General features: G+C 40.0%; 3 protein-coding genes across 4 annotated transcripts in view; 2 read left to right on the top strand and 1 right to left on the bottom strand.

The window, feature by feature from the left end:
• Window positions 1-10,609: 10,609 nt before the first annotated feature.
• On the bottom strand, window positions 10,610-80,742 carry chst11 (carbohydrate (chondroitin 4) sulfotransferase 11). The gene is made up of 4 exons (XM_015012940.2): window positions 80,481-80,742; window positions 29,420-29,505; window positions 13,213-13,442; window positions 10,610-12,330 (listed from the first exon to the last, which is right to left on the bottom strand). Exons 1-4 carry the CDS (start codon window positions 80,596-80,598, stop codon window positions 11,706-11,708), a joined length of 1,059 nt encoding a protein of 352 aa, XP_014868426.1. The 5' UTR covers window positions 80,599-80,742; the 3' UTR covers window positions 10,610-11,705.
• Window positions 80,743-89,924: 9,182 nt separating this feature from the next.
• On the top strand, window positions 89,925-94,719 carry LOC106933594 (nuclear transcription factor Y subunit beta). 2 transcript variants are annotated; one of them, XM_015012943.2, is made up of 7 exons: window positions 89,925-90,028; window positions 91,431-91,524; window positions 91,601-91,731; window positions 92,810-93,007; window positions 93,087-93,165; window positions 93,640-93,722; window positions 94,189-94,719. In XM_015012943.2, the coding sequence occupies exons 2-7, from the start codon at window positions 91,431-91,433 to the stop codon at window positions 94,219-94,221; spliced, it is 618 nt and encodes a 205-aa protein (XP_014868429.1). In that variant the 5' UTR covers window positions 89,925-90,028; the 3' UTR covers window positions 94,222-94,719. The 2 variants fall into 2 exon arrangements, with proteins under 2 accessions (XP_014868429.1, XP_014868430.1); XM_015012944.2 differs by lacking the exon at window positions 89,925-90,028 and adding an exon at window positions 90,042-90,319.
• Window positions 94,720-110,808: 16,089 nt separating this feature from the next.
• The window catches only part of podxl (podocalyxin-like), a 23,912-nt gene continuing 3,026 nt past the window's right edge, over window positions 110,809-131,694 (top strand). Inside the window, exons 1-7 of the mRNA XM_014999178.2 lie at window positions 110,809-111,639; window positions 126,600-127,130; window positions 128,564-128,757; window positions 128,851-128,871; window positions 130,760-130,880; window positions 130,962-131,023; window positions 131,106-131,225. Of these exons, the coding sequence (XP_014854664.2) occupies window positions 111,597-111,639; window positions 126,600-127,130; window positions 128,564-128,757; window positions 128,851-128,871; window positions 130,760-130,880; window positions 130,962-131,023; window positions 131,106-131,225 (1,092 nt within the window). The 5' untranslated portion in view covers window positions 110,809-111,596. The remainder of the gene's footprint in view (window positions 111,640-126,599; window positions 127,131-128,563; window positions 128,758-128,850; window positions 128,872-130,759; window positions 130,881-130,961; window positions 131,024-131,105; window positions 131,226-131,694) is intronic.

Raw genomic sequence — 131,694 nt, 5'->3', positions numbered from 1 at the left:
CAAACTTAAATCATTCATTTGACATGTTTGGGTTCTAACACAGAGTCACATAGTTGTCCTGGTGGTGGAGCGAGGATGGAGGTGTTGACCAAACCACACCAGCAATATGAGCAACAAAAGACAGATTGCTTAAAATAAAGGAAGAACTGGATTCAGAGAATAAACTGCAAAATGGTGAGCAAAACAAAACTATTCATTAAATTAAAAAAACTAATAATTTTTTACATTATTTACAAATCGAGAAATGTCAATTTTTTTGTCTGAAATGTCGCTAAGTAGCAAGAAAGCTGCTGCAGTTGACAGTCACAGTAAGGTGACTATCAACAGAAGGACAATGGATTGTTTGTCTTTTAGGGACAATGTGCAGATGGAGCCACCAGAACGTGGTGAATCCATGGCTCTGCTGTAAAATCTGAAACTACCAGTTCCCCAAAACGGCGAATGCGCAGCCACTCCCAAGTTTAAGAGGGTTTTCACTCCGATGTCTGAAGTGGTCCTAGAACTAATAAGATGAGGCAGAAAATGCATCTTTGACACTGTAGCCTTTGTCATCAGTGCTTGATGAGGTTTAACTTTGCAGGAAAGTCTCTGACTCATCACTGTGAAAGATCAACGGCTCCCACCACCAGCTTGTTCTGGTGTTTTGAGCATCTTTTGTGAAGTGACTGCATGTCCTGAGTTAAGCATTGCAGCTTTGGGACTCTCCAGACAGTTTACCCATTACAGAAATGCTCTGCATGTATAAGTTTCATTAGGGTGAAGTGAAGGTTTAGGCCTATGTTCTGCGGTCACCAAGTCAGGACCTGAGGGACAGTAAAACTTAATCATCCCTCTGCCGCTGCTGAAGCAGCCACCTTCAACATGATTAATGTAACAGAGAGAGTCTGGGAGGTCTGGCAGTAGCCAGCAGCCTCTTGATGAAACAGCTCGGCATCTCCCCAGGGTGCTACAGGAAACAATGGATGCTTCAGCTACAACATAATTAGAAACAGATTTCTCCAGAGGTCTCAGGCTCCTGTCAGTCAAGCACAGGACTTTCCAAAGAAAACAGAGGAAAATGGTCTTAAGCTGTTGGGAACTGTTGTAATACATAAACTGTAGCTGAAACTCATAAAACCATTAGCTTGTGACATTATGCTATGTTGATGTTTATTTTTTTGTTTTTTTTAAAGAGGCAGTATTGTGTTTTCCAGCCACATAGTTCCATTTTATAGCGCAAGGAAGTAATGTTATCATCAGCTGTTATAAAAATGCTGTATATATCAAATATGACTTTGATACTTAACATCTTGAAATTGGGCCTCTGTCTCTTTAAAAACTCCATCTCTTTCTGTAACTCTGCCTTCAGGAAGTCATCACAACATGGCTCCTCTATTAACCCTTTAACAAGATTTTTACCAGCTTTGTGCTGAGAAGTAGCTCCTATAATGAGCTCAGCAGATGTGCAGTTCCTCCAGGTGTTTGCTAATTGCTACTGGCTAGTCTGAAGGAGCCGAGTGGGGGAAGTTAGGCGGAGGGAGGTGCTCTGTGACACGAAACCAGCTGAAAGGTTGCCAAGGGAGATTAAAGGATTTCTCAAGTCAAGGCAACACACCAGGTATGTTTTTGATGAGGGAATAACATCAAAACATGATGCAAAGCTAACAAAAACTTTATCTTTACATAATGCTGCTCCTTTAACAGAATCATGAGTTTTCCCTTCCACTAAAATTAGGTTGTTTTTTTTGAAGGCCAGAAAGACGAAATTCATTGTTAAAAATTTGAAGAATTCAAATGTTTTAGATCAATGAAAACTTTATCAGACCTGACTACTTTCACATCTGTAGAGTCAGAAACTGTTGAAAGAAAATCTAGTCTGACTGAGCTGTTTAGCAAAGAAGTTTGGGCAAAAATTAGAAAGCTGTTAGACACATACCAAAAGGAACAACACCTGAAACTGTAGCAAAGGTTGGTTGTGCAAACTCAAAGGGGTTGACCAAACATATACAAACTATAATGTCACAAAACAGGAAAGGATTCAAGGAATTGTATCCTTGAATCTTTTCCTGGTCGTTCCATTTAATCACTGGACTGTTGTTCTTCTGCTTTCCTTCTAACCACCAGGGTGCGCTGTGGTAAAGTCATGCTTGATGCTTGATGACATTTTCACAGCAGTATTAACCTTCAAAATGTAAAATGTCCGACATATGAGCACACCTGTCTGGCTTAATTGCGTTCATTTGCCTCCCAGCTTAAAATGTCATCGTTGGAATGAATTACTGGGTACTTTATGATCCTGGTGGAGCATCAATCACACTTTATATCCTGATTTGTACTTTTTTCCTTTCAGTGCATCAAAATTGATTAGCGGTGCTTAAATGCAATAGCAAAATCCTACCTTCACCCACTGGCGACTACCAGACACGTTGGTGTAGATTCTCAGGCATCCAGGATGTGATGATCTTTAGAGTTTTGATTGAAGGTGATTGAACTTCTCTTGCTGTCTTGAAGACCTGTCACCGTTCATCCAAGAGGCTTCTTCAGTTCTGAAACTTAGCTTGAAAGTATCTGACTTATTAGTTGTAATCAGAAGCAATCGTGCTGATAGGACTATAAAGATCACGAATGAGGCCATCAAAGTCACATGAATCTCTGGCCCTAACCTCGATTCAGTCCCTGTTAGAAGATCCAATTCATCAGGTCCAGAAGCAGCAGCTCAAGGACCTTTTGTACAGCGTAGACAGTCAACACCGACAGTGCTGCTTTGACTCGGCTCCCCAGACAGTTTCACAGAACCTCACTCTGTGAGACGTGACCAAATCAGCTCGCATGTTGGCCAGCATGGTCGGTGTCTAAGACGCTAACAGTGATTTAAATAGAGAGTAGAGCCACAGAGCCATGAGGTCTTGATTGCCTCATTAGTGATCCGTATTGCCTGATCAGTGTGATCGTTTCTGATTATAAGCCTGACATGTTCGACCACGAGCCCAACTGTGTACTTTCTGAGGTGTATGTGGACACATTATACGCACCGTGTGTCTGGTGGTTTCCATGTGTAGCTGTATAAATATGACTTAGTCTCAGACTTACAAAATACAAGACTTCATGATTCACATGAAAAAAAAAAATTGCACCCCAAAGTGTTTTTAAAGTATAGTTACCAGATCCTTCACGGCTCAAGAGAAAATATTCAGAGCTGCATTTATGTGGCAGGAGATGCATTGTTGATGTCAGAGGACAACAGGCAGACTGGTTAGTAAAGGTGAAAAAGCAACGATAGCCTAAATAACCATTTGTTACAACCAAATTTGCAGACTGCCATCTCTGACCACATGTCACCTGAAACCTCTGAGCAGACAGACTACAGCAGCAGAAGACCAGCTCACATGTAACTGAGACTAGAACTCACGCTGACTCCTCAAACATGGACATGAATTCTAGTGTTGCCTGGTCTGATGTGTCTTGTTTTCTTCAGCGACATTCAGATGGCAGTTTCAGAATTTGGTGTGAGCAACACTTCAGGCAGTGGAAGGTGATGTAACGGTGTTGGGGATATTTTCTCAGTCCGCTTTGGACCGCCACGCCTCAACTGAATTTAGTTTGAATAACACAGGCTTCCTGAGTGTTGCTGCTTATCTTGTCCAATTCATTTCCTCTAATGGCCTCCATGTCCACCTGATCTGCATCTGATTTGCATCACAGACCTGCAGCCAACAAAGCCACAGCCACTGCAGGATGCTATCAGGTCAGAGCTAACCAGAGTTTGAGAGACGTTACAGATTGTGTGTAAAAAGGCTTGTAAGAATAAGGGCAGTTCTGAAGCCAAAATGTATTTCTACATTACTGTGTATTTCTGTTGACAAGGAAGTACATTTATCACTGGGTCTGTTTTGGACCTCAACAGCTGCCATAGAGGACCTGAATGAAAAACATCAACAGGATTCTTTTCATTCCAGTCGTGGGAAAAGCTGATAGCATCAGTGATGCTGCGGAACATCATGTTAGCAGATTTATTTGTCACAGTGCAGATTTCACACCACTGATCTCAGGTCCCTTTGCAGGGTCCAGAAATAAAATCAACTCCATGTACAGAAAAATTCCCATGATATCTGTCTGATCTTGTTTTAGATCATATTTGAATTCCATCTCTTTTACTGGAGGACATACTGAAGCTTGTAGCTGTGAGATAAGCAGCTTTACAGCCACAGGAGTCACTCAGGGTTCAGTGTCAGGGCCAGGCTGGAAGCAGAACAACCGGCTAACTTCTAAAACGTAGCTCTCTTCATCTGTCTTTACTTAGGTAGTGGCTTTTAATTAATAAGATCTGTTATGCTACTTTTAATATAGATCAATCAAGTTAAAATGTGTTGCTGTAAATAAATAAGATCTTTTTTTCACCTCTGAATGTGTCACATGTGCCTTTAACTATTTCTTTTCCAATGAGCAAAAATCAGAGTCAGAATTCAAACACTGCTTGGAAAATGTATGTATAGTTTTAACTGGAAGATATTAATAACAAAAATGTCATTTAAAAAAAAAATAGTGATTATCACAGTCCACTTATATTGGTTGGTCATGTTAGTTGGTGTAAGTAAAACCAACTAACACGATATATTAGTTGGTCAGGAGGAAATTAAGCTTGGTTTGTGGAACATTGAATTGTGTTGCTGTTTATTGGAATAGTGTGCATGAATATGTTCATATTAGGATCAACTGGTTATGAAGGAGTGGCATTTTAAAACTGTATGAGCGCCTCCAAGTGGTGAAAAACTTAAATTGATAAATTACTCAGGTTGTTCAGGTTGACATGATGTTATTATGAGATCAGAAGTGAATCGACAAAGGCGCCAACATGGATGATCAAACGTTTAGGTACTTTGGAACAAATAAAAATAGGATTAAAGTAATTGCTCGTGAGGTGATTAATGTCAGATATATAATAAATACATTCTAATGTCAGAACTCATGCTGGTTATTTCGAAGCCTCCTTTCAGCCTCTAATCAAACGCTTCCAGAGATTGTGTTCTCGTCGCAGCCTGTGATCATCCACCATGACCTGACCAGCTTCTCTCATTGGTGGAGTTGTGTTTATGGGATTTCCTTTCTCTGCACTCTGATCTGTTCCCAGAAAATTTCTAGTATCAAAAACCTGGAGCTGTTTCTCATAGAACATTCTGCCTAAACCTGCATGATGAGCAGCTTTATCTAAATGCTGTGGCCTTGTCTGTTTTCCAAACACCAAACCTTTATAATTAACCTGATTCCTTTGCTCTTATTATAGTAATGTGAACAGGAGATGATAAAGCTGCTCTTGTTGTGATAGCCCAAAGTTTATGAAGAAACTTCCAGCACTCTGTGTTCATTCTATGCAGTTTTTTCTTGGTTTAAATATTAAGCTTTTCAACACAGAAACACAGAAAAGCACACAAACACACACACATACACAGACAACTTTACTGTAGCCTCCCTGTAATGACAGAGTTTATAGCTGGAGAGGGTGGAAGGCCACAGTGTATTTCAGTCTGAACCACAAGGTTAGACAGGAGGAGCAATACTGCCACATATTGTGTGTTCGCGTGTGTGTGTGCACGCTGACAAGACATCAGGCAAGTGGCAGCACTCACACGCCCATCCAAACACGGCTCCCTGTAATTTCATTGTGCCTTGCTTACAGTGAGTGTTGGTGTAGAGCATCTCTCTATCGGAAGGCTGTCGGTTCCACCGTCCGCCGTGACACATGTTCAAGTGTCTTTGGGCAACGATGAGCTCTGCCTCTGCTCCCGCCCTTCATGTTGTTCTGAGCACAAATAATGAGACGCCAAGGACGCCTGCAGCTGAAGCAAAGTCCTTTCCAGAGCTGGGGGGAGAACCCCGGGGTGTGAACTGTGGCCAGTCAGTGCTGTGAGACTCAACACGTTTCCCCACACTAAATGTTTCAGATCATCAAAATAAATTTTACTACGAGGTAAAGATAAGTTCACAGAGGCTTCAGTTTGTTTTTGAGCCAGTCAAGAGTTGTGCTGTGGAACTGAAATGTCCTTAAGTGAAGGTCACAACGTGAGCAGATGGCCGGCCGTCCTGCACCATCCACAGCCAGAGAGATAAAGTTATGGTCACAGCTAAATACGGCAAGCCATTTGGGTCCTAAAGAAACAAAGCAGCCTCAAACCATCATATTTTCCTTCCGCTTCATATTTTTGTGCTACATTGTGATAATTGATAATCACATAAAATACCCAAAATAAAACAAAGTTTGTTATGATGTGATAAAATGTGGAACCTTTCATGACGCTGTGGAGCAGCTTGGACAGCACAGCGGACCAATTCAAGGCTCAGTTAACTTGGATTCTAAAGACAGGTTGATCGAACCAAAATATCAATAATATTGATACCAAATCGGTATCATTATCAGATCAATACAGAATTATTTTTGCTTGGATTCCCTCTCAAATGATAATCGTGTTGGACTTTTATTGTGGAAAAATGCCCACAAATTTGTTTTAGTTTGTGTTGTTTCTGTTTATCGTGTCACTATGAGACACACAGCGTCAGCATCTTCCATATGTTGCTAATCTATGAATGGGAATGTTTATTCCTCTTGCTTCCGTTCATCTTTTTCATGCCATTCGGTGGGTGTCACCTCTGTCAACTTTGCCCGTTTTAGAGAAAACATGGTGTGCAGCAGAGGATGGTTGGTGTGATGAGGATGCTGGGAGCTGAAGAAGCACAGATGGAGACGTGGGCTGGGAAACAAACAGAGCAGCTGCAGCTCTGACTGCAGCTTTGTTTGGAAAGAGCAGGAGTTTTACTGATTACAAAGCAAAAACCTGTAGCAACAACGTAGCATTAAATGAAGAAGCTCTTCATGTGTAAGTCTACATAAGCAGTAGAAATAATAGGGAACTCTTCACTGATTAGAAAACCTGTCCTAAAAGCTCATCTGTTTAGCCTTCTGCTGTCACTAACTCATTGTGTACCAGGATGCATTCATGGATCATTAACGCTTTTTTTTTTTTTTTTTTCGTGTCAGCTCGTCCAGTCATACTGCTGCTCACACTGAGGCAGGGGTCTGCTGGAGGTTTACTCCTGTTGAAGCAAAGTTACTGTTCTCCACACTCACCACATGCATATTCAGTTTAATGGATTGCTGCAAAGTTACCATCCAAATGCAATCATTTGTCCCCTGCAGCTACATGATGCTTCAGGAGGGATTGCTGTAAATTTAAAGGTACAGTATTGGGTAAAATCGACTCTTTTTAGCTTTATAACATGTCAGAATGTTATTCCTTCATTAAAATCACACATGGAGTGTTGCCTTGATTATTTCATGCATTTTTGAGAAATTCTTTAATCTCCATGGCAACCATTCAGCTGTGCAAAACGCTGCCTTTGAGGCGCAGATCTTGCTCAGAGCTGCAGTGTCCACAATTGTGCCTCACAGTGCAGCCCTCAGTCCCACTCAACTCCTTCAGACTAGCCAGTAGCAATTAGCAAACACCTGGTGGAACTGGATACCTGCTGAGCTCATTATAGGAGCTACTTCTCAGTGCAAAGCTGGTATAAACCTTGTTAAAGGGTTAGTAGAGGAGCCATGTTGTGACGACTTCCTGAAGGTGGAATTTCAGAAAGAGCAGGAGTTTTGAAAGAGATTTGTGAGATGGTTTGTGTTGGTAATTATTGCAGAGAAAAAACTAAAATCTATATTAAAAAAATCAACTGGCAGTCTTCAAAGTTATAAAAATGAATTTATAACACAATCTAGAAGCTAGAACTTGGCCTCTAGCTGTAGAGCTTTATGGTTATGAGCACAAAATCCTTAAGAAAGCTTCATCTTAGTTTACAGCACAAACCAGCCATATGTAGCACAATAAATAAAATTGTGAAATCATTGGTTTGTTCACAAACATGAAAAATAACTCATCTGGCTGCAGCTCTCACCCCATAGCAGCCCTTATTCTTTGTAAAGCAACACACACTGGCACCATCTGAACTCTCCTGTGGCTGATCTTCTGCTTTCTGCTCTCTACTTTGATGATTCTTCTTCTGTGGTTGTGCCGGTGCGTCGTTTGTGGAAAATATTTGAAATCAGACAAGAAGAGAAAATATTAATTTTTGAGGTAGTATATGACAAACATTCAAAGTTATTAAGAGATTGGAAATGCTAAAAGATGGGGGAAAAAATTATACGCTAATATGTCAGAGTTGTTTAAAAAATACTTAGACATTGACATTTTCAATGTATTTTAGTGAAGTACTTTAATCATGTTTCTTATGTGATATGCCACCTGGTGGCAAAATTGAACAATTGGAGTCAATGTAAAGTGTGTCAAGATGACATTTCTTGTGACTTTTGACTGTATAAACAAACTGAATTGATTTGATAAAATATCCAAAAATAACCATCTGTTCTACTTTGATCCACATGTCCTTTATGTTAAAGATCCACCACAATCTGTAACATCCTCTACATATTTCTTGAGTTAAAAAAACAAAAAAAACAATAAATACTTATCATGAGCCACAGGCCTGAACACAACTTAAAAATAAAAGTTGTAAAAATGGTAACAAAAGAAGCATTACATATATTGAATTCTCAATGTGTCCAGAGTGGAAAATAAATTTGTCATTAAAGTAATGTCCAGTTAGCACACCTCTGGAAACACTGGGAAAGTAAACAATGTGATTATATAGGCACTACTTACAAAATGTGGCAAAATTATGAACAAAACATTTTATTGTGTTCGCTAACAAGGGAAAAACACTCCAGCTCGGACATTTTCTGCTTCCTTTGGCAAACAGCAAACATGCAGCTCAGTCTAATTGTAGACATTGCTGAAAAACAAGTAAAAATATAGCTGCAGTTTTGAATATAAATACTCCTGCACTGCGAGACGCCGGGGCTGGAGTCAGGCAGGCTGTCCAGTTCAGAATATGAACAAAAATACCCAAATCTGGCCATTTGTTTTTCTCTCTGCTAGAGGCAAAGCAAAGGCTCTGTGTGGTTGACTTCCTGTGAGCATTCAGACAAACTGGACATGACCACACTTCACTTTTAGTGTTTTAGCTTTTTTTTTTAAATACATGATGCTGGGGTGGGCACAAGAGGAAAAACACAGAGTGAAGGGAAAGAGAGGTTTCTGTAATAGCTTGTTTGCAAGCTAAGAGGTCCTTTGTGTATTGTTCATTTTCCATGTAAGAGGCTAAATAAGCTGTTTAAATTGAGCCTCAGATGCTTTGCTGAACTGCTGAGTAAGATCTAGTGTGGCATTAAAAATCAGCAGGAGAGCTAATGTGCAAAGGGAGCATTTATATTTCTGTCCTCCTGAATCATGCTTGGAATACAGTCATTATGTGTGGAGGATGAAGGCTACGGCTACAGGCCAGAGCAGTAGCTCCTCTCTTCAATCAGAGCCAGATGTCTGACTGGGAGCAAAGCACCAAAGAAAAAGAGCTGCGGTCCCGTTGAACTGCAGGCTGCAGCAGGCACACATGTTCACACAGCTTCAGAAAGACCTCTGAGGAGCTTCACCTGTATTATCACTTGTTTTATTTAGGCATTATTTAAACAAAAAGGTCAATTATGACTGTTTATAAAATAGTTGAAGGGTGGTGTCAGTTTACTGTTGCTGAGAAAGGCTGGCAACTTTGAGAGGACCTTGAAGGGAGACATGGTGGTGTGCGACCCAGTGAGCCCAAAGCCCTCCTTTGGATGGTTTAGGGTGAATAATGTCCCCTAAACAGCGTTCACTCATCCTGAAATCTTCAGCATTTTCAGACTGTCCTGATCGCTGACAGAAGCATACAGTAGTGACGAGTCTAGTGACATGCCATAAAGACAGCAACCTCACTTTACCATTGAGCCACCCAAGGAAAAATGTTAGACTCCTTAAAGGGAGTGAGATATGTCTGATGGGAGTGAACGAGTGGAGATAGAGAAAAAGCTTGGCTCTCACTTCAAAATTTGGTTGCATCAAATTACAGCAACCAAAATGTTCCTGACTGTCCCGAGTACCGAAGGACAAAGTCAAGAGCTCATATATTATAAACCATTCTGAAGGAAATGTAGAGAAGAATTAGATAAGTCTGAAGCAAACTGAAAGGAAAAGGACCATCCATCCTTTTTCTATACCTGCTGGTGTTTGTAGAGTCTTAACTGATCCTTGAACAGATTGCAAGTCCATCACAGAACAGACAACCATGCACTCCCACTATACCTAAGAGTGATGTTTGGACTATGGGAGAAAGCTAATGAACCCACAAATGCAGATTCATAAGATAATATTTTTTATCAGCTGAGAATATTTTTATCACTGAGGATGGCTTCTGACCAAATTTTCTGCCCTTCTTTTTCAGACCTGCTCTCTTGAGCTTCTCACAATGTTGATCTTACAAATTTAGGTAAGTTAAATCCAACGACATCCAGAACTTCTTCTCTGGCTTGTTATCTTCCAGCTGGGTCAATGGATGTTCTTGTCAATCTTTGTAAACAAAACACTGAAACCTCATTCTACATCACTTTAAATACCTGGAGACTGCACACACAGCCAGCTGTGCTACTTGCTGTGTGGGTAAAGAAAAGGTTTCAGTGATTCAAACGCACCTTAAATCACTCTGAAATCAGACAACAAAGTCAATTAAATATGTTTTTATTATTGCTGCTTGCAGCAATGTTTCATAAGATAAACAGAAACAAAACAAAACATAAGAAAGACGACAAAAGGGTAATCTTAATTTACTTAAAGACGTGTTTGGCTGGTAGCCTGGTTGGGTGTGTGCCTGCTTCCGTCCACTGGGCCCCTATGAGGGGCATGGTGGCTATGTGATCCAGTGACTGTCACTCCTGAAAACCTCATTGACTGTCTCTTTTCTTTAAGGTACACCCAATCACATTCATGCATCCCGTTCTTTAATGCATCCTTGCCGGTTGGCCGGTCTGATCAATCTGTAAAGAACTTTCAAACGTCATTGATGCGTTGATGTCTTCAAATCGAAAGATTGGATGATCTGTTCTGCCAGCATCCAAAACTGAAGATAAAACTGGCTTTGGTAAAACACTTGACTGAAGGCTACACCGCTGTAGTTACTGCCGGTGAGTTCATGGTTGTAAAGTAAGGAGCCGTATATTATAAGGCACCCTTTAGGATGTGATAAGCCAATTTTCCTTTGACATGAATCTAATGAAATGGTTCATAGGTAAGGGGTATTAACTCACCATGCTGACAGGGCAGCACAGGACAAGAACTGCTTTACAATTTGACGGAGTTTCTTAGATAAGAGGGGAGAAGGATGAGCTTAGCTCTCACAATGCATTGGAGTCAGTGTGTTAGGGTGTTTTTTGCTCTGCAGAATGTGAGGCAGCCTCTGATGTAGAGAACATAATCAGAAGAATCCCTCGATTAAGTTCATCTTCTGAAGATAAGTTCTTCTTGAAGACCCGCTTCACCCAGACATTTCAGTTTTTGTAGGTGTTAGGTCCTTCAAGCCCGCTTCCAGTCAGCGCTCTGGCTCTGCTGACTGAACATCCTTCAGCTTATGCTCACACAAGCACACTTTCCTCTAACCTCTCAGGACTCGTTAAATATCCATTTGCAGACACAACACCAACAAAGCACGACGACAGTTTTTAAAAATCAAGTTTTCTTCCAAAATTTGCACTTCACTCTTCTTTTATTTTTGCCATTCTGCAAACAAGGCAGCCATTGTCAGAGTACCAGCTCTGCTGTCATTTAGTCCAGCTTCAAGTAGCTGGGTATGGAGTAGTTGAACATGAGGAAGTCCATCTTATAAAGTTGGTAGAGTTGGACCTGCTGTTGAGAACTGATATTGCTGAAGAACTGAGCGGTCATGGCGTCTGTGGTACGAGTGGACTTGGCGTAGCTTGGGAAGCGCAGGGAGTCACCAACACCCACTAGCCGCAGTATGTAGTTTGCATCCTCTTCAAGGGTCTCGTACTTGCCCACCATGTCATAGTGGATGTGACATGGGTGACAAAGCTGGTAAACTGTCTGCCAGTGCTCGTTGAGTGGGCCATCGCGCTGTGTGGCTGGATCCACTAGGTACTCGATAAACTCTTTGAATTTGACATCAGCGCCATTGATCAGGGCGTCCTGGGTGGCATTCTTGCGGTAGCGTCTGATGATCCGGGTGCCAAAGCGCTTATGGAAGGACGAGTTGTACTTCAGGGTGAACTTGTTACGGTAAGCTGAGACCAGCCTCTCAAAGGGCTCACGGACAAAGAGGAACTTGAAGTAGTTCTTGAGGCGATGGTTGATCTCAGCAATGCTGTACTGATTCAGCGTCTTCAGATTGGAAGGGACATGGGCCTGATTGGAGGGGATTTCCATGGGGTCACTGTACAGGAAAGACACAAGGACAATGAGACGGAATTACTGAACCCGCCACATTTGAACAAGCAATAGACAACTGAACAAATGTAATCATTTAAACATAAAATAATACAGACACTGCTTCAAAATAATCTCAGATGCATCTGATTTCCACAAGAACCTTTTGTCCACCTGTAGTAATTCAGTTGAATGGAGATTTTTATCCTTAACGTCTCAGAATGGACAGTGCTTAGAGCAAAAATCAAGCAATGATGTTAAGAGAGCTGTGTGTAAACTTCAGAGGCCAGATTGTGTGAAAGCACAAATCAGGCAAATAATACAAAAAAAGCTTCTGCAGCATTGAACATCCCCACAAAGCACCGTGGTCTCTGTTACATGCAGATGGGAGACGTTTGGAACCACCAGGCTGTCCAACCTGAGCAATCAGAGAGTAAAAGGCCTCAGCCAGTATGGATCTTTTTAGACTAACAACAGACACTGCTCTCCATCTGGCTAACAATAATTAACTGTAAAGGATGATGGTGAGACGACAGCAGTGTTTCATAAATGACTCCTGCTCAGGAATGCTTGGGACCTTGGATTAAGGAGAACATTGATTTTTCAATGCAACATTGACCCAAAGCACACAGTCAAAATAACTCAGGAGGAGCTTCTGGGGAATTCTGGGAAAGTCCTTGAGAGACTCAGTCAGAGTTCAAAATCTCTGGAATTTTGAATTAGCTGAGAACAAATGAAAACATGAGCCAAAAACAGGTGTGGCAAACCTTTTGAGGCTCACATCACTGTCACCAAATTAGACTGTGACCTTTAGGTTCCACATGTGGTGAATCCTACATTCTTACAACACAATGCCTGAACCCCAGAGCCATAAAAATGTGACACTCACCTGTACTTGCCCCGGCCTGTGAGCACCATCATCACACGTTTCCAGTTGGTGCAGGCCACCTTGGGGACATAGCAGTAGATGAGCTCATGGTCTTCGTCCACCACGAGGTGTTTAAGGTCCCCGGGTGTCAGAACTCTCCGCTTTCGACTGAAAGCGCTGTTAACTCTGCAGGACTCCACCACCTTGTCTCTCCTGGCCTGGTGGAGGACAGCAGCTCCTGATGGGTCCAACTGGACCATTTATGGAGAAACAGAAGAGAGCAAAAGAGAGATATGCATTTAATCCAGAGTAGTAAAATGATAGAAACCCTTTAAAAGTATTATACACCAGGGAACAAATCTTAAAAGCATATAGTAGGAATGTCCCAGTCTCAGTCCCAGTTTTATTCTTACAAATCTGAATTCTCCAGCAAAGACTGTCTTTTTTTATCCTACATATTGACATAAAAAGAAAGACTGTATCAACTGTTTTCCTGTCTGCGACAAATAATCTGTGTAGAAGAAACACTGCTTTATCCGAAATGTTATTTAGCTTGGGACACAGTCACAGTACTGAAGTAGATCATGACAGTGATGTGTCATGTGATAAAGGATAATGTGTCACTTTACTGCACTTTAAAGACACCGAGGTGTTCGTCATACACACGGCCTCTGATTTTATGAACTTTAATGAAGTATTGATCTGGAATTTGATATCAGCAAACAGAAACTGCTTGTCAAGAAATAAAGATAATATTTTATAACAGGCACAGTAAAAACCCTTAAGGCTCTCTAGGCACTGATGGTCAGCAGCTCAGCTCAGTGATGTGATGTGAAAACTCATGAAAGCACAAAACAATATAGGTGGATGGTTCTTAGCTTTGGAGGCTAGCCTTCCTAACTTATGCGTCCTTAGCTCTAGTTTAGCAATAAACTCTTAGTGTGCTGCATGTTGGGTATTGTGGGAAAAATCTCTAGGATTTCATTGCTAGCATGCCTGAGCTAGCTCTTTTTTATTATTAAAAAGGCTCACCTCCTTCCCTGTAATTCAGGCTCTTTTTCAAGTTCTTCCACCCATCCATTTTCCATACTTATTGTAGAAGATGGCACCTGTTAGTGCAGATCACTTTTCATTTGTGTAGAAAAAAAGATTTTAGATTAGACTCCCATTTATTATAGTTGTTTTGAACCTGAATCTACAGTGGCCCAGTAGGGTCAACAAAATGCAAAAGCCACTACACAAAAATAAAAGCCACAATGGAAGCTATGCTGAAGTGAAAGTTATGCTAATTTATGTTTTAGGCTAACTTCTGCTGGAGCTTTTGTCGGACTGGACGTATTTATAAGTCCATTAAGAAAATAATAAATTTTTTTCTGACTGTGTTTATTCTGTCTCATAAAGGTATGGTGTGTTGTGTTGGACAGTCTTCTGTACAATCCAAGGTAGAATCTTTTTTAATTCTGTATGGGTTTTCTGTCACTACACTTTAATTTCCAGGCACATCAAAATAATGTGCCTGAAAATGTCCTCAAAGTGTCTGACGTGGCAGAAACCCTTTGGACTGGGACTTTAAAAACTTAATTTTGATTAATTAATTACACAGATTTTATTGCGTTAAAATGCAATTAATCATAATATTTTTTTCCCTACAAAGGTTCCAGCTGGAAGCAAAGCTGCTTCTCTTGGCCCACTGGGGATTCAGTTTTGCTTAAAAAGATGATCTGATTGGACACTAGAAGACAATATTGTTGTGATCAAGTTGCTCTGTCAGAAACCTGCTCCACAGACCTTTCTGTCTGGACTGGTGTATTAGTTTATATCTACTTTTCAAGCATTTCCACCAAATAAAAGATGAAGCACCCTTCTGAAGCACACAGAGGATCATTTACTGTCACTTACAGAGCCATTAAAGCTCTAAAGTTAATGAAGTTAGAGAAAAAAGAAAATGGAAGATGAAGAGGAAAGGTGGCTGAACAGCCAGACAGATGGACATGATTAATCATTTCCTTTATTCCTCTCATTTCTTTATTGATTGTATTCCCCCCATATTAACTCATGCCTATGATGGGAATATTGATATTAGTGAATCAAGCCCATATTAAGTATTCAGTATACATAGATCCAGCCACCTGTCATCTACTGGAGACACATTTCATATTCACAGTGAAGGCTGTAATAGAGTGTGGGATGGTGGGAGTTGGCGGATGCAGATGCAGAGAAATAAGCAGACAGAGGCCAGGCTGAGGGTTCTGCATCCACAGCGTTTCCTCCTGCCTCTCTCTGCCTACAGGTCACCGTTCCCCTCCAGGGCAGGTCCTGTTTTCCATACAGAATTTAAAACGATTATACCATGACCTGCATATCTTCTGCTGCATGCCCTTCCAAACAAGTGTGGCCTTTCAGCGATAACATCTACCAGGGCTAAACGGTAGCTTATGACATAATCCACCTGGCACTGTGGACAATGGCTATAAATACATATTTAGGAGGGAAGTTTGTGATGTGAATAGTTTGGGGGAAAATCCTTTTCTGATGTGTTTATTGGATGGTTTTGGTCCAGTTCTAAATATGGAACGGCTACGCTTCAGAAGCCGTGAAGGAATTAGTCAAACACATTATACTAAATCACATGTCACTGAACAACTCTGGGATAAGTTACACTTCATGGTTGGCTTTCACTATTGGACGTCTGGGACAGAGGTCAAAATATGACCTCTGTATATCCTCAGAGTTAACCTATGTGTGCTTTTCCTTGGAATTTAACTCCAAATTATTGCTGGAAAATTAATTCAGTTCAAGTCTCATCTCAAGGCACTTTACAAATAAATCATTTAGATTCAATCATACATGCAATTTACAATAGTTATAGTACAGCGTGCTCCATTAACTATTCAAATAGTTTCAAAAGTTTCTATATAAGGGAACCCTGCAGGTTGCTTCAAGTCATTGACACCCAGACACAATGCTAAACACAATGGTTAGCATCTGCAATGCAGCCAATCCAGGTGCAGCTTTCATTTTCCTTGGTGCTGATTGTCTCTAACCCCAAGAGTGGAAATAAGGAAGACCCTGGATGCCACTTGTAAGATGGTTTTAACATCAAAAATAACTCAGGCAATGTAAAATGTATAGCTGTTGATATCATTTATAAAGAGGGAAAGCTGTCCAAACGCTGTTTCCTTCCATGAATCATGAATTAATTTTGATTACAATTTTTGGACAAATTTCACAAACCACACCCAGGTAAGAATATTGTCAGGCTAAAAAAAATCCAAATCACATCATGTTCTGATGAAGTATTTCACATTATTAATTATATTTCTAGTCAAAAATATGCATGAATGCAACAGATTGACTGATAATACATCAATATTTTGGTGCAGCTGGCAGCTCATTATAATTCTTCTCATAGTCTCTGAATAACAGATGATTCTCACTGTTTAAAGCTGAGGTGTTACTGACCAGCAGATTCAACTGCACTTTGGAGTGTAGAGTAAATTGATTGTCTTAATTCGAAATTAAAATTATTAATGTCAAATTGGTAAACAGAAGTATGCATTATGGTGAAATATGTGACACAGATTAACTTATTAATTATACTATAGGACAAAGTAATACAGAGTAATATGCAGAGTCAAAGCACACCAATATTTCCATCTCCAAATGTTTGGAAAAGTCCTAACTAAAGTTTTTAAAGTGGCTCATTTATAAATCCAAACTTAATTTTAATAAAAAAAAAATCCTGAAGATCCTTTAAAAGCAAATATTTGGCTGAATTCAGGCAGAAAACCAGACGCCACAGTGATGAGACTCAGTTAACGCAGATGCTTGAATAAAGTTTTTTTTTAAGGCATAGGTCCCACATTCAATTATAAGATTTAAGGAGAAATTACTTTTTTTCAAAAGGCTAAGTTTGTATGGTTGATTTTTTCCTCATAAGTGACAAAAATTGCTTGAAAAGTACTTTTTGTAATTTCTTGCGCTATCTCCTATCTCACATTAAAATCAGTCTGACAGAAACAAGTGTGACAAAAAGTAAAGTTAGGAGGAAATACTTTTTTGCAGTGCAATAACACAGAGCAATGGTATTAATGTTCTGTCCAAAGTTCAAAGCAGAAGTATCACTGGTCCAGTTAACCAGGATATGAAAAGGAAATACTTCTGATTGGTCAAATATGTTCGACTGGTTTTCTGAAGCATTCAGTGTGTTATCCCAGGAACAGAGGCTGAAATCGGAACAGATGATAAACGTTTTTAACTCCTGAGGTCTGCTGTTGTTGGCTGACTTTTATGCACAAAATCATAAATTTAACCTACAAATAGAGAAACACTGAGAAACAGGAAGAAAAAGAGATCAAAAGAAAGAGAGGATGAAAGAAAGAGAGAATGAAAAACACAAGGCTCAGAATAATCTGAGAAGACAACTATTTTTCAGTTCTTCATATTTTTTGCATACATATCCAAAGCTGGATAATACTGTAATAATAATATTTCCTGCGTATGGAACGATGCCAGGATCCTGAGCCATAATAAAACGCAGCTTTTCGGCTTCTCTTTATCCCAAATATCAAACTGTATTTCATGTCAGGCCTTATGAGACTTTCTTCATGAAAACATGTAAAGCTACAGAATCCCTCCTTTACATGCCAACACCAACGCTCCTGCCTTTTGTCCCCCTTCAGGAATAGAGAGGAGAAATGTGACAAAGTGTGACGGATGGAGAGGAAGGCCTCGCTTAGCGCCTCTGTCACTTTGCCGCTGTTCAGACGCTCATCACTCCTCGCTGTTCACGTCAGCGGAAACACATCAAAGGCTCACAATGGCGCTAAATCTCACAGCAAATAGCGGCTTTGTTGTGATGAAAATCTCCCCTTTCTTTCACTTGGAGGCATAAAGCTATTATTCACACAGATGTGGCAGCGAGCGCGCAGCCCTCCATCCTGCAGCACAAGCCTGTAATTAACACGAGGGGGAAGCTGTGGGGTGGGATCCTGTTGTCGCTCTCTCTGCCTGTTTGTAGCGCCGATTCTCTGGTCACTTCAGATGAAAGGATGGGGGCAGGGGGAGAAAAATGAGAGGAGAGATGTGTCGATACAGTCGTGATGGAGGTCACGACCTCTGGCGTGTCAATCTGTTTCCCATGGAGGGGCGGAAAGCATTATTCGGCAATTTGATGGCACATTTGTGGCATGGAGCGGCGGCCAGCGCTGAATAACAGACAGCAGCGGGCGCTAAAGCGTGACTGTAAGAGCGGCTAGCCGGTCAGAGGTTGAGATTAGCAGCTTCCCCGCATACAGAAGCTGCATGTTGATTTAGATATAACACTTTGTGAGTGTCGAACCTGCTTCACTCTTCACTATAGTACTCTGAAGAAGTATTCACCTTGTTCAGACACAAACATCAACATATTTTTTGTGGAATTTTATGTATTAGACCAATAAAATGTAATGTGCAATTTTGAAATTAAAGAAAAATTCTTTTCATCTCCCCTTTACTCTGACGTCCTTAAAAAACACAGTACAGTATGAGGCCTAGTTGGCCTGGCTACTTCCTGTGCAGTTCTGACTGAGTTTGAGTTATTTTACCAAACAATGTATAAAATTCAAACCCGGTGAATAAAAAAATATGAATCACACATAAAAATCCTAGTAAAATGCATGAAAATTTGTGAATGAAGGGGTATGAATACTTCTGGACAGGTTCTCTCTGCCTGGGGAATTTCAGATGGAGGACCAGGACAGAGAATGAGTCTGTTCACATGGAAACCTGATCTCACCTCCATGACCATCACTGAAAACACAAACAGGACGTCTCCACTTCGTCACCTGAAGTCACACCGCCCACCTCCACCGTCTCGTCTCCTCACCTCATGTTGAAATGTGAGCAAAAGTGATGAGATATGCAGAATTCTATGCGTCCATATCTCAAGCATTCATCCCCCTGCCACCGCTGCATTATTCTCTGAGAGAGCAGCTCGGAGTTTGAAATATGATCTGAGGATCAGCGCTGACCGAGGGTGGTAATGAAAAGCTTCCTTCTCATCTGCTGATGGTTGCAAAGGAAGAGAGATTAAAGAGGGGAGGTAAGGAGTGGTTCAGAACGATAGAAGCCGGGGAGGGCGAGTTTGAATCTATAGTTTTCAATAACTCCAGTGGATGGACGGCTCACTGGGGTACATCTAATGTAAGATTAACTTCATCAAAGCAGACAAATGGTTGGGCCCTTTGGCTTTTTGTGAACCAGTCAGCTTTACTTTAGATAATTAGATCATTTATAATCTGATTCTTTTGGGAGGTAGAACTATGCACCTTTAAGCTACAAAGCCAAGTTGAAGTTTCTTATTCCTGAAATATTACACCAGTAAAGCAAAAGGAAGACTTTTCGACATCGTGACCTAATGGGCCCTTTCTGGCTGCCCGCATTGGCAGAGGAGGGAATTCACCTGAGAGAACAGTGCAAAAGTGCTTTTCAGCTAACTTCATGTGGAAAAACTATAAAATATATATGCATTATATTTTATGTAATGTATAAATAGATGTTCTGTTTTCTAAAGAGGTGGTATCATGTACAATTGACTTTTTTTCTGAGCTGAACATCATCATAATGTTATTTTCACATCAAAAACAAACCTGAAGTGTTGCCTTGATTCTTTCATACATGTCTGAGAAATCCTTCAATCTCCATGGCAACCATTCAGCTGTGTAAAAGGCTTGGGTGGAGCTAACACCGCCTTCGAGGCGCAGCTCCTCCTCCTCAGAGCTGCAGCTTCTAACCTTCTTCACATCTCCTGAGTTCATCATAGGAGCAACTTGATGACAGAAAGAGGTGGAGGTTTTAAAGAGACAGAGGCCCGATTTCAAGGTGTTCAATTACAAAGTACAATTTCTTTTGAGTTATTTAATAAGCATACACAATACAACCCCTTTAAATATTCCTCTGGCTCCAACTTTAATTGCTCAGTATTTGGAAGAGTTGCCAACATGGAGTGAACAGCATCATGCACTTCTTATGCAGTCAAACTTCGACCTCAAGTAGCCAGACTATAATACTAAAACTGATTATTCAAATGGAGAAATTGAGCTCAATGAGAGAAATCCCAGACAGAGCACTGAAGGGAGATGAGAATTGAGCAGAATTATGTAGAAAAGTGATGGCCAACCAAAGTCAGTTTTAATCCTTAAATATTTCCTGATTGGTTGTGCTAGATTGTTCATTGTTCAGATTGTTCTGGGTTTTTTTCTGGAGTCCACTCCTCTGTCTATCTGATACTAAAAAAGACAAAGGAAGGCCTCAGATTTGTATTCACAGTCAGAGTGGAGAGGCTGAGGGGAAAATGCTGCAGCTAAATTTGTATTCCATTCAGTTTGGAGATTGGTAATGTTAGAGATGGGCTTTTTATTTAGTTTCCTCTCTCAAAACAGTGCTCCGTCTCTCTCGCACTGGTGCATTAGCTGTGCTCACTATCTATCTCAACAAAGATCGATAGTGTTCATCAAGGACCTTTCTTCCTCCCATACTGAGCAGACATTCATCCAGCGGCTGGGATAAAGCCGCCAGTGTATAGCGACCATTCCAAACACGCACCTGGACTTCAGCGGGGCAATACCTCACCCGAGACTGCGTAAAAGGCAACAAGGTGAGGCTCTGCTGTAAAACCTTAACAATGCTAACAGTTTATGAGGCAAATTTATCCTTTCCACCGGGTCAGGCAGAACATTAACTTTCCAATCTGGCATTTATGAGACGCGGGGCCACACGAGAGAGAGCAGGCCTCCAGACTCGGCGGCTAGCTGCTCATAGCGCCTCGCAGGAAATGTTTGCTTAGCTCTATTTATTCAGAGAAATGACTGAAAACACACGTTCTCTTTGGGCACAGCCCCGCTTCTTATTTATGCAGCTTCACAAAACCATAGCATAGGAAAAGCCTCAGTAGAAGCAGAAGCATTTCCCAGGCCAAGCAGAGTAAAAGTGCATTAAGTAAAGGGCTCAACAAGAAGACCCAACAAAAAGCAAAGCTCAATAAATTTCAGTCACTCATATATTGCACTGTGTAGATGCATGGCTCAGAGTGGCAACAGAAACGAGTGTTTCTTTGTGTTGATGATGATGATTATGGTTCATCGTTAATGAAAACCCAAAATGCAGTTTGTCAGAAAATGACAAATAAAACAGAACCAACTATGGGAATTTTATGACATGAAGGAGGTCTGCAGAAAAGTCTGTCCTGTGCAGCACTTCAGCATCTCTAGCACATCACTCTGCTGAGGCATCGGGGTGAACAGGCTGCTGCCGGGCCAGGTTCTGGTTCTGATGGAGCCTCCTTCATGGTAAAGCTGAGATTTTCAGCACACTCTGCTTCCAGAGTCTACAATCTTAAATTCTAAGTGAAATGCACTTCAAGTCGGGACAAAACCATTTTCTACAATCTTTTTTTTTTTTTTTTTTTACCTGAATTGCTTGAAAAATAAAATTTTTATGATATTCTAATTTATTGAAATGCACCTGATAACAAAAACATTTATGCACTTATTTCCTATGTGATCCATCCATCCATCCATCCATCCATCCATCCATCCATCCATCCATCCATCCATCCATCCATCCATCCATCCATCCATCCATCCATCCATCCATCCATCCATCCATCCATCCATCCATCCATCCATCCATCCATCCATCCATCCATCCATCCATCCATCCATCCTCTCCCTTTTTCACTGAATCTTTTGCACATTCTTTCCAGCTGATGTTGATGCAGCTCAATCATAAAGTAACCAAACTATTTTTCTGCCTTGCCTGTTGACCCAGAACTCAGCAAAAGTAGAAATATGAAAGCAAAGCGTCTACTGAATCTTGATTTGTGTGCTGATGTTGCATAAGGAGAAAGCGAGATGCCAGAGGCTAAGAGCAAAGGCAGCAAACCTGAACTGAGAAACACACCAGCTTGCATCTCTGTCCTCATTATTTGACTTTCTGTCATCATTTCAAAACTTGTTGGATGGTGACCAAGTCTCAAGTCATACTTTGTGTGTGTTCCCATAGCTTCCATTCCCTCATCTTTTCCTACCTTAAGATTACGTGATATCTTTGTAGTTATCATTATTGCTACTATTTGTAGTTGTCGAAATCGTGCAAAGCACCATACTATGAGGGTTATATCTTAAAAAGATCTAAACAATCTGGAGAAAGCTAACAAGGGCCCTTTAGACACACACACACACACACACACACACCCCCACACACACACACACACACACACACACACACACACACACACACACACACACACACACACACACACACACGCACCACATGGGTCCAGTATAAAGCAGGGTCAGTGAACTGGCTGCGGCCTCCCCAGGTTGAATTACCAGCATTCAAACACTTGGGTGTGTCTGGTTCTTCGGGTCCCACGGTAACATTAAACCTGCAGACGCCACCATCTAACTGGCAAACGCCAGCATGGCTTTGTCTTTTAGTCTGATGAAACATTCAGGAGGAACAGCGCAGTGAACAACAGAGGAGCAAATGTTGCATCTGCAGAACAAATGGAAAACTCTCTTGCTAATCACAGTGCAGGCTGTGGGGAAGCTCACAGTGCTGAGGCTGACCTTGTTCATTCCTAGATCTCACTTTAAATATGAACAGAAAACCATCATCAGATGACATCATCATCAGAGCTGAGGCGGATTGGTGGATCTACAGTGACTCACACCTTAAACCTTTTCACATTTTGTTACACAATAACCACAAACATCATACTTATCCTGAGACCTTGTGAAATAGACCCACACAAAGAAACACATACCGTATTCTTTGCCGCTACTTTTTTCCAGCTTTTTTTTTTTTTAAACTTTGTGGGTGCGGCTTATAGTGAGGTGCGCTCTATAGTCAAGAAAATACGGTAATAGTGAAACGATAGAGAAATGATGCACGGTGTTTCTGGAAGCAAAAATACAAAAACCACGGTGTGCACATGTATTCAGCTAATTTCAATCTGATGCCTCTAGACAAAATCTAGTCAGGCTTTTGATATTCCAGACAAGGAGATAATTTTTTGTAGTAGACAGCCAAGGTTACCTTGGTAACCATGGTAAGCATGGAGGAGTTGCAGAGCTCTATAGCTCAGGTGAGTGGATCTGTTGCCACAAGCAACATAGGTGACACAGGAAACACATGAAAGAAGGTGTTTAGGATTAAAATGTGAATTGAGTTTATGTTGGGTTTAGGGCTAGGAGGTTAGAGGTTAGAGGTTAGAGGTTATGGTGGTGCTGCTGTTACTGGTAGGATAGGATCAGAGTTAGGGTATAGAAATGAATGGAAGTCATAAAGTGTCTCTGTATTTCTGAATGTGTGTGTGTAGGTGTGCATGCATGTGTGTGTACACTAGTGTATGTCAAAGGGAACAGTATAATAACAGGGTATAGCAAACAGGATAATGACAAACTGCCTGGACTTTCCCTCTAAGTCATCAAAGTGTTTCATGTGAGTCTTTTACTCATTTTCTCTGTGGATCCAGAGTTTAACCCTTTGAGTTTAACCTGGAGAGACAGCGATTCTACCCAAACAGACACAGAGACAGAGGTTGACCGCTCAGGGTTTAACCACTGATGGACACACTGCTTCCACCCTGATGCAGAGACAGCTGCTTGATTTGGAAGATCAAGGAAAAATTGACTAGATATTCAGGCTTTTAATGGCCGTCTAACTCATGAAAAGCAGAATACTGATGAACTGATGAGTGAGACATTATCTCTCTCTCGTGCTTTAATATTACATCATTCATATCAATAACTCCACCGTATCATGAACTACCTCCAGTATGCCATCTGCTTGTGTCATTTACTTTTATTTATTCATAGCTTTGGGAGAAAGACACATTTTTAAGTTCAGTCGGCTTCTGAGTGCAAAACTATTGACAAAACAGTTCAGACATGCTTAAAGTTGCTTGAATACATTTTAGTTCCACCTAATAGAAATAAACAGACTTGTTACATAAAGCTACTTTTCTGCTTTATGTCATAAAAACACCAACATTTCTGTTGGCGTTGTTGCCTCAGCAGGGCAACAACGGCTTAAACGTTCTCTGATCAGAGCAGGAGAAGAAGAAGAAGAAAAAGAAGAACAGATGTTGATGTGATTTCTCACAGAATATCAAAGCAGTTTTGTATCCTTGTTGATGCTGAGAGATAAACTATCCATCCTGGGGAAACAGCAGCTCTGCTCTCACTGAGTTTCCTAAAAACAAGAGCTGCTACGTTTCTTCTGCCTGAAGAAAAGAATCACCACAGCATGATGCTGCCAGCACCAGAGAGATCCACCAGGGTGATAAACGGCCAGTTCAACACAGAACAGATCTTAACCCATGTTACAGCCTGGTCAGGTAGAATGACAGGACAAAAACCAGCTGAAAAGCAGCTGAACATCAGGAAGCCTAGAGAACTGTTGTTGTTTGACTCACACTCCTGACTCCAGAGTCGATCCGGACTGAACGGCACGTCAATCTGACACAGACCACGTTGCGGGAAAATGCAGAATAAATCACAGAAATTAACATATAAAACATGGGGTCTTAATTTGCAGACAGTTGTCGTCCATAGCAACCAGGAGTTTTAATTAGAAAACCTCCATAGGTTGAATTGTGGATGTGACCCTGACGTTCACAGGGACAGAGCTGCTGTCTCATCCTGTCTGCTGGGTGAAGCTGCAGCACAGCTCTGCCTTCAGGTCTGAGTTATTAATGAACAAAGTGCTTCATTTATGAAGCAGAAAACAGCTGTTTTTTTTATTCTGAACATGATTACATGTGATCAAACAAAAACTCAAGCCTAACTCCTCCTTCACAGAGATCCTCCGCTGCATGTCAGAGGAGCATCTGATAAGTTTTTATATCTGACTCATAAAGTCGTCTAGAAATAACTGATGAAGCTTCGCGTCTTATTTGAACACTATAGCAGCTTTATAAAATCAGGTTAAAATGGTTGGAGCAAAAAACACTTCCTTTTTATTGTCCAAAAAATATCCTGGTCATCACTGTGATGTGTAACCGTGGCAACAAAGTATAGATTTTACAACAGGCAGCAGCTGATTAGCATATTAATACCTGAACTAACAACCCAAATCCCATGGAAATTGAAAAGCCTCGGCTTTCTAACTATGACAGAGATTTAAAGCAAAAGCAAATGAGGCGGATTAGCAGCACTGGCCAATAATTTCTTCAGATTTGTTGGAAGACTGACTGCTACTGGAGATCCTTCCTGCCCGCAGCTTTAAGGATGTTTAGATGTTGAGAGTTACACCAACTTTTAATTTACCTTTGGGATAAATGAAGTATTTTTTAGTTGAGTTGAAAAATCAGTGAGTTAATAAAAATTTAATTAAACTGGAAGAGTCTTTATTTTACAAAAAACTATTTCATAGATAACATATATCATAATATTATTGCTACTATTTAATTACAATTTAATAGAACAGTATACTAAGAGAGAACTGACTTTAAAAAAAAAACTTGACCAGATCCTTAAATTCCCAAAACATTTGACTTTTTATATTGAACTGTTGAAATCTGATTATATCCATTCCATAATTATATACTTAAGTTAAATTATGAAGAATGAAAATGGACTTTGGGAAGTACTGAGATTGAGTTTGGAAAGATGATGCCCAGCTTCAGTTGTTCTCAGTCATTTTCTTTCTTGTTATCTTTAAGTTTTTCCTCAGTTGTTTTTGTGTCTCACTTCTCTTCTCTTTATTTATTTAGTTTATGACTCTCGGGTGTAAAATAAGGCACTTTTATGTGCTGAGGCATAAAAACATATTATGTTTCAATTTACATTTCTTATTAAGTGGTCTTTACATTTTACTGCCCAACTAAAGCAACTCACAGCTCACAGAGCCTGCAGGTAAAACGCCTGGATTTTGCTTGAAATTTGATCCAGACCTCCAACCAGGTTTATTGTGAAGCACTTTGGTCAGCTGGGCTAATCTTTGACTTGACTTGACACAGACCATATGAACATCAGATCTGGATTTTTCAATATAGTTTGTGAATCCCTGCTGTAGCTCACTGACAGCCAGATGCAAAGAAACCATTTAAAACTTTGGTACAGTACCAAATATCTGCACCAAGATGATAGGTTTTATCTCAACCTACATAAAAAGAACCACAGACAACGTATATGAGTTTTCAAACCAAGCTTTCATGAAAGGAGGAGACGCAGCGGATCGCTCCAGCAAACAGCCAACCGCGCAATTCTGATAACTTTCAGTTCGGCTTTGCCTTTTATTTTCACAGTAGGGAGAGATAAGAAGGTTCTGTCTCTGCACACAGGTCATCAAGTCTTTTTCTTATTAATACATTTTTATAAGTGAGCGGTTTTTTTTGTTTGTTTTTTTTTACAGTGGATAAAATCTTGATGAATCAATTATTAAAACAATAATAAAAAAAAATCACAAAAATGACTTTGGAACTATCCAAAGGGACAGCAGAGGATCTTTCCAACATGCAGTTTGGTCTTCAGCTCACCAAAGCTGGTCACCAGCCGCGGTTCATTGCATTGGCAAAGTGAAAAAGTGTGAAAACACAAAAAAGAAAAGATGATTCACTTCATGAATCATTTAAAGGGCTTTGAGCTCGATGCTTCAATACACCGAGTACAAAAGCATGTTTACCACCATGTTGCATCAGTTTCTGTAAGGCGTTGATACGGTGCTGGTCTGGTCTCACCCAGACACACAGTCACAAGTCTCCTCTGACTATCCAGCTTTCACATCCACTTCACTGTCATTCATGTTTTCATATTTTAACCTAATTAAAAAGCACATGAGAACATAGTTTGCATGCCATTTTTTATAGGGAGATGCTGTACATTAACCTAATGGTTCTACCTCATATGTGACCTGATGACCCGATCCAGCCATCTGGTAACTGCTGCTGATTATCTCAGAAGGAAGACTAAATCTGTTTAAATCGCCTTTAACAATCATAAGTGGTCAGTCGAATCGTTGCTTCAAAGAGAACAGAATCTTTTTGAAATTTGCAGCAAACAAGTTTGTTAGATAATGAGGCAATTTAGCTTTTCATGTTACTGCAAACACAATAAAATTGGGATTTCTTCATGTGTTCTGTGGCGCTCTGCACCGCCTCCTCCATCAAAGAGAAAAGCAGAGCCATCGTCCCTTTGAAATCTCTCTGCCTCCCTCCTCTCGCTACTTTCCTCCTAACCTCTGTTCAAATGCAGGGAGCGAAAACGAATAAATCTTCCTTATTTGATACCCCGGTGTTTAAATCCTTGATGACATAAAAGCTTCCTGCGCAAACAAAGCCTCAGCAGCGTAGTGCGCTTTGGTTTAACGGCGGACTGACACCCCATCAGCTGCTCTGGCTCCTTCTGGCCCAGTGGCATCAGGGTTCCAGGAAAGGGAAGTACAAGAAACATGGGAGGATATAAACCAAAGTGACGGGACTGTTGGCTTGGCTGTGGGTGTAACAATCCAGACAGGTATTATCTCCTGGCACAGATGCACTCAGACACATTCCTCTCCTCACTGATTACATTTATTTGTAAAATACTTCAATTACTTGTCTCTGCAGCTTGATGGAAGTACCTGGACGCCTGCAGGCTAAAGAATAAAAGGCTCGACTTTATGGCAATTATATTTAGAACTATGAAAGCAAAATGTGATTAACAAAAACAATGACTCACAGTTGTTTTTTTTCTCTTTTTCTTTATAAGGTTGTTATAATGACAGGAAAAGATAAAAGCAAACAAAATAGACAGACATGCTAATTAAAGTTGCTTAGCCCTACATTTTTTGCGATGGATTTTTTTCTTTTTAATAATGGATATTTTGGTTCATGGTTAAAAAAATCAGCTATGCAGGAGTCAGATAAGCAACACTGTGATAGCTTTACTCCATCAACAGGTGGTGATACAGTCAACATTATCTGCATCAAAACTCAAAAGTAATCTGCGCAGTTACCCTGACTGGATCGGGTGAGTTCTTCAAAAGATGCAGGCTCTGAATTTGGACACACCCTGAGTCACCCTATCATGGTTGCCAGGCGACAGGACATAATACTGATGTAAGAGCGGCAATGAATCTAAATGTCAGACCGTTTGAATCCATACCCGCTTACTTTTTGTCTTTGTGTTCAACAATAATCAAGATTCTTCATTGATATTCTCTCATATTCTAAATATGTTATGGTTTACATTTCCATTATCTTTGCTAAGCTACAGGGATTCATTACCTACTTATCATGTCTTTCATTCATATTTTTCACTTACGTTTTAACTGAACACCAAAATAGACCTGAACTCCAACTGAAACCACAAAGTCTGGGAGTAAAGACCTTCTTATCAAAATATTGCAAAAATATTCTGACTCTGAGGACTTGTCATAGATCACACACTCACACACACACACATACAGAGGTAAGACAGGCAGCTCTCTTGACCGCTTACTTCAAGGACCCTGAGGAGTTTACTCAAGCTACAGTAACTCCCGCTGTGCACACAGAAACATATCAATGGGACTTCACAGGAGGAGGAACGTGTGGAAAAATCCTACACAGAAAACTAGCTTACCATGAGTCCATGTGCACCTGGACTAATCATAGCTGTCCAGAGGAGCACTTAGAGCTCCCTGTGTGTAGGGTGATAAATGACCAGTTCAACACAGAACAGAGCGGCACAGGGTGAGAACGGGAAGTGTTAGAGGATAAAACCAGGATTGGTTTCAGAACGCATAGGGACGAGGATGAGAGACTGACAGCAGCTAACTCTGTGATAGCACCAGGAAAAAAGAAAGGAAGAAGGAAGGAAGGAAGGAAGGAAGGAAGGAAGGAAGAAGGAAGGAAGGAAGGAAGGAAGGAAGGAAGGAAGGAAGGAAGGAAGGAAGGAAGGAAGGAAGGAAGGAAGGAAGGAAGGAAGGAAGGAAGGAAGGAAGGAAGGAAGGAAGGAAGGAAAGGAACTAAGGTGTACATTGAATTTTGTATAGGGTTAAGGTTAAGCATGTAATGGTTAGGTTTAGGATAAGATTAAGGTTTAGGCTGTAGAAATGAATGGAAGTCAATGGAAAGTCCCCACAAAGATAGCCACGCAAACATGTGTATGTGTGTGTGTGCGTGTGTGTGTGTGTGTGTGTGTGGGTGTGTGTGTGTGTGTGTGTGTGTGTGTGTGTGTGTGTGTGTGTGTGTGTGTGTGTGTGTGTGTGTTCTTCCTACCTGTGAGGGGCTGTAGAGCTCCTGCAGAGCGTTGCGGGACCCTTTCCGACAGCAGCCGTCCACCACAAAGGGATTCCTCTGCATGACTGGAAAGAACAGAGAACACTTAGAAGAAAGACTGAGGCAGAAAAGAGAAAACATATCTGCTACTATTATCTCATAATATTCAGTCATATGCATTTATGATCACTAGGATTTCAATAATATTGTAATTGTTACTTTTTTTCTTTTCCAACTTCAAGTTGTCTGAACCTGAATGCAAACTGGATTGAAATCATATCAGGGAAATTTTTTTGTGTGGTGATGGAGGTTATGGTCAACCCTAACAACTTATATTAAAATAGGAAGCTTCCTTTCTAAGATGAATTAAGCAAAAAAAAAAAAAGGTTTTAGAGGGACTGTGTATTCTTCAGAATATAAAGATATTGCATGGTAACCACAGAACCTTCAACTTTTTTTATTTCGAGTCAACAAAATTAAACAATTAAAAAAAACATGTTAAGAAGAAAAGACACAACTTTTCTGCAGTGGATTTATTTGAGATAAATGATGCATAAGACAACCAGGTACCCTTTCTTTAGAACTGTAGATTCTTGCAACTTCCTTGGGTTGCCCAGAGGCACCAGGTGTTCAGACCTTTGAGACATTAAGAGGGTAAGGAGGGCTGAAACCTGACTGCCACTGAAACACAGGAGCTGAACCACCTGGACCAACAGATCTAAAGACCTAAAGCCATTTTATAGACGATCTTTTCTTTAATTGGTGGCACAAGACAAACTCTACAGGACAATGCTTCGTGGCATACTTCAAAGTACTCTAGTGCATGATGTGATCAGCAGAGTAACAGAGGAAACCAGTTCATCTGTCCGAATGGAGTCTCAAAGGTTAAAATAAAAAAACACAGCAGCCTTGTTTTGTCATTTTGAATCCATCCACAGGTGTAATATGAAACTAATCAATTTTAATTTTCACAGAAATGTTTCTGTAGATTGGTGCTTTAAGTATTACTTTGAAGTAAAATGTGAACTATTGTGTTGACTTTTTGTCCTGCTACCAGACTGAGGCAACACCAAAATTTCAACTGGCTAGATATGCACTATAAAAATATACTGATAGGTAAACCATTAGTAACTAGGAAATCTAAGCTGGCCTCTGCTTCATAGCTTTCCATAAATAAACCAAAGGCCTGCTTCACCACTTCACTTGGATTGGGTTGTATTTGACTTCAGTCTTTTTGAAACAGTTTGAGAATTTATAAAACCTTTGGTGTATTTGTAGCCGGGCCTCTACCTTCCCACACGATTCTCCTCTCCCTCTGCCTGGGATTGTAGTCTGCTTATGGTTGTAGTTTGGCAATGGCAGCAGAGGAAGTGGATAAAACCATTGAGTCTGTGTTTGGCCACACTTCCAAATACTGAGCAGACAAAATCAGAGCAAGAGGAACGTATAAGACATTTTATTGCTGACAAACATTTTGTGGCCCTGGTCCCCAGCGTTGACAGCACAATTACTGTAAGTTTTACAGAGCTGGAACATTATGTACGTCCAAATGTTAGCACAACTGGGTAAAATCAGATCCAATACTGAACTTCCGAGTTCACGCCTCCAGCAATCAGTTGTTTCTCAACAGCCGGGGCCCCGGGCCCTCTGGACATAGAGCAAGAGGCTGGTTTCTACCAAGCTAAACTATTTGTGAAAAGAAATTTCAAAAGAGCATCAACATTCCCCCTAATTGATCAAATCTTTTTTTTATGTATCACCTCATCAAATGTGTTTTAGCTTTTTATTATTTTTTTGAACACTAATCTTTAAAGCGTGCTAAACTTGGATATGAGGAATTTCCCATCCAATATTCAACTTTCAACTCACCCAGCTTTGGTGCCAACCTGCAGTTCCAGCTCGGGTTTTAGCTAAAAGCCATCCTTTGAGGTTGGTTACCAGTTTAGACCCCGATGTGATCTGATGCCAAGCACAAACAGCCTCCGCCGACTTCAGTGTAACGAAGGAATATCAGCAAATCAAACATGAGATCAGCCCGGTTCACAGCAAACATAGAAATAGAAAAGTTTAGGCTGTACATTTCCTAAACTGCCCCAAATTTGGATTTTATAACATTTCATGCCACCATGAATAATAACCATTTACTGCAGGTAAGACGCCTGGAGCTACAGGGATGAATAATGAAAGCAAGCAGACTATATGCCAAGGGCAAAGCTGCAGTTCAGCATTTGTTTGGCAGGATTTCAGCTCCTTATTCAACTCTATGCAGAGCAGCTGCTGGCAGCGGATCAGCAGGATCAGCCAGCGCAACACTTCCATTCCAACACACTTTCTTTAAATGACTCTGTGGAAAGATGATGAAGGACAACGCAGACTTGACAAGCAAGAGAAATACTAAATAATGATGGATGTTCGTCTAGCTTATGGCTGTGGATGAATAGGACTTTGAAAGAGCGGAAAACCGATGATGAATTTAACAAATGATACACAGTAATAAGTCTGGACCATCTGTGGAGCTTTAAGTTGTCCTGGTTTTTCATTCCCATCACAGAAAAAAGTGATTTGTTGGTAGGGAAAAAGATGAGTATTACTATGCCTGTCAATATCGTATTACTATTTAATATTTATAGAGTGGCCGGCTGATGTTGTTACTGCCATAAAATACAGTTATTACATTTAAACTATAACCGTAATTCAAGTAAAAATATATTTTAAAAGACAATATTTAGACACAACAGTTAATTTATGTATCTGTGATTTCAGAAATAATTTGATGAAATACAGAAACACCATGCAGAGAACTAAGGGGACATGACTGTGTGTAGGTCCAACATCGTAACAGGAGATATGTAGGTATAAAATACATCAGGTGACATGAAGACAAGTCAGAGAAATGAAATAAAGACCCTGAAAACATTGTTCTATCAACTGTCTTTAATTACCCATGACTAGGTAAACTGAATGAGACAGTCCAACACCTTCCCCCTTACTGGTGCTCTACCATTTACCATTAAAATAAAGGGAACTCCTTATGCTTAAGATGATTTGAGCTTCAGGACATGGTGTGTCATGAAAGTAGCCAATAAGGACACTGTGGCTATAAATTCATAGAATGTGGCTCAGGTGGAACCAAAGGAAATAAAATGGACTGAGAAAATATCCACCAAGACCACACGTCTGAACCAGGGACACACGGCTAAATGGATACTTAGCTTCACATTGTTTCCTCTAACTTCTGACCCTGCCATCTACACACAGCAGCTGAATTAGAAGATAATCGGCTAATCTTCAGTTTTGATAAGCCTACATGAATTTTTGTCATGGTTTTTGGCTCTTAGCTGTCAAGAGAGGCATCCCATTCTGATGCACCGTTTGAGCTACAGTCAGTGGTTTATCCTCACATCCAGATGTCTTGATTGGACGTTTTACCAAAGGCATTAACAAGCATATAGTAGGTGGTCTGCCAAACAGCCCCCTTCCAGTAGGATAAGATTTTAAAATCTCTAACAGTGCTACCAGAAGCCTTTGAGTTACCAGGGCCTGGTTTCTGGATGTTAGCAAAGCTATGCATCCAGTTTCTACCAAGCTGCTGAAAGCATGGATTGAAGTTTGAAATAATTAGATCTGAAGTTACCCAATCACTAAGGCCCTCATGCATATGTGCCAGCTTGACCATGAAGGCAGCTACTCTATAAACAATCATACCCCACTGTGAAAAAAGAAGTGTTGAGCCGATCGACATCTTCGGCAGCGATAAAATGTCTTAAATAGAATAGAAACAACCTTTATTGTCCCACAAAGGGAAAACATAGCATTAAGCATTAAATTTGCTCCAACTTTATTCATTCAACATTTTGAAGCGTGACCAACACAGACTAAATGGCAGACTGCAATTCTAAAACAGTGAAGAAAATCAAAGTCATGTCCACCTAACTCCTCCATCTGTTTCTTGATTGGCCAGGTTAATATTCTACCAGAGAAATCAAACTCACTGGGAGAAATCCCAGATAGAGCACGGACGAGATGATGATGAAGACCATGACCACGATGGAATATAGATGCACTACTCTGTTCTTCAGCATATTCACAATGGACTATCGTTCTCATCTATCTCCTTCTTCACTCTGCCAGTACTTGTGAACCAGATGCCAACATGCTTGAACTGCTCCGATAAAGCACTCACTCTGACCCACAGCACTCTGCCTCTCTATGGGACAGAAAGCAGGAGTAAGGACATGCTTAGCAATCACAAACAAAAAAGTAAACTACCCACAAAGAGACTCAAAATGACCATGTGGGTGTTTAGAGGTTTTCCTCCAGGTCATTTAGGAGACCATATTCTCATTTTCTGCTAATGATCCATGGCTGATTTACTGGCTATGACTGCACACAGATCATTCTGTAACCACGTTAGCTCGTGTTTGGAAGGAATGTTCTGGGGTAGTCTGCAGATTTGCACATCTGCTGGGTAACAATGAGAATATCGGAACACACATTTGCTCATCTGTCTGCGCATCGTTATGATGTGACAAATCTGTTTACCACAAACATAAATCTGGATCTGCCTCTGCACCAAATATTAGTACAGTGAAGATCCACATCTTTGTCTGTCGCATTTCCCTTTCATCAGGAAAGGGAATCATCTGCACTGATGCCTGGCATCTCAGCAGGCATCAGTGCAGATGAGAGAAAGACACTGCAGATTTCTAAGGACTAGTGGATGAGAATTAAAGAGCTGATTATGCCAAGGTTGTCGCTGACCACAATTTTACTAGGTACCTCCTGCATGAGAATCTTGATCTGTCTGTTGGCAGGACTCTGGACTCTGCTGGGGGGCTGAGCTGAGTGCTTGTTAGTGTAATGAGGCTGAACAGACAGTTGTGACCTTCAACAGATTAGGGGAGAGACAGAAGCAATAACCAATGCCTCTACATCCTGCTAACATACAGTCCTGTACAGAAACGCCTGTGATTGTTAGCCTCATCGCCAAAACTGCTGCTCAATGATGCAGTTCAGCACGTTGCTCTGCAGTCTCTATGCTGCCAATCAATGGTTCACACATGAATTAATGCAGTTGTGAAATATCTTCCAAATCCCTCACTCGTTTGTGCATCATACTAAGTAGCAGTGGACAGAGCAAACCTACTGAATGACGTGATTAGGGTTCACTGATGGGTTCCCGAGCTGCGGTAATGTTGATCTGCTGGGCTAACAACGACTGATGCTGAAATACATCAGGTTGAACAAGTGTGAAGAACATTAGGTGCAATTCTCCCATCATATTAGCCCCTCATTGAGCAACAAGCTCGCTCCACTGAAACGTTAAGCTTGTTAGAGAAGGACATCAACCAGGTCGACCCTGGACGTGTCAAGACACCTGGACAGTATCTAAATAAGAGCACATATTCATGGCCAAGACTGCATAGAAAAGCGTAGCAGCCGTCTGACCAGCAGTGTGTAGCAACATGTGGGGGAAGGAGGTGTTAGATTGCTCAGTACAGATGCAGAAAAACTTGTTTCACTTTCATTATAGCAACTTTATTCTGCAGGATGATGGTCTACTCTGACCTGGGTAAATGGGCCGCGCCTAATGCCTGACATGTTTCTATATGTCCACCTTCTCTAATGAAGAGAAAACAGCATTTGCCTCACATCAGGCATAATCTGCCTAACACACAAACACAAACACACGCATGCACACACACACACACATGCATGCACGCACGCACACACACACACACACACACACGCACGCACACACACACACACACACGCACACACGCACACACACACACACACACATTCTGAGGTAAGATTTAAATCCAATCAGTCTGCACAGGACTTATCTCCGTACGGCGGTCCGCTCTGATGCCTCTAGGCATTTCCTCAATTATACACATCATAGACACAGACAGTGAAGCAGACAGCTGAATATTTCCTGATAATCCTGTCTGAGGTCCATCCGCTGCCTTTGACTAAGAGAGAGTGAGTCCGTTCTAGACACCCTCTGAAGGCACCTGGGATGAAACGGAAAAGCAGCCAGTAGAGTTGGGTTGGGTGTGGAGGCCCAGTCAGTCAATAGGAACACCAGGTTTCTTCCATAAGAAGCATCTGCCAACATCTGGCCTTCACTGTCCTCTCACCTGCTTGGACTGACTGGATTCCTCAGCTCAGAGTCAGCTAAGGTCATGGGAAAGTGGAAACTTTTTCATTTATTTCGTGCTGACAGGTACTGCCTGAGTAAGCTTCAATAAAGCGAAGGCGCACTCATAAATTACGGGATAATTACACTCAAATATTGGCAAACGTACAAGGACAGGTTTGTTTTCTTTCAGACTTTTTAGTTTAGGTAGAAACCCTTGAGCTCTTTCTTGTTATTGTGCATATTTTGGATTTGGTACAGCAGTCAGAACAGCACAATAATTAATGCAGAACCCACAAGTGTTATGAAGAGAAACACAAGATGTGAACTATAACAGAGATGCCCTTTTTTTTACTTCCAGGGAACGTTTCTGAGCTCATGGTTTCAGTAAAAGCAGGGTGCTGAAGCTGGGTGTAAGAATGATTCTTTATGAAAATTCAGTGGTTATGAGATCGAAAAATAATAATTTAGTGTCGTGAGAGATTTAATGGCCTTCTATAAGCCTAAAGAATGTCAAAATTTCCAATCTAATGATTTTTTAAAATAATCTTTCATCATTTGTACCAAAAGGTTGTAAAGGCAAAACAGTAATGAGTCTAGCAGAATATCAACAACTAATAAAAGGGACCAGTGTAGACAAGCCAATAAATCTAATGAATAAAGCCAATTAAGAGGCAATATGCCACAGAGCTCTGACTGAAAAAGCCTGTCACCCTTTGGCTTTTAGCCCAGACTTATGAACTTGTGGGAGCAGCTCACTTCATGAGCTTGAAGTTTACAATTTAAACATCTTAAGGATGCACAGGTGCCTCCCATGAATACTCTTACTAATCAATAACAATGCTTAGAAATGGATTTTAAGTCAGACTAGCAAGGAAGTGCAAGGAAGATAAAACAATATAATTTGGTTAAGTTGCAGCTCTGGATGGATTCTGGGGAACTTCCAGGTAAGGAAGTAAAAACTAACCCAGACCAAAAATAACCGTTAGAATTCTAAAGGTTAAAATCACTTTTTCAAAGTCCTGTGGTGTCAGATAAAAAATGTATCAATCAGCACAGATGATTTTTTCCTCATGCCTTAATGGCTTTGATTCAAAATGAGGGTTGAACTTGTGTTAAAGTGATTGAAAAGCAGGTGTGAAGTGTGGTGTACACAGAGCTGGTTTTCAGTGAAACTATGACATTTCATGATTACGACCAACAACAAATAGAACCTACATCTTCTGCACCAAATGGAAAAACTGACCGGAACAAGAACCATACCAAATGCAGCTAAGCATCAACACGAGGAACCCTACACACGTTTCAGAAGTCAAACAGTTGATCTTACCTGCCACTATCAGCCGAGCAATAAAAGCTACCCACTAGCATGGAAAAGATTAAGCTAATTACAAATTCATAGTGACATTGACTATGACGGATTTGCAACTTCCAACAGTCATTAAGAACCAGCTAGAGTGTTGTGTGTTCTAAACGTTTGCAGAAGGCAGCAGATCACTAAGAAGGATTTACTTTAGTTAGTGATGAAGTGAGAGATCTTGAGCTCATTACTATATAGCATAGTAGTAATGAAGATCAGCAAAACGCCACTACAGAGTTACAGTTCAGTCAGGGTTAATGTTTGGACTCTGACCAGGAATAAGGAACCTGTCTAAACAACAGCCAACCAGTCCTCTCTGGACGCTCCATATTACCCTGCGTTGTAATTTCACAGGCTGTGATTTCGCTCTATGCGCCTCATATACAACACATACTCTGTCGAACTCTCAGAACAAGCCTGCAGTCATGCACAACATCTGCCACCATCTATCAGCAGAGGATTACGGACCGCTGGAGGAGGATTAATTTGTTGCTAATCTTTACTTCTCAGCTGGAGAGAGCCCAACACACACCGACGCAACGCGACACACTGGGCCGTGCGAATCTAAACTCTGACTTTCACTCTGATTTTGTTGCATTGTGTGTGTTACCCTGTCGCCCTGCATGGAAAGAAATGACTGTGGTATGAATGAACAATGGAAGCCAAACAGAGGAGAGAGAGATGCGGTGATTAGCGATGTTGGCACAACTTCATTAACCTAAGCTCTGTGAGAAAAGTTATTCAGCTCGAATGCTGGCTATTAAACCAATCAACTCTCGAGTGATGATTGGCTCCATGCAGGTCTTTCAAATTAAAGCACCAGATTGAATCACATTAATGATGATTACAGACAAGAGGAAAACACACAGGCAATTAAAACCCCCACCTCAGGCTCATATAGGAAGAAAGTACCAGGTAGTTATCTAAGGCAGACTTTAACTTAACTCTGTCTGCTGGTGGAGAGAAAACCGAACAGTATCAGAGAGTATCAGAGACAGTTTTGTTATATTGATATGCATAATCAAATCAACCATGAAAAGATTTTTTACTCCCGGTAAGAAAAAAACAATACTTAATTAATCCAAGATGGTCCTTATTAAAGATGTGATATTAGAATAACTGTCTAGCTGCATTAATACATAGATGACAGTAAAAAAACTGGTTTAAATAAATTTATAAACTGCTCAGGTTAAAATTATAATGATGTGGGCAAAAAGGTAAAGAACACAATACAACAAATAAATAAACTGAGTTTTCTGTGCCATTAATGTTACAAATATAGTGTCACTAAACTAGAAACTAACTGAATAAAAAACATACAGAGGATCCCTCCCTTCAGTATTCATGAAGTTTTCTTTGGAACTCCAAATGATTTGTGGAAAATCCACCTGTTTGGGGATTTATTAAAAAAAGAATCCATCTTGAAATACCTTGACACACTCCTGTCTGACATTTGTAAAACAGCCAATCCACAAGTGGCGCTGAGCTTCCATGGCACTGACTGGCTGAAACCCCAAGAGGTGAGATAAGGAAGACCAGGGATGTTAGCTTCTGCGGCAGCACTAAGACGATTTTCACTGTGCAAATTAATGCATATCAAGGTATATCTTGTGTGTAAACTATGAAACTGGACAACAGGGAGTGTTTTTAGAGTGAGGTGAGGGGGATGCTGAAGTTTGGGTGAATCTTTTGTTGGTGGCTGTGATTCCTCAACCCCCACTGCACAGTGGGATGGTGAAGGAGCTCAGAATGTTCTTCCAGACATAAATGCAACTGAAAATCTGCTGCAAATCTTGAAACTGATTTATTTTGCCATGAAGAATGGGCAATCTGAATATGAAAAGCTGGTATGAACATACCTCACAAGACTTACAGCTGAAATGACACTGGGGGTTTTATAAAGTGTTACAAAGAAACCTTCGGCGCAGTGTGAGGCATTTCCTGTCGTGAATTTGCAAGAGATGATGGTGTATCATTTGACTGCAGGAAGATACACTAAGTGGACATAATTGTATCTTTTGATGCTGATGGGCAGTAATCACCAACCAGACTCTCCAAACATAAGGACTCTGAGCGGGAAACCTGGAGTACATTACTTCTACTGAGCATAAAATCAAACAGCTTCAGCACATTAAGTTCAGTCTGAAGAGATGTGGAGTCTAACCCCTGCAGAAACCCCTCAGGAAACCCCACAGGAGGCTCCTCTCAACTGCAAGATATTTACTGGAGTGAAAAAGTTGCACCTGATCACCAGAGAGGAATCCAAGTTGGTTGACTTGGCTGGAGACTGAGAGGTGAACACTTCGCAGGGCGACTTCATGAAGGAGAGGTAAATAGAAACACTGTGAAAATAGTAGAGAAACTGAGAAAGCACAAGTGGTGGTGAGGGTGGAGAAGTGGAACATTTGAATGAAATGCAGTACGGCTCTGTTAGGTCAGACAGCTGCAGATTACAAAGACGTGGGATGTAAATTTCTAGTGACAGGCCAGGTGGGTCAAACTCAGACCCTGTCAAAAATCTGAATGTTCTTAAAGGGCCGGTTGTGACAGATAGAACCCATTACATTCCTAAAATATGAAATAAGTAGCTGTTTCAGCATTCAACAAGTGTTTCTTAAAATAATATTGAACATCTTTTCACACTGATCACTCCATCCAGGATTTTGTGATTGTTTTTCTTATAATCAAAATCACAGGTTTTGTGGTGCTAATTTAGAAATATTTGAAAGGAATTTTTATATTTGCACCCATGTTGAATGACTTTTTATCAATTGTTGTATCAGTCACAGACTATAATTTTTGGACAATTTTGAGAAAAAAATCAGAAAAAATGTGGGGATCTGTTGATTTTGTGTGAATTTTGTGGATTTGTGGAGAAACTGGAAGGGTGTATTTGGAGACTAGAGGGCCACATAAAAAGCTGCGGCGGGCCAGATTTGACCCCAGGGCCTTGAGTTCGACACGTGTGTGGTAGGCTCACACGTTTGTTTTCGTTGTATTTACCCAAAATTCCCTTTGCCTATAGTCCACTTCCTGCTTTTGTAGCGGTCTCTGGTTTGCTTGGTGTTTACAGATGCATTTGAATGCACCAGAGTTCACTTCAACCAAACTGAAACCCAAATTTCAGATGGATGAGAGTTTACTCCTTTGGTCCACATCAGAACTCCACGTTCACACCTCCCAAAATGAACTGGACTTTCTAGGCAAACGAATTGGAGTTGGATTAAAGCGAACCAAACGGGGTTGTTGGGAATGTAGCCTAAAAGGCCTTGTTGTTGGAAACTCCATCGGAAGATATGGGACACAGTCCAAAACTGTGACAGCTCTGAACATAGCATTGCTAGAATATAGAGTAGAATACACACTCTTTTCTCATCAAATGTATCCTCTGAGAAGGAAAAAAGGCTGTGTTCTCTTGCAAACACAAGAACAAGTATAGATTCCTTGTTCTTCATGTGTGTCATGTTTAATAATTGTTTTCCTGTCATAATTAGGATGACAAGAAAGTAGAAAAACTGCATCTATTCCAGCTTTGTGTGTGTGAACCCTTTATGCACTAGGCTCTTTGACATATATGAACATTTGACAAACACACACAAAACCACCAGGATACAAATGGATGAAAAGAGATCAGAACAGCAGATGAACTCTCTGAACTTCGACACAAACGCCCACCAGGAATCACACCCAACACCTCCAACCTGCAAGAAAATCCAAGAAAACATGAGCTAAGTAAAGAAGAAAGGGATTCCGGAATGTGTTTGGAGGCTTATGATCCCTGAGACCTGACGGCAAACTGACAAGCTGAGATATAGTCTGAGAACATCACTGACCAGCAGGCGGGCGGGGAGACAAAGTCATCAGACAACAACAGACAGCAACAATTAGAGCATCTCAACAGGGTACAGCACGGCCTGATCCCAGGCTCCCCTGGTGCCTTTCATCTGGACTCCGGGGGGAAATGCATAAAACATCTGAAGCTGGAGAGATGCTCTCCAGCTTCAGATGTTTTATGCATGTCAGAAAAACAAGAGCTGCTGAGAAATTCATGAGGTTTTTTTTTTATATATACCTTAAGACGACAGGATACGTGTCAATAATGGAGACGTGACGTCAAATAAGCTCTCTTTAAAATCCATTAGTCAAACCCTCTTTCATAAGCTCAATAAGAAATGACAGTTGATGTAATCGGTAGTTATTAAGTTTAATCCATCATTTAACCAGAACACCAGTGACATCTGTAAGGTCTGCTTTGTAGCTGCTTGGTCAGTTAATGTGCTATTAAAACTCCGTCCTTCTCTCTGCGCGCTGGTCACACTCTGCATCCATGAAGCCTCCTTTTCCAGTTCAGAGTTCAGCTATTATTTGAGCTTTAGCGATGTTAATCGGATGCTCCCGGTTGTCAATAAAACAAAATAAAACTGTTGGGTTCCTGGGTGTTTCCTGTCTGTGGTTGGGGTTGCTGTTTCCCTGTCCATCCTTCAGGGGGCGCCTGGCAGTCATTCCTGGAGGGTGTGGACCAGCTGATATTCATCACCTGCACTGCATGATCTCATTTGGAGGAGCATAAGAGGAGGAGGCAGCCTACACACCAGTGCCAGAGTGTTTTGCCAGTTTTGGTATTACGGGCCACCTGAAGTTCTCCAGTGATCGAACTTTGTGAATTTCTAGTGATTCTTTGTTTTTTGTGCCTCCATAGGAACTCTCACTACAGAAGCTGTGTCCCCCTTAGTGGAAATCCAGCGCAGAACCTCTCCTTGTGACGCCGGTGGATTATTGCCCACCGGATGCCCAAGTCCCTGAATCCCACCTTGGTGATCGGATCTCCACGCTCGCTGCCCTCCTCTCTCCGGCCATAACGAAACCCGCCCAGATCTCGTCCGCCCTCCAGAGCTGCCCCACCACCATAAGCGAAGCAGCAACACTCGACCTCAAGTAATCCGGCCAGGATCCTTCAGACTCCCCCCCCCCCCGGTCCGTATCATCTCAGCTGAAGTAAGAACGTTAAGTTTTCTTCCAGCAGTTTACCATTTCCTCCAGTCATCGAACTCACCATACTCTCTCACCCTTAGCTCCAACCAGAAGCATCGAATCCTCTCCGGACCAGTTTTTTCCCCTTTTTCTCTGACTGTCATTCTCTGCAATAAATATAATTTTACTGATTTCCGTTGTTCTGTGGGTGTTCTTGCATGTGGGTCAGACGATTAAAACCCAACATGACAAAAACACTTTATGGTGGGCAAGCATTGCCACTGGTTACGTATCATATCTGTCAATTGTAAAAACATAAGACTGAAAATCCTTCCAGCTGCACAGCATCCAAAACTAGAGAGGGTAACTGTCTAATAAAATAAACGTGTTAGCAGAACTGTGAACAAGAAAACTCAATCTAAGACCACAGAGCTACTGGTGCCACATACAGTACAACACAGACCACAGACATAAAAATATGTTTTCTAACTCGCTGCACAATTAAATCAAAGGTAAATTCTGAAAGTATATGTAGATGTGTAAGTGTCACCTGATCAATTGTTTCCTCATACAGAAAAACTATGCTCCTTTATTGCTTTTTTCTAAATACTTCTTGAATTGCCTAAAACTTAATAATTTAATTCATCCACTGAACAACGTTGTCACATTACAGTTTCTTACACTTTTTTTTTTAAATTTGTGAAAAACAACTCTATGCCTTTAAAAAATGTTGCTGCAGCAACAATTGTTTTAATTCAACATTTTCTGTGTGGATGTGTGTGTGTCTTTAATAAAGGTGATGACAAAAGTACCTGGTGTGTTTGTTGGCTTTATTAAAATGTTAAGTCCAAACTTTGCTACAGTACAAACAGCATTACCCACAGAAAAACATCCAGGTGAGTTTATGCTGCACAAAATTAAAACGCACACGCATACACACACACACACACACCCCTACACACACACACACACACACACGCAGCACCAGTGTATTGTCGTTCTCATTGAATTACAGGACAATCAGATAGTCATTGTCATAAATTATCATTTTTCCTCCAGGTTTGCAATTATTTCATCAAAGCTGAGGTGACATTGTTCCAGCAGCAGCTCTTTAACTGTAGAGCAAACATCATTTGTTTTGTGGGTCACCTAGAAAACCATCTTGGCTCTTCCAACTCTGCCTGGTTCAACAGAAACTTGGAGCTTAGGTATGTATCATTCATAAAAAAAAGAAAGGAAATCATCACTCATCTATTGTGGTAACTATACATTATAAACCACTGGGGTGCCATAATTGTTGAAAACAGGTGAAGTGTTGTATTGTCCTGCGGAAAGGCAAAGAAGCGCAACGTAAAGACAGATGAGTCAGGCTCCAGCAGAGGAAGAAGGGACGTGAAGTGATTGTTGAGGAGATGAGTAATCGCTCCTAGCTGAGCAGAAGGAGCCAGCGCTGCTAAAAGCTCACCAGAGAAAGCAGAAGAGGAATGAGACCCAGGTGGAGCGATGCGGTGGCTGCTGCAGGCCAAGGAGGGAAGCTTTTGCTGCCAACAGCCTGAATCAAAGAGATCTAAAGAAAATTAACTGAAACTTATTATTTCCTCACACACAGCGATTCCTTTGGGGCATCGCTTTTGTTTAATACATAAAAACATGATGGAATCTGTTGTGGTTTTGTACAGTAGTTCACTTTAAATAATGCTGAATGTGACAAAGATCAGACATGTAAGACCTCAGCGTTCTGTACATCAGGCAGCAAATGGCCACTGAGTTCATCTATAGTTCCACCATTAATGACTTGATGACCCCTGAGGGACACAGCAGATTGCGTCACTTTGAAGAGTTTAAAAGAAAGACTAATCTGTGAATCAGCTACAACTTGAAAAATGGTTTTAATTTTGGTCAAAAGTTGAAATTTTAACCTTTTGTTTTTAATCTCCTGTTCTTAAGCTTTTATGTGATGGTCTGTTTGTCTTTTTGATGTACTGACAGTTTTGTTGTCTCTGTTCCTTTGTTCTTCTGTAATCAGGATGTTTGTGCATCAACTTGTTCATATGTCTATGTAGCTGTGTAAATTAAGGCCTTAAAATGTCTTAATTTCTTTAAAGTTTGAATTGAGTATGTTAATTATGGGTCCTAAATTTTGTCATGACAGGACTGTTCAATCTCATATGATTTATGTAGGGGTTTTTCTGTCAGGTATAAGTTTTAATCACACACAGACGTACGGTTAACTAGCTGCTAATATCCCGTTGGTGGCTAGTTAACTAGTTTTCTTTTGTCTATCTTGTAAATCTTCTGCCGGTTGGCTGGAAGCCGTTTGTCTTTGCCACTGGCTGCCTTCTGTTGCCAACCCATAAAATGTCACACGATGCATTCTGTGGAAAAAGCTCGGCCTTATGGGTGTTAAGAACCAAATGCAGCGTGAGAAACACAAAGCTGCTGCCAAGAGACGCACACACGATTAAATCAAAAAAGGTTTTTTGATTTAATCAAAAAACCTTTTTTAATCATTTTAAACCAATGGTACGGATAAATTAGACTTTTCTTGGGTTGACATTGATTATTGAGAAGCGTAAAAATAATTCCGCTGTGCAGCAGACCTTCAGAGGTCAACAAGTATGAGAAGCTGTTTGAGCTTTTCAGAGATGGGTATGTATGTCACTTTGTGTAACAACGTTTATCTGCCATGCAGAAGACAGAATCCCACCGGTGGAAGCAGACTCAGCCAACAGCGACGGGTTTGCCAACGCTGCAGAGCGAACACCTGCAGGTTTACTGCAGTAAAAAATTTACATATTATTTTAATTTAAGCCGCTCTGCTCCTCTCTATTAAAATTCTCAGTTACAGAATAAAGTGCAGAAAGTATGATAATTAGGTAAAATGCACAAAGTTTAATCCGTAAATAGTTATTTTAAAAATCTCTTACTTTACAATAACTAAGCTGTTTAGAGGTGAAACAAATACTCAAGTAATGATTAACTGCTAGATTATTTCCTGAGCAAATATTCATCATCTATGATAAATTCTTCCATGGGAAAAAGTGATCATTTGTTGAATCATTTGCTTCTTGGGAAGTATTAAATTTTTGTCTCCCTTTTGTTGTGAAGTATTTATGAATCTCTAGTTTGATTTAGATACCAAGAAAAATGCAGACCATAATAAACCGAACGGATCATGTTCTAAACAAAAATTCAATGCAGGCGTCAAAAGAGCTCAGTGTCCCGTGGCATTGGTCTCTGTCTGCTTGTGTTCTTGAGTCAAACTGATCGGTGACATCTGACCTCTTCCATCTCAATGTGGCTCATTAGACACATTGATTTCAGCATAATTAGATAATCATCTATGTAAATGGGTCGATGAGTTCTGACTTCAGCACAGCAGCTTCATTAAGCAGCTTTGTCTGTCAGCAGACACTAGAGAAAGGTTAAACTCATACAAAACACACACACACACATACACACAGAACATGGTGACATCCAAATTTTCCTTAATGAACTAATCGGCTTAGAGCAAATCACCTTGACGTTGCTATGAAAATCCTGAATGAATGTTATTTTTTCAAAGAATCATGTAGTGGAAATCCATAATTCCTGCCCGGCTGTGTTTTTACAAATACGGTGCATTTGTGTGAGAAGACAAAATTGAATGTATATAAATTTGATTCCTTTTACCTTCAGTGCTAATGCAGTCAGAGCAAAGAAAGAAATCTACCAGCATAATTTGCCCTATTTTGAATAAATGACTCCAAACTGTTAATGAAATTGAAATAAATTGGAATATGTGAGATACAAGATAACACTCTTCCTAGGAAATATGAATACAATTAGATTTATATCAGTGTTTGCGAACACTGAGCAGTTACATTACAGACCTGTTTTAAAATGATCTCGTCTGTTATTTTGACCTTCTCTTCTGACCAAATATTCTCTAAAGAATTTTGATTGGTTAAAAAAAAAAAGAAAAAACTAATACGTATTCAGAATACATAGTAGAAACTCCCCAAAAACCAAAAATGTGCTGCGTGGGACACTGTCCGTTTGGTAGGTGCAGATCAAAACTTTTTGTAAATACTTCAGTACGACATGTCAGATTTAATGAAGCATTTCTGAGACTTTTTGTCTCCATATTTCATGAACATAGAATGACAATCGAGCTGATATGCTGTTGATTTAAGTATATGGAATCAAAGGGATTTCTTTAAACATACAAGTTGAAGGTAGAAATGTACAAAGTTTCAGTGTGAAGTTTCCAGATGGAGGTCTAAATATGCAAAATGGTAAACTGATCTGGAGCCTGTAAATGTTAAGCTATCTGATAACCATCTGATACCCACGTAAATATATGTCACAAGAGAATTGTATTGATTATTTTTATACTATCTGAAAAAAGAGAATCCTTTGGAGAATGAAGAACATTATAACCCTGACGTCTACAGGCAGAGGCCTTTTCATGCTGCTGTAATATAGACTGCTACAGGAGATTTTCCTGCTCACAGCCATCACCATAGCAACTCTGAAGAAACTTGGCTGATAGGAATAACAACAACACTTATTTTCTCTTTTGGACTAATAACACATTTTTGAATTTGAATTGTTATCATAAAGAAAAAGCTGAGCTGATGCCAGAGAATTATTTATTTGTTTGTGGCTGAATAGTTTTGTAAAATGTGACAACATGTCATTGCTTAACCTGTATATTTTTTCTACATGATATTTCTTAAGGCCTAATTAGTGTAGTATTTCATGTTTTTTAAATTGTTGGCAGAAGTAGGATTATGGTTACATGCACCGAATTAGTTTGATAACATTTAAGGTCAATGGATCAAAGACTCAACATGATTAGAAAGTCAATAACAGGGTGGAGTTGAATGTTGGCTCTAACAAAGTCCTTAATAGTCAGAATAGATAACTTGCCCCCAACTGAATGGAGTTTCTGCAACAAGCCCAACAGTCAATATGATGCCAAATGAGAATCAGTTAACATGATGGCCACTTACCAATTAGTTTATTGGTTACAGTAAAAAAAAGGCCAAAGCTACAGAGAAAAACTCTAAAACTTGACTTCCCGTTGCCTACTCTCCAGACTTAAATCCACTTAATAAAACCTTTTCTGTCGTCTTCTTCCACCTCGTTTGGATGTATTGAAGTAATGCTGAGGTTTCACATCTGCAAGCTGAACAAAAGCACTCACACTCAAGCTGTTTATGACCTGCACCCTGCAGTGAAATGCATTGTTTCATGGAAGGACCAGCCCTCCCTCTGCATCCCCCTCCTCTTCGTGCCGTCATTGTGCGCTGACACGTGGAACACCAACACACCAACTGTAAAATGGCATGAGGTGTTTAACTATGTGCAGACACGTGGTGTGGCTATGGTTGAAGGTAATTGGGTTCAAATCCACAACCTCCACTTTCAGCTGAGTGTGAGCGTTTCCTGCTGAGGCCATCAGCTTCACATCTACCTCTGTTTGAATCGTTGCTGTGTCCAGACAAACATGTTTGGTATGATGCTTCCATCTTCCTTGAAATGGCGTCATGTGCTACTTTCACAGTATATCAGTATTGTGACACAATACTGTCTCATGTCAATCAACTTCATTCACTCACTGCTAAATGTGCTACTGGTGGAGAAACAATATGTCATTGCAGGAAAATAGTTTATCTGTGCTCATTGGTAGCTATGCTAACTAGACTGAGCATTCACAATAGGCTATGCTAGCTGCAGCACAGAACAGAGCGAGGAGAGGAAGGATGAGCAACACCACATGAGATTGTGATTGACAGCACTAAAACTCTCCTGCCACTGACTGGTTGTCTCTAGATAGCACTGGGAGAAAGCCGAAGAAATAGATTTTTCACAGATCATCCCTCATACCATAGTGTCACAACATAATGACAGTTTTAACAAATATGTGAAAGAAAAAAAAAGTTACTGCAGCTTTAATTTCACTTAGGAGAGGGCAGGTCAGGAGGTACGTGGGTTAGAGCTGCTGGTGACTGACTCATATGTTGTTAAGTCGTAAAAGGTACAGGTACAAGTTCAATATATGAATATCTTGTTTTTTTTTCTTAATTCATTAAATGCTAGTGAAATGGAGGCAAACAGTAGTCTGTAGCTAAGCTAACTATGCTAAATGGTTGATAATCTCACACAGTCTGCCCACCTCTCAGAGAAAAACTGAACAATAAATTGACACTCTTGCCTTTCTTTCTCTCCCTCTCTCTACTTCTTTTTCTTTTTTGAAAACCTGATTTCATAATTTTTCTTAGCAGCATAGTAGCTGCAACAGTCATTCTTATGTTCTACTCACTGCTGCTGACGGTGCAGTCAAGCTCACCAAGCAGGAACGAACCATGTAATGAAGATCCAGGGGGGTTCAGGGCAAATATGGATGTATGTTTTTTTATCTGGGAGTGGGAATATTAAATTTTTACTGCTAAAATCAATTGTCGAAAACAAAATATGATTAATTTTGTAACTGACAGGTTCCCAATTTTTTATTTTTATTTCAATGAACAAAAAATAAATAATTAAATTGTGGAGGGCCCCCTGTTGGTCAGGGCCCCTAGAATTGTCAACCCCCCCCCCATACCGCCCCTGGATGGAGGTCTTGAACATGTCAGAATCTTAAGCACAGATCATCATGAATATAATTCACAACTTTTTGTTAATATTATTTACCCAAATATTGAAGTTATGAGGTTTGTCACAATGTGTTGCTGTTCAGTCTGTATTTATTCAGTCATCACAGAAAGAAGGAAATTAACGGCATTGCTTTAGATATTGGAGAATATTCAAACTATGTTTCAATATACCACAAGTCAACAAGATGTTCAAAAAGTGCTGATAATTTGGAATAAAAATCAGTAAAAATTGTAAAATTAATTTTAGATTGAGATTATAACATTGGAACACATTTTCAGGCTTATCAAAGTACCAGTGTTATGCAGAATGCAGTGTTGTGTTCAAGACCACCTAACCCGAGACCAAGACAAGACCAAGACCAGAGTGTATCGAGACCGAGACAAGACCAAGACTTTTAGGGTCCGAGACCAAGTCAAGACCAAGACCGAGGAAAGTCGAGACCGAGTCAAGACCAAGACCAGCGGCCGTGCTACATGACACAATAAAATGTAAAATATGATCGAAATTGCTTCTCAGAATAATCTGAAAGATCCATATTCCCATAAAAACACCTAGATATTAAATACTTAATACATTTTACCAATATTAAATATTCCATTTCTGTGTTACAATGTGTGATGTCTCGTGCCATCCCTAAAAACATAACACCCTGGGAATTTGCCCATATTGCTCATATAAGAATCCACCACTGTTGCACCATTAAACATAGCAATTGAGGCAATGCCCTGACGGTAAATAACGCTCAACTATGAACACTGACCAAGGAGCAACAAGCAAGAAGTAACCAAACAGAAGGCGCTCATCGTGACTGTTTTCACTCTCTATCCCAGTACATGAAGCCAGGTAGTCTGACACCATGGCAGACATTACAGCTGACACTTTGAACAAAAACAAAGAGCAATGTGCATGCTCTTTCGTTCTTGTGTTTTAGTTATTTGTTAATTTAAATATCAACGTACATAATTAAATAATGATGCAGTGTACACAGAGCATTACTAGAACAAAGAATGGGTGTTCTGTCAGGTCAGATCGTCATACGCTTAACACAAACTCACGGTGTTCTGTCAGATCAGCATACGTTGTCAGATAGTCGTACGCTTAGCTCAGACATCCATACGCTGTCATTACCATATGATTTTATTTAATCAGCAACATAGAATCATGACGTAGATCATCATACACTTGGTTATTAACAGTTGTATGGCATCCAGCTGCAGCCAGACCTACTTTAAATACACTTTGAAACCACGACAACGCATGTATATCTATCTAGTTATCATTTTATGTCATATTATAAACAATTTAATGACTTATTTTCGTCATAACTTGTTGCATATGCTGAACTGACAACTCCACTGGCGGTCGGACTTCTTAAGGAGCATGCGCTGGCATGGTACTCACTGCATGTATGCTAGGAACATAGAATCATGACGTAGATCTGTTATTAACAGTTGTATGGCATCCTGACTTAGCGGTTAAGTGAGTTTTACACGGGCGTGTGTTGTAGCTGACTCCAGCTGCAGCCAGACCTGCTTTAAATACACTTTGCAACCATGACAACACATGTATATCTATATAGTTATCATTGAAAACAATTTAATGACTTATTTTCGTCATAACTTGCTGCATATGGTGAACTGACAACTCTTCTGCCGGTCGAACATGCGCAAGCATGGTACTCTGCACGTATGCTATTCTGACAGTGTATGGTAATCTGATAGAACAACGGCTCTCAGTGAGTGACACTCCAGTCCTATCTAATAAATAAAGAGCCGTGAAGAAGAATCGACTGTTTCTGAATGTCACATCACTATATTGCAGACTTTTGGACATAGCGTTGTCCTATATATGCGACAAGTCAGTCTACACCTCCGCACAATAATTCAGGCAGTGAGTGACTTTTTTTCATCACAAATTCTTATGTGTCTCTGTACAGCTAGCTTTGCTAACATCACGTTAACGGGGCTTACCTTCTTTGAGCTACTTTTCTAAGTGACGAAAATAGTTAGAGGTTGTCCCCACCGTCTGTGAAAGCGAAGCGCTGCTGAGTTAGCTCTGGCCATCGGATTTCTTACTATTTATGCAGCGCTATTATATTACTGACGATTAGACAAACATTTTCTGCCGCTGAGAGAAAACCACTGCGCATGTCCTGGAGCGCCGCGTGCGAGTGAAAGGTGGGGAGGGGAGGGGGAGGGGGAGAAACACGTAGTTGCTTGGATTTTAATGTTTTGCATCCACTGAAAACAAAGATGTTAACAAATAAACTGGACAGTATGCTGCACGTTTAGTGATATTTTCACAGCTGCGGTCTCGACTGTTCTTGAAATAAAATGCCGAGTCCTCAGAGCCCGAGACCGAGACAAGACCGAGACCAAATGCGGTCGAGTCCGAGACGAGACCGAGACCATCAGAAAACGGTCTTAAGACCGGACTCGAGACCAAGACCGATCTCGAGTACCACAACACTGGCAGAATGCCTGTCATTCCAAATCCTTGCACTAGATTTAGTGCTTCCAGCTTACTAAGCACCCTTTGTTAGTTAATGTCAGCTCAGCATTGCTGTGCTGTTGACACAACACCTAGACCTACGTCACTAAGAGCGATACAGTGAGCCTTTGAGATTGGAGAGAGACAAGGAGAGGAGAGGAGAGGAACAAGCTGATGATCATCCGACAGAGCACAAGTATGTGTGTGAGGTTTGTGTCAGAGGAGACTGCAGTATTTCTACCTGTCAGGAGCCAATACTCCTCCAGCGTCAGCCTTTCACATGAAGAAACGGCTTAAAGACAATAAAATATCACTTCTTCATGCTGCTGGTCTGTTTCCCTCCAGTTTAAAAACACACTTTATGAGGTCAAACAGAAAAAAGGTTAATAGTCAAAACAAGAGTGTTTTCCTTTTGTAACTTAACTCTTGTGAGAATCAGACCTTTGAAGTGGTGAAATCGTGGTGAGCTACCAGCCAGATCAGCTGCCTAAGGTGTTTTTCTAGGATTGCCCTGGATTCACCTCTATCACTCTGAAAAACCTTTCTACCTCTGCTGTGGAACAGAATCCCCTGTGGGCATGGTGTTGTAAAGTCTGATGCTGGTACCACGGTCTGGTAAAAACCAGCTCCTTGTTCTACGCTTAATTTCATCCAGGCAGTCTGGACTCTGCTGTTCAGAAATGATTGAGAAACGTTATCTGCCTTGTGTTACCTGCCAGTGGAACATTTCCAAAGAGACCTTGGAGGTCATGGATTGAGAAAAACCTTGCAGCTCTCTGTCCAATGCCTGGCTGGATGCTCAGTGCCAAACACAGCCTGGATTAGTTCGGTTTTACCCTTCTTGACTTTTCTTGACCCTTCCTGAACCTCCCATATGAACAGACCTCTCCTTCGCCTTTCCTCATACCGTTCAGCTGTTTTAGGGAGTCACCAGACCCAACCAGGTCATGAAGGCTCCCATCTTTAGCCACGTCTTCCTAAAACACCCCACATTCCCCCAAAATGGTATGGTTCCTAAAAATATGTGAATGATTGGATCCTGGGAGTATCCATGTGCTGCTGGGAAGTTTCCCAGCACTGCTTCATCTGCCAGCATGTGTTAAACGTTTGCACCTAATTTTACTACTTGCCTGTTATTTAACCAAAGTTTGAGGTCAGTGGGGTAAAAGGAAACATCCACTCACATTCAAGTGGTCATACATGTGCTGCATATAAACCGTGATGATGACAACCACAGTTATTTCCATTCTGAAATCCTGTAATTAGTTAGTTCTGAGGTCCACACATTCCCTCAATATTTCCCATTTGGTTCTGTTTTTTTCCTTTTTCCTCGCATTTCCTACACTTCCCACAATGCTTTTTATCAACCTCCACAGTGTGGACTTGAAATCAGATGAAGGAGAACACACATCCACATCCGAAATTAAATAACAAAGATGGCTTCCAGTGCTGAATATAGAATGAAAGCAGATTTTACGACTAATTTCAACACTATTGTTCGCTATTCTAAGTTCTTTTATTTACATTTGGTTGCAACAGAGTTACAATAAAAGATTTATAGACAAACATTAGAAAAGAACGATTTACAGTTTTTGTCCAAAGCAAGTTCAAACATGGGTGTGTCAACATGCTTTTTATGGTCAGAGCTGAGAGTCAGCAGGCATGTGTAGAGTCACAGTTAAGCTTTGACCTTGTATGTACACACGGCTGCATACTCTGAAATTTGATCTGCTCAGCTGCGGAGAGAACGTGTAGGTGGAAGGAGCAGAGGGGAGAGAAGAAACGAAAAAATAACTGGTTACACTTCAGACAAACTGAAGTCCCTGAAAAATGCTAGCATTCTGCAGCTATAAATGGCAGGTTTATGACTGGATGGCTCTGAGGCACATGCAGTGCCACGTACGATTGCAAAAGTATGAATCTTTTCACGTTTTATCACATTCCAAAGACAAAATTCTGTGTGCCTTTGTTGGGATTTCAGACAAACCTCTGAAAGGTGTGGCACACATTTGTATTCAAGAAATACTCTGATACCGCTAAATAAAAGAGAAAAATCCAGTGTAACTGACTGTATTCAGATGTTACCTATTAGACGGCATCATGAAGAAGATGGGGTTAGGCTATAAAAGATCATCACCAGCATGGCAGTGGCAGCATCATGCTGTGGGAATTTTTTAAGCGATGAATTCAATCCTGAATTCATCGTTCAGGTTTGAACGATGAATGAAGCTAAATGCAGGGACATCTTGGATGAAATCCTAAACGCTCTGAATGACTCAAAGCCCGGGAGGCTATTCAGTCTCCTGCAGGCCAACAAATATGAAGACAAGTAAAGACAAGTCTTGCATTACTTGGAATGTAATGCAAGACTTTAAACTAATGTTCACTGATGTTTCCCATCAAAGTCTGACTGAGCTTGAGCTAATTTGCAAAGGATTGACAAAATCTTTCTACATGTGCTTGGGGACAGCATGCTAACTCCAGTGGGGCTACCAACAGCCCCACTGTGCATTGTGAAATCCAAGACGTCGGACAACTGATGTGTATTTTGACCAATAATAATGCAAATAATAATATTAATAAAATCTAGATGCTCTAATTATTTATGATTTGCTTAACATACATTTATCAGCTGTATGTTCATGGCTGGTCCACTGGGATTATACACAGAGAATTCAAAATGCATTAAAACACTTATGTAATATATGAATTGATGACTAAATGTCACAAAAAATATTGGCTTTTGTTCAGAGAGTACATCAGAAGTTAAGCTTCTGATGTACTCTTTCTGCCTATCCTTGTTGATCTGAAATAACTTTAAATAAGTTCTAGGTTTATGGTGACTGGTGGGCAGGGTTTATATGAAAGTATTATTTAATGAGAAGGAAACTATTCTTGTGGAAATTTTAAACATAGCCATTGGGAGCAAACACAGAAATCTTTTTTTAGCCAGAAGTAATGAAATTACAATCTTTTTTTTTCGTTCTTTGCCTGATCTTCTTCTACAGCTTTTTTTTTTTTTATAGCCATACAATCATACAATCGTCTCTTTCTCCTTTGGTACCACGCATCATCTCAGTGATTCTCTCTCATCTCTGGGGTGTGGCCTTTCCAAATAAAGGTTTTGTGGGTAAACTCAGCTGCTGCGAGCAAGATCAGCTCCCTCTTGACGCACAGCTGGCCCCAGGGACTAAATATAGAGAGAATAAGGTTGAAAACCTTCAGGAGAAACTCAGAGGAGGAGGCAGGCTCTAAGCCGGAGGAGAGGGAGAGTGATTTAGGTAAAACCCAAAAGACTTGTTTCATGAGAGGAAGAGAAGATAAAATAAACCTATGGGCAACAGAGCAAAATGCATCAGGTTTTACAATCCTGAGAGGATTTAAAATGGAAAGCTAAGGTCAGTCCATACAGAGCAATCTATCTGTGCTGTATAGCCTAGAGATAAAAGAATTTCATAAATCATAACAGCAACAGATACTAGCATTGAAACCCATTTAGATTCTATTTTTAATTCCGGAGGGAAAGATAATCCTTTGTGTTCATTTATGAACTCTGAAAACGACCCTTACAGGGATCCTTACACCCTTTGATTTTCTAATTGTTGTGATATGTGACTAGCTTAACCGTGCACAGTTTATTTTTACATTTAAGCACTGAATAACATCAGTGTTGTACATTGCTACGAACTATATGTGAGTATATTTGCTCTCCTATCTGGAACATTGAATCTGGTTGTTCTACAGTAAATAAATGCAGCATCTAGACATTCAGACTGCTCAGTGAAGACCAGCGTGGTTCTGTGATAGAACAATGAGTCCAGTTGTGAGATTTCATTGGAGGTTGTCAGTTTCTGGAGATTCAATATTAACAGAACTCCATGTGGCCTTCACAGCAATGAGGGAAAATGTCATGGAAACTCTCCATGGCTGGTCCCTTAATTCCAATGGAGGGAACTGCTATCGAATACTTTAGCATACCAGGACATTTTGGATGGCTGTTTGTCCTGTCTGTCTCTGTGTTGCCCTGTGACAGACTGGCGGTGACCCTGCCTCTCGCCCAAAACGTTCATTTGAGATAGGCACTAATGTTTATATCATATATACATACGTACCACTGATTTAAAATCCTGAAAATGAGACCATTTGTTTCAATGACATTACCTGTTTAAATAAAAGTGAAATAACAAAAAAGCGACAACAATGTGATCAAAAGAAGAAGTGCATAGAGGAAGATTAACAGTTTAACTTTATGTGTGCAGCAGTCATATTGAGTCTGAGGTTTGGGTTGGTGAGAAACCTCAGATCGTTGCTGATAGTATCAATCAGTTGTACTAACTACGCCAATTTGTATCTGATTTGTAACATGGAAATTCCAACTTCCTAAGAAAGCAACGATTTTGCTGATCTCCATTTACACAGTTGCTATCTTTACATCCCAGCAATGGCACAACAACAATATCACTTAGTCTCATGTAGCACCAGGCGGACACTTGGTCTACGCTGGTGAAGATTTACTCCTATTGGGGACTTTGAAACTGAAAGTGAAACTGACAGCCTTCCAAACACTGATTGATTCAACTGGTGATCGTCTGACCATCTGCGGACATTCATTGAGCACTGGAAATGAATGATTAAAAAGAGGATATGATGGTGATGATGGTAATGAATGTGATGATGGTGATGATTATGATGATGATGACAGGTTGATGGCGGAGCTCCTCTACTTTTCAAATCTCAGTCAACTGCCTTTGAAGTGTGAACAAGTTTGGCAAATGTTAGGTTGCAATTACAAAAGCCTTAATTGGTAGGGAGCTGAGAGGAAGTGTGTTGTGTGTGTGTGGGTATGTGTGTATGGATTTAGCTATCCCATTTACGACTTTCTTCCTGTAGCATAATCTCTAACCCACAGAAGAGCGATGGGCTTTACAAGGGCCACAGCATGGTCCTGATGTGATGGGTCATCTTTTGTTAGGGTTAAGGGTTAGGCTTAGAGGTAGGCTTGTGTGTGTGTGTGTGTGTGTGCGTGTGTGGGTGCGTGTGTGTGTGTGTGTGTGTGTGTGTGTGTGTGTGTGTGTGTGTGTGTGTGTGCGAGCGTGCGTGAGTGCGTGTGTGTGTGTGGGGGTGTGTGTGTGTGTGTGTGTGTGTGTGTGCGAGCGTGCGTGCGTGCGTGTGTGTGTGTGTGTGCGAGCGTGCGTGCGTGTGTGTGTGTGTGTGTGCGTGCGTGTGTGTGTGTCCATACCATTTGACTCAGACAGTGCTCCTGTTTGCTGACCAACACTGGTTAGGTTTTAGTGGGTTATATTGTTAGTCAGGCTGGGATTTTAGTTTTGATTGACTATAAAACATCAACAATTTTAACAAAATTAAATGCAATTTTTTTTTCATACAAAAGTTAAAAGAGAAACCTTTGAATTTGTGCGTCACTTGTAAGTCTGACACACCAGCGACATCCGCAAATAACAGTGATGGACGATAAAGCTGCTTTTCTTTGCCAAGAATATCAATATGTTCAAATTGTGGAAAGCTGAATGACTAGAACATTCTGGAGGTTGAATAACCTAAATAACAAATTAAAAACAATAAATGTCATTGTTGTTGAGCTAATATGTATTCAATAATTTAGCTGTGAAAATTATTTTTGAGTAGAGAATGTTGCTTATTTGGTCGATATATGTTTTCAATTAAAATGTCATTAATTGTGCCTTTCAAAGAACTCAAATAAAAACTTAATGTTGTCCCACCACTAACTGTTAGTATTCCAAACCACACTGATAAAAAAAAATAAATAAATAAAAAGCAAGCCAAAGATGCCACCGCTTAGTTTGTCTCTCGGTTTAAGTACATTACTACTTACTCCATATTTATGTTTTGCTATTTTAGTTTTAATCAGTAAACATTTTAAAATATTTATTTTCATTTTATTTTATTTCTATTTTATTTCTATTGTAACACTACAATGTTAGCAAGTATCATATGATTATATGACTGCAGAGTTTAGTCAGTTATGGAGCTCTGTATTTCTATTTGATTTATTTTGAGATTTTTTTTTTTAGAATTTTTCTATATTTTTTAAGTCACAAATGAACATGAATGAAAAATGATGTTCAAATACACTTTGGGAGATTGACTTATTAACGTTGGCCTAACATTTTGATTCTAGTTTCTCCTAAGCAGAGGAACTCCTTCATTGTGTGCGGTATCCGCTCCAGGAATTCTCACGACTTTCCTCTGGCCACTTCCCTCTTCTTCTGCTTTAGTTGCTGAAACCCCAATGAACAACTTTGAAGTTGTTATGTGTTTGTAAACAGATAAAAACAGATCGGGTTGCGCTTTTCTGTGCAAGGATGTCTAAATGACTGTGCACAGCTGAGGAGCCAGCTCTAAACTCAGTGTGATGTCGGATAATTAATGTGTAGGGCCTCGTATGATTCTGTGTGCGTGTGTAGTTGAAAATAGCCTCAAAATGAGTGGGTGTGCGGCATCTGGTTACAGCGGCGTGAACCGAGAGGTTCAATAAATTTCAGTTTGTCTATGAGCTTGGACGGTGCTTAGGTGGAATTCTATTTCTATTGGTGTGTGCGTGACTAACGATCATTAAGAGTCTTTTATCATCAAGTGCAGGATCAGGAGTCGATAGGGATGCAAATGCACGTTGTGTATTTCAGCATTTCTCACCTTCTAAGGCCCATTTTTTTCAACAAATATTATGTTGTAAGGACCCGCTGCTCCTTATGGGGCCCAGAGCCAGGGCTCCATGAGAAGGAGTGCTATTTATGGGTTATGGCTTACTAAAGTGTTTGTTTTTGATTCAGTGAAAGGCCTTTTTTCCTAACAAATGCCTAAATAACATTGTGAACACTGATTGCTCTTTTTGGGGCCCAAACCCCAGAGCCCCATAAGAAGAAGTGCTGTTTGGGTTAGTGGTTAGGTTTAGAACTACAGTATTAATAGGGTTATGCTTGGGTTAGGGCTAGACATGGTCAGGTTAAGGGTCAGGGTTAGGCTATATCAATGAATGAAAAATGAATGGAAGACAATGGAAAGTCCTTCTGAAGATAGAAAGACATAAATATAGGTTTTCATCCCCATGTGCATTTAGGGAAATCAATTCCTCATTATGCCTGCAAATAAACTGAACCTATTCCGTTTTTGGCTCCCTCTATATTCCCTCCTCATTATGCTTCTGAGATTGTTCGCTTACAACAGCTCTGCTCATTAAATGGCTGTGTGACAACTTTAAAAACAGCTTCCTTCTGTCTAGAAGTGCAAAGAAAATACTTTGCTCACATTAAATTTACAGACCAAGTGACAGATGGTAGAGTAGATTTTTTTTCTTCATATAGAAAATAGGCTGAAAAACTTGAAGCAAAAGATCAAAGTCTCAACTCCTCTTCTTCATAACGATTATCTCTGACCTTCTGGGCCACATCCTGTCTGATGACAGTCAATGCAGTTTTCTACCAGGACATTCTCAGGCACTCCATGCTTTATTCTGCTCACAAGCTTCATGGAGATGCTGATTTCATTTTCCAGCAGGGCTCTAATGACTCTGGCGGTTCTGTGCTTAACGGGACAGACTTGGACCCTACTGCAAGATGATGAAGGGAAATGATAGAACACAGAAATTTCAGCTATCATTCAGCCAAGACAATACCTAGCCCTTCGTCTCAAAATCTCATCGTTATCATCAGCTTAACATCTGACATGACATCATCAAGGATTTTCTCCTGCTAGGCAACCAGTAACTCAGAAGTTTGTCCACTTGCTCTGACTCCTACCTGAACACAGTACAGGTGCCATCTTTGTGTAAAGCTGCAGGCTGGAAAGTCTACATGGTAAAGTCTACACTCAGAGGGTAGCTCATCACTGAGGACCTAAAGCATCTGGACATCTCACTGGGCCCTCACCATGCGAGGCCCATAATTAACTACCCTCAGATCAGAAGTAAGGGCTTACTTCTGATCTGGAAGTAAGCCCTTTTCCTCAGATGAAAAGAATGTCAGTTTTCACCAGATTTTTGGTTTTCATCCCTTTCCTTCCAGCAGAGTGTTAGTCTGTACAGATGCGGCTTCTTTCTGACCCTGATGTATGAAATGTTTCCCAGACTTCACCTCACTTTGAGAGCAGAACCACTTCTAAGCACTTACTGCATCAGTGGCAGCAGAACTCTGCTGTCCACTACTAATGCCACGGTTCTGCTGTCCAGTAGCCTGCCACTATCAGCATCTGAATGTGTGTGTGAATGACTGAAATGTAGTGTGAAGCGCTGTGGGGTCCTCTGGATTTGATAAAAGTGCTGTACAAGCACAAACCATTAACAACCAAGTAATGGTTCAATACAAGAGGATTTCTATACATTTGAATATTAATACTTTTCCACTGATTGATTATTTTCAAAAGCTTTTAAAACATCCTGGATAGTTGAGTAGAAATAATTTACCTTTTTACATTGAATCATCCAAAGTCGGCTTCAGACTAAGAAGTTAAGGTCTAATTCATTTTAGTTTGTTTGTTTAGAAGTTCTGGTATCTTTATTAATTTAGACAGTTGCTATTTCATTTTTTTCTATTTAGACTTATCAGATCCCAGATTAGACTATCTTACATGAAATAGGAGTTCATAAAAGGACACCTTGTGATATTTAATTTATTCTGTTGGAGTGTAATAAGAAAATGGTCTAAGAGGTTTTACAGCTCATAAAGCTATGGAGCAAGCCTTACATAAGCTTCAAATGAGGGCAAGTAAACTGATCAGTGGGTTTTACTAGCGCCCAGGTTGTTAAATGAAAGGAAACAGTGTCTTTTAATTAAAAATCAACATAAAACCACTACATTTAAAAAAGAAAAGAATTCCGATCTCAGCTTTTTAGTCAGGAATCATTTTCCATAGTTTTCCTCTCTCTCTCTCTTTGTGCACATCAAACCAAACAGAGTAAAGTTTGTGCTAGTTTTCCAGACTTCTAAACACAGTTAGGAACCCTGATAGAGATGTTGAAGGCCAATCAATTCTCAATAAAGGCACCAGCAGCAACGCAAATAACACCCTGTTAAACTTTTACAGCCAAAACCCTAAAAGGCTTCAAACGGCCTGCCTGTTGCTTTTCTGTCTGTTTCCATGCAGCCTAATGTCTACAACAAGACGCCAGAGCTCCACATGTAGACATGATAAAGAAGGTGAAGTGTAGATTTGTTTGTGTTCCTCTAGAGACTGTTGCTGCTGAAAGCCATTCTGAACAGGCGTGTGTTGCTGTGTGAGGCTCCTTTCTTGGTGCACTCAGGAACCTTTAACGCTGGCTTCAGTTCTGCACTTTAAAATTATAGTCTGTGTGAAATTCATCCTAAAATAGACAGCAGAGAAGAGGACAGCCCCTTTTTCCTTCCCCAAAGTGTGAGTGTTTGTGAGTTATGGCGCGTGAGCCAATGAGCTGCGAGACACGGAGCAGGGACCGGAGAAAACATCTGTCTTCTGCGAGTCGCCTCTGAAGCTGAGGTGACTTGGCAGGGAGACGTGTGGGAAATCGATTCAGCTTCACAGCCAGACAGGAACATGTGTCAGACTCAAGCATGTCAGAATTTGAGAGAAGATATATAGTGTTAAATAAAGACGCACTTCGTGAGCGATGCGTTGTTGAAAGGACTGAGATCCTCAGACACTGTAAGGCACCGAGCAGAATCAGTAGGTGAGACCTGAATCAGAGCCAGCTGGTTTTCAAGATTTAAAAAAATAGTGACAGCAGGGAAGTTTTTCACCTTTGTTATGAGATGACAATTCCACTACGAGCCATTCACCAGGCAAAACACATGGAGTTCAGTGGCTTCATCAGGATCTTGTATGGGACTGTTTAAGAATGAGGTTTTTTTTCTGCATGTAGTTTACAGGGATGCACCGATCCACTTTTTTTTAAACTTCCAATACCGAAATTGGTCAATTCCAATCTGATACAGAAAAACAGCTGAATTGACTTTTTTAAAACACAAACATAAATGTACTGAATTATACTAACCCTGTACCAGTACAGCACTCTTAAAAACACCAGCAGCTTCACAAGCTTGGTGAAAGGTAAAAATAAACTGCAACAAGTCTTCTTTCAAATGGTTGAGAAAATGAATTCTAAATCTAATGTAAAATAAATAATAAATAATACAACCTAACGTCGCTCAGAGCATAAAATTAGACTGAATACATCTGCCCTTATGGATCGGACACATTGTCACAATATAGAATCTGATGCTGAATTAAAAAAAAAAAAGTTCAATTGAATCTTTTTCAATATCAGCACAGACACAGGTATTGATATTGGACTGGTGTTCCTCTGGACTGTTGGAGTGAGAGGTGAGGTCCGGTGATACGAGCTGAGCTGCGTGGGAGGAAACATGGTTCCTGGAAAGACAGATCATTCTGTGACTCCGGCTCTGTCGAAGACATTCATACAGTTCATTTAAGCCCATAAACGACTGAGCAGCTTTGATGATGGAGTGCAGCTTATGAAGGCAGAATGCAGTCAAAAATCCATTTACCAGAAACGTAATGAGTCAAGACTGAATGTAAAGGGAAGTCATCAAAATTCCACTGAAGGAAAACAAAACAGTTGCCAGAGAATTTATTTGTTCATTATTCATTTCTTCACTTATTTATGCAGGTGTTTGGTCCAAAGTGACTTCTGGGATTAATGTGAGTGGAGTAATTAACAGTATGACAGAGAAGAGGATTAGGGTGGACACCATGCTTGTGTCCACAAGCATTGAGAAAGAATGGAGGAATGTCCTGAGAGGGAGAGGAGACCCAAAATGGGTCTTAGAGATCCTGCTGCCTGTTGTCAGTGATAGTAAGTCAGCAAGTCAATAAAAAAGTCAATAAAATTTTTAATAATACATAAATTTTTAATTTATTCTTCATTTATTATGCTGTATTACTCTGTTAGATATTCTGGTTTCTTCAAGTCTGATCTGCAGATTCTGATTTTTTACTTGTTGACCCATGAAAGTCCATAAAAATACATGCTGTAAACATGTGATGCTTTCAGTTTAATAAGAAGACAGAAAGTTCACATTATTAAATATCTGACCAGAAAACAGTCAGAGCTGATCAATGGGAAACTGGCCGACCGAATATTATCTTAAAATAAAAAGATAAAGTTGGACTAGTAATAAGCTACAATAATAAGCTCTTAAATCAGTTTGAACTAGACCGTAGAAATGTCTAAAATATTGTTGCTCATAAGAATGATAAATTCTAAAAATATTGAGTAGCAATACATCAATCAAAGATCCAAATATGAAATTTTGCAGCGATCAGCGATTACAGGTGATCAGCAGGTCAGACGTGAAAAATATGACCTTCATTGAGGACATTAAAACTGAGAACCAACTCATTTTCAACTCCAAATAAAACCACATGTACTTTTAGGTTCTTTATACAGAGATGATAATTAATGGTTGAAAGAGTTTTTAATGCAAAAAATATTTGTTTATTTTTCCTACTTTCTAAGTCAGGGGGTCCTGAACCGCTGGTGGCCCAAGTCCCATTTGTTGCTTTGACTGGCCCTGACTGCAGGTCAAATGGTACACATTTGGCCCTCTGGTGGACACTTTTGTAATTCCTTAGGATGAGGTCTTAAATAAAAAAAATTAACTATTTTTTTCATGGAAAAGTTTAGGCTTTAGAAAAAGATTATGACCACTAAAAAAATAATAAATAAAGAAAAGAAATGAATAACTTTGAACTTTCATAATTCTGCTTTATTTCGAAAATGTCAGAGTTCTGAGATTGAAGTCAGATTTGTTTTGTTGCTCTAGTCAGAATATTTTTTCTTTTGCTCCCTGTGTTTCCTTTTGTTTTCTTTTAAATGTCATAGCAGTACCACAAGAAACATTTTACAGAGAGGTTTTTTGTTCTTGGTGCTGGTAACAGACTAAATGATTTTCTAGACCAACAAAACAGAAAGAATTTACCCAAAAGATCAGTAAACTATATTACTAAAAAAGAGTCACAACTTTGTTTCATGAAAATATTGCATCTTAATTTCTTGCTGAAAAGGTAAAAAGACATGAATTTACATGGGAATAATAACGTGTCTCCTGAGTACCTGCAACTTTGGGATTTTGGTTCAAGTTGCAAAAAAGTTTTTACACCTTTTCAGTGTTACAGTCCCCAGAAAAAAATTTAACTTTACAAAATGGGTTAAATTTTAAAGAAATCCATATCAGTGAGAAAAAAAATAAAAATAAAAAAATCAGACCATTAATGTGGAGTCATGGCTGTGCAGCTCCAGGTTTCATATTTACATAGCTTTGAACTGCAGGTAAAGGATCATACCATTCTGTATGAGTGGAGGAAATTATACATGCTGGAGTCAACAAACTCCAATAAAAACCATATTGGGAAACAGCAAAGAAAAAAAAAAGTACTCTGAGTCTGGAACAAACAAGTCTCCAACTCAGTATCGCTGGAACGTCACCCTGCTGGTTTTTACCTGACTGCACAGAGTAAACAAGGTCTGGAAACAGAAAGAGTTTCTCACTCTGGACATCATCTCTTCTTCATCTGCTCACATTTCTGATGAGTTTCAACTCCCACACAGAAAACACAGAGCGTGAATAGATTCCTACAGACGCACTCGCCGTCAGAAGTCACATGTCTGCTACACTCTGTTCAGAGGCCCCCCATCTCCCACCCAACACACACACACACACACACACACACATACACACACACACACACACACACACACACACACACACACACACACACACACCCTCGCCCAGAACCAACAGGGACATCGCACTGCTCTCCTCCAAGGCCCGACTCCCCCTTCGCCATGGCAACCCTATCCCACCTGAAGAGCAATCTGGTCATAAAGGAGGAAGGTGTGGAAGCATCTGCATTTGTTACCCCACTTCCTCTGCCGTTACTCTTTGTCATTCTCTGCACCTGACATCCCCCCTCACCCCCTCACCAGTTCTATTAGCCAGCACCAGGTGCTGAGCCAGACATCATAAATATTCCCTAATCACCATCAGTGATGATTCATGAGGCTAACGGATACATAACCTTCAGGTGCATGCAGTCCTCCTACATACGCATAGAGAGGGTACGGATAGTCACCCACAGGCGCTGAGTGACTGATTACTTGCAGCTTCTTCTGGGCAGCACGGTGAAAGCACCTTGGCGACAAACTGATGGGAGCAGAGGAGGGACAAGGATGCAACGGAAGGAAAGAAAAGAGATCAAAGCGCAGAGAAGAAGGGGAATAGTAACAGGAGGAGCCAGCGGCGAGCAGACAGAGGAGGAAAGGTCCGCTACTTCATCAGGTTGTTAACCAAACGTGATCCAAGTTCTCTGTTTCCAAGCCGGGTTGCTTTCCACATGTAAAGGCCCACATGAGCTGACAATGCTTTTTCAGCTAAACAAAGAAAAAGCAACCTGTGTTCACAAATTATAAGATGCACACATTTGACCTAAAATCCACAGTGCTGTGCACACACCTTGAACTTTATACCACAAACACAAACTCCAGAGCAGTTTGCTTGCATTTGTATTCAGGCCACTTCCACCTTAACCCTCCTTTCACTGCAGTAAACAGCTGCAAGTCTTTTAGTGTCCATCTCTACTGGCCAGACACTAAATCTGTTGTCCATTCTTCTTTTCAAAATCTAAGTCAGATTAGACAAAGACCACCTGAGAGCACCTGGTGTGTTCCCCTGTTTTCAGATTACTGTCTGAGTATTAAAGTTCTCTAAAGTTCTCTGCTGTCACCGTTTCTCTTTGTCATGCATAATGACATTTTTAAAAATTTGTCATTTTGAACAGACAAAATTTGTGATTCCTGTCATTTCTTTAATGTAAGCTGTTGCTTTTAAAGCAAGAAAGATAAAAATAGATTATTTGGAAGGAGTTGTGTTCTATTGCATCCTGACCTGGTTTCATTACTTTTTTTGTGACATCACTATAATGTATTAATTTATCTATAAAATCAACTTACCATGTGAGATTTAAATGTCAACAGTAGAGTCTCCTTCACAAAGGAAATTTTTTTTCTAAAATGGAAAAGTTTTTAACATTTTTGACCCACATCCACATGGAGACAGTGTTTTAGTGGAGCAGTTTTGTTTTTTTAAAGAAACTGGTTCTACAGTCAAACTATTGTCTTTGTGTATTCATGAGGACAGTGTTCATTATTCTTGTTTTCTTGTGTTTACTGCTAACCTCATGTGGAGGCTTCACACACACACGTCACACACTCCTTGATTAGCTCCACTTCCAGGTCTGGGGGAGTAAAAATAGTGTTTTCTGTGTTTCAGTCACATGTGGATTTGATTATTTCTTTAAACTAATAATACATTTTAGAAAAAACTAACATTCCCGTGTCGTGGGGAACTAAGAAGTTTACCTTTCAGTTTCAATCATCTCATTTTCCAAGATAAGAAAATGGGAATATAACATCAGTTAGTGGTTATTAAGTGAAGTGTCATTTTTGTAATATTTCTATGCCAATTATGTTGATTCTGAAGCAGAGGTGGAGCGAAAACAGTGTGTGGGAGCTGTGCTGTTTATCTGCACAAATTTCTCTTTCTGGTTTGTTTCATCAGAAGCTACAATGTTATCTACGTAGGAAGGTGATGTGGGAGCATTATTTTCTGATGGTATCATGTCTTCTAACCCTATTAAAACTAAAAGCTGGTGTGTATTACAATGTGGGAGGTATTCCGAACCTCACCGGCCTTCAGAGAACAGCTGTAATTAGTCCCACATTAAAGTAGAGACAAGTGGATTTTCAAAACGATGCCAATGATTTCACATAATTCAGGTTATTTCTTATGCATTATTTCACTAGATGAAATATCACAGCTTCTTTTTAAAGAACTATTTTTATACATGTCATACAGCTTAGTTTTATAGTTTCTTTTAAATTGTGATTTGATTGTCATTGTGAATTCTTTATTGCAATTTTGTTATTTTTCTGCTGTGACACAAGTGAATAACATCTGTCTGTCTGTCTGTCTATCTATCTCATAAGATTCCAATAAAATGGTGCTTGTTGTTGCCATCTATGAAACATACCTTTGCAGGCCTCTGTAGAAACCATACAGAGGAATAATGTAGGATTTTTCCAGCTGAGTCTGAAGAGGCTTCAGTGTGACAGCCAGGAATGCGATTATGCTGCAGAGGTATATTGCTATTTTATGAACATCTTAATCCCTTTTCCCACTGTGGTTCCCAGACACAATTTGAATCCAATATAAATGCTGAAGCTGAATATTTACTCAAAGTACAGATTAGGAATGAAGTGCTTCTCTACAGCACAGGCTGCAACAGCTTTTCTGCTCCATCACTAGGTGGGTGGTGCAGAGCTGGTTATTGCAGCATGCTTTGGAATAATGCGGTAAAATATTTTCCCCCCCAGATGAATAATGATGAATACATGAAACACACTTGTGGTTCAGACCCAGGGCTTCTCCAATCAGAGTTTGGTCAACTTCCGATGCCCAGCTTTTGCAAAGTTTTAAATGGGAGAACGACGTGGTGAAGAGAACAGAAACTACAGGAGATAAATACAACAACTCAATCAAACATTTACTGAAAAACAGATTTTTAGGGTGTATTCACACCTGACATGAACCAGCGTTCGTTTCCCCCTTTGGTCTGGACGTTTTGTACAGCTGTGAATACACTCAAGCAAACCAAACAACCAGACCCAGATCCACTTTGAGGATGCCCCGGTTCATGTTCGAACAAATGATGGTACAATTCGGCTTGGATGTGAATATAGATCGGACTTGATGTGAACCAACGACAAGAAATATATGGACTTGTTCATTTTAGAGCTGCATGTGCTGATTGGACTCATGTCATACCTGATCTTCTGTATCCTGCTCTATGATACTGCTGCCAGCATGTTGTGAGTCAGGGATCATTCAACATTCAGCATTCAGCAATGGCTGTCACCCACATTGCTTTGCTTACAAATTATAGTCTGCTTTCAAAGAAAGCACAATATGAAGGCAAACAGCACCAAACAAAAAAAGATAAAGTCTGCTTAAGGTGCGGAAGAAATAAGAGGACCAAAGGACTTTAATGTGTGAATTTCCACCCTTAGTCACTTAGTGGCATGGAGCCAAGCAGCTGTGGAAAACTAAACCAGTTCTATAGAACTAGTTAAGAACCAGGCCCTGTGGAGACCATCCTAACTAGTGTCCTGGTAAAGCAACTGCAGTGTCATTATTACACTAGGTCATTCTTCTTACCCAGCTGTTTCTTTCTTTGCTTGTACATAAAACAATGAAAATGACAGAATACACATGAAGTTTGCTCACATGGAATAAGCCTGCTGCCTGAGAAAATGAAGTCATCTGCACAGGCTCATCAAATCACTGAGCAGCTCCGTCTCTATGGTTTGCAGAGAGTCCTGTGCATGAGAGCACAGGGATGACTGCTTTCTGCTGAGTCAGGAAAATATGGAAAGTTTTGTTTGCTCGGCACTGCCAACATGTCCGCTTTGACCTCGCTTTAGGACCATGAGAGGACTCTTTGAGAATCCATCTGTGTGGCCAGCTGAGCAGGCTCTGTAATGCCATGCTGCAGCAGAACCACCGGGCCTACGAGCCAAACCAGCCATGCTGGCAACACAACCAAAGCTGGGGAAACTCCTCTAATGCCAGATGGAAAAATGATGGAAAAGGGATATATGGGGGAAAAAGGAAGCAACATGATAAAAAAAGATACTTCCAATTCTTAATTTGGTGGCAAATGTCAAGAATTTTTATCTTTTACTTCGACTAATATGCTCAAGTCCAAGTCAAGAATGTGTCTGGAAAGCATTCATACCAGATTTATTATAGGTTGACTGAAATGGCTCTACACAATAAAGAATAGTCCATCATAGTAAACTCGAACTCATTTGAATTTGTTTAATGGTGCGGTAGCATCAAGTCTTTAGAAACGACTGGACTGCTGGTGTTAATGGAACTCTGTCATGCCATGCCTTTTTAACGGATGTTGGAGAAGTCACAAGATTCTGACCAAAACTCATTCATCAGCAGCCTGATGTCTTTAGGCTCTCTAAGGAAGACAGAGTAAGTCTTTCATTACTTATCATGCAACCAGGAGCATCTGTTTGTCTCCATCACATTAAAACAGCCTGAGCAGTTTGTGCAGACATTGATCTTCCAGAGTATTAGAAAGCTAAAAAGATTTTTTTTCCAGCCTTGATCAATATCATGACTTAGTCTTAGAGTTCTTCCATGAACAAAAGAAAATTGTTCCATTAGCTCTTCTAAAAATCGTACGGCACTCTGTTCTTTAATGCATCCTAGTCGGGTTATAATCTATAACAGGACAACACAGAAACACACAGGACAAACAATCAAGCACAACATCACACACACTGTAGCTAAGGACAATTTGGAGAGAACATTTTCAAACACCAATGTGAGCTGAAAAAGATGCGCTTTTAATTGTAAAATAACTTCTATGAAATCTAGCACGCAGTTTTTCATTTAAATGTAGCACCAAAATAAAAAACAAAATACATTTAATGTTTATAAATCATTTACAGCTGTTAAAAATCAGCATATTCTACTAGGGATGCACCGATTTCAGTCTTCTGGCTGATGACTGGTTATCGATCTTTAAGACGGCTGACCTGCCATTTCCAATTTGGCAGGCGGGCTGATTCTTTTTGTCGGAAATATTGCTAAATATATTAGGAAAGTTGCTGAGTTGGTAACTGTGGGGTGACTATTGTTAACTGCAAACAGGCAGACATGACCTGGTGGGCCGGTCTGTCAGTCAACCCTCTCACACAGCATAGCAATAGAGGACAGTGGTTGAGTTTTAGGCCTTTAAGGCCCAATCATCCCAAAATTAAGGAAATCGAGGATAATTAATCTGTCCTTTGATTTACTGCTGCACCGCTTTATTCTATTACATTAGCAGCAGAGGGAATCCTTTCATTTGTAAGTAAAAGCAATTGCATCATGCTATATATTTTTGTGTAAATACCACAGAGCCATGAAATGTCAAGAAAATGTGTCACCAGCTGAAGTATGACCATGTTCAAAATCCATAGAAGTGGAGACATGGAAACCATCCCAGTGGTTGTGTTTACAGAGCCGGTGGCAGGAGCTTCTAAATGTTCAGATTCATTTGTTAACTCTGCATCAGTACACAACACTGAAATACACCAACAGGTTCACAAATTTGGTTAAACATGTAAAAACAATGTTCATTTGTTCAGTCAGAGCAGTCAGGAGTAGAACAGCCAATGTAAAATAAATAATAAAGAAACTGAAAACCTCAACAGCTTGACTACTTTGGTTTAAAAGGTTCAGAAAGTCCAATTAAGAATTTCAAGTATAATATAAAATAAATAATGAAGCATGATGTCGCTCAGAGAACAAAGCATAGAATTAGAATGAATAGATCTGCCTTATGGATTGGGAACATTGTCATCGATACCCAATCTAGAATTTTTTTTCAATATTGGGACCTATGTGGATATTGATGTTGAATCAGTGCATCACTAGTAGAGATAATAATATATAATGCACCCAGGAGATTTCATCCATCCATCCATTTTCTTACACCCTTGTCCCTATCGGAGTCTGGAGGTGCTGGTGCCCATCTCCAGCGAACGTTTTGGGCGACACACCTAGGAGAATTTAGAGAACCCAATAAACCTGACAGTCAAGATTTTGGACTGTGGGAGGAAGCCAGTATCAATGTGCATCAAAATTTAAAAAAGTTACAGTTTTGAAACAGACTTTGACGCATCATTTTATTAATGTAATGCTCTTCCAGAAGAGCTTTAAGCATGTTCACTTATGAGCTGAAGTAGACTAGCTGCTGCAGCTGATCGACTAACTAACCAAATATCATCTTATACTTGAGTTATTCTATAAAGTGCAGATCTGAAAACAACACACATTAAAACTATTAGTATGTAGTTTTGTCGACTTCCATCAAAAAAAAAAATCATCTATGTTTAAAGACATTTTAGTAGCTAATGTGTGAGTGTGATGCTCAGACTCTGATCCTCAGACTCAGTTTGAATCCTGGCCAGATTCTCTCTGTGTGAACTTAGCCTGTCCTCTACGTGTTTAAGTTGATGTTCTGCCTCTGCACAATGAACTGACATGTAAAACTGGAAAACTGTGTTGTTGCCTTTAAATCTGCTGGTGTTCTACAGTTCTTTCAGCAAGAAAGATCTTCTTCTCTTTCTGTAAACTATCCAGATGTCACTGCGGAACATGAAGTCTAACACATGTTAGCATTGTTTCTGTTTAGTGCTGAACAGGGATTAGTCTAGTCACATGCACACTTGGGGGGAAAGATTAGATCTATTTGGCACATTTCAGTCCTTGCCTCAGGGAAAACAACTGAACATAAGTCGGATGGGTTGCAGTCAAAACATCCATTTAGCAATCCGACTGAGTTGAGCTGCTGTTTCCGTGGCAGGCAGATGCTCAGGCGAGGCGCCTGGTAAGGACTTTTCCTATCGTAAATGCAACAGCCTGGGTAGAAATCTATTAACAACATGAACTCTTTTAATGAAGAATAGTTGGATTCCAAATGTATTTGTTTGCAGCTAAACACGACAGGGTGTGAGGTCCACTCAGGCCATCTCTTGAACAGATTTTTCTTCACCTTTTTAAACAAACAAAAGCAGAAAATGAAGACTGTCTGGTAAGTACAGTCACATGTGTTATCCCATCAGTGTCTCATCACGTTTCACATCTGCATGCAGTTTAATTTTAGAGTCTCATTGCAGTCGCACACGGTTTCGTTAGGTAAGGAGAACCACAGACAGTAGACTCCTGTTCTCCAGACACATGTGGGTTTCTCAGACGGGAGAAGAAAGCGGGGGTGACTGCAGATTTCCCTTGCTGATGTCCACTGCTATGACTCCGCTGTGAGACATCCAGCGAGTGTGTCTCTTAATGCCCCCAGGCAGGAGCGGTTCACTGATGACGCAGAGTTGAAGTTATCAGGATTGCAGAAGTAGAAGGGAATATGACCTGAGGGCCACTTTGCTCACTTCTTTGCCTTTTTTTTCCCCACTTAGAATAAACCTGTTTGCTGGTCCGAGCTGAGGAAATGTGTCACAATGTCTGGTGCTGGTAGAAAGAGTTCTGTGTTTGGTGATGGAATGTCTTCCATCACCTAGGTAACTAAGTCATGTCTGCCCATTTGCAGGACTTAGTTACCTGCTTTCATAGGTCACTCCAGGTCTCAGGGCCAAACAGTGCATGTTTGTATGTGTTCTTGAGGCCGAGCTCTTTCATCGCCTGTGTAATGAAGTCCAGATGCTCATGCAGATGGTCACCGGCTCAGCCTAACAATGGAACCGTCCTTAGCAGCTGCCTGAACCAAAGTCCAGACGTGTCTGAGTGACGCTGAGAGACCAATGGACAGAATCTGGGACCCTCAGCAAAAAGAAGATGAGAAAGGATTCAAACTGCACCAGAGATGGGTGATGTGCTGCCTATTAAATGTTCACAGCAAAGGAACATTTACGACTAAATGACCCATAAATCAGCTTCCTGGCAATATTTACAAATGCCAAAATATGAGCTATTAGCCTCATCTGAGCAAGCATTTGTTTCAATGGTGACATACATCACTTCTGATATCACCCTGATATCACCCTCTAATACATTAACACTGTAACACACAGAAGCTAAACAAGGCTGCCACTGATTCCTTTGAACATGTGGAAAAATTGTGCGACTGTTGCTGCTCTCACATGCTATGCAAACCAAACAAGTGCAGCTCTGCACATTGAACTATCCATGAATGAAGTTCTTTGTCATTTTTCAACCACTTGGGGTTAGTCACAGAGGATCAATATCATAATCACAGAAGGTTAGTTGATAGTTTGATATGAAGAAAATTAAAACAAGGTGGACATATCACAGAAAAGAAACACAATAGAACCCTGATTTCCACACTGCTGATTCCAATAGACATGCTCTATTCAGAACAGACAAGCATGAAAGGAAACACGCATCCTTCAAAGATTTGACAGGACCTGACGTCCCATGAAATGAATTTCCTTTTAACATTATTTATAACTATATCAGTTATTGCAGTCATGTGACAAAATTAAACTAGATATACATAAATACCGTCACAGTGCTGATGAAGGTCGAGGCAGAGTAAGATGGAAGCACCAAAGTTTCATTTTTCTCTAGAACAGCATCAAGAACAAACCAAAAGTAGAACTGCAGCCTGAAATGGTCTCAGCTGTGAAGAACCAAACCACCTTTAATTCACAGGCGACTTCACCAATTTACCATCTGTAGAAATAAAATGCATTTTACCAAATACAAATATTTAATGTTTTATCCTTACACCATAAGCACCATTATGAAACAATAACCGCCACAAACAATTCCCCTCCTGCCCCACTTTTCCATGGCCTCTTCCAGAACCTATAAATGGTGTCTGGATCCCCGGGGAAGTGTTTGTCCAAACACTCTGGAAAAGTCACCGAAAAGACAGGTGAGTCACTCCAGCTTAGCACCTCCACACTTAACAGATTCTACACAAATATTTGTTTAAGTTTTACTAGCCGGCAGCCCTTCTTTATTTTAGGTAACAATTATCCTGCCCTCACAGGCAACCACCTCACTTCTCAAAGACGAGCAGCTGTGCCGATTGTTATTGATGTGCAAATCTTTGCTTAATGTGCAGCACTAGATAAAGTGCTAGTTAAAGTTTTAGTTTTAAAGTGCTATGCTAGTTACTTAAGTAAAAATAGTCCCAGTAATGAGGGCCTCTTCAAAATTTCCGTCTTCATGCACAAGAAAACACATGCTGTGTTTCCATTTGAAAAGTCCGCAAGCCTTTGTCGATATTCTGTCGATATTGTGTTAAAAAGCACAATTTTGAAATTACGATGTTTGAATTAAACAAGAAATGAAATTAAAATCACATGTATAAGCTTTGTCACGTGATAAGTCATTATGGCAGCGACGAATGTAAACAGTTACAAGAGTAATATTTATATTTCAGACATGATGCTAAGCACTCATCATCAACCAATCAGAGGAGAACTCAGGCATTGGAGCAACAAGACCCGCCTACCTGGGAGAGACTACATGAGCTGCGTTGTGGGGAAGTGGTACTCCACAAGCGCTATGGATTCAACGTCAAATAATGAATCCATAACATGGAATGACACACAACTTTTTATAAACTGTGATGCTGTGAGAGCTCGGCTGGAGTCAGCTGCACATTGAAAAACACAAAAACAAACCATCATCCTCCTGCTTTTTTGTCTTCTTTCTCATTTATGCCAGTAGTATCGTCCTGAAGTTTCCATTTCAGTTTCGCGAAATACACCAACTTCGATGCAGCTGAACAAACCACCTCATCCTATTGCAAAATTTTTTTATCGGAAAATGTTAGCCTTTTCTGTATTGCCGTTTTTCCATTAAGCCAATTTATTTTTAATTTCAAATTACACAAATCGGAATTATAAAAATAACTTTGCTTAATAGAAACACACCAGCTTCGACAAAGCTTGACAAAATGTTTTGGTGCGGGGATGAGGTGACTTTTCAACATTATCGAACTTTGTGTATTTTGCAAAACTGCAATGGAGACACTTTTTTTCCACATCACACGAGTCACTCCAGTTTATGTATAACAGCAAAGTGCTTATTTTTTGGCACTGGCTTTCTTGGACAATTATATTTTATTTGTGGGTTATAGTCCTGAACTGACTGTGGCCATTAAAGTCACAGTAGGACACAGCAGATGTTTTGGATGTTTGATCTGGGGTTCAGCAGCAGAGCAGGGAAGGAAGACAGCAGCAGCACTAAGGTTACACAAACAGGACATCCGGAATTCATTCTCACAACACACACAGATACATAACAGGCCGGGAAATGAGCTGGGCTCAGAGACAATGACTCAAACTGTCAGAGAGAGGTGTGCAGGAATCAGTGCCTAACCCTAAATACTGTAGAGGGTTTTTACGGAGACAAATTAACTCTTTCTGTAGAAAATACACCTTTAAGTCATGCATTTTGAAAAAAGCATATTTGAACATTTTGTTTTTGTAATATTTCTTACATTTTATACAGTCAGAGTTTCACAAAGCAAAACCTGTTCTAAAAATAAAAGCTAAAAATAAATTATTATGCCGGTCACATATAGTACGGTTCCTTTGGGAAACAGTGTGAATTCACTATAATTGCCGTCCACAAAAAAAAGTTCAAACAGCAAAATCTACAATATTATCAAGTTTTTGTTTCCCAGTTATTAATAATTACTATTCTCAATAGTTTAATTCCTTCATTTGCTGTTGGATTCACCTCAATGAAACAGAAAGGAGCACATTACTCTCTTGTTTTATTGGGTTACAGTGAGAATCTGAGTTAGACCTGGAAGGTCAGACCTCAGATAAAACTGATCGGTCAGTCAGCAAACACTAGAACCAGATACAACAGTTGGAACCAATTTTTGTGCCTTTAGTTTATATGACCTTTGTAGTTTATATGACCTTTGTTGTAAATCGACGCTTAAGAAACTGAATCTTCATATTACAGGTTCTTATACTGGAGTTGAATTGTTGCAACTTTGCGTGTTTTCCTTGCATTAGCTCCAGCTGACTCTCCCACCGCCGTCCAAAGGAGGTGAGGAATTTCTAGTTTCCTTTAGAAATTCCAGATTGGAGAATTTTGCTGTTTTTAAAGTCTTTCCCCCCCATTTCTTTCCTCCACCCGGAATACCTTGTTGTATTTCCATCTAAAAAGTTCCTTGTTTGTACAGACAAAGCGTGGTCAGTCAGGTCTGCAGCTGACCGCTCTGGAGGCGCGGCGGCTTTTGGCAAGACGGGAAATGTGAGTTTTAACTTTGCAGCAGTTTTATAGACAGAAGATGAAAAAAAGACAAGGTAAACTGAGCTGCCATTGTTTTCTCTCTCTCTTTCTCTCACATACACACATACACACACCATGGTTCAAAAATACCCCAGGGGCCCTTCACAAAGACACAAAACAAGCAACCCGCAGAGCTAACTGCCTGATTAGCTGTGCTGCTGTCTGGAGCTACAATACCTTAAAGGACCAGAGACTCGACTGATGAGACAGAAAAGATCCATCACAGCCACTAAGTGACCTTAACCCCACTGGGAGTGCAGAGACACAGGACTGAACACAGGTCCTCTCTCACAGCTGTCAGCAAGCAGCAGCTAAACTAAACAAGCGGGACCATTCAGATGAAGTATAACAGCAGGCATGAAAATCTCCTTTTAACACGAATCCCTTCTGTTCCACTGATCGGCCACGCCAGAGGAAATGCAGCTTGTCTTCTGGAACCGAACCGGCTCATTGGGCTTAACGAGCATTCTGCATTTCACATTCATTAATCAGTGTTTAAAAGTCAGCAAGAAAGACTACTGTCAGGTGGCATTGCTTTTTAACGCGCACTATCTCACTCCAATGCCAGTCACACAGTCCAATTAATGCCTTTCCAGATTCCCTTTCTTTTGGATTGCAAATGGAAGCAGAATATTTTAGGTTTTCTGAAAATGTTTTGATTTATTTCCGATTACGAGCTGGCATGGGCCGGCTCGTCATTAAATGATTTTGTTTCTTACCAAATCCAGTTCTTTCCTCTTTTTCTTTTCTTCAAGGATATACATGCAAAATCCCCGTTTTTTAGCTCTTATATACATTTTGTTGTGTACTTTGAGACTCTTGTAAAAGTTTAATTTAGTTTCTCCTGGTGCTGAATAAATATCTTCATGTTCTTTTGGGTCATATTTTTTCAGTCCGTTCAGTTTTCTCCATTCCCTATTACATTATTATTATTATTATTATTATTATTATTATTATTATTATTATTATTATTATTATTATTATTATTATTATTATGTTATAATATTTGCTGCCATTGATTTCTGGCTAATTTCCTAATTAGCCAGAAATAAAATCCGACAATTTTATTTCTTGGAATCATTTTGTAGTAAAAGGTCAATGATGAAGAATCTATAAGTTGATAAGTCAAAATATTGTGATGTTGGCCATTTTAGATCTTCACATTGTCCCACAGCATCGGGCTGCTGAGGAACTCATTCTTCATTGATTGCAGGTCGGTTCCTTCTGCTTATGGAAACAACAGAAAACACACCAAACTACAGAAGCCCAGGTAGAGCATTGGTGAAAAAAAAAAATCTTGATTTTTCCAAAAAATTATATCTTCACAAATGTCAAATTTGATTAATCAATCAAATTGATTTATTGCCCAGCTCTCAGCCATACACAATGATTTTACTTTATAGTTTTTTTTTCATAGTAAGAGGTTTAACAAATCAAACAATCATTTTCAAAAATCTAACTAGAAGGAAATATTTCACTCCATTTGATCTAGTTTATTTGATCTTTTATGTTTGTCTAATAAGGTGATCGTATCGTTAAAATGTTTCCACAAACAATAAAGATCTCATAAAGCTGTGTTTTGAACATTTCATCAATGTGTTTTAGTAGAGATGATGAAATTCAGTCTAAACTCATTCAAACTAAACAGTTAAGTTCAGCAAGAATAAGTTCCAAAGCAAATGCTAGGCTAGGTTTAGCCTTGTGAGCAGCTGCATTAGCCTGTCAGTCATTCTCTTACATTTCCTGTCACTCTGTCTCTCATTCTTTCCTGTTTTATACAAAATTATCCCACATAGAATGGCTCCAAACTAATTTAAAAGTGTTGGAGGTTCCTCCAGTGCTTTTGTAACCGAATACTAGCTCAACTAAAAAAACAGCATCTATGTGTCTTTTTTTTTTATCTCAACATAAAAACTATAACAGGGCTTGAAACTTCAAACCGTCATATTTCCAGCTAGTAATATCAGCTAACGTTGATTTCACCATAAACAAACATTTAGGAGTGACAAAAAAGAGATTGTTCTACAGCATTGACTATAAAAAGTCCCTATTGCTTTCAAATTAGCCAACTGGCATTTCTGTCCCCCGCCTACCCAACCTGCTTGTGTTTTCTACAAGAGGTCATGACCCCGGAGGTCCTGGGAGAGAGGTGAGTGTTTACACTGGGGGGCCGAGGAGGATTCCCAGGCCAACCAAACATGCCTCAACCATAGAGACTCTACAAGACACTTCATCTGATGGACAGCAGTGGTGCTGCTGTGTGTTTGTCCCCCAGACAAAGACCAAAACCGAGAGTGAAGGACGGAGTGGAGTCAGGACGGAGCAGTTCGCTGGGTGATTAAGTCTTTTCTCGAAAAAGGCAAATAGCCAATAACAGAGGCAGCAACAAGTGTTTTAGGGGAAGTAAACCTCACTAAACACACACTCCTCAATGGTCCCAGTGCCACCAGTATAATAAAGCATAAATACATGGTGCCGGGTTTAAATCCAGACTCCTGCGCAAACATCCTGCTGAGGACGGTTCCTTTGGAATCAGAGCGGAGCACCCTATCATCGCTGAGTAAGACATCAGCTTTGTGACCTGTGTGTACAAAGTGTGTGTGTGTGCGTGTGTTTGTGTGTGTCGATGCTGATGTCTGTAAAGATTGGCACACCCTGAGAGCCAGATCCAGGGGTCTTCAAGAGCAACTTAATAGAGTCTAAGTTCAATTTTAGAATCAATTCTCCACTGGAGGACAATTTAAATATGTTTAACAAAGGAAACGTCTCACTGCTGAAGGTCGCAGCAGTTATGAAATTATTTTCAGTTGCTCGTGTGTGTGTGCTGGGTAAATTTATTAAAACTATATTGTTTTCGTCTTTATATTTCTGACAGCCTTTGTAAAACAGGGAAATTATATAATATTATAATTAAACTGAACAGTATGGCTAAGATTAGATAACTGTAGAACTGTATAGCTAATATTAGAGATGTATAGTATGAGCCGATTTTTTTTGTGTGATTGGCTGAGATTGGTGATCAGCCAATCACCTTGATCAAAAATCACATTTTCCTACTTTGTGCCTTAGCCACATTAAAAAGTGAAAATCAGCCAAAAAAAAAAAACAAAAGTCAACAGGCCAGGCCATTACTACAGTAATTTATGCTGTTATAACAAGCCCTATTTTTATAGTTTAAGTTAGGAAATAGTGTTTTAAATGTCTTAATAATATGAAATTGAGCTTCTCAACCACAAAAAAATCTGTTTTACCAGTCAGTAACAGTCATCACCAGTGACTACAATTCTCCCAAAGTACAGCATCATGGTGATTTTCCTTCAAGGGATTAGAAATAATAAGTGACTGTTGCTGCCAGCGGCAGAACCGTTGAGTCATAAAAGAAAACAAAACAAAAAAAACTGGTAGATCTGCACACACTGGATCTCCCTGGATCTGTGGGAGCAAATCTGTTCCATCTCACACTGTGGAGCCTGAAATGTCCCTCTGTTCTCTGCTGTCATGTCATGTTTCATCTCACACTGAATCACAACGTCGCTCTGAAAGCAGGAGGATAAGGTTTCACTCTGCTGGTGAAAACTGTATAGGAAACTAACTCAATGCAACGAAATGCATTCAGGCGATTTAAAGGAAGAAGGGAAAGGACATGAGACTGTAGGAGACATGAAAAGGAGGAAGAACAAAAGGGAGAAAAGGAGGTAGGACAAAAGATAGGAAGGAAGGAAGGAAGGAAGGAAGGAAGGAAGGAAGGAAGGAAGGAAGGAAGGAAGGAAGGAAGGAAGGAAGGAAGGAAGGAAGGAAGGAAGGAAGGAAGGAAGGAAGGAAGGAAGGAAGGAAGGAAGGAAGGACAACAGAGATTTGAGGGAGTTCAGCAAACTTTATAAAGTCTCCGAAATAAAATGTGTCAAACACAATAATAATAATAATAATAATAATAATAATAATAATAATAATAATAATAATAATAATAATAATAATAATAAACTGAACAAAGCTTTGAGAAAAATCCAAACTTTCATGTTTTCAAATGTACAAAATGCAAAAACTTGTTTTTTATGGTAAATTTAAAGGTTTTAGATCAAAGGGCCGTCAACTTTGTATTAAAAAAAGACACTAAATCCATTTTGGGTTTTGATGAAAATAAGAAAGGACGATAAATTTAATGTTTGCAGACAATATTACAGACTTTCTGTAAAGAAATGTCATGAAAACACCAAGACAAATCGCTTAATTAAATAATTTTCTCTATTCATTAACATCGTTCAGGTTTAGAGTTTTGGAAAAACAGGAGCCAACATGAGGAGTCCAAAGAGCCACATTTGTCTGGACTTTGACTGGGCCATTATGACACATTGAATGCTCTGTAGCTGTGGCTATATGTTTAACCTGTAAGGTGTCCAGTCAGCCGGCTCTTCTTCTGTATTTCGCCCCGCCCCTCTTCACGTGAACTAATCAGCTCCTGATAGAACCGCACCGCCCCCCTCCCCCTGCATGATGCTGCCACCACCATCATGTTTCACAGTGATGCTCAGCCATGGTTTTCTACCAGACTGTCTCATGTGAGCAGAACCTTCTGCTGTTCCTATGGTGTCTGGTTTTCATTCAGCTTTTACAGTTATAACGTTTGTTACCTGCGCAGCTTTTTTATTTTTTAGACTTAATTGTATTTCTTTAAAAATCCCCAATAAAGTGTTTTCAACTGATTTCCAGCTGTAAGGAGGAGTAACTGTGCAGCGGGGAAGCGGCCGTGTGCGCCGGAGTTCTGCGCGTCCGAGCGCCTTCGTCCATTCAGCTGAAAGCCACGCCGCCTCGCTGTCCTCCTCCGTACTGGGGCGTGGATTCAACCGAAGAAACAAAACCAGAGCTCCCAATTTAAACCCGATTCTAACAAATCCCCACAGAGACGAACCCCCGCTCCCCACCAGCTCCCCCACTCCGGGCTGCTTCGGGGAGGATTCCCTTTGTTGTGATGATTTTTCACATCAGAATGAACAGACGATCCCTAAATGCTCCCCGGGGATAGTTAAAGCCCAGACAGACTCTCCGTGGTGATCAGCGCCCAGTCTGCGCTCCTTTTGGTCACATCCGGTGCCCACTCGTGCCACAGCTCCGCCGCTGCTCCCCGCAGTGCTTCCCTTCGCCAAGACACGTTTTTTCCTCTCTCTCATTATACCCAGGACAAAGCCTCCCTCCTTCGCCGCTGTCCTCCGCTGCCCGGCGCAAGCATGCCCCCATGCCACTTGTCTGATGAGAGGCAGTAAGTCCCGCCACATCACAGCGCGCCGTCCCCAACACTTCAGCAACCAAAAGGGCAAACAAAAGCGCAACAAGACAGCGCAACGAGCGCCATGGATGCGCCACACCAACTGCTCCGCGATCTGCGCCTTCAAGCGGGATAATTACTCACCCGCTTGCTTTACTGTACAACCCGAGCATCGACGTGTCAGTGTGCCAAGAGGCCACACACACACTCTCTCTCACACACACACACACACATACACACACTTCCTCACACAGACAGCTGTAAACACACAGGAGAGTAACAGAAAGAAGTCAAGAAGCTCCTACCTGGCTGGAACATACTTTGAAAATAAAAGATGACCAAAATAAAGGATCCCAAACAAGTGGCAAAAAGCATCCGGCATATCCTGCTCATCCTCATCAGCTCGCCCAGAGTCTGCTTCATCAGGACGGAGAGGCTGCGGAGTGCGGGAGGGGGGTCCAAGGGGAAGCTCCGGGGGCTCTGCTTGGTACTGATGAGGACTGTTCGCCGGTCAATGAGACAAACGCATCCAGCTTGGAGCGTACCACAGCGGCGCTGCTGGACGGGTGTCCGCCCCCCTGCTCTGAGGAAATGAGCTCGTCCACATGTGCTCTCTGTCTCTCTCTCTCTCTCTCTCTCTCTCTCTCTCTCTCTCTCTCTGTGGTTCTGCTCGCTCAGAAACTATTTTTTTCCTTATTAGTTGAACATATCCAATACTAAAACCTATTTCTAAATGGATGAAATTATTACTTAAGTCGTAAAGATACAAAGTAAAGTAAAGCAGTTTATCTGTTTTACTTTATTTACCTGCCAGAGTTCTGGAAGTTACACTTAATAGTATTATTTAGAAATAGAAAAACAAGAAACAGGATGTGGGCTTCAGGGAGGCGTCTTAAAATTAGAGAAAAAAACCATGAACTATTGTCTGAGTTGACTCAAATTTAGAACATTTCAGTATCAAGGCATTTCAAAGTGTTTCATCATACAGTCACCAACTATGAAACTAACATAACCTTTTGACATCAAGTAAATATACATCAGATAAGCTGATCAATGTTCCACTTACTACTAATCAAAGGCAACTCTCATCATCAGGTTGGTGGTAGCTGTTCTTTAGCTTGCATTAATTAATTAAAAAGCAGCGAGCCAAGCTGCTGTCAGAATACTGCAAGGATGTTTTTCAGAGACAGACTGTAGCAACAGGAGGATGATACTGGACACAACCAGGAGGACTGAGCTGACACAGCGGCCGTCTCCTGGCAACCTGGACTGGAATGTGTTGCTGCTATCACTCACAACTTTTGCCATTTAAGTTGACATTAACATTTTGTAGATATCTCTATGGCGTCTTTAGAAACGTCATTGATCGACTTAACAGACTTATGCTAAGTAAAAAAACCAAAAAAACAACAACATAGTTCTATAACCTGCAGCATTGGTGGTATTTACAGCAAGAACCTGAACTAAATGAATTCCAGTATGATGAGGTAACCAGTGCAAAGACATTAAAATATGATGTGTTCAACCTGAAAAGTTATGTGTCTTTGAGAGGTGAAGTTTGGAGCAGGGCACAGATAAACAAGTTGGAGCTTCATCTATGATAACATGACCATTGCCTGTCAAGATGGAAAAAAAAAAGAGTTAAGCCAAAAAAATAAAAATCCCCAAAGCTCTTGATTAACTGGTCTGTCTCTGTTCCAATTCAGGAGATTTGGATCTTGACTAAAAGATTCCAGAAACCAGCAGCGGCAGACAACAAAACTAATGGTGGGTAGTTCTGGGCTGTTTCATGCTACTCAACATATTTAGTTTGACAAAACAGTGGAATATATGTGTGTTACATATATTACATATATGGTTAGTGTTTTCTAAATGAGGTGGAAGCTAAGGGTCAGCTGGTAGCGTTTGTGCATCTGATTTGGATTCCTACTGGGACCTTCCCTTTGAAAGTTTTCCAGGGACATCCCACCGGGAGGAGATCCTGGGACAGACCCAGCTCACACAGGAGGGACTGAACCCTTTCTTGCCTAAGAACACCATTGGGATTCAACAGAAAGAGCTGGAAGGCGTTACCATGGAGACAGAGTTGTGGGTTTCCCTGGCTCCTGGACCGAGTGCTTCAGCAACCCAATCTGAGATGAATGAAAGACAGCGGACGAACCAAAGTGAACTGACCTGAAGGTGTCAGGTTTCAGAGCTGCATGTGTTGTACATGGACATGTTCTAAAGACATGACAGAAAAACTAATAATGATTATTGATTATTAGCAACAGGACTGGTTGTTACTATTTAACCACAGCAGAGGAACTTCCAGCTTTCAGTCTCGGTAGAAGATGCAGAGTTGAGACAAAAAATACACCTACATTTATGAACCAGCTGCTAAAAATATGGACTACTTTCAGATATGATTGATTGGTTATATTTTAATACATGAGCAAAGGAAATGATGTGTAAAAATGTTTCCTTCATACATTTTGGGTTTTGTTCTCAAAGACAGAGCAAAAGTCATCAATTTATCCAAATTTTTTCACAACAATTTTTTTCTACTTGCAGTATTGCTGGGATTTTGGGGTAATTTCACAGCCACCTCCTGGTTTCTGCCAGTTGGTGAAGACAGATGTGAGGAAATTCAAAAAATGAGCAAAAGGACAATACCGATAGTAGACACAAAAAAAGTTTCCCCAATAACTTCAACAAGTCATAATAAATGTTCTGTTCTGTTCTGTTGCATTGTTTTCTGTTCCTTGCTACATTTGTTGCACATAAACCTCACATACAAAGCAGAGGATGTGAAAAGGTTTGCAGCACAGAGGAGCTGCAGTGGTTGTTATGAGCTGTCAGTCACAGCAACAACTCGGCACTGTGTCTGACTCCTGTTGATAAGAAACTGAATTGATCCTTCATAAAGGCTCCGTTCACTTGGCTGCTCTGCAGCATGAATGTCTCTGCTGATACGTTTCAGATTTGAGTTTCACAAACAAGAACTCTGGTAGCCCAAGTCAGTATGAGGCATTGTTAACGGCAAAGACCTCATCGCTGCAAGAATCAGCTCATATCCAGTTCAACCATTTTATCTTTGTGCCATTTAGACAAAGCGATGTGTTATCTTGGTGTAGAATATGTGTTTCTAGATTCTGCCTAGGTAGAAATCACAGTAGAACAAATATAATTTATATACATCACGCCAGACCCAGGACCTTAAAGCATTAAGGTTTATTAACTAATTACATAGATCTATTGCATTCATAATTTAAATACATTTAATACATTTTTGTTTACATACCAAAGTTTCTGGCTGGAACCTTTGTAGTGCAATGCTAGAAAAGACTATTGATGTTCACGTTGTGCTAAAAGCAGATAGCCTGTCAGTGAAGTTGTTCTAGCCTAAAATAGCATCTTAATACTAAACATGCAGCAGCAGCACAGACGTCCCCAATGCTAATGTCAGCGGCTACAGTCCACATTTATGAAGAAGTTTATCAGGAGTTCCTGAAACTCTGGAAAGATGAATGGATAGAATAACACTTTGCTCCAATCTGGTGATTGAAGAATCAAAATAACAGATTAAAAACAAAAACTGTTATTGAGCTCATGTCTGTTTATTCAATGATTTAGCAACAAAAAGTGTTTTTGAATTGAAAATGTAACTTATTCTGGTAATGTCTAGTTTACAATCAAAATGTGATTTATTACATTTAATTAACTACAAACCCTGCAATTAACTTCATTAAAAAAATTATAGTCCAACCAATGTAAAAGATCATATTCCCTCAAGATCTGACCTTTTCTGTTTTAGGTCAGTTAAGTTGACCAAAATTATTTTTATTTGCCAAATACCAATTTAACTTTTTTCAAATCTGGAATTTGACATTCTATTTTCTTAGTATTTAGGCTCATTTTAAACTTCAGTCAGTTATTCTGGGTTTCCTCTATTGAACAAAGAACAAAATGACACCCAGGTTTTCAGTGTGGTTCTTCAGTCATTTCATGAGCCTCACATTTCCCTTGTGAACGAAGGCTTTGTATGTTATGAGTGCATATATGAATTTTGTGTCTACTCATGTTTTGAAATCTTCTCCACATTCAGCTGCAGGACCACCTACACTCTGAACACTATCCAAGGGCAGTGGGCATTGATGGATGGACCTCATTGTAAAATGTTAACCTTGCTGTGAGCCGTGCTCAAGGTTTAACCAGCGCCGCGCTCTAATGGAATTTTTTTAGCAGATGCCAAAAGGAAAGCCCTTTGGAAGTTTTTTAATTAGAATATCTGCCTTAGAAAAAGAAGGACCAACGCTGAGGTATTCAACAAAGGAGATTAATGTGGACATTTTTTTATTTTTATTTTTTTAAAGATTTTGGTTACCATCTGCAGAATCCCAGGAGACAAACAGGTAAATGGAGAGCGTGGATCTGTGGTAGGTGGGCGGTGGAGGGCTTAAATCCTCAATTTGTTTGAGACACTAAATTTCCTGATAAATATTAACCAGTGATTTCATGATAGACATGACAAAGAATATAAAAGAAGCTTGTCAAGATCCCCAGCCTAATGCCTAAATATAGATCCAGCATATTTCAATAAACTTTCAAACAATAAATCTGATTCGTTTTAATCAAACATTCTGTTAAACTGTGGTGTTGTGTCTGAGCCTGAGGCCTGTGGGTTCTGTTTCTCTCTGACAGAACAAAACGTCTGTCAGCAGCAAAGCTCCTCTGTCAGATTTCACCAGGCAAACTGACCTGCAAACCGTTTCCACTCCTTCCTGCTTCCTTGCATCAGGTAACTATGCCTGACAGCAGGATGATGCCTTCAGCTGTTTCCCCTCGATGTGAAGATGCTGGGCCTTTGCTGGGTTTGTGTCAATGAGGTTTGTCCTCATATATCCTTATATCCAAAGAAATTCCTCTCTGGGACTTTAAGTTTAGCTAGAAATTGCTTTCAGTTCTTAAGTCATTTTGTGCTAAAAGATCAAATTTTGGTCGTCACTCGGTTCGGTTCAGCTGAGATAAAATGAAAAACAATTCACACAACACACTGAGGCCACAGAATAGTAACGAACCCAGGCGAGATGCAGCAGAAAACTGTGATTTCCACCCCATCGATCTCAGGATAAACACAATGTTCAAAATGAGACGCATCAAAAGTGACACATAAAACTCTTTTCTCGTGAGCCTGATGTTTTGTATCATCTAACCACCATGTGTGGCACATTTCCATCTGTAGAAATGAAACAAAGCACAGCTGAAACATGAGTGATTGGCTTCCTCTCATGAAGCCAACTGGGAAATAACAGAAAAATTATTTTATTAGTTATCATTTGCAAAATGCTGCTATCTTGAGTCAACTCTGAAAATAACTTATATGTGTGATTTAATTATATGCCAGGCCTCTGCAATGTGAACTCACATCCAAGGAGGAAAAGCTGTTATGTAACTAAAGTGTTCTATACTAATGACACTGATGGGAGTCCTTAATTTGATTTGAGTGTGTCCAATACCATCACTTCACTACATGTTTAGTAGTGGGCATGTCTCCAGATATCTGCCAAAAGTGATTTTTTTTTTTTTTTTTTTTTTGCCTGAAACATCTATTGGGAAGAGAGGTGATGATTTTTAAAATAAATTTTGCCATTATTTTAGGAAGGTGACAATATGAAATGACACAACACTCTGCTGGCCACAGTGGTTCAGCTAGGTTTCATCAATCATACAATCAGTCCTACAAACTAGGTTGACTACAGATTTTAAGCTTAAATTTAACAAGGGCCAAAATCTGCTCATTACGGGCCCAGGATGGCATCTCCCTGACTGCAGCTCCAGCTGGATGTCACCGTTGTTTGAGATCAGCTCAGCAGCTAAAACAAATGCAACCTGGATTGTTTTTTTTTTATTTGTTTGTTTCTTTCATCCAACATAACACCATTTCTAACCCATTCCTAGTTTGAGAACAAGAGTGTCAGAATGTGATCAGAGACATATCACACACCTTCAGAAAGTGGTCACAGTGGATGTCAATAAACACGTCATCACCAAAGCGCCAACATGGCAAGAGGACTAATTAAAGCCCGAAAACAAGCAGACATCTGTTTCTGGGGGAGGACAGCCTTCCAGTATGTGGTGAAGGCATGTCAGCTGCTTTATTTTCTACAGCAGTCAAAACATAGCAGAGGTTAAACACACACACGCGCACGCACACACACCTACACACACATGCACACACTTCCATCCATCTGAGAGCTTTGTATTGATTCCATTCATAACCCAGACATTTTTCGCCAACCCTAAACCGTTCCAGTCAGTCCAATTTTGTGCCAGCAGGCAAGCAGGCAACACCAGCCTTGCCTGCTGGTGTTGGTCAGAGAGGCCAACAGGTGGCGCTGATGCGTGGCAGCCTCCCCTCTTTCAGACTGCTCCAGGGCTACAATGTAGCTCACCACTTTAACAGTGTGTAAATGTCTGCATGAATGGGAGAATGTTGTGTAAATTGTAAAGATTTTCTGAACCGTAACAACTCCAGCTGAAATGATATGTTTTTAAAACTCCAAATACCCAGTTTTGGAGGCGATAAGAGCAGAGACAACAAAAGAAATAATAATAAAAAGAAAGAAATGAGATGGCTGATGAGGAGCAAGCTCACCCCTGTTGGCAGACCCCATGAAGAGGAGTCAATGGGGTCGAGGATAAGCACTTTGCTTCTCAACCCCAAGCCTCCTGAGGCAAAAGTCACACAGTGACTGAAACGAGAAAAATTAAATATTTAAAGAGGTTAAGTAGTGTCCTTCTCAACATTACCAGATCTGCTCTTTAATCTCATTTACAATTGGCTTGGAGATCATCCTATTACCATAAACCTCATTATTATGATAATTATCTGAGCTATGCTTCTGCAGGGAGCAGGTCGGCCATAATGATGGTGTTTTGCTGGTTAAATGTCCCCTAGTCAGTAGTGTGATGTTGTTGCAAACACCCAAACTCACAGTCCATAATAATGAAACGAGAAGAACAGGAAGTGAAGCACAAGCAAAGAGAATCTGCACACAAACTGAAACAATGGTTATTAAATCATTTAAACCTGCAACTTTCACACGCCTGCAGTGACTGCAAAGCCTTGATGCTGCTCAGTGACCTTTGACTTTCTGATTTGAGATTTCGACTTCAGGTGGGACTCGTGTTGTTTAGCAGATTGCAAACTTTAAAACTGCAAGTAGAATGTACTGAAACCATCAGAACCACTTTTAACAAAAGAGAAAGAAGACTGGGTCGTTGACACCTGGTCATAGTGAAGGAGAATCATTATGTTTAGGTTTTCAGTCATTATTTGGTTTAAAAAAATGGAATGAGAGAGATGGAAACCAAACCTTTTCATATAAATCAAGCTAACATTACAGTTTTGACCTTAGTTGTCACATGAGAAAAATGTTTCCCCTGAAGGATGTCAAGAACGAGCTGTGAGATCTCTAAAACTACGGCGGCGTCCTTTTCCCGCAGCCCTGAGATGGATATCACATGTAGTAGTTTTTGCAGCATTTGCAAGAATGACTGGGGTCAGTTTCCAAGAAAACTGATTTACAAAATTGGTTCTCTGCAGCCAATCACTTCCAACACCAGCAGTTCAAACAGCTGTAGATACATGGAGACCTGGAGTTGTACGAAATCACACAGAATAGTTTCTTTTCTAGTAATTTTCCCATCTGAGTCTTCACTGGAGCTTTTGGTTCAGTTCTTTGATTTTAGATCCGACTTTGGGAAGAGTTCCCAGACAATGATTTGTGCTGCTCTGGGATTAATAAGGTCATTAAATGTAGACTAGCCAAAATCTGCTTTTTGGTCATGATGGAAAGTAGTTGCAGACTCAATATAGTCCTGGAGTAAGATTAAAGCTCACAAGATTATTTTGTGGTTTTAATTAAAGCTCACAAGAGAAAGGTTTAAAGTTAAATTAATTCTGGTTGTTGTCAACCAGAATTAATTTGACTTTAAAATGAGTGATTACCGCTAGCTGGACCAATAAAAGTAACATTTCCAATATGACAAAAAACAAATATTTGGCTTGTTACACCAATGCAAAACTGAAATGCTCCTCTACTCTTTTTCACTTTCAGAAGCAATGCTTACATTTGTCACACAGTCAGTACTGAGTCCAGGTCATCTGCTTCTGCTCATAACTTTTTTTCTGTTTTTTTTTTTTTTTTTTTTTGCATGTGGAACCTGCCAACCTTTTAGAATGTAGCTAGAGATTCATGTGGTGTCAGTAAACAAACAGTATGTTAATTCATTTGCAGAATTTTCATCACTATTATAAAGAATCACATAAAGTTAATCTGAGCCAACAACTTGACTGCAGACTCCAGAGATTACAGAGTGGAAAGGCAAACCTCTAAATTACTGAATGTATATTATTAGGATTTCATGTGACATGAAAAAAACAAAGTGTGGTATTTGCATTCTTGCTGGTAGGAGAACCTTTACAACTGGGTCTCAGTTCTTCAGGCAAAGCTTGATGCTGCCACTGCCATGTTTTAATGAGCATTTCGTGTGTTCAAGGCATTATTATTGTATATAGATCCATTTGTATCTGGTCGGATTAGATGAGAGTTTTGGCAAAATGTAAATAGGACGTTATATGGCTTTCTGGCTTTCTTCTCATCGATCTTTCATTAAGGCCAGATTTATGGAGTGATTGATGAATATTTGTCCAGTCGGTCATTTTTCCACCAGAGATGTGGGTGTCTGCAGCCAGCAACATTTACTGCCCAGACCAAAAATTACAATGGTGGAATCTTGTATGAACACTGCTGCAGATTCAAAGATCACCAATAAAACATGCATATAAGTACAAATTGTTTGGATATAGCTTTTTAAAAATTCAGTTATGAATTCAATTATGTTGACATAAATTGATTTGCTGAGCATAACGAGCTTTACTTATTTATGAAATAATTTCTTTTCAAGATTAGTCATGTGCTACAATTGCAGCTTTATTTAAACTTTTAAAAACAGTCACATGGAAAACTGCAATGAACTGGTTTATAAGGGAAAGGGAAAAACATATTCAATCAAAATACTGAATTCCTAAGAATGTTCTATGTTTTATATGAATATAGGTTTTTAAGGAAATCGACTTTGAGTCAAATGTTAAAGATTCAAGGTTTTAAAATATAATAGCGCCATCTAGTGACAAAATACTTCAATTCAATATAAAATCTTTAAATTTTCATTTGTGGGGTAGTGTTCAGTAAGTTTTAACACCCACGTTGCTTAATTATATCATTTATCACAGTTTAGTAAAAACGCAAGCAGCAAAACGCTGATTGTACTGTCTACGTGTTTCTTTGAAGTCTATTACATAGATTTTTGCTTTAATTAACTCTAATGTTATTCCATATAAAACTCTGCTTTTATAGATATTCCTTTTAAATGATTATATCTGACATCATACTTCACAAAATGAATAAATAAATAAAATAATACATGTTTTGGCGTGAGTAGGTGCGTTCAAATGTTATTTTAAAAGTAGGGATTAAAAAGCAAAACGTGGATAAAGAAAGCATGTTCAATATGCTATTTGTCATTTTTATTCAGTTATTTTCTCTGTGCAATGAAAAAAATCTGAAAAACGTTTTATTTTACACGTTATTTCTAAAAGAACTATTTTTTGACTAAATAAAAGCTTTCATATTTCAGTTTTCTAATATCAGAGTTTACAAGAAGTCCTGGAATGCAGCACGGCCCCCTGCTGTCCAGCGGGGGTAATGCAGCCACGGCTCCGCGCTGGGACTGGTCGTTTCGCAGCCATTTTCTGTCCAACCAAACAGCCGCCTCAGGAAGGTAACCAACCAGGGCTTCATTGCAGGTTTGTGCCGGGCTCCGGCCAATGATTGCTAACCGATTGCTTGTTAGCTCGAATGGAAATGTCCGTCACTGCCTGATTTTTTCATTTGTTGTCTGAGTGAATGAGTGCTGCTCATCAGGAAGTCTGTGCTTGGCGAAACTTAAAAAATAAGCGTTAAACATTCTGGCCTGGTTACGTCTTTCTCTGCTGTGCGTGACAAAGAACAGGCCGACGCAGACGCGGGTTCCAGTGGATTTGCAATAAGAACTTCCGCGAGGAACATTATGTACCTGAATAATTTACCTTCAGAAGGTAATATCCCATTGAACAGTCGCTTTTTAATTTGCTAAAATAGTTGGCTCTTTTGAGACAGTCTCATCAACAAAGCTAGCTCAGGGGTTTTGGCCTGTCAGGAGCTAACATTAGCAGGCTAACAGCTGCCAGCTAGCACACAAAACAACACATTACTGCTTTTAAGTCTAACCACAAATACTAGGTCTTTTTCTGGCACATATCTACAATTTTCCACATAAAATACAGCGCTAAGTACTGTAGAGAGCTCACTCTATCGTGTTTTCATTAACTAGAATAAAAAACCGAGTAGGAGCATAGATTGGGAATTTTCCAAGTCAACAGTAAATGTGTCGAGCGCCCTGTTGTAATTCCACGTTGGATACATGCACAACAGGCAAAATCCATCACCGAATGAACAGGCAGGTCGAGGGTTCAAAGCTAGTCATGGCGTTGTTGAGCTTTGACAGATACTGTAGAATAGAAACAGCAACTCAGTTTGTCCGACAGAAAACACAGTAAATAGTTCAGAGGAAGATGTGAAAATGTTCCTCCAAAATGAATTATTTTCCTTTTACTTTATCTTGTCACACTAATATATTCCAGATCATTCCGTTAATTTTATAACCAGAATAAATACAATATTTTCGGGTGGGGAATTTCAGAAATGTGTTCAATGTGTTCCTACCTCTTGAGACATTTTTTCTAATAAGTCAGCTTTTTGGATGATCAAGATTATTTTGAGGTCATGCAAAAACTGCTCTTTGTGATATTTTTGTCCATATATTTTTCTCTTGCTGTTGAACGGTTATGTTAATAGTGAGGCCTGCAGCGCTGCATGGTGCTCTGGGTTGTCTGATGGTCTTTTTGGAGAAAAGCCCCAGCGCCGCTCCACAGAACATTCAGAACAGCTCCATGTTTTCTCCTCTGTGGATAATGGCTCTCAGTGTTGCTCAGGCCTGGAGTTGCAGTTCCTCCAGGTGCCATATTGGAACCTCTGCTGACCCTGAGTGAAAGTGTAGTGATGCCAATAAAACGTTTATGAGACGCTGATTCCAGCATGGCTGTAAAGGTGTGTGACTTGAGACCGTTAAAGTGTGTATGTTTGTTTTTTTGTTGTTTTGTTTTTCAGATGGACGGAGACAGCTCAACCACAGACGCCTCTCAGCTGGGCATGACTGGAGAATACATGGCGTCCAGTCATTATGTTCTCCACCCCCAGGACGGTAAGGAGGCACAAAGCTTTCGCTCAGCCCTTGGCTCATGAACAGCTGATAGATTTAGTCTAATTGTGCTTTGCAGATGATGGAGAAGAGAACATGAATGACCATGAAGACAGCGGAACCAAGGAGAACTACAGGGAGCAGGACATCTACCTCCCTATCGCTAATGTGGCTCGCATCATGAAGAACGCTGTTCCACAAACTGGGAAGGTTGGTCAGGGAGGAGAAGAAACATACCCAATTAATTCGGTTTATTTCTACTGCACCAATTCACAACACGTGATAAATCAGCCCAGATTTCCTTCATTGTGGGAGATCCGATACAAGTGAAACCGATCTTATCTCATCTCATCTTTCTCCACAAAGGTCTGAAAATCACTCACTGTTCCCTTCTGCTCAGCTGTGGGAGGATCGGCCCACCTGGTCACATCTGCACCTGAATGGTTAACAGAAGTCTCCCCACTGATGCTAACTTAGCAACTTTGTCACTATATTTAGCAACTTTTCTAACAAAGAAATCTAAATCTGCAACGATCGTCCAGAAAACTGCAGTCATTGCTCTCCTACATGTCGCCTCAATGCACTTTACAAAGTCATTTCCATCCATTAATACATATATCCCAACTAATTAGTTATCAAACAGTGCATTAAGTTCAATTTATTATTCTGATTAGCTTGAAGAGTTTTCTGTCTAAAGAAACCCAGCAGATTGCATCTAGTCGTTGATTCTCCTGGACCAGCAGGGGGCGACAGACAGTCACTCTCCTTTTGATGTTTACTGTCCAGAAATCCTTGGTGCCCATCTCCATTGGCAGAGCTGCACTGATTGCAGTTCCCCGGCGATCACCGATCTATTAATAGCCTAGTCTGCCGATACAGATTTTATTTTTGTCTGAAAAGTTGCTTAATGTAGCAACAAAGTTTTTAAGTTGGCAAGAGACGTGAGCGGGTCAGTCAGCAGAGTAGAAAAGGACAGTGACTGATTTTCAGACATTTGGGGAGGAAGATAATATAAGATGGACTTCTTGTGTACAAAATGTTAATGCTAAAAATATAAAAACCTGATTGTCAAATACAATGAGAATGCTTTTGAAGTAAACAAAAGCAGGAATCGATTCAGTCAGAGGTGCAATTTTCAAGAGAAAATGTCCCCAATAAACAATTCAGTCAAAAATCAGAAAATTTTTGTCTAGATATTTTCCACCGATTCCAGAAATGTTCTTCAGATCAGTCCAGTTCCTACTGATCAGGAGACACAGAAGCTCTGAGTCTCTATTCCAACCCACAGATCGCTAAAGACGCCAAAGAGTGTGTGCAGGAGTGTGTGAGCGAGTTCATCAGCTTCATCACGTCGGAAGCCAGCGAGCGCTGCCACCAGGAGAAGAGGAAGACCATCAACGGGGAGGACATCCTGTTCGCCATGTCCACGCTGGGCTTCGACATGTACGTCGACCCCCTCAAGCTCTACCTGCAGAAGTTCAGAGAGGTGAGGCCGCGTTCGCAGCGCCGCCTTGGTAACGCCTCACTGCTGCCATAGTAACACGAATTGCTTTTTTTCCCCCCAGGCGATGAAGGGGGAGAAAGGGATGCCGGGGGTGGCAGTGGGAGAAAGTCTGAGTGAGGATCTGACAGACGATGGCTTTGGTAAGAGAATCACTGCCCTCTGGGTGACCAGCAGCTAGAGCAGGACATTTATCATATCAGTTATCTTTTATCGTGAAAAGATAAGACTTTTGATTCATTGTTGTCACAATAAGTTTCAGTTAAAAAAAGAAAACCGACACATTTTTTACCGTTTTCTCCACTATTTGTTCCATCAATAAATTTGAGTAAATTCAAAAATCTGAATAAATGCAGTTACTGTGTGCAGCTTATTGACAGAAAGCACTTTTTTTAAGTAAGTGGTGTCCTGATGAAGCCTGTTTCAAATGAGAATGTTTTTGTTTGTGGCACTATGCAGCCATACAGTTAGCTAAAAGATAAGTAATGAATTGGGTTTTTAAATCAGTGCTGCAAAATATGACAATAAGTCTAAGTCTGTTTCTCCCACTCCTGCCAACAGCTGAGGTTTTCCAGTTCATGCTCCTGTTTTCTCTGACTTTTCTTTTTTCCCCTCAGCCAATCCGCTTCCAGCTGGGATTATCACAGCAGATGGTCAGCAGCAGAACGTGATGGTGTACACCACCACCGCATACCCACAGGTACAGCCCCCAGTTCTCATTTGAAATCATTTGCTATGTGGGGTAAATTGATTCATTTCACACATTTATTGCTGTAGATTCAGAGGTAATGAAAACCCATGATTCAGTTTCTGCCTCAGTTCTTCCTTCCACTCAACATTCCACTAATATTAAATCAAGGGTTTTCATCTATATGACAATGAAGTCCAGTTGATTCACTCATTAAGTTCACAATGGTGAATATATAGTGGTGCATGCACGTACATAAAAAAATAAAAAAATAAAAGCCTAAAACTGAATGTGATGTAGAGTTGTTTAATAGTTTTATAGCAACAAACAAACAAAACAAAAGATAACGATTGTGAATAAGACCTAACTCTTTCATCTAATGCAGTACCTGTGTGTACAACCAACCAGAGTTAGGTCTGATCCTTGAGGAACAGCTGAGAGGGTTAAATACCGTTCCCATCGTTCCCATCTGTTTCAGATTCCCACCGTACAGCAGATCCAGTTTTCATGACGAGCGCCAACACCAGGCCCTCCTGGGGCTCGCGCTCACCTGATGACCTCCGACCCTTCCGCTGGGAAAGGCCATCCAGTCGACTGGAAGGGAAGCATCCGGAGAAGCCCTCATGTACAGAGAAATCACTACCTGTTTCGTAGAGTGTGTAGTTTCTAGTCATCAGGTACCAAATGTTTGGAGAACTTCCAAGTCAGCTGGGAGATGCAAGGCTTTATTTTAAAAACTAGTCCTCTTACATGGTTTAGTGTTGGATTATGTTTGTGCTTGTGTATCAATGTGTTTTGCTTTAAAGCGTTTTTGATGTGTTTTAGTTCGGGGGGGGAGGAATCAGGGAGGGTCTGTGAAGGGAGGGGTGTCTGTCCAGGCTGGTTTTTGAACACCTGCGTTCAGAAGGAGCCATGTTGTTACCTTCACATTAGATCAACAGCTCTTTTTGTAAGTGATCACTTGTGCTTTAATGTTATGGAAACCTTTTGAATAAAAATTCAGAAGTGATCTTTCAAGTGTCAGTTCTTTAACTTCTGTCATTTACCTGAAATATTAGAGCATCTAAGCATTGTCTTTGAATGTTTAATGGAAGGAAAAAGTGTGCACAGCTGTCTTAATGTGTACAAATAGGGAAGACCCCCAATCTGAAGAATGAAGTCCTTTTATTTCACTGTTTTTTAACAGTAATATGAGAGAGACTTTATGCTCTCTCTCATATTACTGTGAATAAAATGTATTAAAAAAAACCAAAATAAACACAGAAAACTCAAATCCTAACAGAAGGAACACTGGTTAAATTCAGTAAACTAGAATATATATCCCAATGAAGCTCATTTGTCAGATTAAAAACTTTTGATGATAACCTGTAAGCAGGTATCGAATCCACATTCTGTTTCTAATTTTAAATTTCATGGGGGTTTTTTATGAGCTGTAGCGGAAATAAAGGCTTTCAGGATTCCATCTGTGTCTAAATGATCTATGTAATGTTTTTCACTTACTGATTAAGTTCCTAAAAATAAATAAACTTTCTAATTTTAATTTATTGAATGTGTGGGTGTGTACAGGAGTTCAACATTTGTAGCTCCTCATATTCCTCCTGTCTGGTCCTACTGTCAGTCTTGAGACGATAAATTCCTTCTGATATATTCTACATATAAATTTCAGGTTTCCTGTGGGTGGTCCCACTTCCAGCATTCCAGTTATGGAAGCAACTCCTGTAAAGCCCCATCAGTGCCCCGTCAGGCCTCCATCAGACTCAGTCAGGACCCTGTTAGGCCCCCGTCAGGCTCCCGCCCCACCAGGCTCATTTCCTCCTATAGAAGCTCAGGGATCAGCCCTTAGACTTTTCCCCAGGAAGCTCCTGTTGGCTGTTTCCTGAGCCTCTCCCACTCTGTGAATAAACAGCACACTGTCTGCCAGCCGACTTTCACATGCCTACAGATCATTCAAGTAGACACACACACACACACACACACACACTCATTAAACCAAGGATATCTATCACCTCAAAAAAAAAAATAGATTCACACACAGAACCTGACCACCTCCCTTTCCTTTTTCTCCCTTCCTCATTTGTCTCCTCATCCTCATCCTCTGACCTCACCCTCCACCTCTACCTAGTGAGACTATAAATAAGAAAAGACAATGCAGGTTAAATATACTGGATGTCACAGAGCACAGCTCAACATGACCTTTTTCTATAATGCCACATACTGGAATATATTCTCACATCTAAATCATGGAAGTATTTAGACGTTACACCATCAGTTACAGCATCGTTGTTTCTATAAAGGATGTACGACTCAAACAAGTTTTATGAATTACAGTCACACGGTTCCTCACATCTGATCGTCCCTACCTGATGGATTACCAATCATATCACATAACCACTTTTTAAAAGTATTCATCCGTCTGAATGTTTTCACACTTTGCCATGTTATAGCCACACACTTCATTGTAATTTAAGGGATTTGGACCAACACAAAGCGGAGCATGATTGTCAGATGGAAGGAAAATGACAGATGATGATCTGTCTATAAACCTTGACAGATAATAACGTGAAAGGTTTGTATTCAACCTGGCCATCATCTCCCTACACATTTGCTCAATTCTCATCTCTCTTCATTGGGATTTCTGACATTGAACTTGATTTCTCCAGTTGAATTTCAACCGAGCCAATCAGTGAGCAGAAGGAGAAGTTGAGAATGATGTCATCGGTTAACAGTTCACTGGAGTCTCAGCCATATTGCAAAGGAGAACAGACAGAACTTTGATGAAGATTGTTTTTCATAAGAAAATGAAAACCATGAATTATTGTGTTTCTTCTTGACAAATATGTATTACTTGCAGCATACAATGAAGTGATTACTTTAGACAACAAATAAATGTTTAACAATAAATAGTCATAGAGTTACTTACATTTATACTTTATTTTCTCGTCATGAATAAAGGCATAGCAACCTTTGAAATGTAGGGAACTGATTGCTGTTCTTTGGTCCTGAGGAGTTTATCAATAAATCTGATTTAAATATACGATGAAAAGTTCAGTCAGGGCAGAATGAGGTTAGGTCTTCAAACAAGTGAGCAGAGAAAATATTAAAGTGACTCATTTAGCAGTGCAGAATCCTTACAATGAGGTGGTGTATGGGTGGAGCAGCTGTGAATACCAGCACCGTTTCCCCAACAAAACATAGCAGTGCAGTGAGGTCATCAATGTAGGATTTACATTTATGTCATTCCCCAAATATAGTCACTTTGTCCAGACAGTGGCATGTCAAACTTAGCATACCTCGGAAGTGTTGTATTCAGCCACATTTATTATAATACCCACAGACCCAGAGATGCTACATACTGTCCACTCTCCAGTATCAGAATCAGCCTCTTTAACACTGAGAAAAAAAAACAGGAGGCATATTTAAATGGATCCACGACTCTTCAGAAACTGACTGGTTTCTTGAGACTTAAAAATCTGAATCCTGCCTCAGAGGATCAGGATTTTACAGAGCCCTCTGGGGGATATGAGGAGTTTTTTTTTTTTTTTTGCGTTCCCTTGCAATAGATTTTGAGTTCACTCGCAATAATGCAATAATATACAGATTAGTTAATGCGGCATAACTGAATACTGCAAGCCTTTCTTACGGTGGCCATCGTACTTTCTGCTTTATATAAGGTTTTCATGAGGTTTTTCCATGTATCTTAATATCTTCGGTAACACTTTATTTGAAGGGGGTTGAATAAGACTGTCATGACACTGTCATAAACATGACATAACACCTGTCATGAACATCAATAAGTCTTCATGAATATTTATGACTGTTGTCATAAAGCGTCATTCGGTAAATTATGACACTTTTAATACAAAGTTGACATTATTCAAAATGTCTTCATTATGACAACTTGTCATTAACCAAGAAATCATGATCTGACATAAATTTGTTATAAAAGTATTAGCGATTATACTTTAAAAATTAGCTTTATGTAGTAATATTATAAAGCTCTGCCATGTTGTTTAGTCTTAATTTTCTTAATTTAATCGATCCTAAAGTTTTACAGCAAGATGTCTACAAAGCACTTATGAACTTAGCATTTGAAACATTATTTAAGGCTGTTTTAATCCTTGTGCGTGCGAGGACTGAGGCAAACGTAGAGAACTGTGGCAAATGATAAAAGTTTTACGTGTGTGGGGTCGGTTGGTATGGACCCCATTTCTAAACACAAGGGCTAAGTAGTGCAATACACCATCTCCACCAGTGAGAGGCAGCAGTGCACGAACAGGCGTGCAGTGTGTTGGTGAAGAAGAAATCTTCATATTGTGGCGCAAAAATACATAGACATAAGAGTAGACCCCGCATTGGCCGCTCTGGCGCAGGAAATACGGCGGCCATCTTGGAGCGGTATACCCTCCTACTTTGCTCAATCAAAGCAGCAGAAGATGCCTCAGCACTGAGGGATATTGTTGTTCTGATCTATGGACTATTGATGTGAGGGCTCCACAAACAACATTTCACAAGTAAGATGGACATATTATTGTGTATATATTGTGATTAGAATATGACTTTACTGTATTTATGTCCACCGGCGAGATACCAGCTAATATTAGCTACAGTGCTTGGTGTAATACGGGTTCAGCCCCGCTATGAAGGCTAACTGAGATTCCGTAAATCTAAAAAAAATTATTATTCTCCAACATTTGACTTAGATTATCTGACACAAGAGCCTATATTAGAAATGAAACAATATAACACATATTATAAAACTTATATTGTTTTATTCACCAGCAAAGTTTACACAGGTGGTCAAGACTATTATTTATATGTAATTCTTTCACTAGTAAGATACATCCCAAATCTTCCGTTTTTGTTTTGAAAGTTTCCTAAAGACACGATGTGAGGAAGAAGAGGGAGAAATCTATAAAGAGAGACGGATTCACTGCAGCACGGATGAATCTCACATCGGATTTTGGACTCAATCTCAGCTATGAAGCTGTAGTTGGTTTCCAATTCCAGCTTCCAATAGCTAAAGGGCGATTCCACTTAAGTTTTCACTACTTTCCTCATCTTTAATCAACTCTAGTTTAAAAACTAAACTACTACACCTAGACACTTGAAACTTGGACTGGATTATTCTCTTCTTCAAGCTGAATATTTAAAACCTTGTTTGTGATTTGTGAAACCTTTTCCTGATTTGTGAAAACTCAATAAAGTTAGATTTATTTCTAAATAAAGTTAGATTTAAGAGGTGCCATTTTTGGCACCTCTTTCATTACTAGAACTGTTCTAATTAAAAAACTACAACTCCTAGACACTTCAAACCTGGACTAGATTATTCTGCTCTAATAGAAGAATATTTATAACCATGTTTGAGTCTTGTGAAACCTTTTTCTGATTTGTGAAAACTCAATAAAGTTAGATTTTCACCATTTTTGGCATCTCTTTCATACTATAACTGCTCTCATTAAAAAAAATACAACTCCTAGACTCTCCAAACCTGGACTAGATTATTCTGCTCTAATAGCAGTATATTTAGAATAATGTTTGTGATTTGTGAAACTTCACTTAACAGACCCCTGCAAAAGATCTTTCCTTCCAACAGCCATCACCATCGAGAGCCTCAGATCTGTCCTCTCACACACGTTCAATTACTTGAACCAAATCTTTTAAACATGACTTTAACTCTTGCCAAATCTAAATCTAATCTTATGTAGGAGGTCCCAAAATCTTCAAATATGTTATTATTATTATTATTATTATTATTATTATTATTATTATTATTATTTATTAAAGCTTTTATTATTAGAATATGTCCAGTTTGATCGCCGTCTTTGTTGATCATCTTTAAACTGAATACTTTTTTTTATGCTTTGGAAATAATTTGATTTCAACTTATTTATCAGATTTTTATAATCTATATATTTTTGTTTAGGTTTTTTTTTTTTTACTTTTAAATTCATTTAGTTTACAGTAAATATTCACATGTTATATTTCTATGTATTGTCGTATATAGATCAATTCATTATCTCTCTGCCTGACAAAATAAACAACTTTTTTTTATTATTGGCTGCCTAATGTGACATTGTTTCTGTCCCAGATTCCATCTCTGATTGGTTGTTAAAATAAAAATAATTAATCTGACTAGTAATGGGAATAAATACTAACATCATTAGTAAGAGTTAATTTAAGTTCAAACATGTAAAACAGAAGGCAGAGAAGCTGATTATGTGAAAGGGCATCTTGAATGAAAACAGGACGTTTCCAGTGAACGGTGAAGTTGCTCTCAGTGATAAAAAATAATGATTCACTAGAATAATCTTCTCAGTTTGGGTTTCAATGGAACATATTTAACACAATTAAAGTTAGGTTTTATATTGAGGAGCGAACAAATGCTTAAATCACAGCAGAGCTGCATTAAAATGACTAAAATTGAACCTTTTATTTAATCAATTTACATCAAACTACATAATGTAGTGTAAATTCTTGTACCTCTAATTTTTGCATCTCAAAGCTCAAAGTGCTTCAATGTCAATGTCAAATTTATTTATATAGCACTTTAAAACAGGTATAAAACTGCACCAAAGTGCTGTACAAGAACGACAACACAAATGACAAAACAGAGTATAAAACAATACATCAATTAAATGCCAAAGAGTAAAAATGAGTTTTAAGAAGTGATTTAAAATGATCCAGGCTGTGGGCAGATCTAATCTGGAAAGGTAAGTTATTCCATAAAACAGGAGCAGAAACAGAAAAAGCTCGATCTCCTTTCCTCTTAAGTCGAGTCCGAGGAACTGTCAGTAATAACTGATTATTTGATTGTAAAGTTCTGGACACAGACCGGAAACTTAAAAGGTCCCAAAGATAAGGGGGGGCCTAACACATTTAAAACTTTATAAGTTAACAAAAGAATCTTCACTTGATAATCTAAAAAGTTTACATAGCCATCTATAGGGGATGTAAGAAGAAACTGTACTTTGACTAGGCCATTCCCAAAGCTTTTTGGGAAGGGCCCAACAGAGTTGGCCTGATGCTCCTAGAGCCACATGGAAACATTTATACCTGGTTTTCTTTGTGTCTCTTACTCACAAATATTCAGTTTTCAGGTTTACAGTGTTCTGTACTCACATGCATGTGGGAGATTAGGAGTAGAGAATAGTTTTTATTTTGACTTTTTTTTTGCAAAACATACGAGTGTCCTCCTCTGCCTCCCTCTCGTTATTCTTTATTCTTTGTCCAAGAATGACCAAACTTGGGCTTTGTGAAGAGGACGTTTCTTCTGGGGAATCATGTAGTGACAAAGAAAAGTTCTGATATGTGATGCTTAATAATCTCAAATAAAACGACTCTAAAACTTAAATCCGTTCGTCTGAGTTCTGAATAAAAGGTGTGCATCTCATTACATCTGGCATAAATCTAACATAATGTAGAAATTCAAACACTCACTTGATTAACACTCATTTGATCAAAAGCACAATAGATGGTCTGATATTGATTGGCTGAAAAAAAAAAGGTTTTGAAGTGGCCTAGTTAAAGCCCAGATTTAAATTTGATTGGTTTGGCTTTTCCAGGCTGCACAGTGGCACAGTTGGTAGAGCTGCTGCCTTGCAGCAAGAAGGTTCTGGGTTCAATTCCCAGCCTGGGTCTTTCTGCATGGAGTTTGCATGTTCTCCCTGTGCATGTGTGGGTTTTCTCTGGGTACTCTGGTTTCCTCCCACAGACCAAAAACATGACAGTTAGGTTAATTGGCCTGTCTAAATTGTCCCTAGGTGTGTGTGTGCATGGTTGTGTGTCTATGTGCTGCCCTGCGGCAGACTGGCGACCTGTCCACCTCCCATCCTGAACGTTAGCTGGAGATCGGCACTAGCAACCCTCTTGACCCCCCTAAGGGACAAGGGTGTAAGAAAATGGATGGATGGTTTGGCTTTTCCTTAAGCAGGCTGTCCAAGGTGGGACTGAATTAAAAATAAATCTTTAAAGAAGAAAAATAATGAGCAAAAATATTCCATGAGCCAGTTATTTCTGGTTACATTTTCCTAATAAATTACTTTTATTATTATTTAATTTTTTCAAACACTGCATTTAGATTTTTACTCATATCATCTTTACCTAAATTTAAAATGTGCATTTAAACATTTAAACATGACAAGAACAAAAACATTTTTGATGATTTCTACCGGATTTATTTGCTCCAGCTCAGCACATTATCCCCAAAAATCACTTTTCAGTCTTCTGTGATCTCTACATACCAATATATATTTTATAAAAACATTTTGAACAGTGCTGCATATCAGTGAGGTTGCTCTGTGAGTTTAAGGCAGTGGTCCCCAAACTACGGTCCGCGGGCCGGATCCGGCCCGCCTCCACGTTGGTGGTTTCTTCAACCACCAGGGGGCTCTTTAGCAAGAAGTGAATCATAGGAAGTCAAAATTGGAAATAAAAGAAGAAAGCGCCTATTAAAACAGAATTAGGTTTTCATAGGGAATTTAAATTTGAGAATGTTGTTGATCAGTTAAATCACATTGAGGGGAAAAAGAAGATTTTTCAGTTTTTTTTTATAATACTGGGATCATTATGAGAATTTGAGGTATAGATATTAGGATCCAATAGATGGCAGTAGTGCAACAATAATGGATGTAAGCTGCCGTTGAAATCTAAAGATGAAGAAAGAAGCCCCTATTTTCATTTAGCACATGCTAGTAGCAGACACGAAGGATCAGCACTTTTACTGCTACAGTTACCGTTCGTAAACTACCGCAATCAGTTCAGTTAAATCTGAACTTGGCAACTTTTTCTTTTTCAACCGTAATAAATGTGATATTCAATTGACCTGTTATGACTCAAATGTTGGCTGTACACCCCCCTCTGATGCTGCTGCATCGTTGTGGAAAACCTGGAGCGGCAGAGATGTCTGCAGCTTATAGCCCGGAAAATACGGTATTTATTTCATTAATAGTGTTATTATTTATTTCCTGGATTTTTCTGTGAAGAACCCAGAGAGGGTTATTTGATTGTGCTTTCTGGAAAACAATACATTTTTACATTTAGGCACTCCTGCAATCGTCACACTTTTTCTGTTACAAACTGACTACGGCCCCCAGCAGAGAAAGGAAAAGTTATGTGGCCCTCACAGGAAACAGTTTGGGGACCCCTGTATTAATGTCTATGGTTGCACCTAGTAGCCCGCTCTTTCCCACCGCTACAGTGTGTGCTAACCAACTAGCATCATGGCCTGTTGGCTACTTCCTCTAACCGCTGCTGGCTCTGAAACACAACAAAACTCGTATAATATCTTTTAACACATTACATTTCCTTAAACAATCATTGAACAGTACCAAATAATAAAAGTACTTAGTTAAAATAAACTTTAGGGTTATTCTCACCTCAAGTAAATGAGCACACGGGAGACGCAGTTTGTGTTACTCCAATTTCTCTCAGCTTATGAGAAACGGCAGAGCAACAGGCAGCTCAGAGTCCCAATATACCACCTACCGGTGAAACACCGTTACTGCACCCATCATCTTTAACCCCTGTTAACAAATAAATTATCTTCTTATCATAATCCCATACACATTTAAAGAAATGCATGCTCTTTTTTCACTTTTATGGGCACACACCAGTGGGCATCACAAGACTGATAGACCGGCCCACCAGGTCGTGTTGTGGTTCCATTGACCACAACATTTCGCCTGTTAGGCGATGGAACCCATCGCCTAACAGCCTGTTAAGCTGCGCACATCACTGCCAGTTCAGACTTGTGGGAATAATGCATTTAGTGCACACAGACTTTTTTTTTTCATAGCGCATGCTCACTGCGTGCTTATTTTTACCCTTAGCAACAGTTGCCATGCTTCTGACAATGATGTCATCAGAATGACTTCCAATGATGTCTGTGTCATGAGGCCCTTCTGAGGATGACTTTATGATGTCATAGAGACCATGACAACCAACTGATCAGTTAATTCTCTGATCAGTTACCACAAATCAGTCGACACAAGATTCATTTGCACGTTTTAGCTCGCCACAATAAAAATGACTGACGAAAGCCCACAGAGGCAAATGGATGTGAGGCCTAAGGCCTCTTTTTGGACAAAAGTCAAAAAGACATTCTCCAACAAAGTCCATCCTGGCCAAAGAAGCCCAGATTATAAAAAGAGAAAGTTTCTCAGCGAACTTCTGTGGGAGGTAATTGAGAAGGTTGCAGATGAACCAACTCTGCATCTTGTCCGACCCACATTTGAGGAACAACATAGCAAAATTTTGATTTTGCTATTGAGAAAAACTGGAGATTTAAATGTGGACGTACTCTCTGAGGTGTCAGAAGAGCTCGCTGAAAGGATTTTCCAAAGTGTTGCGAGAGATGCATTCCACTTTGCCAGTGGACTGCATTTAATCGCACTGCTGGATTATCCAGAAGGACACGAAGTCATTGTGGAGAAATTCAAAAAGCACCTGGAGAATCCCGTTCGCCCAAAGAAGATGTTAACGTCCACAAAAAGAAAGATCCGAAAGACGTTTTTTCCTACCGAGGACTTGTACGCAGATGAAAACTGCCTGAGTGAAGATTATACTCAGGCAACCATGGACCCTGAACAATTGTTGAGGGACGCAAACAGGATGGGCTTCAGGCGAGGAACAGAAGATGAAAGGAGAGTTATGGTGCAAAAGATCCTATGGAGATTGATTTACAAGTCCAGTAATAGATCTAGCTATGGGGCTTACAAACAGAAGGACACTGAACCGGTCCAGAGAAAGCTTGCTCCAGAAATATGGAAAGAAGTCAAAGACATCGATTTTGTGTTTTTTGAGAAAATGCAAAAAAAAGTCTGCAGAGACATCTTACAGCTTCTCTGTGGCAATGAAGATGTAGTTAGAGAACTGCTCTTCAAAATGATCAAAAGCGACAACCCAATTGTGATTCACAAGGTTGTAGAGTGCTTCAAAAGAACCCTGGCACGACCGCGGATAATCAATCTCCGAGACACCTTTCTTCAGAAGGCATGGGGGCTCATCAAAAAAGCTGCGTGTGGTGGAGACGATTCTGACGAAGAGGAGAGGCAAGAACCCACCAAGAGTGAACCAAACGTTGAGTTTAGTCCACGCTTAGCTGGGCCTGTAAATTTGGTCAACCCAGAGATCGGTACTGACTCGGAGGAGTCAGGACCGGTTTCCGATTCAGGACACGCGTCCGAGTCAGGACCTGCCTCAGAGTCAGGACCTGCCTCAGAGTCAGGACCTGTCTCAGAGTCAGGACCTGCCTCAGAGTCAGGACCTGCCTCAGAGTCAGGACCTGTCTCAGAGTCAGGACCTGCCTCAGAGTCAGGACCTACCTTAGAGTCAGGACCCGTCTCAGAGTCAGGACCCGTCTCAGAGCCAGGACCCGTCTCAGAGTCAGGTCCCGTCTCAGAGTCGGGACCCATCTCAGAGTCAGGACCTGCTTCAGAGTTAGGACAGACCTCTGAGACAGGACCCGTCTCAGAGTCAGGTCCCGACTCAGAGTCAGGACCCGTCTCAGAGTCAGGACCCGTCTCAGAATCAGGACCCGTCTCAGAGTCAGGACCCATCTCAGAGTCAGGTCCCGTCTCAGAGTCAGGACCCGTCTCAGAGTCAGGACCTGTCACAGAGTCAGGACCTTCATCAGAGTCAGGACCCGTGTCACATTAAGACACCTGACCAGGTCATTTATCTACAGAAATGTCTCCATCAGCTCAGTCATATCAAGGGGAGTTAATTTTGCTAATCTGAGCAAGTATTCTAAGGAAACCCAGCAAACTGCATCAACTCATCTTCTCTTGAACAAGGATGTACACAGTTAGTTGCATCATGTTGTTAACTCTACAAATCTCTTAAACTGAGAATGCATATGGTGACAGTGGAGAGCAATGACTCCCAGATAACAAGAAGAAACATCCAGGTGAACCACAGTTGGAGTGAGCGGCTGTGGTTTGAGAAGACAGAGGAGAGATCATATAGTTAAAGGCAGAATGACTGCAGATCACGCTTCGTTTTAGAGTAGTAGGAGAAAGAATAGTTTGTCTAAACTGATAGCAGCATGACCACAGAAATAGCTGAGGATAACCTCAGCCAGTCTGAGTACAGGTTTTATCATGTTTCAGTCTTGTCTTTAAAGCAGGCAGAGAGTCTGTCATTGACTAAAACTGGGAGCTGATAGCTGAATGCCACAGTCTGCTCCAGAGCAGCCGGTGCTATGATCCATTATGTTAAAAAGTTAAAGGCAGCAACACCAAAGAGAAGTTAAATTGGTGAGATGTGATTTCTGGTTTTGAGTTGATCAGAGATCTCACTCCAGGTTCTGGAACCAGAAGGTTTATGGGATGCATTGAGCTTCCTGATACTGAAGAACGACAACCTCAAATCAAGAGGACTGGTCCTCCTGCATCGCTCTGGGACAGTATAATGCCAGCTGTTGTAACACTACGAGGCAAACAAAGGAAATCTCTTTAAGATGTTTAAATGACACTGGCCTCCTGCACCATTGCTGGAGTCCATGTAGCACCAACCAGATTCAGCAGTTTGCTTCTCAGGGGTTCTGATCCAACATTGACGGCTTTGTTTTGTCTAAATTTGAAAGCATACATGTTGAAGTCTTCAGGGGTTTTTTATGCATTGAAGACATTCCTGTAATCTCATGAACTGATTAGATTCACCAAGTTTTATTAATAAACACAGCAGAATATCATCAGCATGATAACTGATCATTTTACAGTGTATTAGCAGATATATAAGAAATAGTATTGGACAAAGCACTGTGGTAACTCCATTAGTAACCAATATAAGTGACTTCATCACATCAGTTTTCTGTTGTTTTTTTTTTTTTAATTTTGGTCTCTAACAAGGGAAATAAATGTCCAGAATGTGAGTGTTCACTAAATCACAAGGAGGATTAGTTCCTTATCTCCTTAGAGTGTATTTCCCAAAATGTCAGCAACCTCTGATAGTTGGAGGGTGAAGCAGTGAGGAGCGCTGGAGTGGGAGGTTTAATCTTGGTGAAGAGGAAGGGATGAAGAGACGGGTACGCTATGTGCCATGCAGAGAAGGGAGAGAGGGGGGCTGGGGAGTAGAGAAGAGTGTGAAGGAGATGGAGAAGGTTCTGATGAGGTTAATGGGGATGAGATGGGGTGTCAAAAGAGGGGCAGGGGGAGAGAGGGAAGAATGTGCTCCTACATTGCTGACATTCCTGCCTCATTGTGACAGGCTAACGAAACTCAGGGATGCTGCATGGAGCCCAGAGACAAGCGCAGGAGCAGAGCTGGCTAACAGATGCTGAACTTACAGACTGAGGAAACCACAGAGAATCATCACTGCTCTGATGAAGATGGGCCCATGTGAAAAATTTGATATAAAACACAGGATGGGAAAAAAAAGAAAGATTTGTTTAGGCTTTATTATTACACATGATTTTGTTTCTTGTTTTCTTATGTGTATTTGTTTGTCCTTTGATATTTTTAATTTGTTTATTGTGTTAAATCACTGGCAGATATAGATTAAAATTTTCTTGAAAAGTTTTCAAAAGTCCGAAATACGAAACAAACTGTCTGTGCCTCAAAATAATTTAACAATCAAAATGTTTAGACATGAGCACGACCAACCTGGAGCTGGAAGAAAATGATTCAACTTAAAAAAAAAATAAAAATAAATAAATAAATAAATAAATAAATACATGTTTCACATATGAATCTGAAAAGTGCGTTTGTATTCAACAACTGGAACACCTGCAATAAAACAAATGTTAACCCCTTCAGACAAACTTCATTAAAGCAAAGCTGTCTCTGTCTTTATGAAGGTTGAACTGCAACTTAATGAAAAGGCACACAAGAAACATAATTATTTATTATTCACTAAGCAATTTAAAAATATACTAACACCAGATGCTAACTTGGAAAACTACCTAATTAGAGAAGAGAATAAAACTTTGGGAGTTCTGCTGTGTAAACTAGTTTTTGTTGGTGAAGCAATTTGATTTTCCTATTTTAATAGGTGAATATATCTATAAATAGTTTTCCTTCCTTTGCTTCTTTCTTTGTGTAGTTTTGCTGATGGTGTTTAGCCATCGCTCGTCTTCAGTCTGTAAAGCTCTACAGTGAACATCAAAGTGAATGAAGAGCATCCTGCCGTCCTCAAACATGTCATCTTCCTGTTAGCTCAGTGACACATCCTTCCCCTTCTCCAGTTTCCGTCTGTCATCTTGTCTTTGATGCAGAATTCTGCGCCTCTAACCACAGCAGACCCTGTGGGCCCCGGACTCCAGGGGCCCGGCTGAGCTCCACTGGGCCAGTCACATGGCAGCGGTGGAGGGTCAAACATCTGCTAAGCTCAGCTAACATCGCTAATACATGTTATCATATATGTGATGTAGTATACTTCCAAACTGCTTCGTTCTGTGGCAGCACTAACTGTCATATAATATACAAGCTGACTGGCTCAGAGAAGATCTCTCCACTTAGGAACATAGATGGTTATTGGCTCTGTAAAACAGACACAAATTTAACAACGGCCTGATGGGAATTTGTAGCCTGTTACCATCTGCTAACGTGGCGTTCTATCCTGCTGTAAAGAACAGTTTCAGTTTTCTTTTGCATTGCTAAAGTTGCCCACAAACATGTTGATGTGACATCTGTCTGCTGCAAGTTGAAGGTGAGGGAGCTATCACCACTGCTAACGATACAAACTGCATTTCCATTGTGTGTGCACAAACCATTGTTTATATCCTGCTATGTTGAAAAAATAAAATTTTGCAATTGCGGTGTTTCCATTAAATAAGGAAGATAATTAAAATCACATGTTAATACTTTTGCTCACACAATAAATCATTAATAATCATTCTGCATCATAATCCTCCAACCACTTCCTGTCGTCTTCTTCTTCATGGCTTGCAGCAGTGGCAACATCATGTGACTCATGTGACGTGAAAAAATGTTTTGCAAAATAGACCAATTGCGATATTGCCAAAACACCACTTGGAACCAGAACTTTTTATTGAAGAATTATCTTTTTTTTTAAATTGCCGTGTTTCCATTGTGCAAATTTATTTTTGAAATGCAGTGATATGGTCAACGGATACGCAGACATTGAACTCTGGTTCTACACTCCAACAGCCAAACCTGAGGGAGTGGCTGCTGAGCTGGATGATGTGTTTACCGTCTCACGTCTTGTTGTCACAGCATGTTTTGTTCTTTCATGAAAACAGGATATTGTGTAGTTATCTCAAGAAAAGCACATGGATGACTCAGCTTCAGTGAGCAAAAAGACGGCCTATATGCAGATAGCGTCTGGATGTCTAAACACTTCAAGTCGCTGCCATGTGACTGGATGATTGCCTGTGTGTTAGCATGCAATTACATACACATAGTGAATAAAACGGCTTGTGGATGTTTGAGCGAGAAATGCTTTTTGTGAATTAAGTCACACTGAGATACAGTAATATAAACACTGAGATTATAACTGAAGAAAACTGATATGCATTACATCCAATCCACCAATAATCACCAAGTGTTTCTTGGATGATAGGATCTTCTATGAATGCAGACGTTCAGACTTTAATCTAACAGTCACTTCCAGATCTGCCACCCAAGCATGACTCCTGACTTCAAACACGTCTTTGAAGCTTCAGCTCAAAAACTTTTTATGAACGACTCGTCACAGTTCCAGAGGCAGGAAACCCCACAGAGTCTCCCACACCCTGATGCTTATCTCATCTCTCTGCATTTGTCCAGACGTCCCATAGAAGGCCAGTGGAGTTAAATGACATCCCCTGAAGCAGTTAGCAGTTACATGCTAACACAGTGTTCTAACAATGAAAGTGTTTAGCTTATGTGCTTAGCATTAAGAAAAGGATCTGGAGGAGGTCCAGTTATTTCCTGTCAGTCAGAGATTTGGAGCCACATGAATGGAAACTCTGCAAAAAGAAAAGGGCAGTGGAAGCAATTCCTGAAACAGTTGGGAATATTCGTTGCCGTGGAGACAAGCAGCCAAATGAACTCAGAGGTTCCTGCAGGTTTCATCTGAAGTCAAACACGGAGCCAGTTAGACCAACAAGAACATTTCTGTAAGAAGTCACATTGCTGTTGTTGCTGGATAAAAGGCTCACCTTTTAAAATCCATCTGCAGATAAAACATGTGAATGTCCTCAGTTTAGATCACACTGATAGACTGTCCTGATGTGACACTGTTCCAAAGCACAACTTCTAACTTCTGACCAAATTGAAACACTTTCAGACATTCTGCCTGCTGATCTCTGAAACCGTATTTGTCTTTCTAAAGCTTCATGAACTGTTAGCTCAAAACACGTTAATGTTTGATCTGGACCACATCTTGCTCTGTCTCTTAAAGATACATTCAGAAAGATTTTAGTCTTCACACATTTTCTTTTTGTCCTTAACTTGAAGAGTTTCCTCTAACATCATTGAAAGGTAAAATTTTAGGTTTTGCATAACTGACTGGATTAACAAAAGCAGGTAATTCCTGTCAAGTATCTCAACTAAAGATGAGTCACTGTGTCATATTCCAGGCCGGTGCTGATGCAGGAAGGGACAGTTAGAGGACAAAATTAAAGGATGATTCCATTAATTTTAATTTGACCGTTATGGTTTTTCCATATCTTTCTTTTTCTAAAGTTTTGCTGTTTTCCTTGGAAATGAAGCATTTCATATGTGAATATGGACCAATGAAACTCATTATAGCTTTTATAGAACTTAAACCTTTCCACATTGTGTCACACTACAACCTCAAGTTGTACTTTATGAAATTTTATGTGACAGACAAACAAGTAGCATAATTGTATAGTGTAAAATAATATAAAATGTTTTGCTTTTTTTCTTCTTTTTCATAACTATTCTATGGAAGTCCATTTCTGCCAATTCAAATCCCAACAGGAAGTCATGAAAGCAGGTTTTAAACTTAAAATTATGAGAATAATTTTGATTGATTATATTCAGATTCTGAATCATAATTATGAGATAGGAAGTTACACTTTTTCTCTAAGAAAACTTGCTAATACATTCAAGCCTTCCAGAGGAGTTGAAAATTTTTGACTCTTGAAATATCCATGTTTTGTTTTTATTTTTTTCTTAAAATTTTCTGAGATTAATTGCAAAATTGTCTTGTTTTTTCTAGCAAATTTGCGACTTTTCAACTTTGGATCTTTCCTTGTTTTTCTAGAATATTTCTGATATTTATTTTTTTTAGCAGAAATGCTCTCCTAATTTTGATTTTTTTATCTTGGGTGGCTCGAATCCACTGCCATATTCTCCAGATCGGACCACATCAGTGCTGATGTGACCCCACGCCCTGGAGGAACTGACCATTTTAGAACTGAATCCAAACCAAGGGGAACACATTGTCTCCTGGTTTCCTTTGTTATTCAAAGTGTCCCAGCAGCAGCAGAAAGTCCAGGAGCGGTGGGATTGGACTGCTCTGGGTCAGCCCCTGCTTTCTCATGATAAGGAAGGCAGGGCCGAGCTGCTGCTCTGCAAACAGCTCAACTCTTTGGAAGAGAGCGGGGCCGGCCGGAGCACAATACAGGACGGAGCCTCTGTGGGAGAGCGACTGAAGAACAACGGGGCAGCCAAGGAGACCACAGAAATACTCTTCCCCCAAATCCCCAAGTCCGCACAGAGAGAGGAGACAAAGACGGTGCAGAGAGCAACAAAAGCATTCTTTGCTTTCAGTTCAGCAGCAAAAGAGACAAAAAAAATAAAATAAAAATAACAATAAACTGAGCAAGATCATTTTCCCTTGAGATCCAAATTGAAGGAGATAGGCGTGACAGTTGCATTTGTAATCAGAGCAACATCTCCAAAAAACAAGGTGAGGGCCAGAGGAGCTGTGCTGCATGAAGGACGGATCTGTCTGGAGGACGACGAACTCAGAGACAGGATGAGGGCGACGCTGACCGTCACCTGGCTGCTGCTTTCACTGAGTGAGTACACCACCACACCAACTACACGGCTCACGTTTCAGCACCCATTCTTCAGAGGGGTCAGGGTGTGAAGGAGCATGCAGGATGTGCATCACTGCTGGGCAGCAACAGGTGTGCATCGGATGAGTTTGGCTGCAGCACAGGCTTTGAAGTTTTCCCCAGTCCAATTTTCTGATTTCTCAGGTTGTCCAGAACAGATTTCCAGTTAAAATTGGACAAAAACACAACATAAAGTACAAGTTGATGTAATCAAGAAACACTTTTTCTGTACATTCGTACTTGGATTCCTACCGTCACATTTCAGAAAATTTTACAGAAAGTCAAAAATTTTGGAGGAATTAAGTTAAAATATGTGAACGTGTGCTGTTGGGTGGGTTCATCTGAGAGGCTGTGGGTGGAGGAGTGAGAGCAATGCTAACAAGTTGTGATAATTGTGGTGCAGTGTAGAGGTTCAGTTGTTTCATAAAAAGTGTATTGATAAATTTTTCAGATGGTTTATTCATTATTGTTAAAATATAAACTTTGCAAAACTATTCACAGCCTCTAAGCTTTTCCCCTTTTCGTCACATAACAACCACAACTTAACCTGTCACAATAAGCAGTTAATCAGTTAATCAATTAATTAATTAATCTCATGATAAATTAAAATGAGCTCGCTCAGTGATTTCCATTCTGATTATGCATATTTTTTGAAGCAAGATACATCATAAACAATAAATAAATATTTATTGTTTTTGGTTGTTGAGTTGTTGGATGTTTAAAATATCTTCCAGTTCCAGTGTGGAGAGTTCAGTACTAAATTATTAGTGTTTGAGCCTTGCCTTATTAAACCATATTATTCTTTTTTTAATAAATAACAATCAGAAGTGTGGAGTGTATTTGTGTTCAGCCTCCCTCTCTAATGGTTTGTCTCTATCAGCATCACACAGACAGTAAATCCTATTTTTCCTAGTTTTCAACTATTCACATGGATTAACTACTGGATTTAGGGCCGAACCTTCATGAATATGCTGTGATTTAAATGATTCTATTGTCTCTGGCTGTAAGTGTTGGGCTGTTGTCCTGCTGGTGGCTGAGCCTCAGTCCCAGTCTTCAGTCTGCAGCCTCCAGCAGGTTTTCCTCCAGGATGGGTGTGTATTTATCTCCAACACCTTCCCATGAACCATCAGCAGCTCTGTCTCCAATGAGGAAACGGCGTGTTATTTCCACTGCTATGCACATTGTGAGCTCATGGTGATGTGCAGTATTCGTTTTCTAGGACAACATGATGGATCGTCTGTGTGGCTAATGGCTTGTGGAAAACTGTAAAAACCTGAGCTGTAGATCTCTGCAGCTCCTCCAGAGTTAACCAGTTGCTTCTCATTAATGCTCTCCTTGCTTAGTTCAGCTGAACCTCCATGTCTGTGTGAGTTCATATTGGGCCCATATGGGATGTTGTTTCAGAAGCTAGTCCTGCTTTAAGCTTCGTGATGCTGCTTGTTCAACATCTGGATTTATCCTGAGATTAAATGACACACAGGTGGATTATTTACTAACTAGTTGACCATTGAAGTCAGCTTTTTGCTCTGGATTTTAGGCGTTAAATACATGTCAAATTTTACAGATTTTCTTTCCTTGTTTGCACAATTACACACTACTTTGTGTTATTCATCCTTTAAAATTTCAATAATTCGTTCAGGATTGTGGCTGCAAAAAAAAAGAAAGAAAGAAAGAAAGAAATTAAAAATTAAGTACAAACAATTAATCTTGTTCTGATTTTTTATTTGTTTGTTTTTTTTGCTCCTTGATCAGACCACATAGTTAAGTAGGATCCAGACAACATCATCCCACCATGGCTCCTCCCTCTGAAAACACACAGACACACACATGCCAAGACCAAAGATCTTGAATAATGATGCACACCCCCCCACACCGCCCGCTCTCTCCCGCCTGAAAGGCGAACGAAGAGCTTTTCTTTAATTATGCACCTGCCACTCTGTCTCTGCTGCTGCAGCTGAATTCAGAGAGGAGGCTTTTATTTTCCCAACATGGAGGGAGCCGAAGCAACATTCTGCCTGAAGGTGGTCAGCACTTTCCTGTGAGAGAATGAAGCCGGCAATGAGAGCACACATCTGTGAATGTTTGCTTAACATGGTTATCACATGGAGGTGATAACGGTTCCCTTAAATAGGTAACCTCTCCTTCTCAGAAAGTTTGAAATGAAAACAGTCAGGATAACAAGCTGCTTGGTGGAGAGGAAACTACTACAACTGAAACCAGAAAATTGTCTCTCTCAATATTCTGACATTTAGAAAATAGAAATATTTTTTGCTAATCCTCTAATCCTCACTGACGTAAGATGAGAAAAGTTTGTTCTGATTTCATGTCAGATCGTGTGAAAAATAGTCATAAGTGTCTGTATGTAAACTTCTGGTTTCAGCTGGTTAATTCCTGTAACTCTCAGATGTATTTAGGCTCATAACTATTTTGTAACTTTTAGAACAGTGACATTTTTAAAATATCTCTTTTACAAACAGGGAGACAGTTCAGTGATGTAAGGAGGAGAGTGTGGTATACATTATCCTGTTGCTGCTTAAGTCTCACTGCAGCCTTGATAACTGAAGTATGCATACATTTTCTTTTCTTTTTGTTTTACTTTGCATCTCTTTTTTCTGGCAAAGATGAGGTTTGGGTGCAGATATATTTTTATGCCTTTTGGACTGTTTCGTATGACTAAAGACAAGCAGAAGAAATAACAATGAAGAAAACTGTATTTGTGTTTGCATGTGTAGAAAATGGAGCTTTAGGGTCCTGCGCATTACAGTCTGCGATAAGTAATGCATCAGTAGATCCACATACTTCCTTTTTCATGAATCCAAATAAACATTGTCTTGTGTTTTTATAAACGTCTTACTCTAATACGCTATTTAGAGATAGTTCAAACTATATGCCTTTTCCACCCATATGACCCTCCTGGCGCCACGTTTATGTCCTAACCGGAAGTGGTGCTTGTTTTGAAGCAATCTGATTGGCTGACATAGGTTTTAGGTTTGCGCTACACTGCCTCCTATGTGTCTTGCGTGTTTAAAAGCTACGGGGTGGATCTGTGCAGGTTCACGAGGGTGGAAACTTTTGTCAAACTGATCCTGTGTGTACATTTTTTTTAATGATGTAGGGGAGATATTTACTTTTATAAAAATCTGTCTAACTTGGCAAGACCTTAGACTGTTTAGCTTTAGCTGAAAATATAGCTAAAGAAAAATTCTAAATCATTCATCATCAAGATCTAGATTTTGTATTGTAAAGTATATCATCCAGAAGTAATAGTTTTACAATGAGTTTTTAGCATTTATTAGAAGTTTCAACTAGATTAGAAGGCTGGTTTGTGTGAAAACTAAGCATAAAACTAAGAAAGTTGAGCTATCGGGTCAAACCTCTCTTAGCTCAGTGGGTACTTTACCAGTCTAGTCATTACAATGATACAGCATGGGTCCAGACCTGTTTATGTATTATCCTAAGTTAAGCCCAAAGACCACTTCAGACCTCACAGGCTCATCGGGGTCTGAATTTACACCAAACATCCTCTCATCTACACCTGATGATCCATGCAGGGTCACAAAGGGACTGATTTCTACCTCCAGTTTCATCAACACACCTAGCAACAGTTAGCCACTGCAGCTGTGTGTGACACTGAAATATAAAGTTGTGTATTATCTGCATATAAACAACTGCCGGTGATGAAGTAGCTTTGTACAGTGTGAGCTCAGGGGAGCCATCTGGGAAACTGCAAGAACAATAGACACTAAGCTGGCCAAAATCACCAACCTCAATGGCATGCATAGTTTTTAGAACATATTAATGACAAGTAGAGCCAACAGAATGCTGAGAAAGAAAAGAAACTGTTTAGAATGCAGATTTAATTTTAAATTCTAATAACTTGAGTTCTTTAAATACACCGATCCTGTTCAGGGTTGCACACAAACATTCACGCAGATATTTTACTGTAGAAAGGATTACTGGTTACAAACACCTTCTGTCTCATTTTGGAAGACTTCACTGCACTAAGCCAGATTTTCCTCAACGTTCTCTGCTTCAGCTCAGAAACGGTGAGACGGAAACTCCTTTTTAGACAATGAGCAGCTTCCGCTTCTCTAACGTCACTGCTGTGCCTCCTCTCTCCTGAACGGCTGAGTCTTCAATGAGCTTTAAACTGTCTGGCTAACTTATTGAATGGACACCTTCTTATTTCTGTATGTTTTTGTCTATCTTTTTGATAGACAAAAATATTGGCTATCTTTTTGTCAGACAGCCAACAGTCTGACAAAACGTTTTGGAAGGCAAACTAACTGTTGGTTTTTCATGACTTCTACCAGTTGATTTAGGGTGATACTTTGAATTCATTACCTTTAAATAATTGAAAAAGTGAAAACTAGAGATGCACCGATCCGATATCAATATCTGTATCGGTCACGATACTGAAAAAAAAATTCTACATCGGGTATCAGTGACAATGTGCCCAATCAGTATGGACAGATCTATTCAGTATAATTCTATGCTTTGAGAGCTGAGTGATGTCATGCTTTATTTTTTTATTTTGCATTATATTTAGAATTCCTAATTGCACTTTCTGAACCATTTGAAAGAAGGTTTGTTGAAGTTTATTTTTACATATTAGGTCTATTCTTTTAGTCACTTTCATTATTATTTATTTTACATTGTCTGTTCTACTCCTGACTGCTCTGACTGAACAGATGAAAGTTGTTTTTACATGTTGGACTAAACTTGTGAAGCTGTTGGTGTATTTCAGTGTTCGGTGCTATTTGCAGAGTTAGCAAATAAATCTGTAATTCAGTACATTTTTGTCAGTGTATAAATATACAGTTAAATATACAACAGGAATTTCTCTTAATGTAGGTCTGAGTCGTTTTTTAAAATCAATTCCTAGGGTGAACTTCTGTCACCCTAGGACTGAAGTTTTAAGTTGCTTTATTGTCCATTGTATTTGGTCAAAATGCTACGTTTTGGTCTCATCTGACCAGAGCTTCCTCTTACTTGTGTTTGGTGTGTTTTCAACATGGCTGATGGCAAACTGAGGCCAGAAATTCTTGTTTTTACTTTGGGAAAAAAAAACAAAAAAACATTCTTCTTTCCATTGCTACATAAAAGTGGGAGTCAGAAAAAGAGAACACAGGAAGCCAAATTAAACAGGTGAAAATTAAGCCTTGACTGTAAGTTTTAACTTCTAGTCTGTTTTAAAGCAGACTTGGTTTTCAGCTTGTTATGTAGCTGAAAGACAAAGGGAAGCTTTGGATGGCAGAGGCGACTTCCTTAAAGACCCAAGCTGCACTGCTGAACAGAAGGTGATGTCATAGCATCAATAAATGGGAAGTAGTGAGGAGTTTGACAACAGAGCAGTGTCATCACTTATCAGCACCTCCAGGACTTCCTAACCCCATCCACACACTCTTTCTTTAGCATCAGCTGCTTCACAACTCATCCACTTCCTATACGATAACAGGCAGCCGGGCTTCACGGCCTGTAAGGATCACATGATGTCAGGGGGAAGAGTGGGGGGAGGGGGGTGTCTGAGGGTCTCTGACTGGCATCTGTTTAATGGCTGAACTGGGAGAGACAGAGGAAACAATAGAAGGGAGCAGAACAAACCTTATCAACATCCTGACTCCAGAAAAGGAAGGGCGTTCAGGCTGGAGACAACAGTGTGGGCCCAGAGCCTCTCCTTTGATATCAGACACTGCCGGTCACTCAACATCTGCAGATGATTCTGAGCTCATCCATCTTTCAATCTGCAGAAGCAGCGTCATAATAATAAGATCAGGTGCTGGTTTTTCCTCATCACTAAACCAAGTTATGTTATGACAAACTGGCTCTCATGCTTGATTAAAAATAACTGGACTCAAACAGCTTGATGCCGCAACTGCAAGTTTCTACAGCTGTAGAAAAAGCAGCCGTATCTGTCAGTGTTAACAAACACGAATGAAACCACGAGAACTGAAATAGAGAAAAAGATTTTATCTGAAATAAATAAAATGGTGATTTATAGGGAAAAACTGAAATTAGAGGCTTATAGCTTTTGTTATTCTATTTATGAATCTCTTTGTTAGGTAATCAAACTGATGTGAAATTGATTTTTTTTCCACACAAGCAGTTTATGGCACCAAAGCACTTCTCCTGGCAGTACTATTGCTAGTCTGCAAAATGACAGTAAAAGATGGGATAAAACTTGAAAAGATTGTTTGAAAATAGTATCTTGTGTTCAGTATTCAGTGTAAACACAAAGCATGAATAAAACTAAAACTCAAACTACTATTATGACTAATAAAATCTAAATGGCAATATTTAACTAGTAATATCTAATAAACTGGCCAAACCCATTGTAAGAACTCATTAAATCGAACTGAACTGGAAAAAAGTATCAACAAAATAAAACTAAACTGTGATGAAAAACCCCAAACTGTTTTAACCTGGTACTTTATTTTTATCAAGTCCAGAGGACTCCAAAGCACTTCTCACAACATTCAGTTGTGGCTGTTGGTAAGCTTCCAGCCACAGCTGCTCTGAGGCAGACTGACAGCAGCGCCACCTGTCGGGCCCTCTGACCAACACCAGAAAGCAAGGCGGTGTTGTGAAAGACACAACCACAGACACAGTCTGGGGTTCGAACCGGCAACCCAAATGTTACAAGACAAACTCCTTCCTCCATCTCCTTGCTTCTTATGAAAGTATTTTTGTCTGCTAATATAAGAGCGATCATGAGGAACGCTTCAGTCTGTGTCCTTTAAGCTGCTAAAATCAGCCAAAACAGGCAAAGTCTGACTCTCTGTTGGAGGATTTATTCCTTGTTCTAAAACTTCAATCAGCTGGAATGTAAACAAATGACTCTGAGCCCATTAGATGAGCCAACATCCAACCTGACTCTGTGCTTTCTGTGAGTTCTCTCCAGTCAGCCTGTCCTGTAGGGAGGAACCGCTGCTATGTGGAAATCTCTTTGCAGCGCTGTGGACCTTCACCCTGCAGACCCTCCCTCCACCCGGCATGCCAAACTCCTTAGCCAGGTGGATGTTTATCAGCGCTGTGGCTGGTACCGTCATGGACCCACACCCTCCTCCTCATTCCTCACCTCTCCCACATCCCTCACTCTCAGCTCTGTCAGCGTTAACTTTTAAGAACAACACGACTGCTTCATTAGCTCTGGGTTAATGCATGTGTGGGAGATGTGCCCAACTACACTTAGCTGTTAATTTTGCAGTCGTATATTGCACAGACTGAGGAGAACCTTAAAACAGCAGCAAGCAGTGGCCGCAGTGGCACAGAGACAGCTGGAAAATGTTGCAGATTTTCAGCATCTGACTGTAATTCAGAGCTGCGCAGCTCTGAGAAGATAAAGACTGACAGCTCATTTAACTTCTAGCCTTCACAGTTCATTTGTTGAATAGTTTGGAAAAACACAGAACACATTTACAGCTCCCTGCAAAAACACTGATTACACTCCTTCACATTGCTCCCACGGCAACCACACACACACAGAGATACCGATATCTGAGATTTGGTATCGGCTCACAAAGATCTGATAGAGATACAGCCCGCATGGATCAGACACATTGTCACAAAACCCAGCTAGAATCTTTTTCAATACCGATATAAATATTAATATTGGATCAGAGCCTCTCTAATCATTTTACAAAAAAAAGTAAAAAAAATATCAAATCTGAAAAGTGTGGGGTGTGCTGTGGTGGCGCAGGGGTTGGGCACAACCCACGTATGGAGGCCTCAGTCCTTGACGCGGCTGTCGCAGGTTCGATTCCCAGCCTGCTGACCCTTGCCACATGTCCTCCCTTCTCTCATTGCCCACCTTCCTGTCAACTAACTATCAGATAAAGGCCACTAGAGCCAATAAAACCTTTAAAAAAAATCTGAAAAGTGTGGAGACATGATTTTACTTTCTTATTGCCAGTCAGAAGAAAAGTCTGCATCAGTAGAGAAGAGTCAGCAGAAAATAAGGACTGAAGAACCTGATGCTGGGAGGAAAGCCATAGTTGAATGAAAGTCTTATGTGTTTGTGTCTGGAGTATGGTGAAACACGGTGGTGGCAGCATCATGCTTTGGGATCTCTTTTCTCCAGCAGTGAAGGGAGGCAGGTCAGAAACTGGGCTGGAGGTTCACCTTCCAGCAGGACAAAGAACCCCAAATCTGCAGCCAGATCCTCTGTGAAATGACACTTTGGATCAAAGCAGCTTCATATGTTAGCATGGCCTAGTTAAAGTCCAGGCCTAAAACTAATTTTGCACTTCTTTGCTTTGGTTTATCATATAAAATCACAATGAAACATTGATGTTTGTGGTTAATTTGTGTAAAGTGAGGAATTGTGTCCGTGAACAGGATTGGTTTCAGATAGATGGAGGAGAGGAGTTTAACTGGAGCCGTCAGTTAAAAGAACCGACTGTGGAAATAAATGGTTCATTTTGGGCCATTAAGGTGCAGGGAAGGAGAAAGATTTTGACATCACTGACAGGGTGTTAGCCTCTTATACCCTCAGGGGGTATAAATAAATTTAAACTTAACATTTTGGGCAAAACCTTTATGCGGAATAGTTTTTGAAAGATCAAAGCCTCTTTTAGCGGATAATAAAAAATAAAAAAAAAATTTAAAGGCACATGGAGCCTTTGTTTACAGAGCGAGCCGAGGTCCCGGCAGCTGGACCCACCGGTGGGTCCGTCGGGTTCTAGGGGTTAGTGATGCTTTTAGAATCTGATGCTGTCAAACATAAAAAATAAACAACTTATGAGTACATGAGACATTAATCTGTTTTAACTGAAAAGCTACAACAAACCACTTCCTGTTTCTAAGCAGAACAGCAGAGCGCTGACTGCAGAGTCAGAGGAATCAGACCTTCTGCTGCAGTTCACTCAGAGCAGTGAGATCTGATTTCTTCTTCATTTATAATATTTGCAGGATTAACAACATGGCTTTCACAAGCATGGAAGATTCAAGCAGCTTCAGTTCAATTCAGTTTAATCCAGTTAAACTAAAAACAGCTCAGTTGAGTTCAGTTTAGTAAAAATCAATTCAATTGAATTCAAATTTATTTATTTCAACTGAGTTCAGTTTACTCAGTTTAATACAGTTCAGTTTATTTGGTTCAATTCAGTTCAGTTCAATTTAACTCAATTCAAAAATACTATAATTTCTCATAAAAGGAAAATATTTAACTGATGTAATTCAAGCAACTTCAAAGATTTTCTGTAGGTGGTGATGCTGTGGGCAGGAAGAATCTCCTGTAGCAGTCAGGTCTCGCAGTGACTCTGAATAGGCCTCTGACTGAAGACTGAGCTCTATGACAGTCCAGTAGCTGTCATGACATGCTAACAGCTCAGTATTCAGGGACAGGGATGATATTTTACAGTAACATGTCCTGAATGACTCCAGCTCTGCTGAGCCACCTCATTTGCTTTTGCTGCTTCTTTGTAAAGTCTCTCTGGCCACATGCTCAGAAGCTGTGTAGAAATTGTGGAATGAAAGATTCCTTGAGTGGAACTTTTCTTCTTTTAGTCAGATGATTGGTTTTTCTCAGAAACACTGAAGGCGTGCAGCTGATCCAGACATCAGAACCTCTCAAGTTCTTCCAGCTCCACGTTGAGTTTAAACTCTTCCTGTTGTCCACAGTTAGCAGCTTCACAACATTTCTCAGTAGATGAACCAGGCTGAGGGGTAACGTGGGTCATAACAGGGACCGCACTGTCAGTCATTATCAGACAACAATAGAACATGAAGACAGAACTCCCTGGAGTATAAATAAAACATGCTGTTATGTATCCAGCTGTAGAATGTCAGCCAGATTCATCCCATACAATCACATATTTCTGTTAATCTTGATTGTTATGGCTTACAGATAATGAAAATGTGACATTAATGTTTTTTTCTTTATAAAATCAGAATATTATGAGACGCCCGCCAAAAACAATGTTCTAATATAGAAATATTATTCCTAGTCCTGCACAGTGACATCAGCACCCTGCTAAAGAAGCAGTTCACTGAGCGCTGTACCCAAATACATCAACTGAAAGTTGAGTGGAAGGAAAAAAATTGTCCAAACAAAGCCAAATCTTCTGAAAACATCCATGAGTTTTCAGAAGATTCATAAGTTTTGGCCTCCTCACATAGAACATCCAGAACATTCCTCATTCAAAAGGAGCAGAGAGCAAATATTCAGAGCACAGATACAGAGCGCATAGATGTACATTTGGGCAGGCTCATATTTCTGTACTTAAAATCTTCTATTTATTAGCCTTATGCAATATTTTAATACTCTGAGAAACTGAGGTACATGATTATGTGTTTTCATTACCTGTAAGACAATCATCAAATGAACAGAAACAAACATTTGGAATGCATCATTATGTTTAGTACTTCAATATGAGATCCATATCAATTTAGATTATTAAAATAAATATATCTTTTTTTAATATTAACATTTTCTGAAGTTCAATTATATTCAAAATGAAAAAAAATAAAAATGGGGTTTTGCCTTACCGCTAAAATGAACATCGTTATATTTTGCATCTATCATAGGCACCAAAACATAACATGTAATTTAAAAGATGGCAGAACATCAGTTTGAATAAAATGTGCTTTTAAAACACTCTGTGTGCTGCAGACAAATCCAAAACTAACTGTGTCCACAATAAAACTGGCATAAAATATGTTTTATTCATACATCATTTTGTGCCATCTACTGGCTTCACATTATTACACTAATATTATAATATGGATATAACAGAACAGACTTATTATGACGATTATCTGGTGAAAGTATCCCCGCCCTGCAGGCCCAGTGGGTAACAAGTCCGTCAGTCTGTCTGCCTTCTGATCCAGTGGTTTCCTCTGAATCCGGAGACATTAACGCTGATCAGAGTTTGAAGTTGAACAAAATCCCAAACCAAGCAAGCTGCTTCCTGCCAGAGAGCTGAGCCTAGAGAAGAGCCAGAGAAAGGACAGAGAGCCGCTTCCCACAGCCAATCAGCTGGCAGGAACCAGGCCCAGCAGCAGCACACGATTATTACTGAGCAGATGCATTGGCTGCATCTGCTGAGCATCGACTCGTAGATCGACATCGATACAGGTTTGATTTTAGATTTATGCATAATGGAGTTCTTTGTTTCAGTTGATAAAACTTCTTTCTGTGGTTGGATCTGATACAACAGGAGGACTTAACGACTGTTCTGGATATTTGCTGCTCTTGCCCGGCAAACAGAATATTTTCACATTTTGTCCCATTACACCCATAAACATCAGCGTGTTTTATTGGGTTGTTATGTGATGGTGGAAAGAAAATGACAATATGATGACATAATCAACATGTTGCAGCGAGTCGATGCTCAGCAGATGCAGCCAATGCATCTGCTCAGTAATAATTTCTGTTAATAACAGAAATAAAATTTCATATCATACTTTAATCGTAATAGTAACAAATTGTTCAGTAGTGAGTTTTTTTTATGAGAAATACAAACTGTAAAAGTTAAAATGTCAAACTCAGAGATTCACAAGAACCTTACAGTATCGGCATCGGCCAGCTTTACAATCAGTGCATCAAAAATAAGAGGAGCGTTGAGTCAGAATGTTAGCATAAATAATCCTCACATAGGGAGAAGAAGAAAAACATGATGAGTCTTTGATAGATTACAGGTGGCATATACGTGTGTGTGTGTGTGTGTATGTTTTCTTGGGGCTGTATCATAAGGAATGTGTGGGTGAGGTAAAAACAGCAGGATTGATAAGAGGAGAATCAGTCGGTGCTGTCGCCCTCAACAAAACAGATGCATCAGCGACAGCTGGGGTCAGAGGTCATACCACATGTTAACGCACAGAAAAACAACCTGAGAGACGAATTTTTCGTGTATTTTAGAAGAATTTGAAACTGTGTAACTTTAACAGGACAGATCTGAAGAGAATATTTTTAATAATATTTTTAATAATTTTCATATTTTGTATTTTGTCATCTGAATATCAAATCTTAACCAAATCACAGACATTGAGCTGAGCTGAAGCCTGTTCTGATCCAGAAGCTGTTCTGGGTTCTTCTGAGCCACCAACATCATTTTAGTAGACCTGCCACTCTTAGAAAGGTTTTCTGACTCTCACTGTTGTTCTCTGGAATCTTACAAATGGATGGTGATCATTTTCAGATTAATCCATGTCAGTAACAGTGGGTCTTATTTTTATTGATTCTCTGTAGGCTGGAGGATAACCTTCTGCTTTTAGAAATCTTTTAGTCTGCTTCGTGTTGTTAGACAGGTTCTGTTGAAAGGATTTCTTCTCCAGACAGAAATCAGGCCTGAACAGATGAAATGCGGTCAGGCAAAGCTGATTTAGAATTAAAGAAGGTGGCAGCTTTTTTTTTTTTTTTTTTTTTAAACTGCTGTAAAAGTGAGTGGGGAAGCATGAATCGTCCCTGGCAACTGAAGGCGTTTCCTTCCTTTAATAACCTGAGATGATTTTTCTCAGGAAATGGTTCTGCATAAATAAACTGAACTGTGTTGAATTCTTGGCCTGGTTTCATATTTTCGGGTTTAAAACAAAGATGCTTCCATATGATGAAGCTTTAAAAACACATTTCAGATCCTCAGGAGTTATGAAGAGAAATAAAGCATTCAAATGATTCCTTGGACTCATAAATACTCAAATCTCAAATATTTAAAGCATAAGGTCAGATAACAAAGCACACTTTGATTTATCAAAGGAGTTTCTCTGAGTGGTGACCTCTGCCCCCGCCTTCCCTCAGTAAGTGTGTTGGAGGAGCTGATAACTGATGTCTTTGCTCCTCCAGCCTCCATTGGACCCGAACACAACGTCACAAACGCTCACCTTTCAATCAGAGAACTTGAGATATTTTAAGAAGAATGTGTAGAAATTTCAGTCTCTAGACGTGCAAAGCTGGTAGACTCAGAACTATTTTAACTACTATAAAGGGGCTTCTATGAAGGATTGGGATTGATGGATTGATGCATGCCACACTTTTCAAATTTTCACATTTGAAAATCAATTTGAAAACCTCTCATTTTCCACTTTATATTTATGCATTACTTTGTGTTAGTGTGTCAAGTAACGTCTTAACAAAACTCACTGATGTTTGTGTCCGTATCAGGAAAAACGTGAAGAGATTCAAATAATCTGAATTCTACACCAGCTTATCAGGGCCAATGTGGATAGAAAAACAGAAAAAGAAATTTTTCAGCCAAAAACCTCAGAAATGTTCTAGAAAATTTTTTGAATTTTTTTTTGGGAAAATTTCTAGAATGTTCTAGAAAATTTCTGCGTTGACAATGTTCAACTTTTGAAGCTCTGATTTTTTTTTTTTTTCTAGAATTTTTTTTTTTTTTTAGATTAACCTCAATATTTCCAATTTTTGGCAGAAATTGACACGCCATCACAGAGTTCTGTTGCATTATGTTAATTACACTAGAGAATAAATCTGTGAAAACAGTGCTGTTGCACCAGGCAGGCTGTGATGCAACAGAGGAGAAAGGAGATAATGCAATACTTTGCATAGTTGGTTTCATAAGCATTCATCCTCTTCTTTATAGATATGAGCCTCATATCGTTGGAAAATATTTCTGTGATTTACTGATTAAATACCAAAGCAATGTGGAAGCTTCTTATTGTTGCTTCTAATTCAGAATTTAGACCTGCAGTGGTTTGATTTAGTTTAATTCAATGTATTTTATTTGATTATGACAGTGAACATTAATCATAATTACCACAGTTCATGGCAGTGGTGATCCTTTTTGGAAAGTTCTCCCACTAACAATAGTTAATTTCAAAGGACTTTCTTCTTAAAGTAAGATTAAGTAAGCAAATAAATAACCTGGCATAACTGAATTATTTTTATTTATTAATTTTTTACTTCTTTTTTTGGGTGGGAAAGGTCCCAGTGTGACCGAGCCACTGTACGATGAACACGTTGAAAGCTCAGGGGCTCAGACGGTGGAAGGCCATTGTTTTCTGGCCGCAGCGTTGGGTGAGGGCTGTTCATGGGTCACTAAAAACAGGTTGTGGTCGTGGGTGGGGCGCCTCCAAGTTTATTGTTTGCAGTTTCCTGCTCTGATTGTTCTAAATAGAGAAACAGAAGACGATGGTGAGCTGAGGTTGGAGCTCAAAGACGTCCCAACAGGAGAACCTGGTGCCTTAAAATGAAACAGTTCTTAATGAAACTAGGACCTTTTGGTATTTTTTTCCATCAAGAATGACTAAAATGACACACATTTTAGTACCTATCTGACTAAAATTTGTCAAATATGCCAAATATTTTGGCATATTTGATATACCATATATGTTATTGGGCATATCATATTAGCTCCACATGATGGGGATGTCGTCATTTATCACCTTGAAGTTTGCTTGTTTTGTTCAAACATCTTACGTTTATCTGACTGCTCAAGTGTTTAACTGCCAGAGTGAGGAAGTCAATTCAGAAGGAACATCACATTCAAACGAGAAGATACAAAACCTGTCAAAATAAGAAAATCTCTCATTTAAGCAAGATGAGTTTTATATCCTGTGAGAACAAGAAAGTTCCTTTTTTATTTAGAAGTTGTCAGACAGGAAGGTGGCTAATGAGGGAAGGAGAAGATGTGAGGCAAAGGTCACCAGGCAAAGGTCACCAGGTTGGGGCTCGAACCTGTGACAGCTGCTTTAGGGCCTCTTTACATGGCCGCGCGTTGCCCCGTGCCACCACCGCAGCCCGAGTTGCTTCTTTTAACAATTAACAAAAACATCTTTCACTGACAGATTATGACGACTTAAACAGGCATAAAGAGAAAGTTTATGCACAAATCTTCCAGTCAGAAGGATGTAGAGTCTCACTGATTCCCCATGCTCACCCTCAGATATAAAACTCATCGCTGTTTTCATGTGCTACCCACTCTGGTGTTCCCAGCTAGTAATGAGTTTATCTGTTTTACTTGCAGGCATCTGTTCAGAGAGCAGCGACGTTTCCACCACAAAACCAGTTGAAACAGGGAAACCAACAAATCCTCCTACTGTTACATCTGCTTCAATCATTGCCCCAGGCTCAACAAAATCCAGTCATGAGTCTAAAAAGCCAACGAGTGAAGCAGCAACGATTCAGCAGCAACCCACAACGGTCACTAGCAACCTTCCCACTGTAGCAGCAGCAACTGCTACTACAGCACAGTCAAAAACAGAGATATTAACCACCACCACGTCTGGTGCCATCAATCCTCCACCCACCACTGTCACCACCTCCATTACGACTGTCATCTCTACCTCAACAACAAGCCAAGCTCCTGGCAGCAACAGCAATTCAGTGTTGACTACAGCTACTGTGTCCAACAGAGGTACTGTGGCATCGACCTTAAAACCAAGTGAAAATGCTGTGGAGAAGACAACCAACACAGCTGGTCCACCGGTGGGGCCAACGTCTCAGAGGAGCCAAGCAACATTGACGACTGCCAGCAGCAACGAGGGCAGCAAAGCAGGTGAAGCAGCTTTTTGCTCACAATTGAAACACAACATATGCAACAACTGAGTGGTTGATGTCTCATTTCATGATATCATGTCTCAAAACCCACAACTCATGAAGTTAGTCTGTTGGTTGAGGAACCAAACACTGAGGTTGAGAAGCTGTGGGCTACAATGGTGTATATCTTGTGTTCATGAGTCTTTTAACTCATGAAAAACGTTGCTAGTCATTGCAGTTTCATCCACATTAGTTCATCTTTGATGTGTAAAGCCAAAGATGTTTATTAGGAAGAACAGGAAGAGACTTTAAAAATCGATGGTTGGTGTCAGATTGGAATTGCAGGAAGAGGAGTTCACTGGAGTGATACCTCACAGTTTAGGATTCTCCTCAACAACCTTCCCACACCTGACAAAGACCACCACCATGGTCATAAGGATGGTTCATTCTGGGTGATGTGCATTTTTCATTTCCAACCACACATAGTTTACTTTTTTCCATTTAGATTTGTGGAGTTGTCAACCATTAATTACTCTGTCATCTCAAAGCCAAGCTGTGGGTCTCTGCAGCTCTTTATTTACTTCCATTGCTTCTCTGTCCCTGCTGGACGGGATCCCCACAGCATGATGTGACTACTACCATGTTTCATGATGTGGTGCAGATTGTGTTTTGAGGGTGATGTGCGACTTAGTTTGAGTTAGCTAAGTTTACCATCTAAGTCAGAATGTTTAGTTTTGGTCTCATAAACTCATAAACAGTGACATAAAATTGAATTCTACTTTTTATCAGACGGTACTTGAGGGTTACTTGTCTCATCTGTAAATAAATTCTAGCTGAAGCAGAACCCGGACACTGCAACGGGAAATTCACCAAGGACAGGCTGAGAGTTTTGGTCTCAGTGGGTCTAAACGTTTTCAGACAGCAGTAGTTTGCTTCATAAACTACATCAACTTATCTATTTGTGGACTGAGCGTCAGAAACATGACTTTTAGGTTACTCTCTCTCTCTAAATTGTCCCTCAATGTGAGTGTGTGTCCCCCTTTGCTGTTCTGTGATGGACTGGAGGGTGTACCCTTCCCTTTACCCCAAGACCTCTGGTGATAGGCAACCCTTTTGCAAGGATAAGCCGATGCAGACAAAGGATATATTGCATTTAGTGTCTTCACCTTTTTCTCAGATTACATGTCATTATTATCTTTTGTTTAATGAGTAAAACAAGCTTATCTAAACTTAAACCACACGAGATAACTTAAAAGTTATCTCTTTTCCAGAGATAACTAAAATCACTAGATATTTTGTTCCTGAAAAATCTAGATTGTTCTATTCTGTCTCTCATGACTCCCCTGTCAGGGTCAGTCCCTTATCTTCATTTCTTAGTGAGGAATCCCATTTCATCTCTTCCTCCAGTTCATAAGAATACAACCTTTACCAATCTGTCCTTTCTGATTGAAGGTCCCACTCCACAGACTGTGACAAAGTCGGGGTTGGCGTCGACTGCACCTTCAAACTCCAACCAGGTCCCAGAGAGGAGCTCCACCCACAGCCACACTCCGACTGCAAAAGACACTCTTGTCATCACTCAAAGCCCGACCCCTGCAGCCATGACACGGCCTGGGGTGACTGAGACAAACACTGAGACATTTATGGTAAGTTGGACAATGCTGCCTTCCATCAGCTGCGGTTTTGACAAAACACACAAATTAACCATTTGGTTGACATATGTCTTTGTTCTCTTGCAGTTTTCTCTGAGCGATTCAGAGGTAAGATTTACGTTTTGATTTGAATCATTAAGTCTTAATCAAACCATTATGACTGTTTCTATTCTTGCAAATAACAAAAGAGGCAGTGGACACAATCCTGAGCCATTGTCCCGTCAGCCCACACCCTTCCCACTCCGTTTTTAGGTCTCCCTTTTTTTTTTTTTTTTTTTTTTGAAGACTTGATGCAAGAGAATTACAAAAAAACAATGCTATATTAATTTGAGGGACAGCAGTTCTGGGTGGCCATTCTTTTCCAGATTCTCTATTTAAACTTCCATTTTTAATATGCTACCTGCATATTAAATCATAAGAGTTTTGCCCAAAGGAAAAAAATTCACTGGCATTCCTACTGAGAGGCTTGTTTCTTTGTATGGTATTATCTCCTGTTTAAATCCTGGTTCAGATCTTTAGTATTTGAACATCACTGTTGCTACCGTGTTTCCCTGATAGTAAGACACCCCCGATTGTAAGACGTATCGGGGGCTTCAGGGGGGTCGGCTAATATAAGCCGTACCCCGAAAGTAAGACATATGTCTTACTTTCGGGGAAACACCTCTCATCTAGCTGCGCGCCGCCTCCTGCCCACGTCCGTGCCGTCCCCCTCTCCATGCGTCACCGCGTCTGCCGCCTCCGTCTGATCCAAATGAGCGCCGCCTCCTGCCCACGCCTGCCACTGTTTTGTGGTGAATACAATACTGTTCAGGTTGTTAATAAATGTTAATTTTATGGTTAAAACAAAAAATTCGACAATTTTTTTTCCAATATAAGACATACCCTGAAAGTAAGACATAGTGGGGCTTTTGGGGATAAAAAGAAAGTAAGACATTATACTTTCGGGGAAACACGGTATGCTTAATAATATAATATGCAGGAGATATGAAGAGAATCCCTGTGGAGCAGAAGTACTATAATGATTAATAATATTTATTTAACCAGATACAAACCTCAATAAGATCTAATATCTCATTTCTCAGGAGAAGCAGTGTAGAAGTATCAGCATTTCCACTCATGCAGTGACATATATAACATCAGCTAATAAAAATCATGTCAGACTACCAGAAGCAGTTATGATCATAACTTCACGGCCTTTCAGCACAGCTTTTAGCTCAGAGCATCTCTCACTCTGTCAGTTTAGAGTCTTACTGAAAGTCAGAATGGATTTATTTGAAATTAATTTCGGAAGCAAAATCTGATCAGTGGGAAGACATTCAAGTCTTCAATTCTGCACTGAATTTATAGATTTGGACATTCTAACACATAAATATGCTTTGATCAGAACCATTCTAATGAACCTCAGCAGCCAAATCAGACGTTTTGCAGCGTTGGCTTCAATATGTCAGACCACTCTGCTGAAGGCCTCAGAGTTTGGTTTGAGAAAAGCTGCCTGATGGTGACAGTTTTAGAAAAGAGGGGTTCCTCAAATCCAGGCCTCGACACGCCTCAATCAGAAGACTGAATGACCCCCACAGTGCAGCCCAGTTCTGCAAATGACCTGATTGTTTGACCCAGGTGTGTTGAAGCAGAGCCACATCTAAACTCTGCAGGACTCTGGCCCTGAAGGCCTGGATGTAAGGATCCTGGCTCTGGAGGAGGAGGCAGTGAGGTCTGCTATAAAAAGAATCAAGGTTTCCAACAGCAGGGTGGAAAAACACCTCAGTGGAAACCTTTCCTGCCTGTCTCCAGCTTCCTTTGTTCCCACATCTTATTTATATTCCCAGCCTTGTCTTTGACTGACAAACATACCACAGGACCTTCACTAACAGAAACAATCCGAACATGACAGCACAGGAAGACCTAACCTCCGCCGTCACCTCTGACCGCCGAGTCCTGCCTCTGCCTCTCATTCCTTTTCAGCTCATTCACCGACACATTGCATTTTCACTTGCAGTCAACGAAAAACAAAACTCTGGTGCAATTGTGCAAGAGCTTCATGTCCAGCCTGCGTAACGGTACCTGCATCGCTACGCTGCAGAACAACGGGAGTAAGATTGGCAGTTTGAAGATTGAAGGTAAAACAGCCTCCACCTGTTAGTTACTCACATCTCACATTAAACATCTTTTACTTAAAGTCCTGACAACTCATCTTGCAGTCGACATCAATCTGGTACAGGAGCAACTTTCAAAACTCAAAGAAGAAAAAAAACCTGCCGAAGTACGTATTATTTTGTTGGTGTTGTATTTCCAGGGTTTGTGTGCCAGAAGCAGAAGTTAACCTCTGTTTTGTTAATTTGGAGGAACCGACAGACAACAAAACCCTGACAGCCATCCTGGCCTCATGTGGCGCCCTGCTCATCATGATCATCATCCTGGGCGTCTGCGTGTCCCAACGCCGCAAGCCGTACAACGAGAACCAGGTAGGCGCTAAATGTTGCCTGTTCAACTGACATCAAACAAAGAGAGACAAAAACATTCAATTCACCTCCATTAGCTGCAAATGACGCAGTGTTAACATTTTTGATGTCAAACCTGAATTTCCCTGCAGTGGAACCATAAAGGAGGTTTCTGTTCTATCCTAAAATCCTTGAGATCATCTGTGGAGAAGGTTAGAACCAAGATTAGTTTAATAAAAGTAACGCAAATAGAATTAACCAATGATTATTGAGGTAGAAAACCAGAAAACAATTCTTTAAACTGTTACTCTTTTTACGTTGCTTTATATTTTCGGTGACACTCATTTGTCTCATTTTCCATCAGAAACAAGTTTTTGTAAAATTAAAGTAATTAAACAAAAAACTTGTAACTTATAATTATGGATTTAACTCTGCCCATGTGAAATTATCACTATGTTAAATTACACTGCTGTGACAGACTGGTGACCTGTCC

Source organism: Poecilia mexicana, unplaced genomic scaffold (assembly GCF_051168715.1).
Source record: "Poecilia mexicana isolate PSO_F unplaced genomic scaffold, ASM5116871v1 scaffold_23, whole genome shotgun sequence".
NCBI lineage: Eukaryota > Metazoa > Chordata > Actinopteri > Cyprinodontiformes > Poeciliidae > Poecilia > Poecilia mexicana.
Note: the sequence above shows the minus strand (reverse complement) of the source record. Positions and strands in the feature narration are given on the sequence as shown.

Bases quoted from the DNA above. Each gene is read 5' to 3' on its own strand.
- chst11 (XM_015012940.2), bottom strand. From the start codon at position 80,598: ATGAAGCAGACTCTGGGCGAGCTGATGAGGATGAGCAGGATATGCCGG. The intron at 13,443-29,419 runs GTAGGAAGAACA...TAAATGGTCCAG, and splicing joins AGCTCTACAGCCCCTCACAG to TTGGACCCATCAGGAGCTGC. The intron at 12,331-13,212 runs GTGAGTGTCACA...TTTCCTGTACAG, and splicing joins ACAGGCCGGGGCAAGTACAG to TGACCCCATGGAAATCCCCT.
- LOC106933594 (XM_015012943.2), top strand. From the start codon at position 91,431: ATGGACGGAGACAGCTCAACCACAGACGCCTCTCAGCTGGGCATGACT. The intron at 91,732-92,809 runs GTTGGTCAGGGA...TCCAACCCACAG, and splicing joins CTGTTCCACAAACTGGGAAG to ATCGCTAAAGACGCCAAAGA. The intron at 93,723-94,188 runs GTACAGCCCCCA...CATCTGTTTCAG, and splicing joins CCACCACCGCATACCCACAG to ATTCCCACCGTACAGCAGAT.